Below are 144,179 nucleotides of genomic sequence, written 5' to 3' on the forward strand. Positions count from 1 at the left end.
TAGCGATCAAAATGCCAACAAAAATGTTACACTTATCTCTGCAACTGTTAGAGATAAAGAGAAAAAAAGGGAGGGACGGAGTAATATCGTTGACTCTCCACCCTCCTCCCTCCCCGCAAGTAGATGCATTATCCTTCGCGGAGCAAGGTGCAACGTCCGGGCGCAGCATCCTTCGCGTCTCGCCGAGTTGGATAGAGCGACTCCGGAATAGCGGATCCGTCGTGGTGTGCCGCGACTCAATTTTAAGGATAATCGTGCTTACCGATCGGAGGGAAAGAAGGGGTGTAGACAATGTTTTGGCGGCAGACGAGGTCTAAAGCGGAAACCGGCGGATGGGCGCAAGAAGGGGTGGAAAAAATTAAAGCATCGAGACGCCGACAGGGGCGTACGCCGTGTCGCACCATAACAAGGGTGGGTGCAAAGAACAGAAAGAGAAAGAGGGAGAGAGAAAGAGAGAGGAGGGTTGTCGGCTGGCCGGGACGTTAGTGCGCGCCGGGATGTCAGAGGGGGTTGTACGGCGACGCACGCGCCCTTCGCTCGGCCCTGACTGCACCGCGGGGCGGTTCAATGTTACGGGAGGGCACTGACCCGAGCGAGCAGAGAGGAAACCACCCCTCGGTGCACCGTAGTGGGTACACCCCTGGTTATACCGTAGAAGCCGCCGCCGCCGCCGCCGCCGCCGCCGCCGCCGCCGGTCCCTGCAACCAGCCCTGCGATGATCTACCCTCGACGTCCGCCACCCCCGTCGGCGAGCGTTCACCGCCCTCTCTCGCGTCATCCTTGTCTCTCCGCTTCGTCGTTCTCTGTCTGTCTTTCCACTGTCGCTGCCGCCGCGCCGCGACCACCACCCCAACATTGTCGATGAGGGTGCAGCAGCAACAGCAGCAGCAGCAGCACCAGAGCCCGGGATACCCATTATCCTCCTCTCACAAATCACCTGGACCACCGTTTACGCATCGCGGAGTGTCTTGTGCGAGCAGCCGGGATTCCGGCAAGAGACTCTGTACCGGCGCTATCGCTGATAGGATTAAAGGACAGATTGAACATTTGCAACTTGCGCCAAGTGCAAAGGGTACATTTATTCTCGATCATTCATCAGTTGCGATTGTAATACGATCATGTTACAATCAATACTCGTGAATGAGCAGAAACACTCCTAAATATTCTCTAAATGAAGAATTCTTTGCGACTAATGTATCATATATATTGTTACATTATACCGTTGTAGGTACACGTACGTATTGTATGAGCTTTCGCAACTTTTATGCGTACTAAATTTAAACGTTATTTATTACTAAGAATAATAACAATGTAAAGGAATATGTTTATTCACGGGTTAACGCAATCGAGAGATTTATCGCGGGTATGCATCTAGCGTTGCCGCGTCGCAACTCCGCAGTCGGAGTTATTCAACCCCTCGGGTCGCTACTCCAAGAGAACAAATCCCTCCTCGACCCCGAGGAGGGGTCGGTTTTTGTCGGTCGGTCAAAAAACTCGCTCGAAAGTAAAACCGCGTGACGTCGTGTTACGATTTAAAAAGAAGTAAAGCCTGTCTACACGTATTTACGAGCGCGAAAAGAAAAGAATAAAGCGTTGCAAGCGGACGTTCCATGTCGAATAAATGCCACCGGATTCACATTCGTTGAATGATGAGAAGTGTAGCTTGCGCGCAATGGGGATCATTCTCGACAATTAAATTAAAGGATCATTATATGAAAGAACGAATCGCCTCGAAAACCGTCTCGCGAAATATAATCGGAGGAACGTAATAAGAGTAATAAGTTGAGCAAAGAATCACGGAAACGACCTGAAAGCACGTAATATTTGAATAACTTTCCTTGACTTTCAGGAAAGTCGTAATTTAACTTTTCTTAAGGTATGAATCTTAAAAAAAAAAATGCTTAAATTATGATCTTTTTAAATGAAATGTCTCCTGAACACTGATGAGCTGAAAGAAAGACACGTGCAGCATTAGCAGCATGACTGAAGCGGATTTTACATCGATCCGATTAACGTACACAACAGTCAGCTCTTCGATCAAGCTGTGATAATTAACCGAACAATTCGATACACCCTTTAAGACCTGAGCTAATATTAAGTCAATATCCTCCAGAATCCAATTCTCGTCACAAACTACGCGACATTCAACGTCGGAAGTCGGCTTCCGTCGACGCCAATTCTCCCCAGGCTCTCGAGACGGTCATAGCGGGGGGTTTTCCGATGGGGTTGACTCGGGGAATCGAGTCGAGTCGAGTCGAGTCGAGTCGAGTCGAGTCGGACCGATTCCCTGTTATGCTAATTTGTTAACGGGTGAAACCAAGACAGTCGTACCCATCATGAGAATAATTCGGCTCGACCGACCGAGTCTCTGCCCCTTCTCACCCTGCTATTCCTTTTCTCACCCTTCCTCCCTTCTTCTCTCGCGAGAATCACCAGCACCTGGCCCTCCGAAAATCCTCGCGCGCGTACGTACCCCGGGCATTCGTTCCGGAAAGTAATTTCTTTTCTCTCGGGCGGCGTTTCGCGCGTCGAGGAACGAAACGTCGTCTCTCGCATTCGTCTTCCTCCGGCGGGTACCGCCTCGCACGAGAAATACGCTCCGCCATCCGTCTTGGCGGAACCATCGGCTGAAACCGGGGTTAGAGAAGGTGAGGAAAGAGAGTGAAGCGAATGCGGTACCGCGCCGGAAAGAAATTACCGTCGATTATCGTCGACGCGAGGAAGATTGGCGCGAGAAATATTCCTCAGCGCCACGGTAATGAGAAGATAATAAGAACTCTATAAAGAAGACCTCGCGGCCGGACATGGGACTCGGGACGCAATATTTGCGAATTCTGGGTCGCCAATTAGGAGGCAGGCATTTGCATACGGCTATCGGTATCGCGCTCGCCGCCACCGCGCCGTCTTGATTGATTAACGCTACTGCACGTTGAAATATTCGTCGAATTCAAAAGATTTTTAACATTGCAGAATTTTCTTGAAAATGCGAAAACGTGTTTTTCTAGATAATATTTCTATACTTCGAAATAAGTATGTATTAGCGAGATGTCGGCGTCCACAGCGAGATTTATTCTTCAACAACTGTCGATTTTAATAATCCGATTTGTGGGAATATGAACCTCTTGGTACAAATACGTCGAATTTTCTGTAATATAGATATCAGACTTACATTTCACTTCTAGCAAGTCTCTCGTTATGAATTCCTTCCTGAATTATAGAGTGTAATTCTCGTAGAGAATTCGCGGGAAATGTCAACCTTCTTGAAACAGAATGAATTTTTTAATTTCCCCTCAAGAAATAGAAATGCGATGTTTCTTGCTAAAAATATTTTAATCGGTTTGGAAAGATTAAGCGGTCAATGAAATTTTTTGTTAAAATTATTGCGAACGCGAATAATTTTATTCTCCCGTCCGCGACAAATCCAAAGATAATTCGGTCCAGATCAGAGCGCTCTTCGTCCGGACATTTTCTAAGCGCCAGGCGGAAAAACATGCATCGCAAATTCCTCGTTCTCGAAGGAAAATCGCGACGGGAGTTCGATCGCAGATATGTTGCATCTTCTCCATCTCCGCGGAGTATATTGGAACGTTTCAGTAGCAAAAGAAGACAAAAATAGCGAGAAAGAGAATGAAAAAGAGGAAGAAACAAATAGGCCGATAGAGAAAGATACTTAAAAAGAAAGAGAGAAAGAGAAGGAGAGGGAAAACGAGAGAAACAGGGACCTACGTCGTTATTTCGCGGTGGATGCTGCGGGATCAATAGCGTGAAGAGCCGAAGAGCCGGCAGGGCGAGCGAGATGGAGAGAGATCGGGGCGAAAGAGGGGAGTCTAGCTGAAAGGGATGTGTGGAGGGAAGGGCGGAAGAAGAAGGAGAAAGAGAGAAAGGAAAGCAGAAATCGCGACGGGGTAGTGGAGAAGAAGAGATATCGTGCACGGTGCGGTCACGAGAACGAGAGGGACAGTAGACGAAGGGTGACTCCCTCAGTTTCCAGCACCTTTATCGCTCCTGCTCTCCCTCATTTGCTCCCTTTTCGTCCCCCCCCCCCTCTCTCTCTCTCTCTCTCTCTCTCTCTCTTGCGCCTTGCTTCTCAACACACCCTCTCGCCGATTATGCCTGTCTCCCTTCGTCCCTTGTCATCTCATTCTCTCCGTCTATCCGCTACCCTTACCACCGAACAACCCCAGGAGTCGATGCATCCAGGGTCGTTGCTACCGGCAGCGAACGATCCAACCTTCCAGGCACTCTCCTTCTCTGTTTCTCCTCCTTCCTCATTCAGCCCGTCTGTCTCTATTTCTCTCCCTCCCTGTCATTCTCTCGTTCTCTTTCGCACTCTCCTTCTCCCTCCCTATCCTTCTCTCTCTCTCTCTCCCTCTCTGTCCTTCTTTCTCTCATGTGGCCGATCTACGTTCTGCTTGCGCGCTCAATCTACACACGCATCAGCGTCGATACGCGGCTAGCATATGTGGTACAGGTGAAGTCACCGGGCATCGGCCGGTACGGATGAATATGCGCTTTTTCTCACAAACGCAGACTGGCATACACGCAGCGCGTCACGCTTGCGTATTATACGTGTCGTTGATTTAGTGTACCTGCATCAACTTCTATTAAACTAACCCCTCCCCCTCCTGCAAGCGCAAAATTAATTTTAAAATATTTTAAAATTAAGTGCTAATTTGCTGCTAAAGTTTGAAATTAGGTGCTCGAAACATTGGGCAGAAAATTGAAAAAAAATTGGGTGGGGCTGGTTTAACATTAAGTTAGCCATCCTTCCAACAAAAAAAAATATTTATTATGTAAACGAATAAACAAAAAATACAGTAGAATCAAGTGCTAATTAAATACTTCAAGAAATAATGAAAATAAATTGAAAATATATACAACGGAACTTAGGAGTCTGTTACAGGAGTTGGTCAAATTTGATGTAAGAAATTCCTTTTTTAATATCATTTAAATATATGAAGTCACTGAATTAGGTGCTCATTCGTGGCTAGTATTCAATTTTAAAGATGTTTAAGTTCAAGTACTTATCAAACGGAACGAGCACCTAATTCGACGACTTGATATCTTTAAACAATATTTAAAAAAAAATTATTTGATATGAAATTCATACTAATTTTTTAAGATAACTCTCTTGTGAACCAACCGTGCGACCGACTTCTAAGTTCTGTAATACATATTTTTGTTGGTTTTTATTATTTCTCTTGAAGCATCTAATTAACATTTAATTCTACTGTACGTTTATTCATTTACGTAATAAATATTTCTTTTTTTGTTGGGGGGACTGACTTAACATTAACGCTCAATTTTTTTTTAATTTTCTGCCAAACGGCAATTCAAGCACTTGATTGCAGATCAAATAGACACCAAATTAGTACCTAATTATTTAGCACTTAATTTTTAAATATTTTAAAATTCATTTTGACCTGGGTAGAGGGGAAGGCTAGATTAATAAAGATGATAAATGGTGCTTATTTTCACGATGCGTGTGTAAAAATTTCAGCTCTGCCTCTCCATTGATCTTTGTTTTCTTTTTTTTTATCGTTGACACGGAATAAGATAAGCGTCGCAGTGTTTCAAACTGTAAAAAAATTTTATAACTCACCGGACCGATGTGCAGCAGCGGAGTTGTAACACAGCTCCATTAATCTGTAAAGTGCATATAAATCCAAATTATAATAGTGTCCAAAATAATTCTTTCTTTATTTATATTAACTTAAAGAAAGTCGTAATTTTTTAAAGATAAATTATTCAAAACACTCATAATATCATCATTATCAAATAGATTTAATATTTTATTTGTAAACTAAATCTATAAAATAACAAAAAAATATTTCTTATGAAAATGTATTTTTTCTTTTAACCGTTTCTTTTTTGCATAGATGATTTTTTAACTTGGAAAAAAGTTATTAAAACAAAGTTATGTATTTTAAACGAGAGGGTGACCACTCAGAAAGTAAGTGGACACTGGTCTGAGGACTTCAAAACTTCACTAGACTTCACCGGACTACATGGACTTCATTGGCCTACAGTAGAAGTCATTGACTTCACTGGACCTCATCGGACTTCATCGGACTTCATCAGACTTTGTTGGACTTCACTGAATTTCATTATGGTTATTAAAAAATTTGTCTAAAAAAAAGAACACGAAACGATTTGATTGTATCGGGTAATCTCTGGTAACTAATTTCCATTTCCATCAGACTTTGAAGAACTTACCAAACTTTGGACGGGTTGTACACCAGAATTCAAAAGTGATTGCCCCATCGGTTTTTAAAATAACTAGTTGAAGATAATAATCAATAACTTTTTAATTAGTTAAAACTCTCATCTACTCAACTCTGATTATTTGAAACATCTACGTCTTTTAAGCTGGCACAGCCATTTTAGCACAATGAAATGCGACTTATACAGAAAATTATTTGCTATTTTATGGTAATTTATCGCTCTATTCACAATTTTTTTACGGCAGCAGTTTCGCTAAAAAAACAATAGCTGTACTAGCTTAACCTATTAAAATCCATAGTTAGATCAGCAAAAAACAAAAAAAAATTGAAAATAGGACCGGAGCATGAAAAAACATTGAAATAATCATAAAGTAATTTAATTTATGTTTATTTAAATTATGTACTCGTATACCTCGTGGTTGCTCCGCCGTTTCCTGTTGCTTCCCAGGTCCTCCACCTCCTCGCTTGTTTCTGCTTGTTGGTTTTTTATGGCACCAGCACTCACGAAAACACTGCTACTTATAATATGGTCAGCAGTAATCATCTCGATATGACGATCGCGTGACATCCTGGACGGCAGTCCCGTGCACGACGCGCAGTTCATTACATCGCGACAACGGCAAGTTGACGCAAAACGACGAAAGTGTTATCCGCATCCACTCGTCCCCCGCGACACCGTCGAGAAAGTTAACTCGGCAGACGACGAATCTGGAGCACCAAGAGTACGCGCGTCACCTTCATGCCGCACCGCGAAGCGTAACTTAACCTAACTTTTCGACGCGGTCACTTTCCCGCCGGAGCCGCTGCTGACACACACAACACGCGTGTCTCCGGACGATTATTATGTCCGCGTTATCACGTACACTGATAAACGTACGAAAAAACACTGAGAACACTCGCGGATCGAAAAATGCGATCGATGGGCGATAGATCACTGACGCCGTCACTTACGAAAGCTTCGGTCGAACGGTGTCTCACGATGCATCTCACACGATGCATGTCTCATTTGTGAGTACGGCGGTAATCATCTTGCTAACAACACTACCGATGTGCAGTTTATTGTATCGCGACAATGGGAAATTAACGCGAGACGACGAGCGCTATCCGGGAGCTGCGATCCGTATCACTTGGTACCCGACTGCAATGACGTTGGCCGCATCTCGAACGATGGGGACGCGCGGACATCTTCATGCGATACCTTCACCTCGCCGCGGCGCGCGATGTAACTTTTGGTCCGGTGACCGCAACCGGTGCTAACGCACAACAAACACACCCGTCTCCGAACGATTATTACGTTCTCACGTATGCTGATAAACGATATGAATCGAGTACGACAACAAACATTCGCGGATCGAAAAGTGCGATCGATCGACGGATCATTGACGCTGTCGCTTGGACGAGATTCGGAGTTTTACGAGTGATGTCTCGCGATCTAACAAGTTGCCGGTGCACTTGTAAGTACGGCGGAATCACCTGATGTGAAGATCGCACGGTACCTTGCACGACGCGACGTTTTCGAGGTTATCTATGTGCGACACGCAATTTTTTAGCGCCGTTCATAGGCATTGCAGTGCGGTCACCTACACGCGCCCAGCAGCACAACTTTATTTACTAACTAGGCGCCTAGTTACTAGGGGGTCGCGCCGATTACGTATGGTGTGGGTGACCACACTGTCTTAACCTCGAAAACGTCGCGTTGTGCAAGGTACCGTGCGATCTTCACATCAGGTGATTCCGTCGTACTTACAAGTGCACCGGCAATTTGTTAGATCGCGAGACATCATTCGTAAAACACCGTTCGACCGAATCTCGCCCGAGCGACAGCGTCAATGATCCGTCGATCGATCGCATTTTTCGATCCGCGAATGTTTGTTTTCAGACTCAGTTCGTAGGTTTATTGGCGTACGATAACGTGGACATAATAATAATCGTCCGGAGACACGCGTGTTGTGTATGTAGCAGCGATTCCGGCGGGAAAGGAACCGCATCGAAAAGATAGGTTAAGTTACGTTTCGCAGAGCGGCATAAAGGTGACGCGCGTACCCTTGGTGCTCCAGATTCGTCGTCTGCCGAGTTAACTTCCTCGACGGTGTTGCAGGTGAAGGGTGGATGCTGATAGCGTTTTCGTCGTTTTGCGTTAACTTGCCGTTGTCGCGATGTAATAAACTGCGCGTCGTGCACGGGACTGCCGTCCAGAATGTCACGCGATCGTCGTATCGAGATGATTATTGCTGATCATATTATAAGTAGTAGTGTTTTCGTGAGTGCTGGTGCTATAAAAAACCAACAAGCAGGAACAAGCGAGGAGGTGGAGGCAACCTGGAGGCAACGGCGGAGCATCACGAGGTATACCACAAATTATAATTTAAATAAACATAAATTAAATTAATTTATAATTAATTTCAATGTTTTTTCATGCTCCAGTTCTATTTTTAATTGTTATTTTTTGGCTCTTTGCTAATCTGACTGGGCTTTAACAGGTTAAGTTAGCACAGCCATTGTTTTTAGCGAAACAGTACCGCAAAACAATTGTAAATTAAGCAACAAAATTTTAAAAAAGTAGCAAATAATTTCCTTTGAGTCGCATTCAATTGTGCTAAAATGGCTGTACCAACTTAAAAGATGTAGATATTTCAAATAATTAGAATTGAGTAGATGGTTTGAACTAATTATTGATTTTTATCTTTAACTAGTTATTTTTAAAACACATAAACTTTGATTTATTACCTTGTTTCCCAAGTAAAAAAATTATCTATGCAAAACAAGAAAACAGTTGAAAGAAAAAATACATTTCCATAAAAAAATATTTCTTTGTTATTTCATAGATTTAATTTATAAATAAAATATTAAATCTCTTTGATAATGATGATATTATGAGTGTTTTGAATAAATTATCTTTAAAAAATTACGACTTTTTTAAGTTAATATAAATAAAAAAAGAATCATTTTGAACGTTATTATAATTTGGATTTATATGCACTTTACAGATTAACAGTAGCTGTCTTATAACTCCGCTGCTGCGCATCGGTCCAGTAAGTTATAAAATTATAAAATTTCTTTACAGTTTAAAACATCGCAACACTTATCTTATTCCCTGTCAGTGATAAGAAAAAAAAACAAATGAATGGAAAGACAGAGCTGAAATTTTTTTTGCACGCATCGTCAAAATAGGCACCACCATTTGCCACCTCTATTAAGCTAGCCTCTTCTTCCCCAAAACAAAATTAATTTTAAAATATTTTAAAATTAAATGCTAATTAGGTACTAAGGTTTGCAATTAAGTGCTCGAACTGCTGTATGGCAAAAATTAAAACAAAATTAGGCGTTAATGTAAAGCCAGCTATTCTCCAACAAAAAAAAATAAATATTTATTATGTAAATGAATAAACATACAGTATAATTAAGTGTTAATTAGATGCTTCAAGAAATAATAAAAATAAACCAAAAGTATATATTACAGAACTTGGAAGTTGGTCGCACGCCGCATGGTTACTTCAGAAAAAAGTCATCTTAAAAAATTAGGTACTTAAAAAATTAGTATAAAGGTATAAAAAAATTCCTTTTTTTTAATATCATTCGAAGATATTAAAAAAGGAATTTTTCACATCAGATTTGCCCAAGCACCTATGAACCAATCGTGCGACAGGCTTCTAAGTTCTGTTGTATATATTTTCGATTTATTTTCATTATTTCTTGAAGCACCTAATTGGCACTTAATTTTATCGTATTTGTTTATTTGTTTACATAATAAATATTTATTTTTTGTTAGAAAGGGGGCTAGCTTAATGTTAAACTAACCCCATCCATTTTTTTTTCAATTTTCTGCCAAATGATTCGAGTACTTAATTTCGAACTTTAGCACCAAATCGCACCAAATTGGCATTTAATTTTAAAATATTTTAAAATTAATTTTGTGCTTGTAGAAGGAAGGGGGGCTAGTTTAATGGGGATTCTGCATCACCAAATCGATTGAAATACAATGTGCTGGTAGATTTTTGTCCATTTTACAATGTTTTTGCATCGACTTTTCAAAGAGCCGGTGCGCCTTACTTTTTCGCGAATCACTCAATGATCCGTGCTTCTGCCGTCTCGAGGTCAAGAAATCGATGCACAAATCCTTGCATTTGAACGTTGATTAATTAAATCTGTCGTCATCGGATGATCCTCTGTCTTACAATTCTAATTCCGAAGAGACTTGTTATGTACATTTTTTATTGACGTTAGCGAGGAGGATCATGAGCGAAACGAATTTCTTTTCTTCAATGATGCAAGATCCATTTTCATACCTTTCTCGCGCGTAACATAATTCCACGCAACTCGTCATCCGATAAGCCGCGCTATAATCTATGCACGAAAGTGCGAAAGTGAAGTTCGAGGTTCGAGGGACCGACGAGACCGAGTTCTCAGGAGATTCTCCAACTCGCGTTATCCGCAGAACTCCGTAGCCGGGAGGCCGATCAGAATTCCCGTGGCGGCGGTGGCAAGTCCGTGCATCGCGAACGTCGAGCAACAAGAAGCCCACAATTTCGCTACGGGTACCGTTTTCATTCGACTCCTTTGTTCAGCGTTTCCCTCCCCGAAGTGAGAGAAGAGTCTGCCTCGAAAAGTGCGAGGTCTAAAATTCACTTCGCTCGCGTAGGGACGATGAACCGCGACGGCCAGTCACTCAGATTCATTAGCATATCTTCGAGCCGGTAAGATAGCAATTAGCGCGAACCTGATTTTAACATCGTAAAATTTTATTCCTCGAATACTGCAAAGAAATGCCGAGTTAGCTTTAATTGATTCACGACTGATTAGAGTATCGGGAAGGGTGCCACTTAAGTCATCCATTTTGCATTTTAAACGTCAAGCGAGCCGATGCACGCACTATGATTTGCTCGCACGCAGTGAAATGATTATTGCGGCCGCCGCGCGCCGTGACTTTCTGGGTGTCGAGGATGAGCTCGCTCCCTGTAGAAGCGATGATAATTATTATATTATCATTAGCCGTTACTCATCCGTCGCTCGTCGCGACAGAACTGGGAGAAGAGCGGCGCGGCGTCGTAATTCGCGGAACGCAATCCGAGGAGATGACGGAAGACGAATCCGTGCGCTGCGCATTTCCGTCGCGACGTGACGTTTTTACGCACGCGAGTCGCACGAGACCATATCCTTTGTATTCTCGCGAATCGAGAGGTCGCGCTTCCCGCGATCAAGATCGCAGATCAGACGACACTCGCCGTTTTCTCGTGCGAGAAAATTTCGGTTTAGCAGAACTACTTTATTCGACCTGACGGAACGCCATTGATGATGGAAATGACGAGTTCTCGTGGAGAACGGCCACTTGGGTAGCCCTCGGTCGTACTCCGGCGATTCATCGGCACGCGAATAAATAATAGATTAGATGCCCACTATCCTCCGATTGATACTCTTCGATCCGACCCCGGTGCGTTTAGGTACGCCTACGTGACACGGGCGCGGAATAAATATTTTAATTTCATTATCCATTTCGCATTTGCGCGAGGGCCTCTCGTGGCGCGATGTGCGCTGACCGCGCTTGCGGAGAAATGACGCGCGAGCAACGTTGCGTGTCCGCCACGGCGCGGCGCGGCTCCTTCTCGCTTTAGAGCGTGTAACGAGAGCGCGTAACGTTTGTTCCCGCGTACTTTCCTCTTCAGCGTTACCGAGCGTTACTGAAAGAGTGAATTATGTGAGAGTACTCGAGACGTCCAAACTTATCGTGATACGTAGAGGAAGGTCACCGAAACCGGCATACTCCGCTTCGTTGTTGGATTATATTTCTGAAACCAAAACTAAAAATAAAATTTTAGAAACGTAAATATAAGCTAGAAAATTTCTTCTGTCAGATGATACAATTTTTATAATGTTAATTTTGCAATAATTGAGTTTTTCACAAGATGAGAAGCAATATTAGACGAATATAATAATTTTTAACGATTGTCTATACAATTTTTTAATGCTCGAGAAACTTTCGAAAAAAATAGCACACAAGCAAGAAAATGCAATAAAAGTTTTCGTTTATTTGTATGGACATCCTTATTCCGTCTTTTTAAATTTGATTCAATTATTACGGTTATTGGCTCACACAATAAAGTTACAAGCTCAAACAACATTGAAAATAAGTGAACTAATTATAAATAAAATGATGAAAATTGAAGAACGTCAAACTTAATTATTATAATTAAATTATAAAAGTAAAGAAAAAAAAGTCAAATGTTTCAAGATAAATAACATTTGTTATTATATACGTTGTTACTATTGTGTTATATTGAATTACTATTATCATTTATTCGCATAGAATTTGTATTTATATTTAATTCATTTATTAATTATTAAAAGCCATTATTGATATTTATTAATCATTTATTAAAAATGTTATTCATTAACTGGATTATTCTACTACCAATAAAAAACAATCGTAAAATATTAAATTTATAATATATTATATATAATTACTTTATTTCGTACACGATACTCATTGCTTGAACATTTAATGAATGATTTCCATGATAATTAATACATATTTCCTTGCGTATATATGGTGCAAGAATATTTACATGTGTCTATGACACCAAAGCACTTGGAAATGGTTGTGGAGCTTGAGCGAATTCATTTCGTACAACAGCTCTTTCCTCTTCCATTGGATATTTTATCCACTGAAGTAATGAATGTGCATTTATTAAATCTGTAACTTTGTGTATGTAACGACTAGTGGATGATTGGCTGACAATTAATTTGCACTAATTTCCAACTGGTCTTTGAAGACTACCGATGGCATAAAATTAATTGCTATCAAAACCTGAATTTTAAAAGATGGACTATCGATGTGTTCTTTCTCAATCTTTTTTTAAAATACAATATTCACAGTTAACCTTTTGCTAATTTTAAATATTGCTAAAAATTTATTTTTAAATAAATTAAGTGAATTTTAAGTAACCTTTAATAATTTTTTTTTATTCGGCGTTCAATTTTTATTATTTTTTGGAAAACAAGTAGTTTCCGTGCCAGTTAATTTATATTATCGTAAAAAGAAAAAAATTAAAATAATCTAAAAAATCTTTTATTAAATATAAAATTTTTGCATTTTAATTATAAAATATGATCTTTTTCCTTTTATCTTTTTTTTATAATTTCCCATCTTTCAGAAAATAGAAAGACATAAAGTTACGCTTCTTCGTAAATATACTACTACTCGCACACTTCTTCACTGTAAATTTACAGTAAATGTAACTTGTAAAGTTATAGTAAATATAATCAAGTTTTTTGTTTGTATTAGCATATTAATTTATATATTTTATTTAAGAAATGTCAGAAACGCGTACAGTGTCGCTTTGCGTCGTTATCGTCCATCGAGAGATCTCTTATCCCTAGATAATTAATAACGACAAATATAATGTGCGACAATTTTATCGACGACTGTCGTTTAACCAAATTACAAAATAAAAACTTTCATTATAGCATTGTTATATCTGCGTACGTGTAAGGGACGTATGCCGTGTTGCCATTGGCAACTTTCCTTTTATTACTGAAAAAATCGATTTTGCACTCCAACGTATTTACGGCATCTGGCATGCTGCATCAAACGCGGGAAAGAAATGTTTCCGTGAATTTTCCTCTCTTTTTTTCTCGTGAATTATATAGGAGTCTGGGCGATAAGTGTATGAAGAATGCAGTATATTGACGCGCAAAAATTTCCATCCGCCTAAGTGCACGAGCGCGCGCTTAATCGTCTCGATGAGCGCTGCTAGGAGATCCCGTATCATATTCGCGTTGCAAAAGGATAACGAGAATGTTGCACTCTCATCTCCGTTGCCGATGTCGACGCGTAAGCGAGGCTCGCGCCGACGTAAACGACGATAAGGATGGCATGACGAGGGTGATGTGACAACGCGACAACGCGACAACGAGACGACGACGCGCGACGCGCGAGCGTAAAAAGCGCCCGGGCTACTCGATCCATTTCACAGGCGGGGCACAGATAACGATCCCTACTTTTGAACGCGTTTTTACGTTTTACTCGTTACAGAATATAATAATAGCCGCGTACAGAAAGTTATTCGATAGTTTATCAAATTTCTTCATTATCTAGCGTCAATCATGATTTAATGAACGACGTTTTTGTAAAATCTCATCCGTCAAAATTATTATGAGGAGAATTAATTCGCGCTTCGATCGCACGTCAAATATTTTCGCGACTATACCGAAAGAAAAGCTGAGGAGAGGAATTATTAACGTGCATTAAAGAAGAAATCGAAGCGTGGAAGCTCGATGGCGTTGGCGTGTCGATTCGCCAATACGCGCGTCAGGATTCGTATCGATTTCATCCCCGTGAAAGCGGTGGCGGGCGACGACATGTGCGCGTACGTATTTAACATGCACAACCGCGGTACGCGGGCGGGCGAGCCGCGTGTGTAAATCAACGAACTTTCGGACGGGCCGGGCAGTTCGAAGGAAGAACGATCAAAATGGAAATGCGGATGCGCGAGTGCACGCGGCCGGCGACGGCGGCGACGCGACGCACCGCGACGCGACGCGACGCGACGCCGCTGCATCCCCCGAGATCGATCGAAACTTGGCGCGCGCGCTCGTAAAATCGCCGTAAGGCATCGGTCTGCAAATTAAAAAGTTTTTCCCAGTTTTCGGGAACGAAATTGAAGACCGTGAAATCGGAGCAGCCGCGCAACGGCCGGCACGAATCCGCGAGAAAGGGAGAGGGAGCTGCACCTTTCGGCCAGTGGTTTGTTCGAAACGATTGGTTTTGCGGTTCGCGCGCATTCGACAAATCCAGCGGAGTGGAGAATTTAGAGAATCGATCAAAGGACACTACGGTGGAAGTGAAAAGCGGAAGAGCTGTCACGCAATGCCCGTTAAATTGACGTCGGCTTCGAATTCATCGCTTTCTCGATGAACTTCGCGTCGCGCTATATCGAAATTAATGCCGCGAACATGGCTGGCGCTAATAATTGACAGAGAGAGAGAGAGAGAGAGAGAGAGAGAGAGAGAGATGAAGATTCATTTAAAGTACGCTTAAAGTTAAGTGATTAATGAGATCTGTCACTAGGGCGAATCATAATTGCTATTTTACACATTTTTGCATACTCTAATAATAATCTCGGTTGCGCGATCTCGCGCGCGAGGTTTGCGCCGGGGAAAAAAGAAACGAATGAAAAAAAGAAAAACGAGACGCGAATCGTAAATTATCGCGACGCTCGCGCACCTCTCTCGCACGCTAATGAAATCCCCCGCCACTCTCGCCTCCTTGGCACGTTATATCCAATAAACTGCGTGTAACTTTATTACCGTCCGCTTCCTCCGTCCCTCGACAACGAAATTACGATTACCATCATCCGCGGCATTAAGTACACGGGCATTATTTCGTTCGGCTGGACTTAACCGTCTTTAACCGAGCCGGCTTCTCGGCCTCAACCACCGCCACCTCCTCTTCTTCTCTTCTCACATCTCTCGCGCGTCCTCCTCCGTTTTTATTCCTTTTTCCTCCGTGCGTCGCACCATACGGCGAAAAATTCATCCAGAATTCATGCGTGAGAGAAAGAAAGAAAGAGAGAGGGAGAGAGGGTTAAGAACGGACCGGAGCCGGCTAGCGGCATCAGCCAGGTGGTGCGCTCCGAATTATACCGCGCTCGTTCACGAATACGCACGCACGCACGTACGTACACGTACGTACGTACCTGCCATCGAAATTCCATCGTGACATCGTACTCGCGCACCGTGCATTCGTATCCGTAACGTAACCGCGCGCGCGAGCGAGAAAGAGTAACAACAGCTCGCGCGTCCGACTCGTCCCAGGTGGGAGGCAGCTGCCAGACGGCGAGACACCTGCCCTACCCTGCCCTTTCTCCTTGATCGCCTGTTTCGAGGGTCCCGGGAAGAGGAGCCCCGTCGCCGACACCGCTCTCTTTCTTTCCTCTCCTCTCCTCTCCGCTCCTCTTCCTGTTTGTCTTGCGCGAAAGGCGCTATGCCGAAGATGCAAGCCGCCGTTGTGTTGTTGCGGTGGTCATCGCCTCCTCGGCCGACGCACATGCGGGTGCCGGTACGTAGCAGGTGCTGCATTTCTCCTGGTATCTCTCTTCCTCTCGTTATTACAATTAGTGTGTTAGCCTTGGCGCGATCCAGCACGGGACGCGCCGCGCCGGTCGACACGTGGCGACCACCGCTTTCTGACCAATGCAATGGCGACTGCGCTCGATCGCGTTATTTGTATAAGAGCGTCGTCGTACGAGAAGCAATTACACGCTTAAACGCACGCGCAACGAAGAAGAAAGACGTCTATAACGCTGTCAGTACTGAAGTTCTATAATTTACGTTACGTATACTATAAATTTTCATTTTACTGGCAGTGAATTTCGAAGCGCAACCTACTACAACGTTGCACTGCGTGTAATACATGAGCACAGTTGGTATTTGTAGCATTTCATTAGAGTGCTGTTTATAAGAACTATATTGAAAGATGACGGAAGAGTATTTATAAAATTGCGTGACACGACTCGGATTAATTTTTCCTAAGTATTGCTGCATTGTTAAATTGATATTTGTTTTTCATTGTAAAAATATCAATGGATTGAATCATTTTTTTCAATCTGTTCAAGTTCTCCAATATTCATCAAACATCGTATACAAATAGCAATTTAATCACGACATGCAACACTAAAATGAAAGAAGTAAAAATACGAGAAGTGAAAAACACTTACCTTTACAAGGCCCAATACTTATATTTGCAAGGTCTAGAATGTAGAAAATAATTTATTGACGAAGAAAATTTCCAAAGAATTACGTTTCATTAATTATTTTTTATTTATTCTTAATCCATTTGCCTTGCGGCTTAGGATGGCCTCCGGTTACATTCTCTTTTTTGTTTACATTACATATGCTTCTTGATATCTAATTAACTCAAATTACATTACATTAGATCAGCTAGCACAAGCCTCAAAATTAAAAATCAAAATTAGAATTAAACTCAACATTAAAATTAACATCAGCATCAGCATTAAAATCAAAATTAAATCAACGTTCAAATCAATATCAGCATTAACATTACAGTTAAGACTTTGATAATTTAACTCCATAATTCATATATCCACTCCATAACTCAATAATTCAACTCCAAAGAATTATATTATAAATATAATTGTTTGGAATTGTCATTGTTTTTTTTTTTTAGCGCAATTTGATATTGCCACAGTAAAAAGGTTCATTATATAGCGATACAAAGAGATCGTGGACCAACGCATCGTTTCTTACGGCACATCCCTCAGTCGTCGTTCCTTTCCTCGGCGTACATACACCGTCTCTTCCAGTCCCCACCAACGATCCCACGTGGCACGGGTGCCGACTATATAAACGAGCACGCGCCACCACCTGCTCCTTATTATCCCTACCCCACGCTGCAGAAGGAGCACCCTGCAACCCTCGCCGGTGCGTTCGCCCGCTCAGGCAGACCTGTGTTATTTTCTTCGGCGCCTTTGCTGTCGCCGCTGGATAAAGAGGAGGCGCCGAGTAAAATCCTCCGTGGAGGATTTTACTCGTTCTGCAGGCTTATACAATTCAGACAGAAAGAGAAATTATTGCGAATGATTTATACGAAATGCTCCGAGCGTGTAAACCTGGGCAACATTTGTAACAAACTTGAAGGAGTTAATTATAGTTTTATCAATTTCCTTAAGTATAAAAAATTTTTTTTTATTTTTTTTTTTATGTCGTTCTTTCTCACATTCACATCGCTCGAGAAATGTGTTTATTTCCTGCAGCCTTTCCAAGAGAATATTTTCTGTCTCCTCCTAAGAGGTTTATTGCGGGGGAAAAAATTATATACAAGGTATACAATAAAACGTGATAAATTCTTAATATTAAAAAGAGATCTAACGCAAGAACGTTACGTGCGACGTCTATTAATTTCGCTCGTGTGTCCTTGTCGGATGGCGCATTTGTATCTGGGAGTCGGAATTGCTGTCTGAAATATTTAGCAGTCTAGCCTTGGACACACAAGAACGAGAGGGGCGTTACGGCGGCCGAGGGTTAGAAATATATAGGGGTAGTGCCGATCCGTGTTCCACGAGCGAGGGATCTTGGAAGAAGGACGATTTGAAGGAAACTCGGTGCATATTCCCTCTCTCTTTCTCCTTTTCTCTTTCTTTTTCTCTTGCCTCGCAACTACTAAAAATTGCACATTTTAATTCATATTCACAAATATACATTGTTGATTAACTATTCATATACTGAAAAACGCGGAAAAAATAATATGCATTACATTAATGTAGTTTTTTAATTAAATATTTTACATGCTACGCGAGATGTACTATTAAAACAGGAAATGTGGCCACAAAAACGTCCATCCATTTTAGCTTCGATGGCTGAAGAAAAAATTGCTGATGGATAATGTTATGGAGGAAGAGCGATGGTGCTCAGAGTGCTGGGGTTGGAAGGAAGTACGAGGGATGGTAGCGGTGTCTGGATGCTGATACCGAGACTCATGATGGCACCCCCTTTCATCTCTCTTCTTTCTTCTTCCCTCTTTTTCTTTTTCTCTTCCTTGTTCTCTCTTTTTCTCTTTCTCTCACTCTCTCTCTCTGTCTCTCTGTTTCTATCTCTCGCATATGCGTCTCTTCCTGCTTCTTGCGCTGACGCGTAATATCGACAACCACACCGCGTATTTCCGTCTCTCATACGGTGACTGCGAATTGTGTTATATGATATTTGCGTACGGTGTAGATTTCCGAAGGGAGAGATTACGCGTGTAATTTAAACAGCAAGCGAATGAGACGAATAATTGCGATGCTGAAAATACTACGGGTCTAAGACGAGAAAAATAATTTTCGTAGAGAGCCGATTGAAGAATTTTATTCAGGAATCGAGATAAACTGTATAATTACCAATTATTCGGTCCCATAAACTTCTTGATACTTACGGCTGCCAAAATTAAAACAGAAATTTCTATTTAAATCTTACGACTAACATTTGCACTGCTCGTTCAGCGTTCTCAAAAGTTAAAGGGTGCCGATTCACTCTTGGGCTCGATGGCGGATTTTTAACGAAAGAAAGATGGAAAAGAAAAAGGGAGAAAGTTTTCTCGCGTGTACACAATTGTAATAATTATGAAAACGAGGCGAAGAGTGACGATGATCTTGAACGGACGGTCACGTTACAAAAATGACGTATCTTGCAATTAGCGTTCCTTTTAGTGTCCGCTTGTCCGCTGATCGGACCTCATGTGCGCGCTAATTAATCTCAAATATACCCGAACTGCCATCGATAGAAGGAAGGGATGGGAAGGGGAGGGAGGAGAGGAGAGAGGTGAAATAATTCACGAGGCCCCGTTGCGGAGGGTTCGGAACGACGCCGCCGCCACCGCCGCCGCCGCCACCGCCGCCGCCGCCACCGCCGCGTCCTCTCTCCTCTCAGCCTCTGCACCCTCTATTACCACCCCTTCCCATCTCCCCTCTTCCTCAGTCTCTCTCTCGACGGAGCTCCCTCTCCGGTGGACGCCCGTGATATTTACGAGCAAACCGTCCGGTCGTTCGCATAGAAATTACCAGTAATTCGCTAATCGATATCACGAGTTGTTACGAAGAAACAGATAGTCCCGAAAGAATTTTGCCGTGAAGACGCGATGGCTGAACTTCATTTAATTGCTCCATTTATTTATAACTGAACATAAATTTGTAAGCAGCTGTTTAAAGTTGCTGTCTACCGTCTTTTAATTATTGATATTTCAGTTTGTCCTTATGCAGTCCAATATTTGGAACTTTTTTATCATATATATTTCACGTCTTATACTTTTAGATCTCTAGAGCTGATCTAGATCTAACTGGAGTTAGTCAGATTTCACATAAACACGCATTTATTATAATTATCATTATCATGAAATAACTGAATTACTAGCTTCCAAAGTGTAGACAGTGAAAAAAAAACCGTGTTATTCCAGGAAGCGTCCCCTAAAAGGTCTCCCTATTTACGGGTTAAAATTGCCACTCCCGCGTAATCAACTCTATACCTGAGCAATTTCGGCCCTGCAGGGCCCGCGGCGGAGAGCGAGGCCCCTCGCTCGGCCTTTTCCATCCCTCCGGAACTGCTGCGGTTTTCGGTGCGGATCCGCAAAATGGAGTGGCCACCCTCTTTTCGATACGTGTGTCGCGCCAAAGGGGGAAAGAGTCGCGAAAAATAGAGTGGTCCAGAACGAATGTGGAGAAAGCGGACGAATGAACCAACGCTGCTGAACGAAGAGAGATGGAAAATGTCGAAAGTCTCGAAAAGAGTTGAGTTGAGCCATCGTAGAACAATTATAAGCCAACTTACCGCCCAAGTTTTTCGCGGCAAACGGCAAGGCGGAATCGAGAACAATAAGCGAGACACACGCCGTTGTCTGTTGTTACATGTCGGTGAAATCAACCGATGTAAACAGGTTGCTGCTGAAACCGCAAGCCAGAAATTGAAACCGACATGATCCCGATGTGATTTGAGCTGCTCTGCTGCAGACAGACGAAATAATTTTCTATTCATTCATGATAATGAAAATGGAACTCTCGAAATGGGGACCATGGGTATCATATTTTCCTTCGCGTTACGCGCACGAAAAAGGGGTTTGCAAGAGTGTTAAAGTTTGCGCGCCGCGGCAGCCATCTTGCTTAACATGTATCGTTCGCTTGGGTGCACGTAGAAACTACCATCGATCGATGTAGATTCTTTGAGAGGGGTGAATAGAATTAATCGGCGTATTCCACGGTGAAAAGGAATTTTCACGAGATGATACATTCTTGTTGCATTTCGTCACCTTTGTGCTTTCAATTTCCTCGTACCCAAAGTCGTCGAGTCCTCTTCATCCTCCTCCTCCTCCTCCTCCTGCTCCTCGTCGTCGTCGTTTCCGTAGTTCTCGGGCGTAGGACCGGCTCGGGGATCGCACGTAGGGCCGGGGGCCACCACCCTCGCAGACGGGGATGGCGGGGTGCAGCAGCCAGGGACAGAACCGAGGAGGTGGATGAACCGGGCGGCAGTCTGCAGAGTCGCGCATACATACGTACCCGACGCGAACGTGATAGATGTATGGAGGGCGAACACGCGCGCACAAAAGCGCGCGTAGAAGTTACAGGAGGGCGGCGGGAATTGGCGTGGCTGCAGAGTAGAAAAAAAAGAGAGAGAGAGAGAGAGAGAGAGAAGCGAGTAGGAAAAAGAATATTTCTGCGAACGGGCCAGAGAATCAATGTGGATAAAGGAGGATAGTGATAAACACATACGAAAGAGAGAGAGAGAGAGAGAGAGAGAGAGACGGAGGGAGGAAAACGGATGGAAAGAGAACCGCGAGACAGCCAAAGGGGGTGTGAGAGTGCGGCTGGGTTTCCTGGGTTCGTCGTCATGACGACGAAACCTCCGCTACCAGACCAGACAGAGATTCGCGCCAGCACCGACGGAAACGCATACACAAACGCACACGTCGGGAGGTAGAGAGGGGCGGGTGGAAGAAGGGTAGGTGGAAAGATGCAGAAGGAAGGAAAAAGCTAGGGGTACGCGGACGCGCAGACGGAGAGAGAGACGGGCGCGGCGTGGTGCGACGAGGGAGCGAAACGGAGTTCCGTCTCCATCCGAAACTACTCCCTTGCGCGCGCGGTTCCTCCGATCCGCGTGCCGTACCCTCCAAACGTTTCGCAACCCCCGCCGTCTGGCCGTCCGTCGTTTGTTGCACCGAGAACGCCGCGCCGCGCCGCGCCGCGCCGCGCCGGGGCCAGCGACTCTCAACCTGGCCGAGGAACGAGCCGAAGTATCGAGTGCTTCGACCCCCCATCGACGGAGTTTGTTGCACCCCTGCCAGTGATTCTCCGTCGAATCGCTGACGGAAAGAAAATTCGCTGGCGCTGAGACTACGTGTTTTTAGCATTCGGCGAAGTGTACGCTGTCTCATCCTAGTAGACTGATTCTGCTGAATCAACACTCTCCTAGAAAACGAAAAAAAATTCTAAATCAGACATATTTTCGGCAGAGAGAGAGTCTAACTCTCGTCCTTGTTCCGAGGAAGGATCTTCACGTTGAAAAACAAGATTTCTAGATGTAAAATAAAGATGATACGTTAACGAAAAATTTCAAGGAATATTTAGTACTTATCATACATGCGAAAGGAAGATTCAGGGGCAAAGGTGTCAAAAATCAATAAACAGACGTTAAATGTGATATTATTTATTAATATAATGTATTTTATAATATATATACATATATATGTATGAGTGTATGTATGTATATATATATATTTCTTCATATTTATTTATATATATATATATTTCATATATTTATATCTATATATATATAATTCATCCATTTTTATTTAATTTATCCTCTTTCATATCATTAAATATATACGTGAAACCCTGATAGATTGGGATTAACCGTGTTATTTCCCTTTCTCTCTCCCTTTCTCTCCGTTATCATTCGCACATGTATAGTATATCTGATGTTCGTTAGGATGCACATACACATGTCGAGTGCCGAGTGTTTCGCGTACGTATTATATAATACTTAAGCTCGTCGCGCATCCCTTCTGCCATTCGGTATCATATACATATCTCTATTTCTCCCTCTCTCTCTCTCTCTCGCTCGCACGCACAATCACGCACGCGTACTTTTGCTTAAATAACAATTTTTTTTTAGCGACGGCACGGTCGAACGACTACTAACCGTCTCCTGGAACACGTTTGACTCGACGTATCGTCTCTCGAGAAATGCAATGCGAATTATCGATGCGAATACCCGATGCGAATAGCGCGCGAGTTAAGAGGCAGGGTGTAACGTCGAGTAGAAGAATAGAAGGAAGGAAACAAAAAAAAACAAAAAACAAAAAAAAAGCGTACAAACGGCACAAGCGCACGCGGTCGATGACGCGCTGCGTTGGATGATGCGCCTCGCATGCGTCCCGGCGGAATCGAAAGTTAAGAAAGGCGAGCATTGAAATCGGCTCGACGCGACGCCGCGAGATAATTATTCAGATTAATTCAAGCGTACTTTTTCTCGGCGCATAATCCCGGCTTTGATCGTCCTTTTCTGTAGGCGCAAGGGGGACCATCATCCTTTGACGGGAAAGAGACATGGTCGCCTCTAACGAGTACAAGGAGGACTCCCATGAATGTGATCGATAGAGGGGCACTGCCGCGCGCGCTTTACCGATCCTGACCTGCCCCTACACTCTCGCACGATTCGCACAGCATATATTCTCTGCGGACAGGCCCGGATTAAAGAAAATCCGCGGTATTTCCCATCGCATTTGAGCGATTCGCAGTCGCGCCGTCTTCCTCGGCGCGAATGCCACGAGGAGAGAACAGGCCGTCATCGCGTCTTTATCGCGCGATGATTGGCACAAAATCTCTCCCAATCTCTCCTATTCTAAAGATAAAGTTTTCAAACGCCTCACTAACAACGTGCTCGAAAATAAAGCCGCGCTTTCCGCTAATTAGCAATTTCCACACCGAATTTCCTGATTGCCACAACACGTTTCCGTAAAAATTGCCATCGACGAGACTAATTCAGGCCTGTCGCAGACGCACATACACACGCTTAGGACCGCTCGAGGTTGCGTGAACAAAAAAAAAAAAGGCGCGAGCGAGTACGCTCGCGCGAGTGGACCGCGGATTGTCTCCTTCCAGTCGAGATGTCTTGTACGATGGTGATAATATTGCAAAAATAGATTTCTCGTGAATATAAACTCGTGATGTGAAAGCCGGCCCAAATTTCGTTCAGTTCAGCCGCGTCCACTCTCCTCGAGCCCCCTTGTCCTCGAGCGGCGAAAATACTGTTGGTGCGCGGAGACGCACGCTCATGTTCGAGGACGAAACTCTTAGTCCTTACTTAAGAAAAACACGTTTAACCGCCTAAAACACATTTGCGGTACAGTCTTTAACACTTTTACAGACAGACAGACAGGCAGACGAACAAACAGACAGATATATAAAACACCGAAGGAATATGAGGATGTGTGCTCGAGCTTTGGACCGAGTGGAGACGTTCTCTCTCTCTCTCTCTCTTTCTCTCTCTCCGGTCGACTGCCGGAGTACATGTCGTTACGGAAGAGTACGCCGGTACGCTCTCAACGGCCGTGATTTATCCTACGATTTATCCCCCAAAACGCGATTTCGGAGAAACCGCGACGTCGCCGCGAAAAAAATAGCTTTGAGCATTTGTTTTAATTAAACCGGAAGCACGAGTCACACGATGGATACTCGATGGGATGGTCCGGCCGCGGGTTGAACGTCCGAACGCACACACGTTCGACAGACACGATCTCTCCTCTCGGTCCGAGACGATCCGCGAACGCTCGTTACGCGCATACGTCGTCGTCGTCGTCGTCGTCGTCGTCAGAGTCGTCGTCGGCGGCGGCGATGCCGGGCACGCGAAGATGACGACGGCAGCAGCAGCGCGACGAAAACCCTGACCCTCGCAACCCTGAGCTCGAACATTCGTCGCGCCAGGTGTATCGAGGGTAAGTACCAAGTGCTCCTCACATCTGGACGAGATCTGCGTCATTGAGTCCACTGCCACGTGTCGGGTGGTGTTCAAAGGTCACGGCACGTGCCGCCGGCTCAACCGGGTGGTCAATATTATCATCGTATCACTGTCGCTGCTGCCGACGTCGTCGTCTTCTCGCGCGGTCGTGCGATCGTGGTCGCATCACCGATGCACCGATGCACCGATGCACCGATGCATCGATATACACCTATCGGGAGATGAGAGATTCGGACGCGCTTGAGATCGACTTGCGGAGGAACGGAACGTACCTGACGAGACGGGGATCGAAATTCGATGATCCCTCCCTTCCCTCCGACAAGGGAAGCTTTACGTATCTTTGTATTTGTTCTCCGAATATCGTCCGATTCGAAGGGGGAAACGAGAGAGACGCGCAATAGTCACAAAACTAAAAGGAATCTTCCTTTTATACTTTTAGACTCTTTATAAATTTTACAACATATTTCACAACATTTATAAAAATGGCTATAGAGGTGTTCTTTATATATTTCTTAATTTTATGAGATTCAACAGTGTACGGGAAGAGGGAGATTTTTTTTTTTTTTTTAGCTATTCATTTCATTTTCTCTCTTTATAATACTGCATTTGTATTGGACTTTGTTTCCTTGTACCGACAATAGGTCTCGTTTCCCTCTTCAAGTCTTCAAGATCAATTAATTACGCAGTAATGGACACGCCTGTAGGAATTCGCCGAAACGAACGCGCGGTTTTCGCGATAAATGCGAGCGACGTGATAGTCCAGGTACTGACTCGGTGCCGAGGAGGTACTTTTCCGTTCGCCGATCGCTCGTCGCCCAAGTACATCGGTCGGTCTCGCAGGGCTGAGAGAAACAGATTGTCGCTCTCGGAATACGAGCGACTATCGTCGAAAATACTCGCTTACTATGATATACGAATGCGCGATAAAACGTGGATTACAGATATCGAGGAGGTTTACAAGACGAGAAAGGAGGATGGGAAGGGAGGGGGAAAGGAGGGAGGATATTACATATTGCTGAGTTGACGCGACACCGCGTCATCGCCGTTTACACGAGTACCAGAGATGACGAGTGTTTGCGTTAATGAGGATCGAACAGGATCGATTTGAGGCGAACGGATAATAACGCGATCGTTAGGAGGGTAGAGGGAGAGAATTGGAGGAATCCGTGTCCTCATCTGATGCCATGTGAGCTCATCACACTCTTTCTTCGTTACAAAATTTGATAAAAATACTTATACCGGTCGTCGGCGACGCTTTTTATTTTATTTTATTTTATTTTTTTTTTTTTCTTTAATAATTTTTTACCTCGTTGCCCTTAACAAACGTCGATTCAGTTCGTTAATGATTATCAGTCTATCCCTCGGGATAAAGGAAGCGCCCCGAATCGCGGGGAGAGGGGGCTGCCCACTACTCATTATTACATATTACAAGGATTCTATTGGCAAAACGGTGTCCTCCGTTCCTTCCCACGTTCTCTTCCGCCGCCAATGGAAACGGCCAACTTCGCGCTCGTTCTCTCTCCTCATTTATGTCCCATTACATAGAGATTAATATATTTCGCTTATTGGGATATTTATAGTTATCGCTTACACCGAATACACGTGTCTTACTCATAAATCCATTTCTCTCAGACGTACGATTAACATCCTGAGCGTTGTGCGCCTACACAATAATCATTCTTTCCTCGTTTTTTTTTATTTTTTTATTTTTTTGAGCATGGTAAAGCACCGCGCGCTGCGTGATTTAGGATGCACTCTTTAGTTTGCCTCTCGTTAACGTTAAAAAGAGTTTGGCACCGATTTTTTTTTTTTTTTTTGTGACATTCCACCTCCTCGATCTTCTCCTCGATTCTCTCTCGCGGCTTCTCTTTCGTATCTTTCTCTGCCCTCCTCCTTCTCCTCCTCCTTCTCCTTTTCCTTCTTTGCCGCACTGATTGCTTCGTCGTTGATTTTTGTTATCGCGCACTTTTCGCTTTCGAGTCTCCGCTCTTTATTCGTGTCTGGTCCAAAGTGCCGCGGGCAGGGGGAGGAACCGAGAGAGGACGAGTCCGACGTGAAAAGGGGATGAAAACTCGCGATTGAGCACCCTCGGCTAATCGAAGGGGTTTGCGCTCAGCGGTGCTCAAGCTCGAATTAATCGATGCGGCGGGGCTGAGCAATAGTAAACGTCGACTTTTTGCGAAAGTGCTGTTCGTCTCCATTAAATTATCTTCAGTCCATCAAAGCAATCCGAGGATCTGTGAACGCGCTTCGGTGAATTCGTCTGTCTCTAAAAAGTAAATACTCGAAATTTGTTCACCGATCGAACGAGTTTCCGCTTGAAATCCCCAGCGCGCGTTTCCGGAATATCCCAACCGATACCAGGGACTCGATTAATATCCTATCGTTCCTAAGTGATAGCGATCCCGATTAAAGTGGCGATGAATGACGAATCGGAAGAAAAAAACGGGCGGACAATGGGTGGAGAACCGAAAGGGGACAACCGTCGAATAAGATCTACCTAATAGGCCAGAGAGATCTTTAATTGTGTTCAGGAACTGGCAATCCAAAAAAATATATATATACGTACAGATTATCATATTTCTATTGTATGATAATATCCCTAAAATCGCGTATATTTAACGGAGAGTGAAACGAACGAATCGGGGGAAGGATGATCGGCGCGGGTCGGGACCTCTCGAGAGTGGTTTTTCCGTACGTCCTTCCCATTGATTTTCGCGCATTCTCTCTCGCCTCTCTCCTCGTCGTCGCGTTTCGGTCGTCGCGTCGTCGTGCCCGCCGAGACCGAGAGTTATCCCCGCCGTCTCGTCGCGACGATGCCGAAACCGAGCGTCAGATTTCACGTGCTCGCGTGCATTTCCGAAATGCGCATCGATTAGATGCGCAATTCCATCTCTGGCTCTCCATAGCGCGTATTAGTCTGCAGCTCTCGTCGTTTCACAGGCCCGCTACGAAATATCATCGAAAACTAGATATAATCTGTTTCTTTTTCTGTTTTTTTTCTCTTTTTTTTCCCTTTCTTTTGCTTTAAATATTATTAGCTTCTTAAAATCTCTCTTGTATCGCGTTTCCCTTCCTCCTTTTGTCCGTCCACACATTTATGTAGATAGTCTTTTGCGTTAACATTCTATTAATCTTTAGAGAAATATACGTATATAATACTTAGTTCCGTTGTCATTTCCTTGCGTGTTTCGCGATATTATCTTTCTCCTTACTTTCCCCCCCTTTTTTTTGACGTATCAGAATTCTCGCCTTCTTTCCGATCTTCCATCTCCCGCACTACAGGAATCGTCTTGGTCATGACAGGATGTTTTGTATTATGTGCGTACGCTGATACGTGAGAACTAGATGAGATGGACGTGGACGATCGAAAATGATCAATGACGAAACAAAGACGATGACGCGGATGATAATAGCGTAAAGACGCGCGTGTTTGTATCGTGAGAAATAATATCAAATAACTTGAAAATGACAGAAGGCTACGTATCGTTAGGGAAAATGTTAAGAGCTTTGTTATCATAAATTATGCATGATGCATGATGCAATTAATGTATGATAATGGAAAAAATTTGTAAAAGAAATCGAATCAATTTAATGCGAAAATATAAACCAAAGTGAAAAGAGTGACTTTTTGTTATGGCAATCGATCGAGAGAAATAGATTGCGTCGGTCGATCATCTCGTGCGGCGAAAAGAAAAAGAAAATAACTTTACACCGTATTGTAGAAGATAATATATATATATTTCCTTTCAATATATTTTATATATGTATATCCTACATATACATAAAGCAATATATAAATATATCATCGATATTTATATGACACAATCGTTCAAATTATAACACATATATATATATGTTATTACAGGCAGGATATGCAACTTTATGCAATTCTTTATGAAATACCTATTAAGGACTCGTTCTTAAATTTCTCGCGACCACTAAGAAATTTTACAAAATATCCGTAGCCATGCTCGCCCTACGGCGCGCATATTCGTAAATATATATATATGTATATACGTCATATGTATATATATAATATATATATTATATTACGTTATACTCTCTAATATACAATTTCCGGTAAATTATAAAAATATTGCGGCGATATATCATAGTCCTGTTCCAGTCTATATATCGCACTATACATGCAGACATTTAAAAAGGAGGAAGCTTGAAACGATGTTAAGTAAGAAAAGTTTCGCCGAACGAGCAATCTACTTCTCTCTCTTAAACGTAATTTTTTTCGTATCGCGAGCGCCATAGCTGGCAAAGGCTCTCCGTCTCTGTCGTCAAAACGACCGGAAAGGGAATAAAAAATGTAACTGAAGCAGGAAAGATGGGACCTGGGCAAACGCGGTGATGTGCACGGTAGCGAGAGCGGTCTAAATCTCGTTATCTGGCCTATAGTCTTCATTAAACTTTGATCTCCCTGAGAGAGCTGCGACGATTTCTGCCTGCGCACTACGTGTGGAAAGTCAAATGCACGATTCTGAGCAAGAGATTGATGATTGAGAAAACGAACTTATATTACACGAGACATTTCATTCGACAATTCCATGAACGAGAATAAAGGAACTTGCTGAGATGATCTTTCGATCTTTCGCATTGACCACTCTTGCTTCCGGAACGGAATGGCAAGTGCAAAAAAAAATAGAAGAAGCGCTTGATGGAAGAAATTAAATCTTTACCGCTAGATAGAAGAAAGAGAGAGAAAGAGAGAGAGGAGAGAGGATGATGGAGATCGAGATAACGAGAAAGAAGAGGCGAAAAATTCCGCGCGCAATCGCCGTCGAGCGAGCGGCGATCACGCCGTATCACTCATTCTCATAAAAGAGATCAACGTCAGTTTTTTTTTTCTCCTTGTTCTTCCCATTCACACGCCTTGCGTACCTCTTAAATAGTGTCATTTACTTTATTGCTTTGTAATTCCGTATTGAAGACGCGCCGGCTTTATCTAGGAGCCGAGAGAAAACATGGTAGAGATTATGTGACGGGGGGGTTTCCTCAGGACGGGTAATCGGGAAAAATTGGGGGGCGGGGCGGGTACGGGGAGATGGGGCTCGCAGTCGTGGACGTCTGGGACTTGAGGGGATATTCACACACGGGAAAGGGGGTGGGGCGAGGGCGGCGGGAGATCTCTTTAGTATCTAGTAGACAATGACATCACATAATATATGTAAAAATTATAGAGATTATTTAGTGTATTAAATACTATTAATATATATAACTATTTATATATATTATATTTCTGTCGCGTGTGTTATATCTATAATTTATGTTTCTGTATGCGTTTAGTATAACATGTGCGTGGCTGTGTGTGCGTGTGTGTGTGTGTATGCGCGTGTATGTACGTGAGCATCCGCGCTCTCGGGATACACATTGCACCCGTGCGACTGGCATGGGGAGGGGCGCGTGAGTGTGCACGCACGCATTGTGTCTCTTTCTCAAATTTTCTTAGGCCTTAATCACTCATTGTGCGCGGAGTACGCGGAAACGCAAGTGGAGGCGTTATCTCGCGATAACTCGTCCGAGACAATGTCGCATCCACTCGCGCGTGTTGCAAACAGATTCGGGAACCCCGTGGGCCGGCGACCGGCGGCAGGACAGGTGGGCAAGAGATTTCCGAAATGTCGGATCGCGCCGCTTCGCGATAATGCTGGCGACATATATTGTGTTATACCGACTCGAGCATTCGCAGATATTTTACGCGCTCCTGCGCCGCCCAGCGTTCCCGGACCTAGCGAGATTATTACGCGCGCGTCAATAACGGAGCTCTCGGAACCATTTAATGAACGCCGATATAACTTGAATTGGCCCGCCCGAATCCACGTGCCGACCGGCAATCGACAATCTTGCTGCCGACGATTTTCCGTCTCTCCGCCCGCGCTCTCGCGAGCTCGCTACCGCATTGAGGATCACGCTGGGGGATGTACTCTTGTCCTTTTCCCCACTCAACTTTTCTCTCTCTCTCTCTCTCTCTTCTCCTCTCATATCTTTCGTCCCCTTTTGCTTTCCCTTCCGCGTTTCATTTTCCCAACAAATCGCTGAACGAATCACCGTTAACACTGAATTATCATTATTTATCCTTATATCGTCTGACATTTGTATAATATCCTATAGTGTCTTTACAAAAATATATATATTATTATTTCAGCACTTTGGCTATTGAAAACCTATCGTTAAATAATACTTCTTCGACATTGGTCCGGACGCGTCAAAATGATTCGAACGATGCCAACGAATTCTCCCGCTAGTGTGAACAGAGCTTTTCTTTTCCTTTTCCTGTTTTTTTTTCCTCTTTTTCTTTTTCTCTTTTTTTTTGTTTAACGGCACGCAAGACTGCATTTTTTTCAAAATTTTGTTTCTGTTTTTATAAGACGCGCTTCCTCACTACCGATGGCGTGTCATCGCGGATAGACGTTACGTTACGATTGCGCGCAACCTTGGGATGCTGCAGAGTTTTCGCGGATCCCCCCCCGGTGACCGCGAGAGATGACCGCGGACCGGATACACAACGTTATTTGGTTCGACACAACGCGGCGCGGTGCGACGACGACGGCTACACCGTCGCGTCGTTTTATTCACGAAGGTGTTGCTGCTTCTTTACGCACTGTGCACTGTGTGTGAGGGCGAAAGGGGGGTGAGAATATAATAGTGTACCTACTTTCTGTATTCTCCTGTGGTATTTCTCTTCGTTTTCTCGCGTTACGGATAATCAGTCAGAAAGCTATGCGTTATCTCGTAAAGTACATATCATTATATATCAATACGTATGTAAATAAATATATATATACAGGATAACGATAAATATATGTATATAAACAGACTGTCTCGGCTTCTACCGCTTGTTCTCCGTTCGCGAACTCTCTCTGAGCGAGAGACTACGAGCTTATCATTTCATTTGCTTTTATTTAACGAGTCGAGGAAATGATTTTATAGATATTACTTATATCTAACAATTTTCAGCGATGCGCGCGCGACAACGTAAAACATTTTTTATTCATTTCCACATGAGTATTAGTTTAAAAAATAAATAATCGAAATACGTGTCAAGAAATGTATTAAAATTAAAACTGTCGCAGGCATGCGACTGCGGATCAAGGAATCCGCAAAAGGGAAGAAATGCGTGGAACCTGAGACATCCTGCATATATAATATGTATAATATATATATATATATGTGTGTGTGTGTGTGTGTGTGTGTGTGTGTGTGTGTGTGTGTGTGTGTGTGTGTGTGTGTGTGTGTGTGTGTGTGTGTGTGTGTGCGTGTGTAAAGTATATATCACTTTTGCACGCGAATCCATCGCATTTTTAGCAATTGTTCTTTTAGATAATCAAACGCGTAGTGAGTGAATGAGCGGACGTGTGATGGGCAAATGATCGAGATCGATGAGGTTGAAAATGTTCGAATACGCCGATTATCATATCTCGCAATGAACGTTTTTTTTTGGTATCTTGGCTGTTGCTACCATTCCGTTACATATTAACGTTCCTCTTTTTTCCGTCTCTCTTTTCTTTTGGCCCATCTCACACACAACACACATGTACATACACACAAACACACACATACATACACACACACACACACACACACACATCATCGACAGACAATAACGCACACAACACGGCCGACAGTGAGATATCTTCCGGCGGCTATAGTCGACTATGAAATATAATAGATTTGTAGTCACAAGTACACCCCTTCTTTCCGTCACACGGAGCTTTTGCCTCTCTGCATGGTACACACTCTCTCGATTCTTGCCGATTTAACTTTCTCGCGTATATGCAGCCACACTTAAGTAACTAGGCTATAGGAGCGTTGGGCAGTATGAGATTTCCTTCGTGTATTCCTTCAATTGCTCGCTTAAATGGTGCACTCACGGGACGCCGAAGCCGAACGTCGTGGTCGTGATCGTCGTAGCAACTCCCCTTACCTATCCCTCGTCTCTCTCTTATCCCAGATTCCAATGAGAAAATACCAAACGAGATACAAAAGATTCGATGCGGGAAGATCGTCATTTCTCGAATACTATTACCGCTTTAATGATGGATCGTTGCCCAATTTGCTTTTTGCGTTTCGTCACGTTTTCGAGATCCCGTCGGATCCCTGTGTCGCGTTTCGTTTCCACGGAACATCTGCATCCTACGCTGCTACGACGTCGCGCCAGTCAATCGCAGACTCGAAAGACGTCCCGCGATAGTCTCGTAACGCTAGTTAAAAATCTATGGTGTCCCGTCTTACTTGTCGCCGTTAAAGGCTAAACATACGCTACACTGATATAAATATATATGCGTGTATACATATATATATACGTGGTACCTGTATTTACGTCAAAACTAGGATTTATGAACTAGTAGTACAGGAGAGTTCATGACACGGGGGTGTTACACGAGCGAGTCGATGTTTTGTATAATTCGTACTTGGAGTTTTAAGAGGGAGGTAATTAAATTGCGGTAGACTTATATAGAGCACACCTTTTCTTCTTACATGGGGCGGGGGGAGGGGCTGAGGCGCGGAGACGTTGCGTGAATAATAAATATCAATCTGTAATAGCATCGTACAATCTGTGAATACGATGCGCCATATCGTCGACAATATAATTATAATCATCCATTATTACAATATATATATATATATTTTTTTTTTTATGTATCATACACAGAGCATAAGTATATAGTATTTATCGTCATATATATTTAGATTTAAATATCATTTTAAACTTTTATAACGTTTCATATAGATCGAAAAATAAATATAAAAATAAACCGGGCATTTAGGTATTAATATTTTGTATCAATAAATTTTTTTCCCTTTCCGCCAGCTTCTCCTCCGCCTTTCTCTCATTCGTCGCACAATTCATATTAATCTCTTTGCCATTTCTCCCTCTTTCCCTTTTCTCACCCTCTACCGATCTCTGTTCCGTTCGTATTCTCTCTCGCGATCTTCGGCGCAAGAGCGAGACGATATGGTCGGCGTGCCCAGAAACTATCGCGAAAGGAAAGAAATTCTCAGACGGTCTCTAGCGTTCTGCCTCTAGAAAACGAGTACCAGTGGTAGCTTGTGCGTTGTGCGTACGGATAAAACGAATATATCTTTGTAACAGTCGAGTAAAACAAAAATTTTTGTCCCCGCCTTCGTTTGTGCCATTATATTCTTCGAATTACGAGCTGCCTCTCGTCAATCGAGAGCTCGCGATGATTAATTAGATACGTATCGAATTTGTAATCGTAAACCGAAGCGGCGTATCCTTTCCGCGACAGCAAAGAGCAATCGTCAAATTCGCGGCACGCCGACCGTAAGCTGTTCCGCCACGGTTAGACGCTGATTAACCGACGCGTAATCGCGCAAATTCATCATTCGCCGACATTACGGTTTATCTCCATTTATCATCCATCGAGACGCCTAACGCCGAGCATCGCATTTCCCCATTGAGCCCCAACACGAATCGTGCGTCCAAATATATATCAGCCATACACGCGCCAGTTTTATTAATTACGTTAGATAAGATTTCTCTTTGAGCATTTCGCAACGCGCACAAAAAAGTACAAAATTAATTATTCTTTATTCTTCGTGTCTCTTTCTCGTTCTCTCTCCTTCTTTCTCTCGCGTTCTCTCTCTCTCTCTCTCTTTCCCTCTCTACCTTTTTCTCTTTCATTCTCTTCAAACTTTCCTTCGATTTTGGTTTAATAATCATTTCTCTTGTTTTTTGTGCTTCCGCGTGTGCTGGCCATTTGGCTGTTTCTTTTTAATCTATATTTTTTTTCTCTGTTCCTCTCTCTCTCTCTCTCTCTCTCACTCTCTCCGACTTTAAGCTTTTTTTTCTCCCTCATTAAATATTTGTTTCTCAATATAACATCGTCCGTACGTTTTCATATATTATTTTGAATTATCGTGATGCGGTCGCAATTTGCAAAATCACGGCCGCACCCTTAAGATTTTACGTGACATTTTTCCCAACGTCTATATGTTGATATGTATATATATAATATATATTTAATAATATTCATATTTATACATATATATTATATATATACGCGCGTGTGTATACGAATATGTATATATGCATGTATGTACGCTTGTGTGTTTTCATACTCGACAGTTACAATAATAATATGCGTAGATATATGAGATAATTTTCATTTTTCATCCTCTCGTCGAAACGTGTCGTATAGATAAAATGCTCTACCACCTAAGAATCGCTATCATAATAAAATAGAAAAAACCCCCATTCTCTTATCAGAGGCTCTATGCTATCATATATATAATAATATTTTTGTATCATATATTTATATATATAATATATAAATATCTATGCAAATACGCGCCTTAGAATGTGTACATACATCATATATGTATATATATATATATATAGATAATATATTTATATATTTTTATACTCGCTTAGTCCTATGTGTATAATTTTTATCGCACCTTTCAGATATCTCTGGCTGCACTGCCACTAAAGACTCCTACGTCTTTTTATTTCCTTCTTTTTTTTTTGGCTTTAAAACCACACGCGATTGTTTTATACGTGAGTGAAATGAATTGTGTGTCAGGGAACAAAGTCACATGTTTATCTAATAATGCTCGCGAATATACATATATCGGCCGTTTACAACTAAATGAGAGAAGCCTGTTCCTTCGAATCCGTCACATTTTCAGCGCAGTGCCGTTCTTCCATGCAAAATAAATCAGTATAATGGCGCGTATCCTCCACCGCCGAGAATGATTAATTTAATAAAATATACGCGTTTTTGCCACGTAATAAATCAACATTTCAGAATATCCGTTTCATTTTTCATTCAGCGAATGAATTGGAGAAAATGTAGATTAATTGTGACGTTGGATATTGCGTTGTGATGAGCACGGCATAATGTTTTGTACATATGCCTATATCATTATATTGATAATCGCGTTATTGTGTCGCGCTTGCAATCGCATTGCTTCCCATCTACACGTAACAACTGAGAATCACTGGCGACAGATATCTATTATCGAACGTCATATGCATACGACACGCCTCACCCTTAAAATGCATTTGAAATACACGCTAGTGTCTCTAGCCGCCTACGCGACCTATTAGTCTCATCGAGGTATAAAAAGGGACTTAAAATTCATTGTAAATACCGAGTAAGAAGTATCGACAGCTCGTCTTGAAAACTATCGGAGCCTGTCTAACTGGTTACTCCTGCGCATTCCATAGTTATAAAAAAGAGACCAACTCGAGGGGGTGGGGCGGGGGGGGATGGACTGTTTATATTCGTACCATCGATCCATGCTGGCGTAATAACGCTTAAAAACAAACCCAGTGACAAGACTTGGAAACGTCGAGGGCGAAATCGCAAAGAGAGACGGAGGGGAGGCGCGGGGGGGAGTCGGAGGAGAGAACCGAAGGAACCGGAAGTGATTTCTGGCGTTGCCCGTAATATCCGTTAATCTTTTCACGGACGAAATATCAGCGGCATCAAGAGCGGCCGTGATCGGCGCCTATATCGCGTGATATTCGGCGTTCGAGCCGCCACGCCAGCGAGATAATCAATAATATAAGCGAATAGCGGCGGTGCCGTGCCAGCTGCAGCGTCGTGCGACCGCCGTTACGGCTGTCTGGCAATGAGATCACAAAATATTTTGATCAAGGTTGAGACCCCCTGGTGGCAAATCGTAAGGGGATGGACGGGCAGGGCGTCGCCGCGTCTCCGCGACCCCTACGAGCTATCGACCGAGAGAGGAGAGAGAAAGAGTGTCGAAGGCGACGCAGTGCAGAAAGAGAAAAATAGAGAGAGAGAGAGAGAGAAAGAGAGAGAAAGAGACAGAAGAGCGACGTTAAACCGTCGCCGCAGGGAGAAAGAAAAACAATTTTAAAAATCAATAGTTTAAGAAAATTTTGAAACATCTTTATAATGCAGCACGTACGAATCACGGAGCGTTTAGAAAAATTCATGCGCGAGATAGGGTGAGAGAGGGCGAGGATTTCGCGCTCATTCATTTTTCAGTTTCATCCTATGGGACATACATGATGGTAGAAACACGTCAGATTCCCTTTCCAGTTACTTCGTCTCACGGAAGAAAAAGATCTCATTACGTTGAAACATTGAAAATTATTGTAATCCAATTTACCTTCGTTTAATTTTGAATGAAATACATTTTATTGCGCAGTATGCCCAAAGCCCGCGTTGCCATAACGCTATACATCGTGCTCTCCTACCCTCGAGAAACTTTCGAAAGAAAGCCAGGGATATCGATCGACGAAGATCCCTACAGAGCCCGTGTTGAATACGTCCTGAAGCCGCTCTCACGAATATCGCGTCTCGCCTCGGCGGAATCGCGGGGAGCTTTCTCTTCGGCGCAATTCTAATTGTTCCGGGACGAAACTGTCGTAATTAGGAATAATGTCAAACGACGGAGAGGACCGTTTCGCGGAGAGATCAATTCGGCTGGCAAGTTTAATATGCGAGATACAATTTAACCGAGGCGTTCCTTCAATATTCAAATGAGACTCGATTTCAATAAAACACGAATACATAACCGAGGAAAGGGACTTTCCCCCCCGGAAAGACTGTATTCGGTTTCTTCAATCCTGGTATCGAGATTTTCCACGGAGGTGTCTACCCGAAGAAGAATCAAGAAATTGTAGAGTACAATGGTCAGACGAGTCTTTTGCTGCTGATCCCGATCGAGATGATAACGGAGAGAAACGTGGCACACGTAGAACAAGATACGAGCCTGAAATCGGCCTCGAGGCGAGCGCTCTCCGTCTGTCTTTCTCTTCCTTTCCCTCTCCATCGTTTCACCCTCTCGCGCTCTCTTTCAACCCCCTCGCGGCGCGGCGCGGCGCGGTTTGCGCGGCTGCGATTTTCCAGCGACGTATGCCGGCCTATACATACATCAGAGCGCGAACCGTGCGAGAGAGGCGAGCGCGCCGCTCCAGCTATCGATCTACTGCGGAGCAATAGAGGCTGACGGGAGAGCGCGCGCGAAATGTTGCGGGGGTTGAGGATGGCGAAGAGAAAGAGGAAGCGCGCGCGAGGAAAGCGGTGGCGGCGGCAGCGACGACGACGGAGGCAGCGGCGGGTCGCCGACTGCTGCTCGTCGTATATTGGACAAAGTGCGCCGCGCGCTGCCATCGTCGCGCGAGTTGATGCGACGGAACATGATTCATAACGATTCAAACGCATGCGAGCGCGTATACGCGCGGCCACGCCGTCAATGGCGCCTCGACGACCTCGAGGAGTAATTTAGCACGTAATTTTTTTGTTTTCTCCCGAAAGATGTACGTGTGCGCGCATCCAAGATCCTTTCGATTCCAAGATACATCTCAGCCATCTCGCGAGCTTTCAGAAGAAGGGAAGGGATGAAGAGATCGAGGCGGAAAGAGCCGTAATCGCGCGAAAAATCGCAAGAGCATGCCCGAGGAGGTGCGAACGGAGAGCGCGAAAGTTCTCCGCGAGTAATAATCTCGATATTCGAAGAATCGGAAAGCGCCGGGCCGTGAAACGGTAACCTCGGCCACCATCACGAGGACGGCATCGACCGCAACCCCAACGCTGCAATGCGACGTTGCCATCCCAACGGGCAACAGCCCTTGTGCGGCCGAGACGCCCAAGGGGGCCGCGGGCCGGGCCGCAGGCGCAGGCCGCGACGAGACAGATTTTCGTGGCATGTTCCCGCGTATCGTACCGTCGCCGTCGCCCGGTCGACCGGTCGACACGCGACCGTCGGAGTAGCGGGATCTCGGGAAACGAAGGGCGGAACCACGGATATTTCCACCCTCGAATCTCGTATTCACGACGCTCCGCTAAAATTATACGCGCGCGAACAACCGACGACGGCGATGCACTTCGAAATTCGCAATTAAGTAACAAGACGACTTTCTTTGTCGAATAAAAGAAAAAAAAATGTGAAAAGAATTTTATATTACAGAAATGTAAGGCCGTACATACGAATGAGATAGGTACCGAAAAGTGATAAGAGTGTGGAACAGATACGATATAGGAGGTAGAGAAAAAAAGGAGTAACGTATAACAGAGGTACGGATAACGCGAGAGACGTAGAAAAATAATGAGAAATTAGATATTAATGTATAAAAATCACGTAACATTTTATTAAATTTGTTTCCAGTAGGTATATATATGCAAGTGTACGCGTCGTTTTTTCCTAGACTCTCGTATATTCCTCCTTTTTAATAAAATATTTTTGGTACGGGTTTGCGTAGGAAAATCCTTAAATATAGGTATATTAAACGGCAATCTCTTTTCTTTTTTTTTTTTCCATTTTGCTCGTCTTCGAATCGTCACGAGTCTGCCATTCGCATGTTGAACGGCACGAAGTATAGAATGCAGTCTACACATTGCGGTTCGTCGTTACAATGAACAACGTGTAATGCGTATCGTATAAAAATAAACGTATTTTGACGATAGAGCGATGGTCGATGGGTATATCGATAATGCGCGTGAAACGACATCCGGCGCCACTGACACGTGAGACGGCGAATATTATTCGGAGAAACAATGCTCGTCGCAATATCATATTCGTCTATGTATAAACGTATAATTCGAAGAAATAAAAGAAATGTACCAGATAAAAATATGCATTGCGATGTAGTAATCGGATACCGTTTCATTGTAGACACTCTCTTTTTTTTTCGTGATGATCGCATAATTGTGAATACAGGCTGTCCCAGAGCTACTCCTCTATTACTGTCAACAGCAAGATGTTAGAACGCTGGCACGAGGGAGTTATTTCGTTATTCAGAGTTGGCAAGTTGTGAAAAGTAACGTTGATAGTTTCCTTTTTCTCATTATAACGAGGAATCGATGCAGGAATCGGTTTAAAATTCCTTGACAGAGTAGCGATAGCTATGGGACATTCTGTATAACGTATCTATCGTAATAGCAATAATAATAAAAATAATATATCGTAAAAGACAATAAGAAACATAATAATATGAAATATACATATATCTATAAATGTTGAATAATATATAGGATAGTTGGTTGTGTGCCGTGTGTTTGATTGTTTCAGTGTTAAATCGTCATTCAATGAAGAATCTCTTAATGAAGAACCCGTAATCATGCGATTGACGCTCGAAAAAATAACGACTGAAACTTAACCAAACGCAAAGCTCTAAGCAACCAGACAAGAACACAGGAAAGAAAACATAAGTACACATTATATAAAAATCATATTATATATTAAAATATTCATAATATAATAATAATAATAATAATAATAATAATAGTTGTCATATATTATCGCGCGTCCACAAAATTACATAAAAAAATATAGAAAATAATAACCTTCCTCCTTCTATAATTTATCTCGTTCATCTCTTCTCTCTCGCTCGCTCTTTCTCTCTCACGTCGCTTTCATTCTGTCTCTCTTTCTCTCTCTCATATTGATTTGAGTACAGTACTCTAAAAAATAATTCTCGCGTGTCTCTGTCATTCTTTCGCCCTTGCGCGCGCATGCGCTCGTCGGGCTTTTAGGATTCTAATGTATTCGGAATAATAATAGTAATCGTAATTATAATTAGTATACATATATGTCGCGTGTATCTTGTTGCGATTGGTGTGTACGAGGGTGTGTATGTTTCGTTTCATTAACGGCGGAGCGGGACAGAAGTGTAGGCTCAGGATCGTTTAATTAATATCAACGTTCCGCGTACAGTGTACATCCGCGCGCGCGAGAAAAGAAGAACGTCGCTAATTTCGCGTGATCCACTGTCCGTCGAGTCTGACAGCTCTCAATTGGAGATTAAGGGCATCTCGGCCAACGGAAATGGTCAACCTTCCTTTCGCGTGTACGCTGTACGCGTTCGCGGGGGGGGGGGTGGGAATGGGGCGGGGGGTGGGAATAAAATGTCAGGGAGACGCGTCCGAAACGCGGAGGAACCGGTCGCTCTTGCCATCACAGTGCACTTGACGCCACCGCGGATTATTGCTGCTTTAGTTAACATTATTATAAGGAGAAATTGATTATAGCTATCGTTGGGGAACGAGCAGCAGCGTCTCTCGACACTGTGACGGCGCGACGAAAAACCTGGCTCCCTTGTGAGATGTGTGACGTTGTTTTTTTTTCTATTTCTTTCTCTCTCTCTCTTTCTTTCCTTCCCTCTCTTTTCCTCAACGACCCCAACAGTAACGAAGGGAAGAGAAGCGAAACGTCTTGGTTTCGCGATTTACGACTAATGCCCAGACAATTTGCGATAGTGCGTTTCCCTCCCTTCTGCGTTATTCAATGACGAATCGATCAACGCGCGATCGTCGATCCACCATCGACAAGGGGGGTAGTTCGAGAAGAAGAAGGGGAAAAAACTATATTAAAAAAAAAGAATATGTAGAGAAAAGTCTGTAGAGAGAGAGAGATAGAAAGGAAACGATAAAAGCACGGGGCTTAAAGCGGAAGGGAAATACTAGCACGATAATAGTTACACTTACTTAAATGATAGATACATTAAACTGAAATTAAAACATCGAACATAAAATATCTTCGCGTTACATATATTAAGAATCTCTCTGATAAAAAGATCTTCATTCTCTCTCCCTCCCGTCGAACTCCTGCATCGTCGCGTTGCAGGAGCCACGAAAAAAAAAAAAAAACACTGAGCACAACATTCAATATATATGATATATGATATAATAATATAATAATCATAATCATAATAATGTGATAACTACAATAATGCGTTTATATATTTCATGCACAATATATAATTAAAGATAATTAAAGAATACCGTAAGAATTTGTCTAATATGTCACTTTTTAAGTCAAAATTATAATCTTTCATCTCAATTTTCCTCCTTCTCTCTTTCCCATTTTTTTTTGTCCCTTTTTAAACGTTTCTCAGTCAAATGCGTCTCAACACTTAATTAGTCGTTTCTTTACCCCATCTCACTATAATCAAATCTAATATATCACTATAAAATCGACAAACTGATTTGTTTTGCACGACTACTCGGTGCAGCTTAATTTCTTCTCCACGCTTATGTCCACTTGTCGGAGGAACAAGGCTCAGACATCTTCAATCTTTAGTTGTATACGACAATAAGAATATATCAATTACAATAATATTAATAATAGCAATATACGTATTCATATATATCTTTTTTTTCTGAAATACTGATTTCTATAGTCTCAGGGGCGGTTGCCTCCCTCGGATCGCGCTTCACAAGGTTCGCTCAGTCGGCCTTCCCGTCACACAGCCTAGCGTCACATTGCCTTTAAAAAAAACCTCACGCCCGCGATATCTGAGAAAAGAGTGCAACCCCCTGATCTGTTTCCTCCTATAATTAACTTATATATTTCTTCATATAGATGTAAAACAACAAAAAAAAAAAACGACGAAGACTGGCGCAAAATCGATGAGAAAAGCGCGAAACGAGTAATGCACGAGCATGCAACGAACGAAGCGTGAGAAAAGGAATGAAGAGACGTCGCGCCAACGCGAACACGAAAATAAAAAAAAAAAAGAATTTATTTACGCCAATTAACGCAACACCGCGTACGCGAAATCACATGAAGAAGCAAAAGCGGAATTGAGAAAGAGAGAGCTTCAAAACTGCTAGAACAGTTCCATTTTTATTTCTGAGATCGAGTTTGTGGGCTGAGAGCTGAAAACACAGCCGCGCAACCGACGACAAGTTAATCCTGCTCGATAGAATCATCGTTCCTACCATCGGCAGTCCGGGTGACGGCGACGATGGAAACGATCGCGAATCGACGGGACCTGTATCGCCTGAGAAACACACGCGTTTCGTAGTAGTTAATAATTAATAAGATTTGCAGTCTAGAAGAAACAGACGCGCTCTTGACAACGCGGACACGGCCCCGCCTGGGGCCCAGCTGTACGTTCTTTAAAATAATTAAGTAGATACTCGGTAAGTAATTAAAAGGAAATGCGGTCACGCACGTTCACGAGCGTTGCCTATCTTAATTTCCGGCGACTCATTCGATCCGCGATTATTTTGGAGCGCGACGCTGCGAGTATACGAGTAGCGGCCTAAATAAGTCGCGACAACGCTCCCAATAACGCAGAAATAACGTTAATCATAGTAACCGTAAAAGCTGTGCTTTTTCGAATGCGCGGATTTTTTTACGGTAATCGCGACGTAGAAATATTTATTTTGTGTACGCTGTGTTTATATATGTAAATTTGTGTGTAAATATGGTGTATGTATGTACGTATGCGTGTATGTGTGTGTAGGTCTATATCATATTTTTATAATATACGTATATATAATATATTAGGGATATTGAAACTTTCTCACTCATGTCCAATCACTATTCATCGTCGCCGGCCGATAACTCGCGCAAGCCGCGAAAACGATAAAACAAAAGAAGAGAGGGGGGGGGGCGATCGAAAGGGGAACAAAACGAGTGCGAGGCTGAGAGAAACGTTAAATTCTTATTTTTTCGCAGCGATAAATGTCGGGAGGAGCGCTCGAACGAAAAACGGGCGAGATGAGGGCGCGAAGAAAGCGCGGAAAATTTAACGAATAAAACAATCTCGCTAAAAGATCGTAGAAAAAAACGGTTCTTTCGTAAAGAGTTCCACGATACTGCGTGACGCGTGCTATGCACAAACAAAAACTACATGAAATATATACTATATATATAATATAGACCAATAATAATAATAATAATAGTAATAATAATATATCCTTGTGATAAAAAAGCACTGACGCAATAAAACTAATTAATAATAATAATAATATAATCAGCATTAATATAATAATAATCATCAGCTATATATACCTATTTAATAGAATATAATCATATAGTAAAGAGTTAAAGCAAGCAACAATGATCATCTTTTTTCTTTCCTCTTTCGATATATATATATACATTTATGTATATGTATATATATATAAATATATTATATATCTATTTATATCCATCTCGAAAGAGATATATTCCTATAGTTAAATTATCTCTTTTTTTTGTAAATTCCCTTATTATTCTGCCATCTAATAAAGTTATATAATCTTTCTTACATTTAATTATTATACTTGGAGATATGTATCGTCGTATTTAAAATGTGTGTATGTCTGCGCTTTCTCTCTCTTTTACACCCTTAACAATACGTTTTATTTTATTACCTTACTCGAATTTTTAACATTGCGAGGGTGAATAGGGGTTGCTGCTGGATTGTAGCCGAGAGGGGTCGACAGAAGATTTCTCGCGCCGCGCTTGCTCGTGTATACGTTTCGATATACGATAACCATTTTTTTTTTCCCGTTCCACCGTCGCTGATAAACTGACCTTTTCCGTTTCTACTGTCGTCAAACCGATTCGTTCGTTATCGATTTCTCTTTGTGCTTATTATCCTGTTCGATATACCTGTCGCGAAAACGTTTTTTGCATCTCTTTGCTCGCGAAGATCGCGTAAACGCGAGAGTATCTTGTGTCCTTACATCGTACTTGGTATGTGTGTGTATGTGAGTGTGTGTGTGTGCGTGCGTGTATGTGTCGTTTCTCATCGTGTACACGCAAATGTGTGCATATAATTTGCGGCCCGAGTACGGTACCTCTTACTACTTTTTGCTTTCGCGTTTATTACTCTTTTTTTTTTATTTCTCGATTAAGAAAATGGCAGTTATCGGTCACAGCCAATGGCTATATTATAATCATTAAAGTTTAATATTTTACGTTAATTATTAAAATCTTATGTCACGCGACACCTTATCAGTTAAGTTATACTTGTTATAGAACTCTAAAACTAGACGCGCGCGCGCCACGTCCCTTTTTATTTACCATATTATCGGTATGTTCGCGAATGCGTGTTTCGACAGCATGATACGCGAATGTCCCGGCGACGAGCGAGCACGGCTATACGAATGAACGTATACATAAATACGCGAGAAGATGAGTAAATGTTTGTTGAAAGAAGCGAGAGCGATGTCAAGAATGCTCTCTCCCTCTTCCTTACTATCGGCATTCGATAGCCACGGAATAGTCATGATTTTCTCGACTCGCGCTTTATTACCGTTGACGATTAACTAAACTATCGCTCGTCTATTATCACTTATCGGCGCGCAGTCAGCTTTTGATTTACGTATGGCACTATGTTAAATTACGCGAAATACATCTGTCCCTCGTTATCCTGTTGCGTGTGTCAATAGCGCGAACGACGACGATCATAGATGCCCTGCGTTCTCGCGATGAACGAACACGGGAGCTTAACGAGATCGCGCGAGTCGCGCATTTTCCGAGCCGATCGAAATTCGAGACGTTGGATCGCGACGACGTTTAGCGTCGAGTATCAATTCAACCAAGCCAGAAAAGAGACGCGTATACCTAGCAAGCACGTATTCGTATGATGAAACTGACGACAGTGAAACGATAATAACACCGGCGACCCTGCAAAGTCGGAACCTCGGCCAAAGTGAAGACTACCTAAACGCTCGTATTCCAGTGTACGTGTACTTCCTTTTCGGTTAACGCGTTAATTGCAGCAAGGATCGTCCCAAAGTCTAGCGGAGGTTCTCGACGAACTCTTTTCTTTTTTTTTTTTCGTCCTACAAGATATATCCACCCCATTCGCCCCTCCCCCCTCACCCCTCGTAAATAATCAAACGTTTTAATCCGAACTTTCTTCCCGCCCGCGCGCCGTTACCGCTCGAGAGTGCTCCCGAGAATTGCCGAAACACGGTTCGAACGTAATGAGGACCGCGACCGTAAGGAAGACTGAGTAACGACGCGAATTCCCTCGAAGAATTTTTCACCTCTCAAATTCAAACGCGATGAAAATCAAGCGAGAACCTACGACACCGAACCCCGCAATCAAATTACCGATTTTCACATGCGTGTCGATGCGCTTCCATTTTTTTTCTTTTTATATAATTCTTTTCTAGAAGCACTACTTAATAACAGATGATTAGAGGCTAAAGTTTCGCGCGATCTACATTTCCCTATCGAGAAATGCGCGTCGGAACTTTGAACGCTTCGCGCGCATCACGTCTCAATATTTCAAACTCCCGGACTTCCGCATCGGTCAGCATCCAATCGTAAATAAATAAAAAAGAAAAACGTCGAAACTTGATCTGTCTTCCGTATCCCCTCTCCAGCTCCCTGCCCACACACGCGCCGTTCTTCCGTTTGAGTTTGGCGTCACGTTCCGAGTTCTGGCAACCATCCTATATCCTACATCTTTCTTTTTCCCCGTTTAATCTACTATCGTTTCCTTCGCTATACCCTCTACTTTTTAAATCCAAGCTACTTCCGTCCCTTCGTTTCCGGAAGTTCTCACGCTCCTCTCTCTCTCTCTCTCTCTCTCTCTCTTTCGCCCGCGTGTGTTTCTCTCTTCGCGCGCCCATTGATAACGTACTTTTCGCCGTGGAATAATAAGTAATATCGGCGTCTTATTTTATCTCTCTCTGTCTCTCTTTCTCGCAATCGCTAATTTAAATATATAATATATTATTGTAATATCTCTCTGTCTCTCTCTCTCCATGCCTCCAATAATTCAATCGAAATGTATAGACGCACGCATATATACGTGGAATTGATGAGATTTCCTCCCCGCTATCTCTCTCTTTCTAGATTGATTTCTCGCTTAAAAATCCTCGTTTTTTTTTTCTTTCATCAGCGTTTGTCTGTCTCTTCTTTCTTCGCCCTCTTCACTTTTTTATCACCTCCCGAATCTCACACACGCGCGCGCCCGCGAAATCCAGAACGGATTTTCAGACTTATCATAGCAAAGTTAATGAGAGATTATCCGACACGGTCTACATTATATACGCACGTGTATGTCAGCCGTCTGCCATTTTTCGCGCTCGCGGCTGCGCGGCGTTCTTTCGGAACGTAGATGCTAAAGAGAATACCTATAAATATATTTTATATTATGTGTATATATATATATAATATAATAATATAATTTATATATATGTATATATATATATGTGTGTGTGTGTGTGTGTATGTATGTATGCCACATCACCATACCTTTTTTTACGACTCTTTTTTTTCTTTATACTTAACATAGAAAAAATAGAATTTATTTTACCTCGAACTTAAATATAAAATAAACTTCTTTCTCTCTCTTTACTTCTCGATTATTATAATATATAAATATACACTTCTGTTATGCATCAACGTGTCATTGGTGCACGTGTGTCTTTCGTGTGTGTTACGCGTGTGGGTGTTTAAGTATGCATGTAAATGTCCATTCTTGTCCCGTGTCCGTAAAGTGTTTGTTCGTGACATTATACAAGTAACAAATAATAATATACAAATATCGTTCGCGCATGTCTTTCGCGCATCCTCCGGGGCTCGTGCGTACGCGAATTTATTTTTAGCGTGCGTTTAGCGCGTGCGGAGTGAGTGCGTGAGCGGAGTGCGATTCTTCGTTCGTGTATCACGCGTGCGGTTGAGTGCGCGTATGTGTGTGTGTGTGTGTGTGTGTGTGTGTGTGTGTGTTTGTGTAAAGAGTCTAGAACGAAGATCGCGCGATATAATACGGAAAATGTAAAAGGAACTGGAGAGTAGAAAAACACACACGAAACGAAGCGGCACACGCGGCGAACGGAGACATCTTCGCGCGACGAAAGTTAAAAAATAAAAAATAAACAAAAAGATCGAGAGTCTCTCGTGTTCAGAAAAATCGAAAAAATATTCTCTCATCTTCCAACGTCCATCGCAAGATGGGCGATTTAGATATATATATATATATTTATATATAATATATGTGTAATATGTATATTATATATCTCGACTTATTCGGAGCTGCGACTTGAGCATATATTCGTTTAAAAAATGGCAACGATTGACAAGAACTTTTGATAAAAAAATAGAAATGCAGACAACGACGTAGGAGATTTGGGAGAGGAGAGAGGAGAAAGGAGAAGGCGGAGAAGTCGAGGGGGACGATGATGAGGGCTGAAAAGAAAAGTGGAACGTGGAGTTTAAACTCGATATCGAAGCGAGGGAAAACGGAAATGCGCGGAAGAATTTAATATTTCCCGCGGTTAACGTTTAAGCTATTGCGTTTGCTGTTCGAGTAAAAATTCGGAGTATCGTCTCTCCTGTCACGCGCGTTAGGGCCCCATTGTGAAACCCTCGTTTGATTAGCTTCTTCCCCTCTTTCGTCTTTCTTCGAAACGAGATTATATATGCAGAAACGGGTCGTAGGGACACGTACCGTGCTCCCTCTCGTAATACGGATAGGAAGGACGAACATCGCGGTTTTGCACCCTCGCGTCTAATGTGGGAGCGCGCCAATTTCTTCTTAAGATCACCCTTGCGAAAGCACGATGCTCGTCCACACGAGAACGGAGGGGGAGAGGACAGGACGATCCGTCAGTAAGTTCCGTCTGTCTCCGAAAGCAACGAGAGACGTTCGGCACTCGTCCTTCCTCCCAGCGATCTCGGAGAGGAAGCGGTACAGTGACATATTGTATATGTATATAGAATAATATGGACGCATATAACGGATGCACATCTCCATCCGATACACATCCATGCGGTATACATACATATATATATTTATATTTATATTAATGCAAAGGTAATATAGCGATAATATATGATTATGTCTTTCCAAATGAAAAAAAAAGACACTACGTATGCAACGTCGATCCTTAACGTGAAACGAGAATCGTTTAGCGTCGGATTTAAACGATCCGCTCGGTTATCACGAGTTGAAAAATACAACTCGCGAGAGCTGCTGGCGCCATCGACCGACCCCGTTTTTTGCGCTCGTTCTTCCTGCCCGAGAGCGGACGCGCGGCCCCTCGACTTACGCGTTGCGTTCTGTTCTCTCCCTCTTTTTTTTTATTCGCATAATTTTCTGCAATTTTTCATTTTCTCTACGCACACGTTGTGCAATATATTTCTAGATAATATATCAATAATACTCTCTTTCTTTCTCTCTCTCTCTCTCTCTTGGTGGCGTTGCGGCCCAAGACCACCCGTCGTCCCGCGTCGGCGAAATACGCGAAAAATACAAAATCTAGATCTCGTCGACAAAATATCATTTGTCGTCTATGTCTCTCTTTCTCCCTTTCAGTCAGCCACACGCGCATTATCTCTTTCTCTCTCGTGTTCGTACTGCTATCAGATTTTCTAACGTCACATATGTACATATACATATATATAAATATATGTGGGTGCACATGTATATATATATATATATACACATACACACACATACATATATATTTATGTGTACATATTAGAACTATTATTTTTCTCCATTGCTATTTCGCTTATATAAAGAAATATTATTTTAAGATAATACTCTAATGGCGAGGGAAGCCGGGTGGAACGAACGCGCTATCCGCTATATATTCACTACGTGATTTCGTGGCGAATCGAGGGGCCCGTGACCCTCTCTTCTTTTCCCTCTCTTTTTCACGTGTAGGATGTCTGTGCGAGATCATCTATCAGTGTGTCCAGTGTGTGGTATGTGTACGCGCGTATGTATGTGTGTACGTGTGTTTTTGTGTCTGCGAGTCGTGTATGTGTAGATAATTCTCGGTAATCTTCGCTGTCGCACTAGCGACCGCAGCTCGCAGGTTCGTCGAGTTCGTAATTGTACACTCGGCAACGGAAAACCCCTTTCTGGATCGATGAACTTAACACTTTCTACGCGCGTTCCGAGTGAACGCTGAGATCAAAACTATATTGTACGCATTTCTTTCTTTTTTTTTTTTAATAAGAAAAATATTTGTAAGTAAGACTTCAGTGCATAATTGTTGCAAAATTATTGAGATATTTCTTTTGTCTAGCCCTTTTGGCACAAAATCAAGCATCACAGGTTAGACAAATAAAACATTAAGGTACGTATCTTCCACTTGGTTCATCATCGATTAAAAAGATTGACAGTCGAAGATACGAACGTAAGCATGCTTTGACCGAATATGATGTAAAGCTTAAAAAGCAGTCAGAAAATCGAAAGTTATTTCTTTGGACATGATTTATACGCGATTCATTCAGTCATAGTTATTAAAAACGAAAAGGAAAATCGACAAAGCTCTAAGATCCATCATGCTGAAGAAGCCGCCTCCGTTCCCAGCAAACGTTCGACCCAAAGAAATCTCAGGAACGAGCAGAGTTTTAAAAAGTAGCAAAACATTGGCGTGTAGTCAGAAGTGCGACGATGAGACTAAACGGTCCGCGACTCATTCGATCGATTCATTTCAGACCGTAGTCTCCGCGATGGAAAGAAAAGAGAGTAGCGTCTCGGTAATCATCAGTCTCGCTACTAGTAATATCAGTCATAGAATATTGCGGCGTCGATCTTTTGCGGGCAATAGAGAGGCTTTTTTCTCGCACGTTAGTTCGGACGGTACGATGGGAGTTGCTTTGCTTTAATTAAATGCCCTCTCGTACCGTCTCTCTCATACCTCGAGGCTTATTAGAGTACTCGACGAGCCGCGAGCCCAATCTATGCAAGCGCCAAGGGACAGGGGGGAGAAGGAGAACAGGCGGCGGGTGGAGTATAGGGGAAGGGAGGGTAGTAGGGGGAAGCGATGACGATGACGGTGGGTGAGTGTTTCCATCCCTATCTCTGTCTCTTTAAATATATATCTCGTAGAACTTAAAAGCTGGCTTCGTTGTATCCGGTCAGCGGGAACTCGATCAACTCGACGATCGGCCCCGAACGGTTGATTCGTCGAGGCGAATCCCCGTCGCGTAAAAGAGATTATTGGCAGCCGTGGAATTGAGACTTTGTGCGCGTTCGGTCCCCTGACGACGACGGCGTCACACCGGCATAGTAGAATGATGATGAAGATGACGTTGATGATGATGGCGACGACGACGACGACGACGACGACGACGACGACGACGACGACGACGACGACGACGACGACGACGACAACGACGACGACGACGACGGCAACAACGACGACAGCAATGACAGCGAAGAAAAAAGGCCAACTTTGAGGACTGCCGAGAGAATTATCGCGCAGGCATCGTCGTTGTCGCGGGCGCCAACGTTGTTCTCTAACTTTGTCGTCACGTCTGCTGAAACAGTTATCAGCCGGCCATGCTCGCGAGGAGTGGCAGAAGGTCGCTGGTGCAGCCGTTGTTACGTACACCGGGTGTCGCGACAGGGAGACTGACGGGCGGCGGGGGCGGCGGCGGCGGCGATGGCGGTGGCGGCTCGGTGGGGCCTCCCCTCTTAGGAAAAAATACGGAGCACCTGCAGGACACGTCTGGAACACACCGGGCAGCTTGGATCCTGGCTGTCGCAAACCCGATTGCCGCAGTCCATGCAGAAGAGATTGTGTCCGCAGGGCACCAGTGCCGCGGTGACTTCCTTGTCGCCGCATACGACGCAGTCCCGCCGTGCGTTACCCAGGAGCGAGTCCGTGGGCGACGCCGGGCTCGCCGTCGCTGGCGGCGACGGCCTCGAGGGTAGCGTGACGCTCGGGAACGACCAGATCGACGATGTCGAGGTCGGCTGCGATTCGAACGACGGCGACTCGCCGAGTCCCTCGTCCCTCTCCATTCCGCCCCAAATAGCTACGAGGTCGTTCATCCCCATTCCACCGGTACTGCTGGATGAGCTGCTGCAGCTAGCACTGCTCGAGAAGGCGCCATTAGAGCTGCTAGAACTGTTGGATCCCGGTTGATCGATACTTTGAATAGCGATAACTGAACTAAGACCGCCGCGGCAGAGAGCGCCCAATAGATCGGACTCGTCGACGACACCGGGTGCGGTGCCGGTTCGCAAAGTGATGTGAGCCTGAATCTCGCGCCTGGCCGCTTCGACGCTTTCCGGTAGTCCCGTCACCTCGAATACCGGCTCCTTGTCGCGACTGGGTGTTACGATATAGGTATGCGTCTGATGCTGAATTCGCTTGATGGTCGCGCCCTTGGGCCCTACGACCAAACCCACCACTCTGTAGGGCACTCGTACCTGAATCGTTACGTGACCAGGCATCGTCGTGGGTGGCCCAGGTGGCGCGCCCAGAAGTGCACCCAACGAACTCTTACGCGACGCGCGAATCTGCGAGAAGTGTTCCGCGGCGGAAAGAATCTCGCGCTTCGCACGGGCCACGTCCTCTTTGCGACCAGTAACCACGAAGACGGGTTCTTCACCTCGCACTGGTGTCTTGATGTAGGTGTTGGTCTTCGCTCGAAGGGCCTTGATCTTGCAGCCTGCAATCAAACGGAGAAACAAATGCTCGTTATTATTTCGCACAGATGCTTTTCATTGCTTATACTTGAACATTATTTTATACAGCTAGCCATCCATACGCTTTCTACTTCTAAACACAATTGAATAAACGTTTGAGAAAATATCAATATGTGCAGTGAGGTAATGAAAGAAAATTGATTACTGTTATTACGCTACTGTGCACCCTCGTGGCACGCGAGCTTTTATTTTTTATTTCATGCATTTCGTGCCGAGGCACGAAGGCGCCCACACGCGCGTAATAAGCCTTCAAAAGTAGCAGCGCGTTCGTGATGCAATTGTTTTCGTATAGAGGGGTAGAGCGCGAAGGAAAGAGCGGAGAGGAAAGAGAAAAGGAGATTCGACGAGGTAGGCACACCACGTTGAGTTAAGCGAAAGAGCAGTGCGGTGCGGTGCGGCGCGGCGCGGTGCAGCGCGGCGCGGTGAGAGAGCAGGGTGCAGGAAACTGGAAGGAAGGAGGTCCCGACCCGGTCTGGTCCTCGGTCTCGCAGACTCTTTGGCCTTGAGCCAGCGCAATGCTAGCAATGCAGGTGAACCACTCTCCTCCCTCCTTCCTTCCTTCGCTCCTGGCTCCTCTCTCTCTCTCTCTTTCTCACTCCCATCGTTTCCTTCTCGCGCTCATCCTGGGAACCTTCCGTTTCTCTCTCCCTCTCTCTCTATTCTCGATCTCGCTCTATCCTCTTCTCACCCCCCTCCAAGACCTCCCTTTCATTCAGTTCACTCTCTCCTTCGTCGCGATGGAAGGAGAGAAGGCGACGTACGTACGTTGCATCGCATACCACGCAGCTTTTTCGTCTCTCTCTTTCTCTTCCGACCAGCGCTATTATACGATCGTTTCTTTCTCTCTTCGTTCCCTTCCTTCATCGTTTCCTCGCAATCAAATTTTGCGTTTTCCAACGCGCGCCATGTGGCATAAGAAAACGAAATGTGACGAGGCAGAACTCAGGGCAAAAGAGCGTGAGGACGAGAGCAAGGCCACGAATAAATTCTCCGGAATTACTTTGTCCGCGCGCGCGGATAGAACTCACTTGGAAACTCGTCACCCGACTAGATGAAGGGCGCCTCAGGCCTAACGATGTCTTTGCGTAAGTGCGATATGCGCGCAACAATGTCACGGACAATGCTTTTATCCGCTTTTTCAGGGTCGCCATGCGCCGCGACGCATAATCTTAATGTCGATACGGAACGAAACGCGGTACGTGGCGGTAGACGATTGGCGACACGCGTACGACAAAGGAATTGACTGGCTTGTCAGAGAGACAGAGAGAGAGTATGAGATCGCCGTGAGGTCGTCCCCGAGGGCGTAAATGCTATTAGAGCCGCAATTTCACTCAGCTGCATATTACGCCAGACGCCGCGTGCGAAGAACACGACAGAATTCGTATATTACAGTACTTATTAAATATATCTCTTATATCAGAAAGACAGACATATTTCATTTTGTTTTTCTCTAACGTCGACTCATTCAAGATCCCATTTGCAAACATTTCAGTTTGGAAATGAAATTTTTATATCCTTGGATAGGAAATTTCCGAAGAGGACTCTGCTCGCACGCAACTTGAACCGCGCGTTCGCTCATTTGTTAACTGAGTTTCCGCTTCTCAAAGGTTCTCTCTCCCTTATTCCGGAAATTCGCCTAGGGCGAACCGGAGCGCTTCGGTTCGGCTAAATAACTCTGCGTCGAGGCAGGTGGACGAGGTAGAATACCCGGGTGCGCGCGCGCGTGCGTGCGTGCGTGCATGCGTACGTGCGAGACAAACTTGTGCACAGGTATACGACGCGCGGCAGGAGAGCGAAGACCCGCCAAGGAGAGGAAGGTTGCCGTGCTCGTAGAACCTCGAGGAAGGTGGCGATGGTGGTTGGCGATGGTACCGATGGTGGTGGCACAAACGGAGAAAGAAGAGGAGGTGGGGCGTGGGTCGTAGACAGTTGAAGGGCCGCGGCCAAGGTGAGGCGAGACGAAGAGATAGGGAAAAAGAGAGAAGAGGAAAGAGAGAGAGAGGGAAAGAGGAGAAAGAAAGAAGGCCCCGTCCGTCAGAGAGAACGCTGCTTGCTCGGGGACCCTTTGCTTTGTTCGCTTCGTCTAAGGGACGAGAGAGGACGAGAAGAGAGAATCGAAAGAAACGAGTCCGGGGTCTTTCGGTCGGTCTTTCTTGATCTGCCGCGCCGTGTTTCGTATGTACCGTGGATTCATAGACCAGCGAATCCGGATTCGAATCCAGACTCAACCTCGAGTCAACTCAAGTGCGCAATAATTAAAACCCTTCAATTCGTTCAAATGCAATCGCGACAAAAGAATCTACCAGGATTCCGGGAGATTCGCTGAAAAATAAAATTTCCAACCAGGTAATCGTAAATTTATTCTCTCTATCCATCAAAGGCTTGTCATTCATGACTGATGCACACGAAACACCTTGGTCTCCAGGTTTGAGTACAGAATGCAATACAGTCATGAACGAATGCCATTCGCTGAAGTTGTGTCTCTTCATTCCCACGGTACGTCACGCATCTGAATGACGTTGCTAAAATCCACAGCAGCAACGACAACGGCAGCGGCAGTAGCAGCAGCAGCGGCGGCAGCAGCAGCAGCAGCAGCAGCAGCAGCAGCAGCTCCCCAAAGGCTGCAGGATCAATAGTTACAGGCTTCCACGCGCCTCGTGGCTGCATTATAGACGCTCCATGTAACTCGAGTGCATAGGGCGTCGAATATATAGGCTGCGTCGACTTCTAAATTTGTCCTTGCTGAACCCTATTATGCTTTTCCTTTTGATAATCTTTCTTTGAATTATTTTAAAATGGATTATGCATCGAAACCAATTATCGAAAATATTTTTAATAACGTTACAGGCACTTGAGCAAGTTTTTTCGGAGCAATCTAATTCTTATTGCTACTACACTTCTTGGAAAGGTCAAAGCAACACGTTTCGACGAAGGAAAGATCCGACTTTCGTGAGCCATCTGCTTGTTTTTGCTTTAATTGCGCACCGAATATCCCAACGAAGAGACACTTCTCCCTGGAGATCCACTTCAACTGAGACTTGAACGAAAAAAATTCTCAAAAAATAAAATCTTTACACTAGCTTCATTATCGAGATGTTAAATACTATGCCTTTAAATTAGTGTATTTCATACATATATATATGCTGTCATATAGTCTCAATTTTATTTTTAGAAGATAGTACACGTTTTTCGTATTTTTCTTTTTATTAGAGAGAGAGAGAGAGAGAAAATGATATTCTGATTATAAAAACTCAACCTCTGTATTTAATCTCTCTTGAAAAATTCGTACCAACAGAAAATTCTTTCGAAATATTCGCCTTTCATATCGCGACCAACGAATCACATCGAGAAGCTACAAAGTTAACATCTCGAAAGCGTGACTTCCTCGGTCGGCGACAGCAGAGTTTGTTTAGGGCCCGATGGACTCTTAAGTAGCGGTACCCTTTGGCGTCGTGGATGCGCCCGTAGGTCCCCGGCACACGGAGCTGGCGGGTTTCTCAGGCAGGTCAGTGAAACTGCGCCGTCAAGTTGAAGGCCAACACCCCCACAATGCAACGGCCAAGCACCACCGCTGCTCCCCCCACCATATCGTTAGATCTGCTGCCTCTTCCTCCCGCGTGCCATCCATCCCTTTTCTCTTCTACCGTCGCCCCCTTCTAACGTAACCCCACTCGACACGCGCGCGAACTATACAGTCGAGAAAACTCCAATAACTCGCCGATAACTCGCTGCCGCCTCTGTACAAATACTCCCTCGGAAAGTGGACTTATCGCGCTGAAAACGATTAATCATGTCCCTTCATCCCCCCCGTTTTACCTCATTTCTCACGTCGCACCTGGGGAAACTCCCAAAACTCAGGACCATTCTTCACGGAAAACAGCAATGCCAAAAGTAAAAATCTCGTTATCGAAAAAGTACGCATATTATTCGAGTTCGTGGCTTCTCTCCACGTTTCGATACGAATACCCAAGTCGATATTGTATTATACACGTAAGTGCACCGAAGAATCGACGACTATTGTAAGAGTTTCTAATTTTGTTATCGCAAAAACTATTGTATCCAAGTTGAAGCAACGTTGCGTGAATGAAACGATGTCTTCTGACACAACAGAGCATCGCGAGCCGACAGCTTCGTCGCGGCTGAGATTTTCCCTCTTTCTCTCTTTCTCTTTCTCCTTCTTTGGATAGCTCGGGCGAGAAAGACGTAGGAGCACGCGGTCATTCGTGCGTTGACCATCGGGCAGTCCAGATCAGCGAGTGCGCGCGCAGGTGTGGTAACGACCCGTTCGTCCATCCATCCGTCCATCGTCGCGTCGTCTCTTTTTTCCTCTTTTCTCTCCCCCTACGCGAGAGAGATTTCCTCTTTCTCTCTCTCTCTCTCTCTCTCTCTCTCTCTCTGTCTCTCTTTTACTGACCCCTCGCGAAGGCCAGAAATTCCAGCCTCCTCTCGAAATAGATCGATGACACTCTCGACGACTAAGCATACGCGCGCACGCACGTATGCACGCACGCATGCACGCACGCATGCACGCACGCATCGTCTCTCTCACCACGCGCATTCTCTCCGTATCTTCTCTCCTTCTTTCCTCTTTCTCTCTCGAAACTGATGTCTCTGAAATAACCGAGGCTCACTCATCGGACTGGGAAATAAGGTGCAACGCACGCACGCACGCACGCGTTCTCGCTAGCACGTCTCTTCCTCTCTTCTCTGCCCCCGCTTCTTTTCGCCTCCTTCTCGCTTCTTCTTCTCTAATCACTCTCGCTCCATCCTCGTGTCTTTCTCTCTTCGAGTCGGTCCCCGTTTCCCTTTCTCTCACTCGCAACTCGCTCGCTCGCAGTTGCAACTGCCGTCGCGCCCGACACTGTCTCGAATGGCAGTGGAGGTCATACTATATTAAGATTGAACTCCACTGACACTGCGGCCCAACAGCGTTTGTTCTCCTCCTACTCTTTCCTTCGTTCTCTCTCCTCTCTCTCTCTCTCCGTCCGTCTCTTTCTTCCGCTTCTCTTTCTGATCACACGCCATGCTCTTTTTCTTCGGACTCGAGCAGCAATCCTCACAATAATACGTTCGTTCGTACGAGAAGATTCTCTTTGAGAGTCCGGCCGAGATCTTACGATGGAAATTGTAGATTGTACCAGGCCGTTAATCTCCTATGGAAATGTAGAGGGACGATGGTCCTTGAAGAGAGAGTAAGGACACCCTCGAGCCATCGAGGACGATGAGCGCGCGATCGTGTCTCCGGAAGCATATCGAGCGATATATCTTTTACGAGTCTACATGGTAAAAGCAAATTTTATTCCTGTTGAAATAAGCGAGCACCTCGTACTTGGAAATTTACCTGAGCACTGCAGTGCGAATATTACAGTGGGAAAGAGAAAAGTATAGCGGAACATCAACGAGACGGCATTTACTCCACTCGATGATTCATTATCAGTTTGCGAGAAACCCGCCATCGTTCGGGACTTATCCGGCCAACAGTACGTATATAATTACGCGATATTGGATGTCACGATATTAACGAGCCGCAGTGGATATAATGGGATGCGCGCTGCCCACCGTGGAAGCCGCTCCGCCCAGAGTCTCTCTCTCTCTCTCTCTCTCCCTCTCTCTGCCCGAGTCCAAAGGGTGAGTCATTCGTCGATCGACCTACCTCAAACTCACCGAGCGAGGGAGCGGACAATGCCCGGGAAAAGCTCCAGCCGTGAACACCGAGGAAAGAAATGTCTCGGATCTCGTTGGTTACGCAATTTAGCGCCAGATGTGACCAATCGACCGTTTCGAAAAATGCGAGACAATATATAAAGGTGTTCCAGATTCGTCGCGCTTGCTCTCTCGGTAGAAAGAAAAGTAAATTTTATAAAGAACGCAAAGTCAGTTTTTCCGCGAAAATATCATTAGACTCTGTTTGTTCGATTCCCATCGCATCGCATCGCATCGCATCGCATCGCATCGCATCTCGTCTTTCCGTTGCTTCCTCGGTTCGTTCCTACCGCTCTTCGTTATTTCTCTTGCATCTCTTTCTCTCTTCACCTTGCCAATGCGCCACCAGATTATTACACAGGCCTCGTCCGCCGCCTCCATCGGAAAGCTGCGTTCTCTTACCCCGACTCTCGTATGTACGCGAGGCGAGGCGCGCCGCGATAACCCGTGTATTCGCAGGATTTATTATATATCCATATCGAGTGAAAATTGATCCGAATCGAACGCGCACGCAGAGGGGAGAGTTCACAGCGAGCTGCGGAGGACTTTGCCGGACGTGTAAAATCGCGACGAAGGAAGAATCCCCTTGAGAGTCGGCATCGAAAAAAAATGGCGCCGCGTAGGGAGCCGACAGTTACACCGGGCCCATAAATATAATCGTCCTAAAAGAATAATTTAACGCCACGAGCGGCTGCTAGAGATCGCTGTGGCGTCCAGTGCACGACTAGCATTTCCTGTTTCGACCGCCAATGAGTAGAAGCACGAGATTATTCTCGCGTTTCTCTACCACTTTGCTAATTTATGTCCTCTCGGAGCCGTTTTCATAAATTCAAGTGTGTGTGGGCATCGGTTACACGCCAGTTATTCCGCGAAACTTCCTTGTCGCTCTTTCGGAGCTTTCAACTTTAGATTGATATAAGTATCCAAGAGGGATAATATCGGAAAATAGTCGGATCAGTTGGCGTGTCTATTTATTTTTAGAGAAACGCAGGAGGAAGCTGCGACGAGCTTGCTGCGCGCACAGACGCGTGCCGATTTGCGCGCGGAGAAAATTACTCGATCCGAGGCGTGAATAACGCGAATCTCGGGAACCGATTGCGAAACTTGCGATGGGGGAGGAGAGAGAGGGAAGGAACGATCTTACGCATCACGGCGACCCTCAGTAGATTCGTCTGCTTAACTTTTCTATCGGGATATATATGCGTCTCGGGGGAAATCGCGCGAAGGTCGATTGAACCTGGACAATATTTTGAATTCACGCTTAAAAACGGGACACGCGGTCATGCATAAAATGTGTTTCATCTCGCTCGGTCGATCGCGGCATTGACGCGGCAATCTCGTCTGACCGAATGCGAAATTTATTTCGACGAGAACACGAAGCGCGGAGAACGTGTCGGGTCATCTCGTTAAAGGAACAAGGTCACGATACGCAGTTTATGAAGCGCGCGCGAGATCAACCGATCTCTTTGAGGAAGCGACGAAGAAAGGAGGAGATCAAGGATGAATCGCAACGCCGCAAAACGACAAAGTTATTAAATGTGAAAGAGGGAAAAAGATTTTTGCAAATTAATTTCTCGCTTTTAATGCACGTCTTCTACATGACATTCGTCATAATGATTATCGCAAGTTGTAACAGACGGGAAAGAGATGGCGAAGGTGTGGAAAAGAGACGTAACAATGAGAATAAAGAGAGGAGAGAGAAATAGAAAGAAACTTTCTGGGCGCGAATTTAAAATAATAAAAAAAAACTATAAAGCACGTGCGAGTATTCCAACATATTGCTTGGCGTTAATGACGAACGTAATACACATCGTTCATTCATTTTTATTTCGGTTCAAAGGTAACGGCGTTTCGAGAAACAAAATATAGAAATCTTGATATATATATAAAAAAAATGTCGGGTTGTTGTAATTCTAGCAAAAATCTTTGCGATAAAAAATTGTTTGGGTGCCTAAATCAATCGAGCAAAGGAAAAATGAAATTTGCGATACATATCTACCGGAGAAAGTAACTTGGCGCAAAATCACAATTTCTTATCGAGACGATATAAAAACGTGACGATTGTTGTAAAAGCACGCGATAAAATTCCCGCTATCTCGGCAATTGTTACTCGCAGTCGTAAAATCTATGAAAACGAACACGACAATGATAAAGCCGAAAAGAGATTTAGCGAGCGCGATACGTGCAATCCAGACGATAAGAGTTGCGAATTGGGAAACGCGGCTACGTTAGAAAGTCACGCGTGGGTGAACCAATTTAATGTCAAAACGTGCGGCGCGACCGGCCCACGCCGTCGCGTATCTCGCCCTCCTCTCGTCCCGCGGGAGCATTACACACGCCACGCGGATGCGTTACGAGCGCATAGTACGTCCATTCATCGAGCGCCGAGGCGAAGCACGAAAGAAGCTTCGGGGATGGCGAGGATCGTCAAATACGCCCCCTTATTCTGAATCGGCCTCAAACCTGCGATACTTCGATGCGATGCGATATCTATTTCGCTTTCAACTACATTTGACGCTTCGTTTCTAATATAGAATTATAATGCGCACTAATTATTTTTATAAATTCTTTTTAAATTAATTTATCACTATCAAAACAAATTTGCCAGATACCGAGCTATACCGAGTGATATCAATGTTTGCGACATTCGGTACTGCGTAAGCAATGGCATCATTATTGAGAAAAATTTTTCCATTCCTTCGACGTGCGACGCTTATTTAAAAAATTTTTTTTTCTTTCTTTTCATTTCGCTTCGTCGCTCGGCGCGACGCGGTCGCCCATGAAGCGTTTTTTAATTCTCGACCCTCCCGTCCGCAGAGAGGATCGATGTTGGGCAATGGCTAGACTGCATTAATTGACGTCTTTATATAACGAATCGCGGCATATTGTGGCCAGTGGAATATTAATATTGCGCGACCGACTCGTCGGGTTTTACGTCACCGGGAATTCGAGCGAACGAGCGCATTACATGTTCGTGGAACGCACGTCTCGCAAAGAGCGGCATAGAGAGTGTCGAGAATATTATACATACACATATATATGTATATATATATGTACAATATACATGTATTCACCTCTGCACACGCGCGAGGGCACACATATACTCGCATGTGTAGTTTCATGATGCTCCCTTTTTTCGAGCGTTATCATTCTGACTCACGCAAAAGGCAAAGCGAGCAGGTTTTCTGATTGAAGCAACGCAGTAATAGAAACTCCTTTCCTCACGTTATTCGATTGTCGTATATAGGAGATTTTTATGTATATCTGTGCAAACGTTGCTGATTCGACATTAAATTTAAAAAAAAAAAAAAAAAAATGTCAAATGCCAAACGAACAAAAGTGACTTGAGAATCACTGTTCACTAATTTATCTATTGTGATTTACATTCGTTGTTAAAAAAAGAAAAACAATAAAAAAAAATTACAAAATATAAAATATAAATAAGAAACAAAGGCAGAAACGGAATATCGGAAAAATATTTTTATTCGACACGATAACGCGACGTCGAGTCACTCACTTATTTTCCACGCTCGGATCTCGCTGCAAAATTATTTTATTTATAGTATACTACTAAGGACGAGGATGTCCGATAATTCCGAATGCGATAACGGTAACTCGCCAACTTATCAGAAAAAGAATTAACCGTGCCGATTATTTCGAAGAAAATACAACATCCGACACACATTATGCTGACCGTTTCAGTTACTAACGTCGCATTTATCGATAGCGCACCGTCAAATTAAAAAACTTGTGACTCCTTTCGCTCTTTGACACCCGGAAATGCATTTCTTTATTACACAAAACGGCGAAAGCACACGAAAGTTGAATTAATTAATCGCATATACGCAACGGGGTTATCATTCCAAGTCGCCTAACCCTCCTCGTTGTCGTCGTCTAACCCTAACCGGCGATCCCTCACGACGGCACACGCATACGCACGCACATACGTAAACGCAACGTACGCAAGCTGCCGACGAGACACGCGTGGCTTATCGATCACTCACAGAAACAGCCCTCGTCGTGTAACAGGCCCGACCGGTGTTTCCAGCCTGAGATATTGACCTAACAGTGAATCATCCGCGACCATACTACACCAGCGCGATCATTACGTAATAAATATACACATATATATAGTATATACATTCGATGTAACGTGCGATGCAATACTCGGTTGAAACGCTCGCGAGCAAGTTTCTTGCTTTATTCGTCGAAGCGATTGTGCCGCGTCGCGTTTACGTTGCCCGGCGCGATTAAAACAGCTGATTAGATCGGCCGAACGGCCGCGCGCGGTCGTCGCCTCATGGTCAATAATTCATTTGATTATCCGCGACGCGCAGACCAAGCGCGACTCGCGGTGGGCGCAAAGCCGAGCCGCGTATCTCGCACGTGCGATAAGCGCTCTGCGATACGCACTGTCTTCATTGTCCTTCCATTCAGTCGTTGCGTCGTTGCGCGGGCATCGTAGAAAACGTGCGCGCGATCTCGGGACGCGCGTTTATCTGCTCTACCGGGACAACACCCCCTCGACCGGGTCAACGGGAGAAAACCGTGTATCGCGTACTGCTATTGCCCGAGTGTCATCGCACGCTTGATTGCGAGGTCGTCGCGAAATGCTCTCGGACAGTTTCACGCCTCGGATAATTTCGAGTTGTGCCAGACGAACCCCAGGGCTTTCTTCGCCTGAGAATAGACATTTTCGGAGGGCTCGTTTTCCTTCACCCTTCGATCGATATATATATGTACACATACACGCGCACGGTATGTATGCTCATGGTGTGCCAACGGCACAAGAAAAGATTAGCAGTCGCCAGCTACGCCAATGGTTTCCATGGGAACTTATTCAGGGATAGAGACCTGTCCGGGATAGTGCCGACCAATCCGTTTACCTTTCCTAAAGGAGAAAATCGCATAGGCCAGAATAGGTACAGAATTATTACGAAAGACAGATCAGAGAAAGCTCATGGGAACGTTTTGTAAACGCTTAGAACACACTTCACCGTTACGAACGGACATAAGTTACATCCTCAAATTTTTTTTTTTTTTCAAATCTTTTCTAATAATTCTCGTTTGAAAAAAAAAAGAGACAAGTGATAGAGATGAAAGGCAAAAAGAGACGCGATCAGCACGATCAACTATCTCTCAACAAACACAATCGAATCTCGATGCTACCTGAAATCGTTCGGCCACTCGACCTAATAATTTGGCGAGTTGAAAAAATTCGATGAAACTGTTGATACGTCAATATTTTGAATACAGCAGCAGCTAGATTTCACCGTTCACGTGATACGCTGTCCTCGTTCTTAAACGTGGGCTTCTCGACCGAGAGGGAAATCTGTATCGACAGTTCTGCAGGAGTGTCTCGAAGAGTTATTCACTTTGAGACAGCCTGTAATCGTGATTTACGACGTGCGTAATTGATCGTGCGCGAATTAAATTGGTATGAAAATTGGTAAAAAGATCTGAAGAATAGATGTAACACCTAACAATTACAAAACGTTTCTTCCATTTACTCTCGAGGAAAATTGCTAATTAGAGATAACCGCTCCACGTCACATCAGCACGCGCGATTTTGGCAACAAACTGCGAACCGCAGTTTCATCTCCCGCAAGGTATAGCTGCGGTGGTCCATCGAGGAGCATGCATGCTTCTGACGTCTGACTCCCAACGTGACGGCGACGTCGTCTTCTTTATCCTGCGCGCCGCGATACACATTTGCAAAGTTCCACGACCGGCGAGAAGCAACGCGGTGTCAGATACCGTTGACGGTAAAAATTCCCCAACTCTCGACTTTGCGGGTATCGTAACGCCGAGGAGTCGTAAACGGTAAACATCGATGTCAACTAAAATCTCAAGTGCACAGTGTATCGTATTCGATACGCTAGCTATAAATGAGTTTCAACATTTTCTCGGAACGTCCGTGCGATTCATTTCGCATTCCACATAAACACGATATGTATGTTACTGTTTTATTAAATGCGCGAGTTCAGATAGCATACTCTTTTTATTTTTTATTTATGCTCAATTAACGACGTCGCGTAGAGAAAGATATTAGCGAATCAATTTAAATACGTTTCTGAGCGGCGATTCTTTTTTCGAGCGGTTTACGGTCTGCGGCACTCTCTGACACACTCCGCGCAATGGCCAGACATCGAGCAGACGAAGCCTTGAAGAGTCGTATCCTTGAATTTATTGCGAAATCCGCGGCGAGCGGCCGCGAACTGGCGACGAGAGTAAATACGTGCCGACAACTGCGTGGTTCCTTGCACTTATACGCCACCGGGGAAATCGATATCTCCGGTATCGAGAAGATCGGAGAGCCGCGCCACGAGCAACTGCATACAGCCGTATCATCCTTACGGCGTAAAAATAATTGTTACTACGTGGTCTCTACTGCTGCGATATATTTATATCACGGCTATCGATTGTCTCACCTCGCGTCAGCGAGCGAAGCAAGCTGACTGTTCGCATAATGGCGTTGATCGATAGTTTATCTCTGATGGAAAGAGAGAGATTGGCAGATGGAGAGAGACCGATCAACCGCACGTAACAAAGTCGCAAATATTATCGCGCGTTACCTGCGCGATTAAATTTATTCAAAAACTTTCGCCAAGAATGCTATCGATAGCTACGTAATCTCGCGATCATCGCGATCGTAACGCAAGTCAAATATTTAACGCGCGCGAATATCAATCTGCGAAAAATAAACGGAAACTTGCGATACGAAGAACGAAGTAACGCGACGTGTGCGTGCGTTGTTTTTAGACGATTCAGCGACTCTGCTAGTTTGCAGCTTCATAGCTTGACATTAGTTTGATCGATCGACCAAACGACGAGTGTCGACTCGTAGTAGCTGCATATAGCCCGATTGTCGTATGAATTTTCCTCGCGGACCACCGAGCACGCTCTTTGACGGAACACAGGCGTGTGGAGCCTCCTGCAGCCTCGGCGAAGGACCAAATGGAAAGAAATAGATCGTCCAAAAATACCGAGGGAGAAACGGGAGCGCGAGAAGCTCCGTGGTAATCTCTCCCGCGAAATTTGTCACGATGGTCGACACAATCCTCCGTAAATCTCTCGAGCGAGAAAGATTGCAACGTAGAAATTTTTGACACTTAAACATTCAAACTGTTGCTCCGCTGTGCAATCCTCTGGGAAAGAGAGAGAGGAGAGGAGAGGAGGGGGGGGGGCAAGGAAATAGAACTCTCAAAATTTGATTTCACTTATCTTCCGTATGGATAACGGGCACGCGTGTAAAAGCCTCTGGTGTGACGCATGCGTTATCGTACGGCGCGAGTTGCACAATACTTGAGTTAAAAGGTGTTCAGTAACAAGACGCGTTAGCCAACACAACGATTTCTAATTGCGTGCCTAACGTTCGTAATCGCTTTCGACTTAAATCAAACCACTTTCAACTTGTCAACGTGCGCGCGCGGTCCCTCGGTCACGTGGATCACTGTCGAGCGTAACATAAACCGAAATTAATCACGACTATTGATACGTCGAGGTGGGGAGGAGGGACGCAGGATCCTACGCAATTATCGACGAGCATCGCGATAATTCCGATTGCGAAAATCGATGGCGCTAAATCGTTCCTCTCGCAGCGAGAGGGAACAAGCGCGAGAGCAAGATCGGCCTCTCGTACGAGGAGGATCTCGAGAATGATCAGCGGGAACGAAATCCAACGATGTCCTTATCAGTCTTGCGAGATTCCTCAAAGAAATTACGACCGGCCGTGCCACCGCGTCGTCTTTTGAATTCCGTGAATTCTGCTCGTTGAAACTGGTGCAGTCGGCGGGGTGGGCTCGGCAATCTCGCAAATTTCATTCCTAAAATGGGTCTGGGTCGGTCGGGAGAGGGAGGGAGACCATGGGAAGAACTAAACAGGCTGGAGGCGCTCGACAAACCGACGACGCGACGCGACGACAGTGGCACGCGTACTCTCCGTATCGTTCGCGTTCTCTCGTCCCCAGTATATACTGTCAATGTACAAAGAAACACGGTCCGCTGCAAATGAAGAGCAATACAACTGCGCGATATAACTTTCGAATGACTCGCATCAATATCGCAATGCAAAACGCAAATCACGCTCGACTCGTTACGTCTAGTTGAACTCTAATCGCTCCAACAGAGCTCTTCGCACGGACAACTCTATTCGCGCTCGTAACGCGTTCTACGTAGCCCCATCCATCTCCCGCATAGTAAGCCGAGACGCATTTCGTAGCCTTTGACATTGGCAACAATGAAAATGCCTGCGGCGCGCATCACGTTATCGAAAGTTCTTAATTGAAGGACACGATATTTAAACATTACGTCTCCCCGATAATCAAAGCCGCTATCACTGAACACCGTCGGAATAATTGAATAATCGATTAAGCGGCGTGTTCCGATAATGAAAGTTTTGCTATCGGCGTGATGTACGATGCAAGTTCGGTCGCGACCGCGCGGCAAAAAGGTCATAGACACGAGCGAGAGGGCGCGTTGCACTTTCCGCTGCGCCGGGCCAGGCCGGGGCCGGGCCCGGCCGCGAACGATTCGAGAACAAGACGTGCATCGACGCCGGGCGTCGGACGACGGCGGCGGCGACGACGACGACGACGACGGGGCGCAGCAAGCAGCACGCGGCGCATTTTTGTCGCCCACGTGAGCCAATCCGAGTTCTCGTTCGTCTTCCTCCTCCTTGTATCATCCGCCTTCTCCTCGTCTTCGTCCGCCGTCGTTGTCTTCGTCTTATTCTGCTTCTTCCTTCTTCGCGAGAGAGACCACGAAGGCTACACGACGACGAAGCAGAGGTCGACGAAGGAAGACGCGGCGCGCTCGCACCGCTGTATAGAAGAGAGAAACGATTCCAGTCGAAGAAGGGCCGTTCTGCCCCGTACATCCCACCCGTGGTTTCCGCCGGCCTTGGAGCCACTGAACCACTCCGTGGTTCAACGATTCGAGGCCTCAGTGGTGCTCAACGCGAGCGCCGATAGCAAAGCGAAGCAGAGCCGTGTCGTAGCGGAGAGAACGACGAGGAGAATGAGTGACGAGGCGACGAGTTGGTTGCGGAACGCGATACGCGAACTCGGAAGGACTTCTGATAGTGGGATTGTTTGAATGAGATAAGGCAACACGAATGAGGCCGGCTGGGGCTGACACACGCGCACACGCACAGGCCGGTCGACCAGGCAGGCTAGCTGCTGGCCTCAGGTCAAATTTTCGCTTTCTTTCCTTCCGACACTGTCATCTTTTTCGTATATCACCTACACCGGGATTAGATGCAAATGAAAAGACTCGTAATCTGCTTTGGGTTGGCGGCTTGTTAGCCAGCTCGAAATGCGACGCATTCTTGGGACGCAAAGATGCGAAATAAAGATATCCCGTGAAAATTAACAAGAGAACCTACCCTTTCGCGTGAGAGAAACTGCGTTTCGATAAAACCGTTAGGTATTCGGCACGAAGCGTCAAATCCTCTCTTCGCATCTCCATGCTAAACTTCCTTTTCGTGAAGCTCAAAATTCCCGATTGGATATTAAATGTCGGATCAGACGCGGACAGACGGGAGAATTCAAACGCGCTTCTCGTAAATTAATTGATGAAAATTCTTAGAAACGGTCACCACGAACGAGAAAAGGAACGGTAAGAGGCACGAGCCCAATGAGTTTTCGGATTCGAGGCACGATCCGGGCACCTTCCGTTCCTTCGTCCTGCCTCGTCTAGCGCAGCCAATGGCCGCCTGCTGCCTGCTCGTCGCAGCGAATATATACGCTATCCAATTTTTTTTTTCTCCCCTCGTACTTTCTAAGCCTCCTCCGTCATCGGCAGGAAGTACTACAGAGTCCGCTGACGCGTAGTCGCCTCGTCTACCGAAGATTTACACCCCGTAATACACCGCCTATCCTGATCCGCCTATTCTGAAAGTGTTCTTCGTCGTCGATAGTATCGGCACAGATTTTCCCGCGACACACGTGGACGGATACATCCTTCAGCTATTAGAAATATATTTTGCAATATGTTTCAATCGTACATATAACGCGCCTAGATTTAGATACATGTAAGATACATATATTTCCCCCCAGTGTTTTTTTTTTTTTTTTGTTTCATTGAACTGTTAAACCCTACGATTGTTAGAGGAAGGAAATGTCGAGAACGATAAAGTTAACATGTAAAAAGATTTTATGGAGATAAAGCAATGGAGAGAACGACGAAAGGAGCAGCGGGAGAGCACGGCTATGGGCTGGAAAATTCCGTCAAAGTACTTTTTGCTCACCGCAGCTGTTAGACACGGGCCATTATCGTTCGAAACGTTCCGCACGAAGGGTGAGGAACTTGGTGAAACGCAGGTATATAACAGCTCCCCCTTCCCTCCTGTTGAAAGACAGGTATTATAACGCCGACAGGCCGAGAGGACGAGGTCAGGTCCGGAAGGACACGGGCTACGAGATATACCCTCGGCGCACGGCGATACCGAAAATCGCCCTGGCTCGACGGAAGACGTCGGCGTCGGCACCACTTTCAATGGCTACCTGTGCGGAGGACAGACGTAGCGCTAACCGTCCCATCCGTCCGCTTTCTCTTTCAAAGTAGGCGCGAATGCTAACGGTTCTCAAAGCTCAGATAAAATCTCGAATCTAGTTTTCGATGCGGCGAACACACGCGAGAACGTGTGCCCAACGTCTGTCTCATTGGGGAAAAAAGGTCATTCGTCTTTGCGACGTTGAATTTGAACTTACTGAAATTACGTTGGTTTCGACTGCGATTCGTTTAAGAACGCGACAGGAGAACTTGAAAGGGAGAAAAGAAAGGAAAAAAAAACGGGGCACGCGGTATACGTCGAGGCGGAATAAAATATTTCTGGCGCGCTGGAACGCGAAACGCGCGCGCGCGCGCGCTCTGGAGAAACACGGCGGCGCAGGACAAACCTGGTCAGGTCGTCGGCTTAATTACATCGGGCACCTGTCTGCTCGCGTTGTCCGAAGGAAGCGGTGGCACGTGCGTTCGTACACCTTGTCTTTTAACGCGGCCGATTAACCAGCACGCTGCTTTTCGGCGCAAATGACGATGACAAAAGATGGACACGCGCGTGCAGGTGCGACGTAGCCGTTATCTCCCCCATCCCCCTCTCTCTTACTCTTTCTCTCTCTCTGGAAAGAACAAAGTTCGCGAGGTCCGATGCACCTGCAGATTCGTGAGCGCGGGAGGGCACGGCGCGCGAGGCCGACGACTCCTTCCTCGAAGAAGGCGGAGAAAGGTAGGCGGGAGAAAAAAAGAAAAAAAAAATGAAAATCGGCCGTGATGCAGACACAAATAAATCGCCAAAACATAATAATAGAGAGAGTGAGAGAAGACAGCGAAGCGAGATAGAGAGAAGGGGGAGAGACATTCGAGACAGGGCAGCGGCAGCACGAGGGGCACGGCGAGGCAGAGGGGTAGTAAGGTAGCGCACCACACGCGTGCTTTTGCGTCGGTAGGTGCGTGCGCTTTGTCTCAAGGCGAGCTGCTCTCCTTCGCGGCGGTTCTTCAAAAGAGGAGGCCGGACAAAGGAACGAGTATGCGAGGTCCACGGGCCGGGATCAACGATGTATTTCGCAGCGCGACCACCGTACACGCTTGGGAGGTTGAGAACCCTACCCCCCCCCTCCTCTCTTCACTCCTATACTCGTTGCCGGACTCTTTGTTGTCTACGACAATCGAGCGTCGCCAAATCGCGTACTATTAGGCGCCCCGTTATCATTTCCTTCTCGTGCGATCTCTCTCTCTCCCTCTCTCTTTCTCTTTCTCTCACGCTTTTCGGTGTCGGATAGACCGACCGCACAAAAGCCGATCTCGACCGATCTTCGTTCCAAGAAAAAGCAGTTTGTGAATTTTGACATGATATTTCTCTCGATTCCTCGCCGCCAATCGAGTTTGAGGTCACCGACGCCAGAAGAACGTTCGTCGGCTCGCCCGGACGAAATATCATTTGGATACTCACAGGGAGAACGGAGATTCCCCGATATTGCCGTTTACATAAATACTTCTCCATCAGATTGTTAAATCTCACTTTGCAGAATTATATGAACCGAGAGAAAGAGTGATTCCCAGTACTTAATAATCTAGATCTTTCTTGGAAAAAAAAAAAACTGCTATTAGTATATTTCGCTGCTTGACTTCAAATCATAAATCTTTATAAAATGCCACCATCATTAATCTGTTTCACGCGATTTCGTTAGCTCTACACGGTTCATGACCTTTCCCACAAATTTCGATTCTCACATTGTTCACCGGCGTTATTGCACGTTGCACGCTAACCAGGAAAAGAATTGAAGTTTTAATTTGAATAATGATCTCTTTCTGTCGACCCACAGGCGATCTAACTGCTGAGAACGACACGTGTGCCGTAAAACACGTGGCGCAATGTGTCGCTCTAACGTCGTTAGCGTCTCACTAACAATTAACGATGAATCGGGGTTAGCGCTTTTTTTTGACCCGCATCACGCCTCCGCCTCTACGTTAATGAACGACGATGTCGGCGGTCGTTAGAAACATTTAGCGATTTTAATCGAGACGATCGACATTCGAGCCAACGGGATATCTTCTTCCATTCTTTTTTTTTGTTTTGGATATTATGATACATAGCTTCAATAAATCGCGACGTTATTCCCGGAATAATTCTCGCGTTAAAAAAAAAAAAGTAATAAAGACGTGTTGCACGTTTTTCGCACGCGGACCCGCGCGGATGACGGCAACAAAATGTTATGTCGAGCGTAAAAGCAACTTAATACCGATCGCGTTACATGTCCCAATAATACCGCGGGAGCGAAAGTTTCTCTCTGAATAATTGGAACACGAGGCTCGGCTTTACAGTCGCGCTTATCGTCGGCTGCATAATATATACATGTGCGTGTGTACGTGGCAGTCGTCGCCGCCGCCGCTGCCGCCGACGACGACGACGTTGCTGTTGCTGCTACGCAACCGAGTCATCGTCGTCGTCATCGTTATCGTCATCGTCGTCATCGTCGACGAAGCACGCGAAAAAAGCCGAGGAAGAAATTATGCACGGCCGTCGCACCTCTCAATCGTCTAATAGCGTGGAAAGGCACACGATGCACGTCGGCCACGCGACGATAAATCGAATCGCTTCGCAACGCGAGGATAACTATTCGCTTAACGCGGGCCAACGTTGCGTCGGCTTTTTTGCTCTTTTCAGACGTGCTAGAATCGACGCGATTGCTTTCGACGAGAAATTATTGGACGATGCATGGAAATTAATAATCAAATCAAGCGCCCAAATACGATGATGGTATCATACGCGCAACTATGTAATTAACAAGTTTGCGACGTTTACGACATCGCAAGCGATACTCGCTCGAGTATTTGTCGCTACAGAAGAAGATGGAGCGTAGTAACTTATTGCCGACTACTTCTTCGTGCAAAGACGTGCAATGAAGGATTCGTCTATCCGCAGCGATTAAAAAAATGAGCACTGAGCGAGGGGAGCGGAAGTGGGTCGGTGCCGCGATTCGTCACCTTCTCTCGCGTCATTCTCTCTCGAATCATCGAGGGTTGTACATCTTTCGTTTAGAGCGGCCAGAATGTCGCTGCTGCTGCTGCCGTTGCAGCCATCATCGTCGTTGTCGCTTTCCCTTTCCGCGGCTTTTGCCATTGCATAACAGTGACAAAAGCCTTAAAGGCTGGCTAACGTGTAGCTAACGCAGCCACCATGCAGCACGTGCCACGCACGCGAGTGTCGACGACAGCTTTCTCGTGATATTTACGGACAAAGGGTCTTTTCGGTGACCTCATCTAAATGCTTAGCAACGAGCCGTTATCCTCGGCGCTATTTTATAAATTAACGCTGTAAATGTAAATCGGAATTGTAAGTCGCGCAACAGAGAACATATTTCATAGAAATATAAAGTTGTAAATTATCGGGGAGTAAAATGTAAATAGGCCTGGAACGCTCGCGTTTTAGACAAGTGCTTTAACGGTGCGCGGCGGGCGGCGATTTCGCGCGCTGACCTTCGAAGAGCGATTCGATTTTTACGTCGCGCTGCTCGCGACGTATGATTTCATTAAACTAGGACGGCGCGCGTCGGCGAGGAAAAAAAAAGTTTGGGACAGCCGATTGGCCTCATCTCGAGATCGAGAGTGAACGGATGAGTGTGCGACAAGGACCGACCGAGCGATCGACCGACCGACCGACCCACCGACCACCAGTGGTCGTCTCCGTGTGAGTGGGAAGACGCGTGAGCTACGAGAAGAAGGAAGAGAAGAGAACGAAGAACATAGTTGTATAGGCGAGAAAAAGTGAGAGACGAACAGAGGGAGCAAGTGTGTGTGTATGTGTGTGCGGGAGTATCTCGCTCCTCGTGCATTGCAGGCGCACGCATGCACACACGCGTATAAAGAGCGGCGTGCGCGGGAATGCGCGCCTGGTCGTTGCACAGTGCACACGCATACACACACGACGAGAATCGAGCCGAGCCGAGCAGCGAAAGGATGAAGCCCCGGCCCGGCTTTGGCCGCGGCTAGAAAGAAGCGGTCGGCCAACACACATACACACTCGCACACACATGCACACAGTAGACAGTCTTGAATCTTGACCTAGGACACGCATCGCCGACTACGTCACAGTTCGACGTACTATACGAAGGCTCTCTTACGTGCTCCGCTTGGTCGACATTCGTACTCGATTCCCAACCAGGATGGAGAGAAAGAAAGGTCGACCGACGGCGAGCGAGGTCGAGGTTTTTCCTTGAGCCGAGAAAAAATGCGCTCGCGAGACTCAAAAAAAAGTGCGCGCTTCCGTCGACACGCTGCTCAACGTACACTCGTTTTGTGTTTACTCGAGATCAAGTATAATCGACACTCGATAAGTGAATTTGTAAATTATATATACGTTGACGTGTTTTAAAAGAATGAGAAAAGAGGGGCGCGCGCCCGCGCTGCAGGCTAATATAATCGCTGCGTAAGAAAATGATGTCTTTATCGAAGGAGATAATTTTTCTCCGAGCTTATTGAGCGCAGCTGTCGGCACGTTAAACGGAGCTTCGGAGGAACGAGGCGAGCTCTACAGAGGCTCTCGACGCTTTCCTCGTCCGGACGGAAGTGCCACGTCGAGCGCATTGTTGCGAGCAGAGTATACGGGATGCGGATTGGCCAAATGGAGCGAAAGAGACTCGACCGGCCGCGCGTCCGTGCATAATACACACTCACGCCTTCATCGCGGAGTCGTGTGTACATGCGCATATGTACGAGAAAGAGAGACAGAGAGAAAGAGAGAGAGAGAGACAGAAGTGGGTGGGTTGTGCGAACCACTTCCTCTTGGTACGCTCGGTCTTCGGAATAATCGGATACTCGTGCGTGCCGCCTCGCGCTGAGAGGATGTGCACCGTTGTGAAAAAGAAAAGAGTTCCCTTTACGCTCGAATGACACTTTTTTCACACACGAACTGTGTCGAAACCCGTTCCCGCGCGCATACGCGTGCACGAACGGCAGCTCCCAACTTTGCTGCAGTTTTTGCGCCGTTCAAATTTTACGCGAGCCATAAGTTTCGGCAAACTGTAAGAAATCGTCGCTTCGATACCGCGTTCACAACGCGGTGGTCGTCACCGATAATTAAAGAATGTGTAAAGAACGGAAGACGATTGGAATTTTTCTTTGGAAAAAGTTCTCGCTTCCTTTTCTCTGTGTTCAAATTATGAGTGTGAAAGAGAAACTAATAATTTTTTTTTTCAATCTTGAAATATCTTGAAACTATATTCCAGTCGATCCCACATTATGCGACATTTGCATTGAAAATTGCGTGTTGATAGAATTATTTTGTTACGCATTTTTTTTTTTTTTTTTTAAATCGTAAAATTATGCCGAGGACCGAGCGCCATGGAACTCCGCAGAGAGACGATATGCAACGCGCGCCGCGGGTGCACCGTCCTGGATGCAAGCTATATGTCCTGCGCGATAAAGAGAGGAAAAGGAAACGCAGAGACAGGGACCGAGGTCTGACAAAGGAGGAGCGAAGCTCGGCAGGAGCTCTAGGAGGAGAAGAAGAAGAAGGAAAAGGAGGAGAAGAAGGAGGAGGAAGAATGAGGCGGCAGAGGGCAGAAAAGCGAGGAAGGTTCTTAGGCGAGGTCTCTCGCCGCGAGCGAGCGACCGGCCGGCCGGTCGTGTGTTCGTCGCTCTCTCGGATATTCGATATCCTCCGTGTATCCTCGAATATACTGTCCCGCGCCGCTTGGCAGCGCGCAACAAACAAAGACATCGTTCTCCACTTCCGATGAGGCAGTCGCATACATCTCGTGTACCTACGCGGGGCGAAACTCTATCCCATCCTGTCTCCCGCAGGACATCCCGTATCGGCCACGGGGTGGAAATTGATCGACGACACCGTCGGAGTTTACATATCGCGGCGAGACCGATTCGCAAACTTTCCGGTCATTAATTAGCGTTAACAGCCGACTATTCGCCGCATGGCTCCTGCTGGATTAGGAGGAGCGTGTGACCGCGATCTTTCATTATCATCTCGCAGGGAATGCAAATTCGTCTTGGCGGTGTCAAGAACTCGAGGAATTCCCTGGACCGAGCTTCTTCGAGGGCCTACAAAAGCGTCGCGGATTAAGGGATCCGCGATTATTAAAGGTCGAATTCTCTCCCGCGCGCTTCCAAATTGCTAGAGGATGATAAATGCGCGCATCTTGATAATCGCCCGATCCACAAGCGCGCGATTCGGCACCCGCGTTAACGAACGTTATTCGAAGTGAGAATGTCATCCGCAATATAATTCAACATCGAAAAGCATTCGCTTTCAACAGATGTAAAGAGAAGAGAAATAATTGCCGGAAGCGCGCGTACTTTACTTATACACGACTGGCCACGTCGTATAGCGAAATGTATATTCAGCGTGATGCATTCCCGTCGATCAAATCCTCAAATCATATTACACGGACTGCATAATTAAAGGTAATAAAATTCCTTTATCGCATCATTCCATCTGAATTCCGCTAATCGTTTCATCCTTGTTAAATTATTACAACATAATCCTTGTTTAAACTGTCATTAATACATCGTAAAAGTCAATGGGCTGTTATAACGAGCGTGTTTTGACGCAAACGATCCTATTAATCGAGACGCGTCGTCTATCCTAAAGCATTTTATAAAATGTTTCGAGCCGCTCGAGGGACAATTACGAGCTTTTTCTCGCGCGAGTGTCCGCGAGAGGAAAAATTTTATCTCACAAGGGAATTCCGGAGGGAAATTCGGCAGACGAGAGAGAGAGAGAGAGAGAGAGAGAGAGAGAGAGGACCTCCTCCGGTCGGTAAGTCTGGAGGGTAGGTCCGCGGCACACATGGCAGACAAAATAAATAGAAAACGAGAAAAACCGCTCATTTCAGGCAATGCGCCATAAACATCTGCTAGACGGGGGCAACACGTCGAAACTCGCAGCGGCTCTCAAACGAATTCGCGTCGGCGCAACAACCGATGCTTCTCTTTCCGTCTCTCCCTCTCGATCTCTCCTCCTCCCGCTGTTCTACTCTCTCGTCGCCGCGTGTGCGACCGGCGACGCTTCCTCTTCGACCTGCCTATCGTGTTCCTCTCTTACTCTATCTTTCTCGCTTGTTCCCGCGGGTCGAGTGTCGATCGAGTTTCGAGCATGAGAACGGAAAGGCCCGGTGTGGGTCGGCAGCTGCTTCGGAGACCAACAAAGGCATCAACAACCACCACCACCACCACCACCGACACCGGCGCAGCGGCAGCGGCAGCGGCACCGGCACCACCATCACCACCACCACCCTGGCCTGACCATCGCTTCGTCAAGCAATTTCTCGTTTTTTTCTTCCGAGGGACTTCCATTCTCGAAATGTGCCGCGGCGTTGCGCGTTCGGCCGATCTTTTTGTGCGAGATACGAGAAGAGCCGGGGCCTACGGTGAAAAAAAGAATTTCAGGCCGCTGCTGCGCCTCGAAATCGGCCGCGTACGCACGACGATCCCGAAAACTGCTCTCAAAAGCCCAATACCATTTTCTGTCATGCTATACATCTGACTGCAATAAAGTGCAATAACATAACTGGCTAACAACTGAAGAATCCATCTTCATTTTGTTCCTTTTCCATTGATCGCAATTAAACTGAGATTACGCTCTATTAAAATTTAATGAACCGTATAATTTTAATTTTTAGCACGTTACCATCTTACTCCGATCCTCTTACGCGATAAAAATCAATTTAGAATTTTAAAACAAGTTACAATTGAAAGAGTAATTAATGTCGAGAAGTGTAAGAATTAATTTCGCGTACCGATGACGTGGTAAATTTTCAAACGAGCGAGACTTCATCTTTGAAGAACGCGAGAAGAAGCAGGTCGGCAAGTACGAGCGTTACAAGGTTCGATGGAGAAAGCGCGGGAAGTTTCGACATCTTCGCCCGCAAATTGAACTGGAAAGAACGAAGCGACGAGAGGACAGACGGACAGACGGACAGACGGACAGACGAACGGACGGACGCGTTCCCGTAAATAAAGCCGTAAGAAGGGAAAAGAGAGGGAAAAGAGGGAAAGAGAGAGAAAGAGAGATTCCGGATTTCGGACAGTTGGGCCACGTAACAAAATATTGGCGTTCGTGTAGTCGAAAACACGCGTGTAATAATATTCGCGTAACTCGGCCCTTTCTCCCGAGCGAAGTTTCTGCTTTCACGGCCGGAAACGCTTCATTTTGCCATCATTTTTGCGGCCGGCCGAATCGGGGGGGCTTTTGAAAATGACCGCGGTTTATACATGGGATGTATACATTTTACGATGCATACACATTTCTATGCGCATGCACATGCACAATCCAAGCTCCCATCTTCCTTGGAAGAAGCCGCATTAAAAAGTCATGAATATCTTTCTTTCTCTTTCTCTTTCTCTCTCTCTCTCTCTGTTGAACGATGAATTTTGAATAACGTAAATCTCCCCATCATCAATCGATGGCGTGACTGACACAGTGTGGCCGCCACGCTCCGTGTAAAAATAAATGATTGAAGAAATCGGAACGCGACGCGCACTTGTCGGCGCTCTTCATTAATGCAAACGAGCCCTGCTACGTTCTCGGCCGTTAGTAGCGCGATTATCTAGAAAATATAAGAAAGTTTCCCTTTTCACTCGATGATTAGCGCTCATAGTGGTGAAAACAGAGATGCGAAAGAGGAACAAAGAGAATCTTGAAGGTCTCTCGAAGAACATCGGCGTACATCTGTCGACCGAATGTAAAGCAATTTTAGGAAAAACCTGGACGCTTTCGTATTAAAAATAAAATATTATTCAATCTTGTATCTCGCATTAATCATTTCGATATTATTTCCTGCTGCGTGGAAAAATTTGAAACTGAATCACGAAAATAGAATCTGTATACCTGGATATGTATCAAATATACCTAGATGAAGGTGATACTACGGTGTAGAGAAGAAACACTGATAAAATTTTTTTTATTTCGATTCAAATAAAAGAAAAAAAGAAAACGGAAACTGCGTATCACTGGATAGTTTCTCTAAAATACATATTCCCGCTGATAAGATAACGATATTTTATAAAAGGAGAGAGTTAGATTCTAGTCGGCACGTGAGGTCAGAATTTTGTGTGTGCGAAAGATTAACGCACGTAACAACCGGTATATCTTTTACTCGAGCGTTCCCGGTCTACGTCCACGAAAGAGCCGTAAAAACCGTACGGAGGATTCCCCGCTTCTTTCTCTCCCGACACGCCGCCCGCCGCTTCTTCCTCCCTCTGCTTTTCACGAGGATGCGTTAACGACGAAGCGGAACCCATTAACACGATTTCATCGGTGACACAAATCCAACGTTTCTGTAGAAAATCCTGGCCGGCATGGCGCAGGAACGCGCGAGAGCACGACACGCGGCACGTGCTCGCGAACAATACGCGTGGAAGCCACGCCTCCCGTCTTGCTCTTTCTTTCATTTTATGTTTAAATTTCCACGACTGTATGAGGAGACATACGTTACGTACGCACCGTACGACGCGCGCGCGCTATTTTTCGGTACATTTTATCGCTCAGCTTTACGATTGTCAAACGGTCTCTCTTTCCGCTGTTCAAAATTCTGAATGACTACGAAAGTGCTCGTGAGGATTGTCCGTATTATTGTTCGCGCATATGAGAAATGTACAGAAATGATAAAATTCACAAACAAGAGTTTCAGTACATAAAAATACTCTTGAAAAAAATTAATCTTTTAACTTTAATTTTCTACAAGTCGCTAGACGAAAAATGTAACTCGGACGGACCGAAAAATAGAAGCGCATATACAAATAATGAATATAATTTAATTTGAAAAATCGCATCAAGTTTAGCCCAATTAGCGCGAATTAAAAAACGAGACGCACGGGAGCGATGGAATTAAGAAAAAAATAAGTAGCTGATTCTACGTCAGGATAGCACACGATCGTTATTTGCGCGCTCCCAATTCCTGGAAGCTGCAATTATACATTTTTTTTTCTTTTTTGTTTACCATTCCCCTCGTGAATCAAGTTCCCTCTCGAAGTCACGCGGTGCACAAGCTAACGACCTGGATAACCGGCCGTGATATTTCCAAAGTAACGTCATCGTTCGCCACGATGCGACGCGAGGCTATAGGTCTGGCGACAGAGGCACTCATTACAACTTCCGGTCCAGGACAGTCGCGAGCGAGCGAGAGAGACGTACATAATCGACAGGCGAGCGAGCGAGAGAGAGAGAGAGAGAGAGAGAGAGAGAGAGAGAGCCGACAACAACGGCCAATCGCGAGGGACAGAGACCCGAGAAAGATAATGCGCGAGCGAAGAGAAAGAGGAGGGAGACGAAGAGAGGCAAGGCGAACGAAAATGATCAACAAATAGCCACATCCTCACGATAGAACGGCGTATGAAACTTATTAGACGTCATCGTTGAATCGGCGCAATCGCGTTTCGCAGAGGATCGCGATCTCCCGGCGACGGACGTCGGCGAATGAAATAGAGCGTCGGAACAGAGTCGGCGGGTCGCTCGGCCACGCAAGCACGAGAACTCTCACGTTACGGAGCGGCAATGATTCATATACCAGGTATATGTCAAACTGATTTCACGGCAGACGGCCTAGCCGGAGGAATTGCGGCTTTATCTACGCGACACGGTGTATATCTCGTATTGGAGAAACCTACCGGGGGTCAGGATACAGGCAAATCGTGTAATCTCGTCTCGCACAGAGTGGCGACGAAAATTTGTACAATTTCAAACAAGAATTTTGAAGAGACCGTCCGCACGTATTCGTGCGTATTTCGTGTAGAAAAAAAAAAAGAAGAAGAAAACACGCGATCACTCGAGTCGACCTGCAGTCGTGGCATTGTCTCATTCACGAGAGCCGATGGTCGTATCGGATCAATGGTCGCACCGGATGCTCGGCGCGAGCGCATCGTTGCGAGTGAAAACACGATGCGGCACGATTTATGTTTCGTGTCCGCGCGAAAACGCCCGGGCGTAACGAAAAAAAATCAATATTCCGAAAAATTTGAAAGAGCGCGCTTCCGGAACGCGAACCATCACGTTTGTCTCGAGCGAAGGCGCGGTTCTCACGCGATTAAAAAGCGCGCGCGCGCGCAAGAACCGGAAGGGCAGCGGAAGGGAAAACGAGCACGTACGGCGGCGCGACTCTCGAGGCGAGGTGCGGAATTTCAAGCGCGGAGCGAGACCACGGTCGGAGAGCGTCGCGAGGACCCGACGCGTTTTATGTCGCACGGTCAGTACCGTGTATCAGCTGCGGTGGTCGTGACGATGACCGCGAAGCCATACGGCTTCCTTCCTCCGGCGACTCCTCCTCTCCGTCGCGAGAGTCAACGCAACGAGAAGCGACATGTCCGACTGCCAAGCGGGCTCCTATTCGGTTTATTTCTTCAAAGTGTAACGCCGATCGATACACGAAGGCGTCTCGCGGATTCACCCGGCCGTTTGCGAAACTTGGCGCGCGAGATACATTCACACATGCACGCGACGTGCACAGGGATGGGAGAAGGGGAGGGGAGGGGGAGGGACGTGGCGTACGTCGGTTCTCCGAACGGTATTGATCGCCGCCGATTATTCAGCGGCGCACAATCGTCGCTGACAGACGTTAAGATTTAAATGGCAAGGCCACGTGCCGCGCCGTTGTTTGAATTTCTAAACATTCCGCGAGACGCGCACGAACTTGATCGCGCAACATCGTCCGACAATAAGAGGACACTTCCTCGTCCTTCCTCCCTCCCCCCCCCTTTTCCTCGTAGATTGCATTAATTGCTCAATAAGCATGAGCATTCTTATCGTTCACATGTCGCTCGAGTGAAAACAGAAGAAACGAACGTATGTCTCTATTAACGAAATACCTCTTTTCGCATAATAAATGATAGTTCCTCACTTCGACTACGGTGTGTAAACACGATGAGCGCGCGACGTGTGGTAAACATTACAACAAGGTTAATGAAGCTTCGGAACAAATAGCTACAGGCTACGGCAAACCTATCGAAACTTCGAAATGGCGCTTCGAAAGATTTGGCCAAGCCGATGCAAACTGCAACGCGGAAACTTCATCCATTGATCCAATCGAGACTCAACGTCGTGCGATCCGATGCATTTCCGGCGCTGCGGGAAACGCATGATCATTTCGGACATTCCGTTCGGAAAGCGGCCTGGCGGAACAAAAAGGCGGGTAGGGACTATCGTCGGCACGGATAAAAGAAGCGCGGCGAGACGAATTAGCCGTTTCGCAGAACGGTGACCGGTCTCTTCAAGGTTGAGACCGCGAGAGAGAGAGAGAGAGAGAGAGAGAGAGAGAGAGAGAGAGAGAGAGAGAAAGAGAGAGGAGTCATCGGTCTCCGGGGCGCGCAATGCAGAATATAACGCGTCTTTATTTATGAGTCGCTCGCACGCGCGCGCGCGCGCACACGCGAGCAAGCGCGATGTATCGTGTCGTATCGTGCGATAGAAATCGTAAACACCATTTCGCCGTGGTCGTTGAAAACGGCGACAACGGATAGTAGAGAAGCGAGAAGGGAAAAGAAAGAAAAAGCACGGAGCCGTAACGACCGCGACCTACGACAGGTTCGGGGGAAGGGAAGGGGAAGGGGGAGGGGGAAGGGAAACCGGCGACCGGATCCCCGCCGGTCCACACACACTGCACGTGCGCGCGCGCGCGCGCGCGGAACGAAATTCGTACGTAAATTGGTTTAATTGCTCTATCGTGGCCGGTATCAAGTTTCCCGCGGCGTGCGTCGCGTTTACGGTCGTGCCAATGAACTGTCAGTAGCGCTATAATCGCGCGCGACTCTCCGTCGAAAGGAGAGAGGGACGAGAGAAAGAGAAAAAAAACTGAGCGAAAGAAATGACGGTTTTAACGAAAGGTACCTCGAAGGGATCTCGAATAGTCTCTTTCTCTCTCGATGATGGCGCGATCTCTCTCATCGTTTAACGATTAAATGTCAATTGCGAGGATCAAAAAATTGTACGCCTATCGATTTTTTTTTTCAAATATCACAATTCAATTCGTTGTATAACTTATCCTGAGAATCTCAATTCTCGGATAATAATGCCCATGACAAAGCCGATAAGAACGGTCTTTAGCCGATAAATGCGCGGCGAGAGAGAAAAGGGGAGAGAGAGAGAGAGAGAGAAAGAGAGACAGAGACACACAGAGAATGTAAGAAGAGAGACGCATGAGGATACATCGCACACACTTACCCTGTCGGCCGACAATCTCCGCCACGTGTTCGCTGCTGGGCACCGGCACGCACTCAGTCATGTTCTGGCTCTTCTTGGAACGCGCCTCCTCGAAGACGGCCGGCGCGGCCTGCAGTGGATCCGGGTCGTTGTTGGCACCGTTGCCGGTGCCGGCGCCGGGGCATCCGGACGAACCCTCCGGGATACCGAGCATCGACAGCTCGAAGGCGAGCTGAAGGGCGCGCTGATCCTCGAAGGAGACACCGGCGCCGCCGCCGCTCGAGCCACGATCCATCTCGCTGAACAGACTCGTCGGCATTTCGATCGACTACAAATTCTCGTATCGCGCGACACTGGTGACGATGACGACGATGTTGCTTCAAACTGTTGCACTAGAGTCCGCGCTGTCGATTCTCTGCGTTCACCGTGTATATTCACGCGCTGTCCGATCTCTCCCGTCGACTCTTTATCACCGAACAAACGCGAGCGGAATGATTCGCACCGAAGACGAAGAGAACTCTTCCACCGGTCACGGGCGGGAGGGGAAAAGGGTCGAGAGAGCGTGGTTGAACTCTGGCGTCGCGACGTTACGTTACGTTACGTTGCGACTATACGTACGCGTAAAAAAAAAACTTTCGAAGCACCGCGCGCTGCTTACACAAATAATGACGTTCGTCGCCGGCTCGTCGGTTTCGATGATCGTAGCTCTACCTCTCTTCCGGTCCCCTCTACGCAGTGGACGCGAACGTGGGTCGCCGCGGCAACGACGAGAATGACGACGACGACGACAACGCGTGGAGTGCGATAGTGGTTAGTCGCACGTTCCTCTCTACGCCGGTGGCACACGCCGGTCGTGTCTATGTCGTTGGCACCGCACGCCGGCAACGAAAATGGCCTTCCCGATATCCCCCACTGCTACTGCTGCTGCTGTTGTCGCTGAGTCTCGCTAACCGAGCGCGTGTGTAATATTATGTGCGGTTCGTGTCGAAGAGCGGTTCCGTGAAGCCGCTTTACTCTCGCGCGCGCGTTACAGTCGCTTGGTCTTCGACCGACGACGCTTTCGTTCGTTCGTTTCTTCACTCCTCCTTCACTTCCTCTTCTTCAACGTCGCGATTCTTCTCTCTCTTTCTCGCGTTGTTTCGCTGCACCTTGTCACCGGCCGACTGACTTGGCCGTCCGAGAGGTCGAGCCGTCGCGCGCGCTTCGAGACCGAAACACTGTGAAAACGAAGGCAAGCAAGGGGCGCGCGCGCGCGCGTGTGTGTGTGTATGTACGTGTGTATGCCCGTTCGTTCGTCCGCTCCGTTTCCCTTCTTTCTCTTCTTTTCAATCCTCGCGATCTTCTTCGCCTCGCTTCCTCCGTTTGTCCCTCGGCCCTTCTCTCTCTCTCTCTCTCTATCCTCTCTCGTTCACCTCTCTTCACCGCGATCTTTCCTCTCGAAGGCAGACGCGTGCAACTACCCTCTCGCTCGTGTTACCACTGCGACTGACTGCGACGTACTGCGACTGCGGCTCTCGAAGCCGGCGCGCCGCCATGTGCCGGACGCCGGCTATGCGTTCGGCCGATTGGCCGGCTGAGTCACGTGGGACGCGCCACCCTCCCCACCATCGCGCGCGGCGCATAAGCGCTAGCGGCGCACCTACCGGCACCGCACCGCAATGGTAACGCGGCGCAACGCGAGGGAGCGAGCGAGCGAGGTAGCTAGGGACGTCGCGTTCGTTCCTCTGTTCCTTCGTCGTTCCACGGATGCGTGCACTCCCGTCCCGTCCTCGATTGTATACATCACGCAACCCCCTCCGCGTTCGCGTATCCGCTCGAGTCGCTCCGCAAAGTCGTCTCCCTGTGTGGTGGAAACGCCACCGCGCGGACGCTCGCGCGCTCTACTCTACCGATTTCCCGGAGCAGCGGCGGACCCGCGTGTAGGACTGTAGGACCCCTAGACTGAAACCCGAAACCCGTGTCTCTCTCTCTCTCTCTCTAACTTGTCGCGGTCTCTCATCTCCATCACGTTCGACTCAGAGGATGCGAGGCCGCGCCTCTGAACGATATATCGCAAATCGAGTCTTCCTTCCGATCCGATTTTACAACTTTGTTGCGGAACATCACGTGGAATACGATCAAACGTACGGAGAGCTAAGATTCGACGAAATAAATGTCGCCCGGCGGCGATATGATATGATTTTCCTCGCGAATGTCGAACGGGTCAAAGTGCACCGACCTAGGTGGATCGTATAACGCTCTTTCTTCTCTTCTCTTCTCTCTCTCTCTCTCTCTTTCTCCTCCCTGGCCGTCAACGGGCTTCGCGCGCACGATCCGTGCACGATTGAGGTGCACCAACACTTTTCCGCGCGTAGCTATCTCTCCATTTTAGCGCGGGAGATAAGCGCGAGTCAAAAGAGTAACCAGAGCGCACTCGCGTCGCGTTCGGATCATAAATAAATCGCGCATTCGTATTACCACCGGTGGTGGTGGTGGTGGTGGTAGTGGTGGTGGTGGTGGTGATGGTGGTGGTGGTGGTGGTGGTCCATCGCCCCCTGCAAATTTAATACCGCGACTGTCGAATATATTCCCCAGGAAAGAGCCTAATGCACACGTTTATCGCTTCTGCGATTTACTTGAATTTTTCGCAGATAGTCGAAGGACGAGAGAACCTTGCGACTTGTCGCACGCGCTAAGTTCCCTCGATTATCGTCCTTGAACCTTGGCCGACGACATCGGCGTTACTTCCAGTTGTGCGAGAGCCGCCGTGAGTTGGCCACTTGCGATCAATGTTACAACCTACGTCGCTGTTTAGCTAACAGGATTTTGAATATTATCCATTTCGCAAGCATATCGCTGACCGCTGACCCTAAATTTGGTGACGTATCGCGTGTTATAATGGCTACCTCCGGGAAATTTTTATTCTCATTTTGTGCATGCTATATTTATTTACAATTGGAAAGAATGACTTTCTAAAGTTTTTTTTTTTGTAAAATATGCATGGGGAGTACATTATAATTATTATTACATTTCTTCTTACGATCATATATCGCGTGTCTTTCAAAGATGGACGATAATCGAGAATCCTAGAATGTAACTATGAGTAATGGAAATTTATCGGGTGACGAGCCCACGGCAGTACGCCACACGACCACGACATGCTCGATCCGCAGCGACCGACGTGGACAAGGCCGAGCGAATGCCCGTCGGCCTAATATAATCGGTGCCCCCCCCCTCTTTCTCCCTCCCTCTTCTTCCCCCTAATTCGCGAATCACGACCGGGCCCGACCGACCACCTGCCCGACTAGCGGTTTCGTTAAGTAAGAGTGAAAAGAGGATTCCGTCTCTCTAAACCGATCTTAGACGCAAGCACGAGTTTGCTCGCTCGCTCGCTCGTTCGTTCACGCGGACCTTGAACCGAGGCGCAAACGTGATCCATTGTTCTCTGCCGACGACCCTTCGTCCTCTCTCCGACCGAGCAGCACTCTCGATTGCTCGATTTTTAGTCGGGAGGCCCCCAGCGCCAGATCGGCGGCCCTCGTGTGTCCTCCATTCTCGAGGACAGACGGGACGAGACGGGCGCCCGCCAGCGATCTCTGCACGAATATACCCGCGACTCATTGTTTTCCAATGACTGGTTAAAGGCGGACGCTTTGTTGTTTGACGTAATCGCGTAATTCGACAAGAGGAGAGGGAGACGGTTTTCCCATTTCGCGCGAGAGAGCGAGAGCGAGAGCGAGACTCTCGACGGGCGATTCGGCCAGGCCTACCTGACGCGATGATTTTGCTCGAAGGTGCGAGCGACTAATTTTGTTTTCTCATCGCATGCCGAAAGCAACGACCCGTGCACATCGCCGCCGATCTCTCTTTCTCTCCCTTCAAGGCTGTCTCGAGACAACCAACCACCTTTTGCCACGAGCACCTGCCGACTGCTCGTGCTCTCGGCTCGCTCGTAAATACCTCGGTGTTATCGTACGTATGATTTTACAAACTGCCGCCTCTGTAGTCGCCTCTTTCCTTACCGCGAAACGACGAATCGCTATCCGTACAGAGGCAGGACGAATTATTCGCGCAAACACGTCACGCTCAGCTGCTAATCGCGTCGATTAATTCAGGGTTACGGAAATGATCGATAATCTCCGACGACTAAGAGATCCGAGGATAATTATTTAAAAAAAAAAAAACAATTTATGAAAATCATGCGTAAACGTCACAGAAAGGAATTTGTCGAAAGGGACGGAAACGACGGGCAATTTCGCAGTCTCGAATCTTATTCTTGCTACTTAGGATGCGTCTCCCATGGGACTGCGCGCGTCTCAATGCCAGGCAGCATCGAGGGATACGTCCGGTCCCATGACCTCGACGCCGAAAGGATGCGTCCGTTTTCTGGCCGCTCCGGCCGACGACGCATTAAACTGACTCCTCTCTTCAATGTTCCGCGTCGCTCGTCGCATTTTTACGGCGTGCAACCGGTTGCCTTCCACGTTGCGATCATTGTCGTTGCTTTGGCGAAACCCGGCGACTCCCGTGGTGCACCGCCGCGCCGCCGCCGCCGCCGCCGCCTCGTCCTCGCCGATGTGCACGTGGATAGACGCATCGGCGGCGACGGCGGCCACGCGTGTAGTATGTACGCACACGCGCGCGTATATAAGGTATAGTACGAAGCGACGAAGGTGCCTTGCCCGAGCACGGCGGAGAGGATATTTCTTTCGATTTCGATCGCCGCGCCGGGGTGCAGTAACGCCGGAGAACTGCATTGCTGACCTCTGAGTCGGCGACAATGACGACGACGACGACGACGACCGCGACGACGATAGCGGCAGCGGCATCGGAGTAACAGCGGGGATCGCGTCTCGACGTAGAAACATTCCAAAGAAACTTTCTAATCCAATTTTCCAATTCGATATAAGCTGTTATTAATAATCTAATAAAATTGCTAATATAATATTTTGTCCGACTATCGAAATTGTGTCGTTGTTAATAACCATTACACGAAGCTTTCACGAGTCGAGTGGAGCTTTGACCACATCACGCTCTCCCGTGTTCCTCATTCGAGGCGACTCCGAGAGAACTACGATGATGTACCGGCGCGGCGTCGAATTATCGCGCAATGTGCTAGTATCGATCGGCCATCCGATGTCTGGTTATCCACAAAATCTTGCGGGCGGACGCCCACGCTCGCTCACGCATAAGGCAGCGATATCCCCCTCTGCAGTTCTCTGTCGAGACCGCAACCGTGTGGCGAACTGTGTAAGACCGACGCGTTGCACAACGGCGAAAACACACGCAAATAGCATTAGGTTAAGCGATGATAGTACGGATAAAGCGCAACGCCTTTCTAAATATACCCCGCGCATCGGGTCCATTCGCGGAATTTCATTTTCTTACCGCAGACACAACTTGTCACTTACTCCACAGAGTTCCCTCGCGAGATACGCTCCACCAAGCCTGATGCGCGCGAACATGGTGGCGAGCCCGTCATTTCATCTCAAACGCAAACGAGATATTGCGCATACACGAATAATATCTAGCTAAGATCTCATGCGGCTGACAAGGAAAAAAAAAACGGATTTGAATAATAAATCCGAATTCTATTTCGCCGTGTGTCTCGTAAGAGTCTATGCAAAGTGCAGGCTCTCGGGTAACGCAAAAATCGCAATGCTCGTTGAAGAATGCATACCGGGGAATACAACGGAAGTATTTTAGAGTTCCGATGCAAGATTTATTTGCGTCCAGGCCTGGCGAAACCCGTTTCCACGAACGGAAAATTCCACTGTCTCTTCTCGATTTTACGAGAGTACAACTTTGTAGGACCTCCTGTGGCTGTATTGTCGAACGACAGTACGAGTTCTTTGTAAACTTTGGCCTGAGAATCACGAGAGAGAGAGAGAGAGAGAAATTTTCTCTTTTTCGAAACGCAGTTTCGCAGGTACATCGCGTTCATCGTTGCGGAGATATTTCGTGCAGATTTTTCTAGAGACGAAATATAATAGAATTCAAATTTATTATTCAATACTTAGATATATAACATAATAGACTTGCTACGCTGAGAGAAATCGTTCTTACCGAACGGTAAGATCAATCAACGTTTGGTTGAATATGTGATCAAACGAATTTTGTAATTACTGGTACCAAAAACTTGGTTACATTCAACAAAACTTTTTATAATTTGTTGTATAAAAATAATCATTTGGTTAAGACTACAAATTGTTTCGTCAAAATAATTAGATATTTAATAATTATAACTATAAAATTCATTTGATCACTAATCAACCAAACGTTAGTCGATTTTACCAAACATTTCTCTCAGTGTACTCCGATGACGCGCTATAAATATATTGCACAATTATAGGTGATATTTGAATATGCAATTGGACGTCCATAAATATTTCTTATTCACCGTACATACACACCTGCCTTTTTTTGATTCATCTTGATTGTTGTGCTCTACCGCGTTCTTTTGCGTTGTAGATGGGAAAACCAATCCGAATCAATTTATCTTATCGCTGTTGTTATTATCGTAAGGTTATCGAAAAAGCATTCGTGCAATTTCACTGTCTAGGTACAAAGTTTATAAAAATGACTAGGTACGAAACGATCGACGGAGTAGCGGCGAAGGGTGGTCCGTAGTTTAGTCTATTCGATACATTGTATGCCAAACGACTTTTTTCCGAAAACGTACAATAGACCGGAAACCATAGTCAGGCTAGAAGAAAGATCTATCGGCCCGCATCTTTTACAAAAGCTCGAGACCATCTCGGTTGACGACTGTCAAAAGACATGAAATTGATCGTTTATAAACGGAAATAGTTTTTTTTTTTCCACGGAAATTATTCCACACGTGAGCATACAGCGTAAAGGAAATATTATGTAATTCGCAAACGCGTCAGTGAGGTAGTTTCAAAGAGATGCACATAATTTGCATCGTTGTATCGTGCGTCATGATAAGAGAGAGACTCGATCACACGCTCAGATGATGGACGAAAGTTTAGGTCGCAGACGAGTTAAAAATACATTTTCTTTCTCCTTCCTACAATGGCTTTCTTTATATATATATATATATATATATATATATATATATATATTTTTTTTTTTTTTTTTTTAACGCAATTATTGTACTCTTTGTGTCGGAACGGTGGACATGTTGAAAACGGAAACGCGAGATAGAGGTGTGTTCTGTCTCCGATATGGGGACCCGGTGAAAATGGAAAGAGCAAGATCGGTTATAGGTACGCCCGCGCTCTCCTCTCCTCTCCTCTCGCGGGCTCGCGAGAGAGAAAGTCTGTCGACGTCGATTACGTATACTCGTCGTCATCGTCGTCGTCGTCGTTGTTGTTGTCGAGAGTCGAAGGTCCTCCCAGCTGTTCTTCCGTGCGAAACGCTGGATGGACCAACGCCTCCTCCTCTGCGATGCCCGAACCGCCGATCATTCGTCATCGTTTTCCTACTCGCACCGCGCAGACTTTCGCCGCTCGCCGCGCGTGCGATTGTCAATCGAGATTTTAAAATCTCGCGTCGCGTCGTTTACTCTCTCCCCGTCGTCCCCCCACCTCCCCCCCGTGGAGATAAATCCGAAATACTTTGCGGCCAGTAACCCCGATACAAATAGTATAGTCAAGTCGGTCAACTTCCGATGGTCGAATATACTGCCTGCGCGAAAGATCGATAACGCGCCGTAGAGGAGCGTCTATTTATACGTCAGCTATATTACGTCCAAGACAGCGGAGGATGTAATCTTCGATGCTGCTCCAGATAAGGTCTTTACACGCGATGCGACGCCGCCGGCCGCCGCTGCCACTGCCGCATAGATCGACGTTGCATTAAAGCGCGCGTTAAAAAATCTATCGAGTGCTCCGAGAGAGATAATCGCGGCGCGCGCGCGCGCGAAACGAAAAACTAAATACCGCATAACTGAGCGCGATATCAGCAACGTCGATCCTGACACCATGTTTGACGTTAAAGCACGGTCAAGCGCGATGCAAAAATTTACGTCAATTATGCACGTATGCGGGAGATGAGATTATTTCGGGATACGCGGGTCCCGCGGCGATTTCAATTCCTCATTCGTCTCGCATGATATTCGCGTTCATATTCACACGCGCGACGTTCATTATTATTATTATTATTATTATTATTATATATACATATAGGATCCCAAGCGACGTTATAGAGAAATCCATAGTGTATTTAAAATCACGTGGGTCGCGGTAGTGAATACAAACGGCATGTCGATTTGGCTATAATTATACCGAATCGTCAGGGTACTTGAGTAGCGATTACTGAAGAATTATGACTTTTAAGCATCCTCGGAGGCTACGTCGCTCTCATTGTCATCTCCTTTCGCGGGCCGGATGTCGCCTCCGTGCGCATAAATTATTGCAAAGAACACGCGATAGCGCTATTGATCGTTCGGGATGCAAGTTCGGGATGCAAGCGGTAAGCGGCAAGCGGCATTCGGCTCGACGTTGAGTTCCCGTTGTCGACGACGTGCACGCGTACTCACGATATCGCCGTGCCGATTAGACCGGATGGATCGTCGGTCGACGAGTCATGTGTTCGACGAGTTATAACGATTTAAACTAGGACATGTGCCGGTGTGCATGACGGTGGGGCGAGAACGGCTGTTCGTCTGGTTGACAATAAGGGAGAGCGACCCTTTCCGCGGAGGGAAACAGCTGTTGGTCGAAGGTGGAGAGGTGCCGGGCGAGCGGGCAGGCGGAGGGAGGAATGGGGCAAGCAGGGAGGAAGAAAAAAAGAGGTTACCACCTGGTACCCCCCCCCTCCCCTCTTATGCTTACCTGAAAACCGACGCCTGCCTGTATATCTACCTGAGCATTCTTTTGTGCGAAGCCCTGGGCACGTACGATTCCCAGAGGGCCTTGGACAGCATTCGATACACAACTGCACTCGGCACAATGCACGCCTCGAACACTAGTAATACAGAGTGCACGGTACTTAACGCGACACGATTAGAAAACAGTTTCACGTGGGATAAAATCTTAGGAAAAGTCTTCAGAATTATGCTAAATAACAATGCCTTCCAAGAAAAAAAAATGGTTCCCGATTTAACTATTGATGTTAATCCCGGCTCAACTGTTTATCTTCATCTAAAATTTTAAAAGGATCTTGTTTTTGCACCATAGGATGTCGTAGGGTCTTTGCCTGACCGCTGCACACACAATATGTACATATATGTGTCAAGATTATTATACTATAATAGAATATCTTTCCAAAAACAGCTAATTCTTTTCTTTTTTGCTCTTCTACTATAAATTTATCTAAAATAACAAAACAAGTGAAGCTAAAATGAAACAATATTTTCCTGCCTCATATGTCACTAGAATAATAGAATTCTAAGAAAATTTCAATTTCAAATTTCAAAGGTTCCATTGTAACGAGAACATTGTAGAAAATTTCAAAAGATCTTTTAAAATGTATACATATTTTTTTCTATTAAAAATATATATGTATACATGGTACAGTTAGTAAACAATCGTAAAAGTGGCATCGTCAATTAACAAAACCAGCTAAGACATTTTGACAATTAGAAAAGTAGATTTTTACCTTTTCTCAATAAATAGACGAGGTATAAATATACTAAAAGATCAGAGCGAATTAAAAAAAATAATTTTTACGGAATATCTGGATTATCCAAAATGGACCAATATTTCTTTCCGTTCGTATCCGGACATTCCAGCTTTATTCTTAGTGAATGCTTTATTCTTAGTGAATCGTCATTGAATTTTTGTCCAATATTAATAATTGTAAATAATCGTTTGTTACTTTTTGATAGAATAATGATTATTTTCTTGGATATTTTTCTTGGAATAGGAAAGATACAACTTAATTAAACTACAAAATAATAAAGATTTCACTCGTAAATTATATAACTTTTACAGTTACTGACTGTATTATAGATATCCCAAACATATTTTTGAATTTTTATGTTGCAAGTCTTCATAATGGCGGTGGTAAATCACACTTCACTAAATTTTTTAAAACCGCTGCGACGTTAAGAAAATACGTAAATATACTGTAAAAGAAAGTTTGATTTTTTAATATCTTAGATGCATATTGTGATTATTTTACTTAGCACGGTTTTTAAACTCAATATATGAACTGCTGTGACATTGCTATTTTGAAAACTTTTGTAATATAAAAATTCAAAAATATTTTAAGATAAAATATTTTTTTAAATAAAAAACTTTATAAAAATCTTAATAAGTAGTCAAAGTTAATAATCAAATTTAATAATTTACTTCTAGTAGATCTTGTAGGATAATTTTTAAAATTATTTTTCAAGTTCTTTTTTTAATCTTCCGTTGTTTTTTTATCTTGTGCTTGGTAAAGATTTTATTGAACTGTGCAAGCTATTTTGTACAATAACGACGTGCACTGCTCGAATTTGAGACGATATTTCAAGACCAGTCAATTTTGCGCGGCCTTTTTCAGACCGAACTAATCGTGGCAATTTGTATAATTAATATAGACGTTTTACTAACCTGATTCTCGATTCATTGGATGAATAGTACTTCTAAATTAAACACGCTGCGTTATCTAAAAAGATATTAAGTCATTGAAAGATAGCGATCAATAATTTTTTTTTTTAAGTATTAATTTCCAATAATCTGTGATAATCTCATTGATTTCAGAACTAAATGCAGCATTTCCGCTGAAATGAAATTAGAAAAATTTGTTATTTTCGTGAGCACATTATTGATCAATTTCTTGCACATCACAAGAAATATTAGACAGATGACAAACCAAGTCACTTCTTTTTAGTACTACAAACCAAGTCATTTTCAAATTATAATAGAAACTTATCGAAGTTCTAAAAGAGCATTTAGTTATATCAAATTTCTTGTGTTGTCAATTTTATACAGTTGCAAGAGATCTTGTTAAAATACATATCAGAAAATGATTATTTTTTAAATATTCAATTAGATTTCCATTTTTCACTTACCTTTTTTATAAAAACATTTATTACAAAAGTGGTATGATATATAATTTATAACGAACTTAAAACTAAAAAATGAGCAAGTGATAATATGCATAAAATCTCTATAACTTAGGTTTGAAGAGCGCGTAGAGCATCCTGTAATTTTTTTCTCGCGACAGCCACTCGATCTTCTTGCCTCCTTATATCCTCATCTGCTATCGAAACCGCCTTAAACAAAATAACAATTTATTAATATTACTAATAATTAATAATATTAACTAAATATTTAGAAAACCCATGCATCATAAAATAATATTGTTAAAACAATTGTCACCGTCACATAATGTAAATTGTTCTAACAACACTATTTTATAATACATTCTTGATATTGTAATTAATGTTATCAATATTCTACCTGTACAAGTGGTTGATCAGGATTGAGAAACACGCCGGGATTCTTCTCTAAAGCTGTTTTTGATCCTGTTTGTCCTGTAACTGGTTGAGTAGATACATGCAATGCAGTGGCCACACTTTGGAGCAATGTCTCTTCCGTGATATATGGTCCCACTGGTTTCAAATTCTTTGGCAGATCCATCGCATCAAATTCATAGCCGTCGGAATCACATGCTCGTAGACCTTCCAAACGTTTTTCCCAGAAAAGCTGGAAGATTGATATTTTGATTATTATTCATTAATCGCCTTATTCAAACATACACTACTCTACTGAGAAAATAATATCAGCTACAAAGAAATGTATCGTTACATGAAAATTGTATTAAATTGAACAATTGCTTTTAATATACAGGTATACAAACGTTTTTATTGAGTACCACCACCAACCACCACCAATTAACTTATAAATCCTATTCAAACCAAAATTGGGATGGCAAAACTATAAGACATTTTTCTTCAATCATCTTTAACATTAAAAAAAATTGGCTTTCAATGTTATTATTAAAATTTAATAATTAATAACATTCGCCATTAAAAATGTAACAGAAAAAACAAAATTACTGATGATTTCATGATTGCATGTGTTCAGAGTTACCTGCTTAGGCTTATCTTGGGAGCCATACTTGCCATCAGTTTTATCGGCTCCTTCCTAAAGCAACGATTTGACAGTTGTGAATTTACAAGGATAGCTAACAAAGAGCAGTACAAGTGAATGGGTGTAAGCAGACAAAGGCAAATTCAATCTCGCAGGCCCGATACAGGGATTAGAAAGATCTCCATATATACAAGACAATATATAAGACAATAATCCATCAATATATTTATAGATTATAAGTGTGCAACTACTAGATATCGTATATGTGACTAGACGGGATACGGTGTAGTAAGAGAATTCGAATTATTGACACATCAAACTCTTGGACAGGCCAATTAGCGTACATACAGTCGACCGCGATCGACAGCCAGCGTAAACTAACCTGCTTTGGCTTCTCTTGTGTGCCGTGTTTGATATCCTTCACTTTCCCCTCCTGCGTTTTGTAGATTGTTACCGGTTGCTTAAAAATCGATGCCGTCTGCCTGATCGGTGGCACTAACGACGCGTCGTTCCTGACACTGCGGCTAAAAAGAAGCCGCATCGTTAGTGAGAGGTTAGCTGTCACCAAGGTTACCGAGTCCTCGGTGTTTGAGAAACCGTATGTTTGTCTGTGAAAATTACTCTCAATCTCAAAGACCTCTCCAACGATCCACGCGTCACATTCCCGCGTAAAATCAGACAAGTTTTTCTCACGAGAATTTATTCAACCTACTTGTAATAATAATCAACCTTCCCCGTGGATGCCAACTGATTCTGGCTCTTTCTCGACGGTTCCTCCCTCGCGGGCCAGTTGATTGGTAACGCCGACGGGTACTTCTTCTTCTCCACGGACATGTTCATTGTTGTCTATTTTTGTCTTTACAATGCGCGAATACCTTCCGAAAATATCACAACCGCGAGTACACACACTGTAATCGTCTTCGTCCTGTATGGTCCTGTACAGTCCTGTAGCTTCACTATCGGCCATATTGAAGCTTGAAGCATCGTCGCGGTCGTAGCGCGCGTCGACGGTAAACAATTCAACGTAATGGCCCGTAGAGTGCAGCACATCGCGATTATCCGGCAGAAAGTGGCCATGCCGACGATTTTTCGAGACGCCATCTCTACAACATCGATATATACTACGATGCCAAAGTAAAGAGCGCGCGTATCACGGATGTCAACTTCAAATCGTTCTTAATCGTTTTCATGCGACCGATTCGTTCGATCATTTACGTGTAACGCAATGGGGACGAGGTGCGAATACCGAATACAAGTACAAATTAACTCACCGATCGCCGCTGGTCGCACCGTCCAGCTCAGTCTCGGCCACAGCTGTCGAACATTCGAGATCCAAGACCCTCTTCACAACGATTCATCGTGATTCGCACTTGGCTCTTTGTTTTTGGCACTCTCGAAGCACTTCTAATATTCACACGCGTGTGGAACTCGGGATACGAGGCAACGGAAAAGATACAAAACACGATTAAACGCAACACGACTTCGCATCATGCATCGTATCCGCGACTGACGACGGACGTTGACACGAACGTCCGATATTCCACTTCACTTTCGATACTCCACGGCACTCTCGAAATCTTGCATCAAAAACTGGTACAGGACGACGAGGATGCGAGTTGAATGCGTAGAGAGATCGCGCCGTCCTGACTGACCGATTGAGATCATGAGATCAACTGGATCAACTGAGATCGACTACCGTCTCCGTACTGCGTAGCGTAGCGGTGTGGGCCGCGCCTGCGCCGCCTACAACGTTAGTACGCAGTACTCCGCAACGGCGCAACAGTCGCAAGGTCAGGCGGGACGCAGCGGGACGACGACGTGTCGTGGCGCATTTCAACTCGCATCCTCGTCGTTCCGTACGAGTTTTTGATGCGAGTGAGTGTTTCGAGAATGCCGTGGAGTGTCAAAAGTAAAGTGAAATGTCGGGCGTTCGTGCCAACGTCCGTCGTCAGTCGGATACGATGAATGATGCGAAGTCGTGTCGCGTTCAATCGTGTTTCGCATTTTCTTCGCGGCCTCGTTTCTCGAATTTTAAATACGAATTATTTAAATACCTTATTATTATTATTATTATTTAAATACGTATAAACATAATTTTTTATCAAATAATAAATCTCTTGCAAACATAAAAAATTAACCAATAGATAACATTCTACTAACAAATGAAATAAAGTTTCCTGTTTTTTTTTCTCTTTCTTGTTGCTCCCAATTTTTTCTTTTGCAATTATTTCGATTACTGCATCCAGATACAATGCAATAACTCATTGTAAAATATTCAAAAAAGCACGAAAGTGTATAATTGAACAATCACAAAATGCAATAAAGCTGTACGCAGTTTGAAGTGACAGGCTAAGAGCCAAATGATTCCGAATCAAACCGATGTGTTGATAGTCCTCTCTTAGAGCGCGCGTACATACATACACGTATGTATGTATGTACTTCAAAAGGCTGCGATTGCTTTGGCGCTCACAGTGCTGTAAGCATCATTTCATCTTTCTTGTTTACAAATATTAAACAAGGCTAAAAGATGCTTACAAGCAGAGAGAAGACTGAGTGGCCATCCCGGTGTGAATTAAAATAGGAACGAAGAAAGGACAAAGAAATATTGAATGGTGTGCATTTTTTATTTTGTTACGTTCCATTAAAAATGTTACTCGCTCTTATTTACATGTCTAGTGCGTATAAACAGCACCTCTCAATTTAATTTATATCACATTCAGATTCTTGTCAATAATACATTCAATCGAGAAATACATAAAAATAGTAGATTTAATATGTACCACATAAAACTTTGAATTAATTTTATACATCATGGTATCATTTTAACTGCCATTATCTTATAAATAATGCATTATCTTGGGAAATGTTTTAGATAAAAATTATGTGGTCTGAAGGGAGGACAAATAATGATAAAGTCAATTTAAAATAGATATATATTTCAAGACTACATAATGTTTATTATTTTTTTCTTTAAATAAAACTGATTTTTTATATAATTATAAACTATATGATTTTTCCATGATAATTATTCTGTGTATAAAAATACTAAAATAGTATTATCAAAAAATCAATAATTTATGAGATATTTTATATATAAACTTTAATTTAGTTACTTTTGTATATAGAATAACAGGGCGAATTATTTGATGTGAACAAATTGCCTAATTCCATTTTAGAAAATAGTGTCCTTCATGTAGTCTTGAAAAATCAATTTTTTTAACATTGATTTTTCTATTATTTAGACCGTATAATATATTTTTGTCTGAAACATTTTCTTGTCAATTACTTTGTTTGCAAGATATTTCACTGTTTCCATTGAAATAGGATACCCTGTATATATAATACAATGTGTCTGGTTTAAATGTATTCAGTATTTGTTAAATAATAGTTTATATAAAAAAATGTTTTCGAATAAAATTTTGTTTAGCAAGATTTATACAAATGATAAACAAAAGTTTTAAATTACTTTTTAAATAATTTTTTTATTAAAATATTTGACTTCCCAATTAAGAGCAACACAAGTGATAATACCCCCGTAAGCAACTACTGAAAAATCATTTTATTATAAAATTTCATAAAATACCATAAAAAAATTATAATAAAATAGATCTATTTTCTTATAAAATTTGAAAATAAAATTTATTAAAAATAAAAAAAAATAATTTAAAACATTTTGTTTGTTACATATTTTTTTAAACAAAATAACTTTCGACAACTTTCTTAATAACTCTATTATTTAAAAAAATAACTGATTATACAGTAAACTAGGCACATTGTATACTATAAATTATATAGATCGTGTTTCTAATATTGTTTACAATTTACAATTTACAATCACATGTATATGCACTGATATGAATAAATTTTTTTGCACATCCATACATCAATAAACTGCAAACTATGGATTAAACTTTTTAAATTCAGCATACAATTATCAATGTTATGTAATGTGCAGTATAAATTATTTAAATTGGCAGTGCACAATATACATCTAATAATCATTTGATCTTTTTTTGAATTATTTAAATACATATTATCTACATCTATTCTCTCGTTAAATATAACAAGCTCATTGCTTTTACAATCACATTTTGATTTTTTTTTTTCAATTGCTTAAGTTTAAATATATCCTCAGAAAAGTAGATTAATCTGTGAAATCGATTTTTTTACAATAAAGTTGCAAAAGATTTATCACATTATTACGAATGGAATCATTCTTGTTATCATTTTGATCATCAGATACCTTACATGTAAATTTCAAATTGAATGTTATTAAACCTTATTTAAATTTTATGAATTATTCTCCGCTTTTTGTGCATTGATTGGGATTTTCCACAGAACATTCTCTTTGAGCAAACATCTTAAGCACTTCGTCTTCAAAGTTGGGATCAAGCAAAACGTCTATTCCTTTCGTTCCATTCGTCGAATACTTTTGAAATACGGTCTTAGCCACTTCCCATAGTGAACAATTATTTTGTAGTACGTGGACCAATGGTAGCGCCGATGGGAACAATAACGACAGATTACTAAAACAATATATATATAATATAGAAAATAAAAACAAGATAACATTTAAATAATCTAGTTATTGAATATACTCACGTAAAGACGGGAATAACCAAATTAGTAATGAATTGTATTTGGAGATCGGGAATCGACGCACGTTCTCTATCCATCATTTCGGCTGGTGCATTGCCCATGCTTTTCTCTAGATCTCCTTGCGAAAAGAATTCATCGAATATTTGTTCCTGATAGAGAAAATTTTAAAATTTATTTATGACTATTGTGGACTTAAAAATTAAAGCTTAACGAAATTTACCGCTGTTTTCCTTGAAAGTTTCCAATCTTTGGTTTGATCACTAAGATCGCAACAAGTCATAAGCATTTCGAATAACATCTTCCGTTGTTTCAAATCATCTTTGTTATAATTACTACGAATCATTTCTTCCTGGCTCTTTATGCTACGAAAGTGGGTGGCTAGGTCAGTCGCAAGTATATTGGTCCTCAACAAGTCTAGAGCTTCGCTATACTCATTGCTATCCAAACTTTCAAATATATTGCAGCCGTCGGTGTTTAAAATGCACATTGTTTGTGCAAGATGATGTCTCTGTGTTAAACAAAGAAAAATAGATCTATTCAACTGAACAAAATATTAACTTTAATTTATATATATATATAATTATAACTTGTTTGTGAGAGCTGGCACTGTTGTTGGTGCGTAAAATTATTACATTAAAGAAAATAGAATATTCATTAATAAAAACATTTCAATCCTGATTCTAATAAATTAATAATTACTATTACAAAATAAATTAATAATACTTATGAATAGTACTATTATAGAAATCAAATATAAAATAACTTTGGCTTTTTTTTAATTCTTTTTTTTTTTACATTTAACTCGAATGGAAAAGAATTCAGATCATTTGATATTTGATTTCTGGAATTAATTTTAACACCTTGGAAAAAATCTAAATCCGAGTTAAAACGCTTTTTTATGCATATTCTATTTTGTTAAATGTTATATTTTTACGTTTCAACAACCGCGGTTCCTACAGGCAATTTATTCTATTTATTCGTGGGGCTTCATTACTGTTATTTTTCAAAAATAACTCTTTAAATGCCATTTTGTTTTACCTCCATAACGGATCCTTCCGAACTGTAAAGACTCGCTAGTATGGTGCCGCACTGAGTTTGAAATGAATTATTAGTTCCTCTGTGGTCTATATCATGACATAAACACGATACAAGAAACACCAGAGCCTGTAAGGGTGTCATGTAATTTTCCTCAATGAGCTGCATATTTTTTATCAGCAGATATGCAAAGTGTGCCACGGAAAATGCATGTGTCCAATTGTGATAAGGTGCATCTCTATAGCCTTTTTTGACATACAGTATAAATCTGAAGAACATTATTATATCACAAAACATAATATTACAAAAAATTTGTGAATGTTAATTTCATATTTTCTTTAGAGTTAAATTAATATTTTTTCAAACTAAATTACGTTAAAGTTAATGACTTTAAATTTAGTTACATTAAAAGTTGAATAAACAAAAATTACTTTAAACTAACTCTAAAATAAAAACTACTAAGTTAAAAGTTGCGTTAAGATTAAATTAAGTAAAATTGAAAATTAATTTTAAAACAATAAGCTATCATGACCAGGAAGTATCGTCGTAATTATTTAACATTACTTTAAATAACAAAACAATTATAATTTGAATCATCAAATAAATTTAACATTTTATTATTAAATTAAGTTACAATATTAAATTAATGTTTTTAACGTTTTAATTATTTAACTTTTTAACTAGATATTAATCAACCCTGATTTTCTTATATTGGTACCTTGCAAGCGTTGACATTTTGATTCTCCAATGATTCAAAAAATTTAAATCTGTAAACATTTTAATAGTATAGCAAGGTATATGTTTGTAAGGTACATTTCTTGGACTAAAATGGAACTTGTTGAAATCTTTAATATTGTGATCGTCTCTGCAATTTAACAGTGCTTGCACAGCAGATTCTTCCACCTATAAATATATTGTCTAATAAACTCATAATCTATTAATCGATTTAAAGAGCCTTGGCCAAAAGTATTAGGCACTTAATTTTTCCTAAATATTTTTAATTGAAGAAAATTTGACAAACAATAATATCTGAATTATCTTTTGTTTCCTTTAAACTTATGTATAATTAATAGAAAAATGCAGATAAAAAAATTTCAAATAAATGAAAAAGATATTAATGTTTAATATTTTTGGCAAAGACTATATAATGTGTTTCTCTAATAGATACTTACCTTCAAGTGATACATCATTATCTCATTACTGAGCTTATTTCGTGCTTGAGCATCCTGCATCTTTTTATAAACAATACTATGCATTATTGATATGCCGCAATAGATACTAAACGCTGTCGCGATTTGTTCATCAAAAGCATCAAAATATAAACTGTTTATTTTATTGCACAATTGAGCCACTCCTAAAATTAGCGAGCATAATTATAGTGCTCTGTAACGCTCTCCGATCAGAACAGATCATTATATTTTAAATATAATATTCTTATAGTGCATGTTTAACGTAATTTACCAACAATGCCTTTCTCATCCCGTATCGGAAAGCACAAAATATTTCTAGTCTTAAACCCTGTCGCCTCGTCTATCCCACGATAAAACAGGGGATGATTATAAGCGTCTCGAATGTTAAGTAATTTACCAGTAGTCGCAACATGACCGGCTATACCTTGTCCAATAGGTATTCTCATCTCGCTCATAGTCTACGAACGTTTAAAAAGGATGTAAAAGTTATTTATAAAGTATTGATGTGTTTGTACGCTCAGTGCAAGTTACTCACTTCTCCCGTGGAAATGCCATCGAATACTTTAGCGACCAAATCTTGTTGATCAGGATCCAAAAGAAATAAAGAACATCTCTCTGCGTTTGTTAGTTTCCTGACCTCAGCCATAATCTCACGCAAGAGATCGGAAAAGTCTCCTAGATTTGGATTGAAAGATGAATAAAAGACAAATAGATTTAATGTTATATTTAGAGTTACAGATGTGCAAACTGAATTTTATTTCTATGTTCAAATCCAAATCAAACCAAATTCAGAAAAATTTACCCAAATCTAATCAAGTCGAATTAAATCGATTGGTTAAAACGTAACTTTTATTTAACAGTATAACTATTGTTGGACTAAATTTTAATACATAGATAGTAAAAAAATTTTTTGTAAGAAAAATAATATCGATTGTATAAAATATAGTTATTTTTTAAATTTGATTTTATAAAATTGTCAACAATATGTGACGCATATTCGAATCTCTTGAATTTGAAATTTTCAAATAGTTCGAATTCGAATCATAGACATTCAACTCCGAATCGAATCAAATTTTATCAAGATTCATTTCAATTCATATTCGAATAAATTCGCACATCCCTATTTATAATTTATAATTATCGAATACCCAAATATGTGAAGAGTTTCCTAGAAACGGCTAATAAATTTTGACATTGTTGCTTTATACGACTTTCCTCGTAGCAACGTAACGAACTGAGCAAGTATCCAAGGCAAAACCTATGGTATTTCATTTAATGTGCATTATGTTCATATAATTAGAATATTTCCATTGACAGTTTGTGCAATACATTGTAAATACATTGTACGATACCTAAAGCATTCTTGAACTACCTCTATACAAGCATGTCTAGTTTCATCTTCATCCACATAATCTATCAGGCACACAAGCAAAGCCGTGTAATGCTTGAAGGGATGTTGTATCGGGATTGTCAAGAGGGATTGCGGCGTTGCGTTCGTTATTCTATTAATGTATCTCAATAACTCATTATCGAGCTTCGCAACGCTCAGGGCTAATGATGTTTTATTTATCACAGCCTCGTACAAAACATTGTTTGATATCTGCAAAATATAAATTTTTGTCATTCACATTCACAGAAAATATATCAATCAAAAGCATGCTACAAAAATCTTTTTTTTTACATATAATTAAGTTGCCGACATCAATTGGAAAATATATATGTAAAAATATCTAAAATATAAATTAAAAAGGATGAGTATTTTATAAGGGATTTTTATCAGGTGATCAATGGTACACACACTATTAGACAAGGAAAAATCCAATTTGTAATCTCACAAATAACTGTAAACAGGTAGTTTAAAATGTTTGATAAGTTTAATGACAAGTTGTATTCACTGATAATAATGAAGTGTGAAACATAACAAGTATCTAAGTAAATATTTCTAAGTGCTATAAATAAATATTGATTTTATAAGATCCATTTCTACTAATAAAACTAATTTTAATCTCGATTTAACTTGCTCTTTATTTTTTTCTATTTCTTAGAACTAGAAAAAAATAAAAAGTAAATTAAATTGAGATTAAAATTAATCAACTGGAAGAAATGGATATGAGAAAGATTCTTGTTCATTGCTAGGTAGCGCTATGCTTGCTCAATTACAATTATCAGGCCAGCTAATATTTCTTTTTCTCTTATCTGTTTTTATTTTACAAGAAATCTTTACAATCAAGGCACGAGAAATAAGAAAAAATTTTTTTATTTAAAATGCAATCACAAGCAGTTGCAGAGATTTGCTTTGATGGAAAAAATCGTATTTCTTATTTCTTGTATTATTTACATAGGTCCAATATTAAATCACTTATCATTGTACTTACAAGAAATCGCAATTCTCTATCCAAAATTTCTTCACCTATTACATGGATAACCATTTCCTCAGATTCTACTGATATGAGAAAGACTAGCCTTGCATTTGTTGCATCTTGTATCTGTAAAATAAACAAAGTTGAAAAGAAAGGCAGTGAAAATTTGGAAAAAACAACATTCACAAATTTGACTGTAAGAAAAAAAAAGATCTAATATCTATTTTTGTCAATGTAGCTTAACTTTATTCTTAAGATTTAATTTAATCTATCCCTTTTTTTATTCTTAAGCTAATTTCTACTAACGTAAAAAGATAGAAATTAATTTAAACCAAAATTAAAGTTAATCTATACTGATAGAAATGTCCACTAAAAGGAAAATCGCTAAATTAGAAGATAAAAATTAAGTTAAAATGAGAAGTTAAAGTTAACTTACATTAGTAGAAATTAGCTTAAGAATTGGAAAAAGATAAACGGCAAATTAAATTGAGATTAAATTGAGTTAATTTGCATTTGTAGAAATTAGCTTAAAAATTAAAAAAAAAAAAATTAAAATTAAATCAAGATTAAAGTTAATCTATACTAATAGAAATTTCCACTGGAAAAGATAGCCAAATTAACTATTAAATTAATTTACATTAATAAAAATTAATTTACAGCGTATATTGGCTTTATAATATTAATTAAAAGTTATCAAAATTCAAAAACTGTTTCTTAGGTTTATTTATTATTTTTTTAAATTAGGTATAAAAAATGTAAGTTGTGAATATCCAAATTTTTGGTCTTGGAATCAGCTGCAAAGAAGAAAACAATAAAAAATTAAACAAATAAGTTGATCCAAATAAAATTTGCACAAATATTTATTAGTTTTTTTTTAGTATATGTAAAAAATTTCTTTAATTTGTAATGCTACTTCTTTATCAAATTTGTAAATACCAAATGTGATTTTACATAAGAACTAAGAGCAAACAAAAAATTAAATAAATCAATAAAAGAATTATATATAATTATGATTATAAACAGATTTCAGAAATAAGTGGACAAACTTTAAAAAAACATATTCTAGTTACTGTAAAGATGAACAAAAGTGTAATGTAAGTCCACGTAAATACTTCTTTTCCAAGTTATAAACACTTTTTACTTACAATAGACTTTAGTGCAAATATTTTATTTAAAAAATTGCACAAAATAATTTCCTTTTGCAATGTAAAAAAAGAATGCATGCCTCGCATTCCTGAAGTATTTCACATTTTATCACATAAAATAAAGATACAATTTCAGAGTACTTCTACACTAGCAACAGGAGTATCATAAGATATTCTAATAATAAAAATCTATAGGATTTAAGAGGATCTTAAAAACTAATATTTTTTTACTAGAAAATATTTGAATTAGTTTTATAAAATTTCTAATGCTTTTACACAATTAAAGCACAAAAATGAAAAGAGAAAAAACCAGTTTATATTAATAACAAACAAAATTTTTTAAATATATTAAAAATTTTTTATTATTAACATAAAATCACCCTTTGCCATTTTTATGTTTTTGCATACTTTAATTCTTTAAAAGTATTTAGAATTCTGTGAAGTCAATTTAAAGATATTTTCTATTTAAAAAAATGTTGAAAATTTGATTTAGAACATTGGTTCTCATTTGCCATTTCATCAATCAATATAATTATTATTTTTAAAAAATTTGTAAACAAAAAGTATTTATAACTTGGAAAGGAAAAGCTTCCAGATCCACGTTTATCAACCTTTTTTTATTCTTACAATGAATAGAATGTTCTTAAATTTTGTTCACCCTGTATATAAGTTTTTACTAACACTTTGAGATGTGACATATACATTCTTAAAAATTAGAAAAAGATAGAGTTAAATCAAGATTAAAATCAATCTACTTTGGTAGAAACAACGTTTCTATAGACACACAAGTTAGCCGGTATTCTGTCTTTCGGGCCCGACGATTTTTAGCAGACGACCATGATCCCTCAAATAACATTACATCATCGTTGGTCGACCGGCGCGAGGACTCGCGGCGCGCCGATCGTTCGAGAGAATCGTCGGTCGCACACAGCGCGTCGTCCTCGCGAATCGGAAACGGAGAATTCATACGCACGTATTTGTTTAGCCGCCTTTGCACCTCCGTGTACGGCAGGTCGCACAGCTGCTCGATCAGCGCGAGGATCCGCGCCGGGTCGGAGACCGGATTTGAGCTCATCTCGAACGCCGATCACCAATCGGATCTTCTTCACCCTCCGCCAGGATTTGACCGCGGATCATTTCAAGGTGAAACACGGCGCGACGAAGATGCCGTCACAGAATGATCCATTGACGTTGATCGTCCCGTCGCGGACTCCTGCAGGAGTTGACATCAATCGACGCTCGTGGGGCAAGCTTCGTTGAAATGCGGAGATTCCGTCTCGTGCGATTAAACCGCGGCCGACGAAGGCCGACGACGAGGAAAACGCGATCAATGAGAACGAGCACCGGAGCACGTCGAGCAACGCGCGTCACCTGTCACCACTAACAGCCCTAACAGGCGGGAATTGCGCGCGACCGCGTCGTAATCTTTTGTTATAAATAATTCCGGTAAGTTCGTAAGTTGATGGTTTTTGCGATCGTAGATCACCGTTTCTCACTGTTCTTTGGAACGCGAATTTGGACACGAGACGAGCGTTGATGCGTTTTGGAACTAAAAATGGTTAGGCGAGGGGCGACGCGGGGGTGACATGGTATCACGTCAGCGATTTCTGTGCTATGTGATTGGTGACGCCATTTTGCGGTCTGATCAATGAAAACAGTTACGTGTTTAATGGGATTTCTACTTTTGAGGGGCACTACATGTATACACTCCCCGCCCTCGTCTTATCTTCCGTAGTGCTCTGTGCCGTCTGGCATTTGGCATCTTGTTCTCTGTACGCAAGCGTACGTCTGTGTTGTCAGTTGTGTTATATTTGACGTTCAGGAAAAAGAGTCTGTTTGGGGCTGCCTACTTATTCGGACGCTTTCCGTTATATTTTTGTGCCTGTCGATTGCAATCAGCCGCCGGAACGGCAATTGTCGTTCTGAACTTTGAAAGCTAGATTACAATTTTGCTATATGGCCGAATCGTCCCCGCCCTGACTAATTACTGAGCCAATAAATAGGAAGCGAGTAAGCAAGAAACGTTCAGGAAACGAAGACTACGGGAAGTTGTTCGCAGCATTGACGAGTTGGAGTCTTCGTAACAAATAAGTTGTAATGCCAACTGGCGGAGAACGCTCATCTATGTTTTGAGACATGCCTCTTGGCGATCTAGAGCTCGGTATCTCCGTCCACGATTCAATTCATGATTCCAAATAACTAATAGGGTCCAACCAACTCTAGAGATCTTACAAGATCGTACGTCATGATGATGTGCGCGTAGAGGTGCACCCTACTGTTTACGGAGCACACCTAACTTCCCGGTGCTTCCTGGGTTTACGTTACGTTTTTCGAAGAACCGCAGTACACTGGAGGGTTACGCGATGACCACTGACAAGGTTACTCTAGGCGACGCTCTGTCCAACGTCGATGTGCTGGAAGAGTTTACGTTGCCGGACGAGCAACCTTGCATAGAGGCCCAGCCATGCTCCGTCGTATATCAGGCCAATTTCGATACAAATTTCGAGGATAGAAATGGCTTTGTGACGGGTATCGCCAAATATATAGAGGAAGCAACTGTACATGCAAGTCTGGTATGCTTACTTATTCTTTGATTATAAATTCCATAGTGTGTATAATTCACTATTAATACAGAACATAATTTTTTGCTTGCAAAATCTAGAATGAGTTGTTGGAGGAAGGCCTGGAACATGCAGTCATGTTGTATACTTGGAGATGTTGCTCACGTGCAATTCCACAGCCAAAATCTAATGAACAGCCGAATCGAGTGGAAATTTATGAGAAAACAGTAGAGGTGTTAGCACCTGAAGTGAACAAATTGTTGAATTTTATGTATTTTCAAGTAAGCTTAAACTATTTTATATTATTATGTGTAATAATTTTGATCAACTTGATTAACTTAATCAATTGATAAAACATGGATAGTATTATTTTTTGTCTTTTAATATATATGGAAAAAGAAACTATACAAATAAAAAATATTGCTTTAAGCATTTCCACTAGTTGAATTAAATGTAGATTAAATTAATCAGAGTTTAGTTTTCTCTGCAAGTTGCATACATGTATATTTATGTGTACTTGTATTTCAGAGAAAAGCCATTGAGCGATTTTCAGCAGAAGTCAAACGACTGTGTCATCATGAGAAAAGAAAAGATTTTGTATCAGAGGCATACTTGCTGACCTTAGGAAAATTCATCAATATGTTTGCTGTACTGGACGAATTGAAAAACATGAAATCTAGTGTAAAAAATGACTATTCCACATACAGGAGGTGATTTGTGAAGAGCAAGATTTTATTTAATTCTTTTTAGCTGTTTTAATTTTTAAGTATATTTTACTTTTGATTTTTTAGAGCTGCACAGTTCCTCAAGGTGATGTCAGATTCTCAGACACTGCAAGAATCCCAAAATTTGTCTATGTTTTTGGCAACACAAAATAAAATTCGTGATACAGTTAAGGAAAATCTTGAAAAGATCGCTGGATATGAAGAATTACTTGCGGACGTGGTTAATATTTGTGTTCATATGTTTGAAACTAAAATGTACCTTACGCCTAACGAGAAGCACATGCTAGTGAAAGTGATGGGCTTTGGTTTATTCCTGATGGATAGCGAATTATGTAATATCAATAAGCTCGATCAAAAGAAAAAATTGAAACTGGATAGAATTGATAGAATCTTTAAGAACTTGGAAGTGGTACCGTTGTTCGGAGATATGCAAATTGCACCGTTCAACTATATCAAACGTTCGAAGCACTTTGATGCGTCAAAATGGCCATTGTCTTCATCCTCGAATAGCATAAGTCCACAGGCTGATCTTATGGTACACCTTCCTCAGATTAGAGAAGATCACGTCAAATATATCAGCGAATTAGCAAGGTATATCTTGTGTTCATAGTCTCTTTTATCCTAGTTTGGTGGCTGATTATCATGTTTAATGCATTTGACCATTATAGATATAGTAACGAAGTTATGACGACGTACAAAGAATGCCGAAGTGACACGGAAAATCGGGACACCGCAGAACTTGCGTTACGTGGGTTACAGTTACTCTCGCAATGGACTAGCGTTGTAACAGAACTGTACAGTTGGAAACTACTGCATCCCACTGATCATCACATGAATAAAGAATGTCCGCAAGAGGCTGAAGAATACGAAAGAGTAAGATTATTATTCTATTAGAGAGGATCTGATAGTATTATACATCATTATCATGTTTATTCAAAAAGATAATTATTTTTATCAGTCCTACTTTTCTTATATAGGCTACACGTTATAATTATACTGACGAAGAAAAGTTTGCCCTCATAGAAGTTATAGCGATGATCAAGGGATTGCAGGTATTGATGGCACGTATAGAGACTGTTTTCATTGATGCAATACGTAGGAATATATATGCCGAGTTGCAAGACTTTGTACAACTCGCATTGCGTGAACCTTTAAGGAAAGCAATCAAAAATAAAAAAGATTTGATTCGAAGGTTAGAGCACATACTATAGCTATATAAATATAATGTAAATTTCAAATTTTTCTCGTATACACGATACATTATATACATCGTACGTGCGAGTAAAGTTGATAGAAATGGCTCAATTGGTAAAATAACTTAAAAATTACAAGAATGGTCCTCTAATAATAGTAATAATATTTTTTTTCTTGTTTTAGTATAATCGTTTCCGTTAGAGAAACTTGTGCAGATTGGCATTTCGGTGTGGAGCCCCTCGGAGATCCCGCTTTAAAAGGCAAAAAAGATCCGGATAATGGGTTTGGCATTAAAGTCCCGCGAAGAAATGTTGGTCAGTCTTTCATTAACATATGCTGCATATCATCTTTATTTCTTATTTTTTACTTTTATGACTTTGAAAACTGATTACAATGAAACAAAATAGGTCCGTCTTCCACGCAATTATATATGGTGCGAACGATGTTGGAGTCGTTAATAGCTGACAAGAGTGGTGGGAAACGCACTCTGAGGAAAGACATTGACGGCCAATATCTCGTTCAAATCGATCAGTTTCATAAAACCAGTTTTTATTGGAGTTATCTTCTGAATTTCAGTGGCAAGTAAAATTAATTTCCAAATTTGCAAGTATTTTTTGTTTTCTCTTAATAATTTTTTTCTTTTTGTTTCTTTTGTAGAATCTTTACAAAATTGTTGCGACTTGTCGCAACTATGGTACAGAGAATTTTATCTGGAAATGACAATGGGTAGGAAAATACAGGTAAATAACATTTTTTTAACTTAATACTCTCAGCGTAATTTTGGAATCTCCGGACAATCTTATTTGATTTGAATGTCTAAAAACCATATGTACTTTACAATTAGTTTTAAACATATGAACATAGATATTAACGTCCGTGAGTAATACTTCATATCCCGCGATCTCGAAATTTTTCTTAACCATATCACGAATTTTATTTTACTTTGTCAAAAACATGAACCGTATGTAGCATTCACCGAATTAATGAATATTTTTGCGACTTGTTTTAACATCTTTTCCTTTGCTTACATACCGAAGCTACTATTATAAAAATAACAGTTTCTATAATTTATTTCATGACTATAGAAATGCCAAGTACGTCACCAACATAACGAAGAATGCAGCGACCTAATCACCATGGAGAAACGCATTCAGGTATTTCCCGTTTGCTGCGCGTACGATAGATAACTCGATGATCACGTACGAAACGTGCCGAAAACTCTAAAGCTTTTTGAGGCTCACTTTTTGAGGCATTATATCGCGCTTACATGTTGCGAAAGATACTACATGGAAATATGATTTATTTTTTCTATCTAATTGTTTAATCGATAAAATGTTTCAGTTTCCCATTGAAATGTCTATGCCATGGATATTGACTGATCACATATTGAGAAGCAAGGAACCATCAATGATGGAGTAAGTTGTTAGATGAGTAAAACAGTCACTGATGCAATAGCGCCTCTTACAAACTAAAACATATAAACATATTTATGAGCGAGTTTATGATATAGTCTTTTACAGTAGTAATCATTACTATTACTAATTTTAGATACGTTTTGTATCCTCTGGATTTATATAACGATAGCGCCTTATACGCACTAACGATATTTCGTAAACAATTTCTGTATGATGAAGTGGAAGCCGAAGTGAATCTATGTTTTGATCAATTCGTTTACAAACTTAGTGAACAAATCTTTGCGCATTATAAGCAGCTAGCAGCCAGCATCTTGCTAGATAAACGATTCAGAGTGGAATGCGTGGCTCTCGGAGCATATTTACTTCCATATCCCCGTGCTAATAGATATGAAACATTATTGAAACAGAGGCACGTTCAGCTACTGGGAAGAAGTATTGACTTGAATAAACTTATAACGCAACGTATTAATGCAGACATGCAAAAATCATTGGATTTGGCCATTAGCAAATTCGAATCCGGCGATATAACTGGAGTCGTGGTAAGTCCTGCACACGTGTATGTAATGTAATTGTTGCGCTGTAATGCCTTCTTCAAATTAATCCACAATTGATATTCGGCAGGAGCTAGATGGATTACTGCAAGTCAATCGTCTTACTCATAAGCTTTTAAGTAAATGGCTTGCACTAGACGAGTACGATGCTATGTTCAGAGAAGCGAATCACAATGTTCTAGCCCCTTACGGAAGAATCACCCTTCATGTATTCTGGGAATTGAATTACGACTTTTTGCCAAATTATTGTTACAATGCTGCCACAAACAGGTATATACAATGATGTTACATTTATACGCTTGGTGTTCAATTTTGACCGATTTAATATTGTAACGTGTATTATTTGACAGATTTGTCAAGTGTCGTGGCTTACAATTTGTACAACCTGTTCATCGAGATAAACCACCGCAGATGTCGCATCACTATCTTTGGGGTAGTAAGCAATTAAATCTGGCTTATAGCACTCAATACGGGCAATATACGGGATTCGTTGGTCCGCATCACTTTCGTACGATATGTAAGCTTCTCGGATATCAAGGGATAGCTGTAGTTATGGAGGAACTTTTGAAGATCGTCAAGACCTTGATTCAAGGAAGCCTGCATCAATTTACTAAGACCTTGATGGAGGCCATGCCTAAAGTCTGTAAGCTTCCACGATACGATTACGGATCCCCCGGAGTTTTAGGATATTATCACGCTCAGTTGAACGATATTGTGCAATATCCAGACGCTAAGACTGAATTGTTTCATAATTTTCGCGAATTCGGCAATACAATTCTATTTTGTCTTTTAATGGAACAAGCTCTATCGCAAGAAGAAGTGTGTGATTTGTTACACGCAGCACCGTTTCAGAATATTCTGCCTAGACCTTATTGCAAAGGTGAGGAGTGCAAACTTAACGTATATAAACTAATTCAAATATAGATAAAGAACAGCTGTATTAACAGCAAAATTACATACTTATTATTGACATATTTAATTTTTCAGAGGGAGAGAAACCTGAGACTAAGCAGAAACGATTAGAAGCCAAATATGCGGCTTTACAAATTGTTCCAAACGTAGATAAATTAGGTACCGCTAAGGTAAAAATACGCAATCTCTGTTCTAAGAATAGGTTGTATTTTTCTTTATCGAACATCTAATCTATGCGCAATTTGTCTTTTTAGCAAGCAATGATTGCCAGAGAAGGAGATCTGTTGACGCGCGAACGACTGTGCTGCGGTTTATCGATATTCGAAGTTGTACTCAGCAGATTACGGAGCTTCTTGGACGATCCTATTTGGGTCGGGCCACCACCGGCAAATGGTGTAATGAACGTGGATGAATGCACAGAATTCCATAGACTTTGGAGCGCGCTTCAATTTGTATACTGTATTCCCGTTGGTGACACTGAATTTACCGTGGAGTTAGTATAATTTAATATAACATATACTCTTCACTTGAACATTGTAACAATGATTCCGGGGGGGTTGTCTCTTGTAGAGAGTTGTTTGGTGAAGGTTTGCATTGGGCTGGATGTGCTATGATCGTCCTTTTGGGCCAACAACGTAGGTTTGAGGCACTTGATTTCTGCTATCATATTCTTCGAGTGCAACGTGTGGATGGCAAAGACGAGAATGTTAAAGGAATAGTAAGTATACAATATGTATGTAACATAGTTTTCTCTTTACATTTGAGCTAACAATATACATATCATTTATTTTTAAAGCATTTGAAGAGGATGGTGGATCGGATAAGGCGATTTCAAGTATTAAACTCGCAGATATTTGCTGTGCTGAATAAATTTTTAAAAAGCGGCGACAGCGATGCAGCGAGCGTGGAACACGTGCGCTGTTTTCAGCCCCCGATACATCCTTCGCTGGCGCACGCGCAACAGCATTATCACGCACCTGAATATTTACGCCAAATAAATCATCAATAAGCGATAACTGTGAAACAATTATGTTTTGCGTCTTCATAATTGCGTTACGATGCAGTGTGAATGGGACTAAAAAAATGAAATCATTCCTTGTAGTAGGAATATTTCTAAAATGAAATAAAATATGAAATTTCATACTTTATATTACTCGTATCAAAATATCATTTATACTACTTAATTGCTATAAATGTTTACTAGAAAATACGTTTTTTATGACTACGATTTATGGAATTACGAAAAAGAGACAAATTTGAGAATTTCATCTATTTCTAAAGCATGCCAGGATTTTAATTAATCTGTTTAATGATACGTATACGTGATGCGTATGTCTAGATGGACTTATATAATACTATTGCTTTAACAATTTATAAGAGAACATATGAAAATATCCTACATATAATTATAGTAATCCACCAATGTAGTAGAATATGTACGATCTTATATTTTGTACGATATTCAAAGTTTAATCAAAACCAAGTATTATATATGAATATTATATCACGTATAAGTTTATGTAGTGTTTATGTATTGATGATTATGTATAAAATGCACACATTTGGTAACACTACTAGTTTATCTATTTATTCCGATATGCTAAACTCTAAACGATGTCGAATGTGAATTTAAACGCTATAAATGCTGTTATTATTTTTATTATTTTTCAAAAAATAAAAAATAAGGATTCTTGTATCTATATATGTTTCGACGATTAAACAGAACAAATAGACAAAGTTATATAAGGAGTTATAAGTTATTGAGGAAATAAACTGGTTTATTACCAAGATTACAATTCGGCAAAAAAATCAGATCGATTATTAATTTGACTACTAGGAAGATTGTACTCGAGCCATTTTCGTTTTCCACCCTTTTTGGGCTCGGTGACATTTAAGGTCTCAAAATATTGTACATTCCAGAATTTGATATCATTGTTGTGCGAAGAGGATGCTATCAGAGTGCCGTCGTTACTGATATCGAGTATTTCGACAGAAAAATCGTGCTGTCCAACTATGCCAAGATTGCGATGAGGAAATAAACTGGTCGCCCTGTTTAATACATAGACATATCTCAAATCGTATAAATTTTAATTATTAAGTGTTGCGTACTTCTCTTTTTGTCGCTTACCTAACTACTCCATCCTCTCCACCAGTTATCACCACATTTTCCGTAACAGGAATCATACAATTTATAGCCTTCTTCGTGGCACTTGGAAATTCATCCGAATGTAGTCCAAATTCTCCCCAATTATATACATACATTTTCCCTTTATTGCTAGCTGATAATAATTTACTTTCCAATTTAAATAAGCCTAGACAGGTCAGCTCGTCATCGTGCTCCTCGGACTGTGGCAATGTATATGAACCACTTACATCGCAATACATTGTGTAGTACGATTTATTAAATCATGTTTATGTTTTACAATACCTGTACATGCAGTTTTCTTTCCGGTATATTTATAGTCGTTAGTCCATCGCCACTGGCGCAAACGAGATACTTGGCATCTCTATTGGTTATCATTGCACTGACATAGTCCTCCATCTCCTTTATAGAAAATACCGGCTCGCTTTCCTTTCGCCTAAGGTCCCAAACTTGAGAGAAAGAAAAAAAAGAGAAACTTTTTTTATATATACATAAGATTGATTTGGTCAATTCAAAGATCTAAAAAAAATAATTATTATTACATTTTACTACCCCATTGTCGTCGCCTGTTACAAACATATGCTCATTAATTATTGTCATTGTGTATACAGGTTGCCTAAAATACAATTATGAAAAATGTACATATCATCAACGTAATGGATAATTAACAGATAATATACATACTCATGAGCTTCTTCGTACAATCTAGTTAGTTTTTCCGTTTCTACATCGGTTATCGCTATACAGAGATCTTTTCCAGTCGAGAATAAATACCGTCCATCCTCACTAAACTCAATATCCCGGCAAGCTTTAAGATGCAATTCTATAGTCGACACAAGATTGGTCTCCTCATTGTTATATTTATACCTAATACAAAAAGGAATATGTTTCGTTAATACTAAGACTTGGATCAAACTTTGATTAACTTAATCTGTAATTATCGAATCATTATATCGTTCTATTAACATGAATATAATTAACTTTTCATATATATACATGTTATTTCATATATGAAAAGAATTAAAATCTAGGATGTCAAATTATATATAGAATTTCGGTTTTAAGCAAAGGGTTTTCAGTTTAATTTCAGATTAAATTAATCGTCTGTCGAATTTTATTAAAGTTGTTCTAAAATATGCATTATCCAGCTTTACATGAAAACATCTCCTGTGATGCTGGCTATGCCTATAGTGTCCATTTTGGGATGAAAACATATATCCGTTATCATGTCATCTAATGTAATAGAAGGTGGGTGATTTCTATGTAATTTTTTTGCATCTAATATAGCTTTAACAACTTCATCCTCATCTGAATTAACAGAATTAACTTCTTCATCTTTGTTTCGCTGTGGTGATGGTTCATCTAAAAGAGAGAGAGTATTTAGAAGATAATTTTTTTAAGTCACATTTATTAATAAATTCGCACGTACACGTACGGCGCGGCTTATTAGTTATTGTTTGCTCTATTCAATCATTATACTGATTTTGAATCTTACTAAGCCTCTATTTAGTTGTTACAATTTTTAAACTAAATTAAATTGAGTTAATAGCCTATAAAACGAATTTATTAAAATTAATTTAAGTCGTAAACCCATGTAGAACAGAACAATACATTTTATAAAAGTATTGCTAAAATCTTTCACCTTACTAAACTGATAAGCATAAAACATGTTTAATTAAAGCAGGCAACAATGTTTGCTTTACAACAAAATTAATTTTTACCAAGTTTTCTTTTTTAGTATGTAATAGACTCATAAATTTTATATAAAATAACTATATTAAACTATAAAACTCTATAAAATATGATGTTGAAATCTTGCCTTACTAGATTTATGAATCTATCATATACTAAAAAAGAAAACTTAGCAAAAATTAATTTTGTTGTAAAGTAGACATTTGTTTGCCTTTAAAATTTAACATGTTTTATCAGTTTAGTAAGGCAAAAGATTTTAACAATAATTTTATGAAATGTTATTTCACAATAATACCTTGTGTAGGGGCAAGATAAAGTGTCTCATGAATAGAATCTTTGCCTTACTAAGTTCATTTTACCTTGCATAGAAGTCTTGTTAATCTTTTTTATAGTTTTAGTATATTGTAGACTCATCTATTTAGTGAAGTGAAGATTTGATTCATGATATGTCCCACAGTGCGTAACTATTATAGGAGTCTTGTTAAATATTTTCGTTGTCTATATTTTCTCTAATTACACTAATTCTCTATTTTAAAAACACTAAGTAATTCTCTGCTTTAAGAACACAAAAATTATATAAAAAAATAATATGTTTTTAAAGCAGAGAATTTGTGTAATTAGAAAAATACTTATTCACACACATTTCAAATTCGTGCACTTTGCCTACACAAGTGGTCACAGCACATGATCATTTTGTTACATGTCGATATGACAGATTTCCTAACCTCAATAGTCGTTAACTTCAGTGCTTGATATCTCGGTTCGCGGGGCAAAGCAACACTTTTTTCTGCCAGATTCGTTCATTTCGTGCGAAAACGCGTTGAACGAGCCTAATTTTGTCAAAATCTGATGTGTGGGGGTATTCTAGATAATTACCACAAAAATTTACACGAGGAAAGAATTGATAAAAATAAAAAAAATACCTGTCAAAGAGGAATCTGAGGTAGATTCGTCTGATGAGCTTTCCATGGTGGAATGAAATAGGTTTGAGAATCCGGAGAATTCGGGCTTTCGTGGATTCGTAATGCCACGCTGCCAATCACGCCAACGCACGCGAGGTTATTGAGGTTATGTTTTGTCTGCAGTTGATGCAAGCAGATGCAAGCAGATGCAAGTTTAAGAAAGATTCCTGATATAGTATACCGCTCTATCGTTCGTTCACTACTTTCCTAACTTGGTTGATAATTGAATAATTAGAAGAATAATGCGATGGACTTGACAAAGTGCGAGATAGGCACGATGTAATTGCTTGCGACTTCCATAAATGTTGCGACTTACGTTCGGTTATACCTTAACCTCGAAAACAAAAACGTGAGGAAAACATCCGCTAACTTGCTCACTCGGCAAAAGTGTTATTTATTTAACGCGACTCACGAATAAGAAATGAAAAAGAATGTATCCTGCGAATCACAAGACTATATTCGTGCTGGATCATACTCCATATTTTGGCATCTCCACTGAGTGCCCGTTGGAATTTGACTTTCTCAAGAGCAGGGGACAAAATCTGATTCCGCTGGCGCCGGTCTGCAAATCTCTATGGACCACCAGTGTCGAGGCCTCGTTGGAGTACTGTCGCATTGTGTGGGATCTCTTTCCCACAGGTAAATTGGTACGTCCGATTCCATTGAAAATTATGCTCTGACTATAACATATTTAACATTGTTAACGTTATCTTCATTCTTATTATTTTTTCAGATTAGATTTGTTGTAACTGACCGTGCGGCTTACGTTCTTAACTCATGGAGCCCCTTGCAACAGAATTTGAATCATGCAAGTATTCCTTCTAAAATTCTATATTAAATAATCCGTTTGTTTTCTATTCCTGAACTCCCTGAATTAGTGTACACTTAAAATGAAATAGATAGATGTTTGAAAGTTAGCGAAAGCAAGAAGGAACGTTCCAGTGCAGTCTAGTGTAGGAATAGAAAACAAGCCTAATGAATACCCAATTAATACAAATATCTATGATTATTGATGCATAGAATGCAATCTCTTTACATATGTTTAATAAGAAAAATAATGAAACTGGTTTTACTTATAGATAATGAATGGCACTGCCATTTTAGGAGTGCCAACAAAGACACCGGAACCTGGGGAGGACTATTCAGTTATACATGGTTTACGTGTAGCAATTGAGACTCTGAATGAGTGCTCTGAGATACAGCACGAGAAAAGAACTTCTCTTAACGACAACACTAGCAAGCTGATAAACAGAGGCCGAGTAATATGCATTACGAGTGCACGTGACAACAACAACATGAAGAGCTTGGAGAATATATTTCTAAATGAATTAGCAACAGAAAACAAGAACGCGCTATCTTCAGATCAGTCAGTATTTTCTAAAGATAATTTATTAAATTATCATGAATTACATTCATTTTTATTTTAATTTGCAGTTTGATTCCCGTTGATTATTGTCACTTGGTTATACTAAACATATATCCCAACAATATTGACTCCCAAGTAACTAGTCAAGGTCCTCGAGAGGTAAACTTTCAGTGATTAATGATTATTTATTACCTTCTATTTATGTCGTTAAAAAATAATCAAGCATGTTTTTCAGTTTTTTGTAAGATATCTTTTATATTCTAATTTTAAGTAATTTATAATATTTGTGACATTAATCTACAAAAATTCTTGCTATTTTTGTACTTGCCATATACATGGAATGTTATTTAGATTAATATTTTTCTCACACAGGTATCGCCGTTTCTTACAGTAGAAGTGCACTCCATCAAAGCCTCGGCGCTTCATTCCAAGTTATCTCATCTGATTTTGTCTCATTATGATTTGGCCAGCACTACGGTAACGGGTATACCTATGAAGGAAGAACAGAACGCCAGCTCATCCGCCAATTATGATGTAGAAATATTTCATTCCTCCGCCGCACACACTGCAATTTTAAAAGGTTTCAATTCAAATCGAATTTTTTTCCAAAACTCTTCAGCTTTAGATGTATAGTTTTGTTGATTGTTTGTAGGTAATCCACAAGATTCTGCATTAATAAAGACGTTTAGGCGTTTCGAGGAAGGATCGGAATATGAGACGATCACGTTAAAGTGGTGCACGCCACGCGGTTGTAGCGCCTCGGAGATGCAAAACTGCACGGCGATGCACCGAATCACACCGGTGGATGTTAATAGTAGACCATCTTCTTGTTTGATTAATTTTCTGTTAAATGGCAGATCAGTGATGCTGGAAATGGCTAGAAAGGCCGGTGGAAAGACTATTTCACATCTACTAGCAGCGCATGGTGGCGAGATTTTCATTCATACATTATCTACCGCTCGAAGCGTGCTCGAAGATCCACCTTCCATTAGTGAAGGATGCGGTGGGCGTGTCACAGATTATAGAATAACCGTAGGATGCTTTTGTAATATGTTTATTAATAATTGCATATGCTTTTATTAGTAATTGCCAGACTTTACAAATTTAATTTAATTAGGCTACATTAATTCTGTGATTTTATTATCTTGTATTAAAAATTTTATTCGAATGTTAATATTAATTTTATATTTGCTAGATATTTATATTTTTTTATTAGAATTGAAGTTTTATTAATTGCGATACAATTATCTTAATTCAATAATATTTTTATCACAGGATTTCGGCATTCTCATGAAAAATAACATACTAGTACCACTAAAACGTACTTCTAATTCTGATGCTGATGGTCTAGTAGAAAAGATGAGATCAAGACTGGAACGCCACACTAAATATTGGCCTATGACTATTTCTAGTACTCTCATGTTTAACTTAAAACAGGTTTGTATATTAAGAAAATGTTATTAAAAATTTTATATAATTAATAAATTTTATTACATTTTAATTAAATCTTGAAATAATTCAATAAAATTTCAATTTATCTTTACAATATAGAGATTTAACACTATGTTATAATTCTCAAAAAATCAAAATATCAATGTTATAAATCTCAAATAATTAAGCATCAAGTATTCTTAAATACGAAAGAAAATATTAATCCTCAGCATCCTTGAATTCTCCATATAGATGATAGATCCACTTCCAGAATTAATGGTGAAAGAGGAGCTCACCACAGAAGAAGTGTTCCAATGCAGACAAGTGATTTTTAGCGTGGTTAATCTAGAGGCGAAACACGAGCCTTTGCCTTTACCAAGCATCGGTGGAGGTCGCGGTGGCAAAGGAGGCGTACGCAGAGAAGAACATTATCGTTTACTGTGGGACGAGATAGAAACGTTTCTTAAACATCACGCCAACAACTCGGCTGCTCATACCGAAGTTCTTAATTGTTTACTGGAGATCAGAAACAAAAACGAAAATAACAAAGTAGAACTCGATCAGGTGCTACGAGAGTTAGATAGGTAATTAAACAAAACTGATTTGTAAAATATAGTTTATTTTTTAAACTTAAATTTAACAAAATTTAATTAAAGTTTTTCAATTACTACTCTATTTTACTTTTATGTTTTTTTGTATTTTTGTAATTTATTGCTACATCTTATCTGGAATTTCATTGAAATGTCAATGTCACTTTATCATACTTAATAGTAAATTTTGAAAGATAAGAATAAAAAAAAATATTTAAAACGTATTGTAATGGATGTTATTTTTAGTGCATGTTATTTTATTATGAGCTTATGATTTATTATTTCAGTTTGATGATTTTATATTAAGTAAAATTTTGTGCTGTTCTTTGCTGTAAATTAATTTATACAAAAAGTTTAAACAAATAAGAATTTATTTGTATATAACATAAGCTGGAAAGATAAGCGATACGCAGAATATATATTATTAAAGACGATAGAAATTGAAAAATCTAAACATTAGAAATCTTATCTATATGTGTATAATGAAAATCTGGATATTGTTTTCTTACAGTTTCGGCAAGGAAGACGGAACCGCCAGAGTCAGCGTAATCAGAGCGACAACGGACTCGCCGATGTCACCACCGGCAAGCGTATCAATACCTCTGACTAAACAGTTACACAAAGGCAATATCGCCACGTCGAGGAGCCTCCTAGATATCTGGTTGCAACGCAGCGCTCCAAAAGATAAAAAACCGGATTTCCATGGAAGAATCAGTAGCGACGGACTTAAAGCAAAGCTGTATCCCAATTTGAAGGAGATTGGAAGAGAACCTAGAGAGACCATGATAGACGGATAACAGATAAGAGAGATGCGAAGTGCGTCATGTAAAGACACCATATATGACATTGTAAATATAATTGAATTAAACATTGATAGACATTTATTTAATGTCATCATTCATGACTGTATAGGACGTTTGACAAGTTGAAACTACGCGAAAAATTATATGATACAATTAGACATTTTTTACATTAAAAGCAAGCAGTGTATATTATATTTCTTGTTTATTAGTTTAATGTGTCGACAATTCTGTGAAATATGTAATTTATAAGATTATAATTAGAAATTATTTCGCGAAGGAGAAATATTTATAGGTTTTTTTAGACATTCTTTTATTATAGGATTTATTTATATCATTCATAAATCCACAGAATTGTATGTGTGTGTATTCATATTTTATATAGACTGATGACCGTTTATAAAAGTTAAATAATAAATCTGTGACAAAAATTCATGAATTTAACGAAGGATTTACATCATAAAAATAAAAATTTAGAAGTAAAATGAATCTAGACGCAAGAAGTAGATCTAACAAAAGTTACAAGATAATTTGAAGAATCGAAAAGAATATAAGATTTGTTAATAAAGATTGGAATACAAAAGGAAATTTCGACTGGAATGAGGAAAATTGAACTTTTGGGACAAGAATGAAAGTATTTGAGGATACGATAGTCATAGGAGTGATCATCAGTCAATTTAATGTTGTGCGAAGACCCATCTGCGTGGGACGAAAGTGTTTCAGTGGTACACATCATTTTCACAGCTCCCTTCTCTTTCTCTACCGCCGACCGCTCTGCACCCCTCCTGCTGTTTTATTAGTCGACACGTCTGCCGAGTGTCTGAGCCGTCTAAGCGATACATCGACCTCTGTCGAATCTATAGTTCACTTCGGCGTGCGCTTGGCCATGCTAATCGATAAATGTGGAAGGACGCCGGGCCGGACGAGGAGCAAGGAGCAGAAGAGGAGGAGGAGGAGGCGCTGGGAGGCGCTCGGGTATCAGCGTGTATTGGCATGTATTGCGCGTAATTCGCAATGCACATAAAGTTCTATGATGCACTCACAATCTCTCAATTTCAATGCTATAGACGGTAAAACATCTAAGAAAGTATAAGTCGAGAAGGTAAAAATCTTTCAAAATCTTAGATGTGTCCGCCAATTTAAGAAACCGAAGATCAAAGTCTTGCTGCTATTCCTCTGGGAAATGTCCTGGACTCTTCTTACCAATCCATCTCAATTTATCCATCGTTTAGAAGAGAGAAGATAAGAAAGTGCAGTAAGAGGAAAATGTATATGTGACAATCCATTTCGCACGGGATCATTACTTTATATGTTGCACCTTGTATAATGCAAGCCGCTAAAAGAGAGATAGACGGGACCGCCGAGGGAGAGGGGAGAGGGGGGCGAGAGGGTTTACGAGAGAAGGACGAGGTGGTGGAGGAGGAAGAGGACGAGAAAGAGGAGAGGAGGGTTGCGGAAGGGGACCAGGGAGTACAAGTGCATGACGTAACGGTTCATTCATCCCGAGACAGGCGATAGAGGATATCCCGGTCAATGGTATACTTATGCATGTAAACGCGCGCACGTACGTGTGTGTACGTATGACGCACGTAAGTATGAGTGTGCAGCATGCACATGTCTCTCTGTCGCGCTGCTCATTTTTTTCGGATGTACGCGGCTAAGCCACGTGCATGCGTGTGGAGATGAAGCAACACGTGGTAGAATGTACGAGTGTCCGGTTTCTTCGCCAGAACACTGCCATTCTTTGAATGTCGATTTTTTGTTTTATATTTAACATGATTGCTGTAAAACAATCGTCTATCATGGTTAAACTTTCTTGGATTTTTCGCACAAACGTTACTCGAAGAGTTGTTAAGTATCTTCGACTTGTCAAATTTTATACAATTTGTAAATTAGACTGCTACAATATAAATTATATATCAATTTATTATGAATTATATTGTTATTTTATATGTATATATAAAATCAATTTTTGTAATAATGTATCTTGTACTATATCACAACTTTTGCTTTTTAGGTATATTAAACCTTTGTATCATCAATCTGAGTCCCTCCATTAATAATAGCTTCAGACAGAACAGACTCTATCACCAAAGATACATCTTAAATATTTTTTACAAAGAATTTAATTCGATACGCTTCTCTCTTTTCAATCGTATCGTAAAATGATAATTAACATATTGTTGATATCGTGCTGTTTTCATCATATATTGATAAGAAATGCGGAAGAGTATATATGATAAATATGACATAAGCCACATACAATATTAAAATGTAACGATTGCATTATCATGTTTGTGTAAACAAATGTCTGATAGGTTTTTATCACAGCGACATAATCTGTTCATATATTTAGTAAATGTGGTCAGTAATCATGTTATAAATTATTATCAGTTAATTATCGACGATGACGTTTAATGCAATTTTCATGTTCATTGATAAAACTATCTGAAAAGATATAAGTATAAAAAAATCGACAGTATTAAAGCCGTGATGAAATTGGGATTCTAGCAGCAGCTGTTTGTCAAACTGCTATGAGTCGACCATTGGCATTATATTATTATAATATTCAGACAAGCGTGCTATATAGGGAGTTACATGAAATATATATGATGATCAATATCAATTAAGTGCGATAATACCCGCTGCGTGCAATTATTTATAGCGCTTTCAATATTCTACGCTGTAAATATTAAATGCTGTATATATAACGCCAACAAAATACCAAATACATAAATAGACGTATTAATTGTTGTTGATAGCACGGGGCGCATAGTCTGCATCACGTCATACCGATACGGGAGCGCGCACAGCGTTTATATAATTGAAACTCTCGTGTATAGCTGGTACATATCGATCGCGGCCTCCGAGGGTCACTGAACGAAACGAAACGAGGGAACGAAGCGGGAACCCAGCGCAAGCACACAGCGTCCTTCCGCGCCGATAAATAATTATAAGCAGGAATTTTACCGTAAAAACCTCGACAAGTGTCGAGCTGCACTTGTCAACATCAATTGAACGTCATTTTACAAAGATGGGTTAATCAAACACAGTCTTTCAAGCTTACTTTCAAGCTTATTAAGCTTAAAATGCGAAACTTGATATTTGTGCATAATTCTCTTTATTTCTTTCCTTCTTATTACCTATTCTCGATTTATTCTCTCTCGTGATAACGTTTAATTTTCATTTAGAATAATTCAATTTTATTACGCCTATATACTGTAATTTAGAAGGAAAGGAACGAAATGTTAAACCAGTGTTAATTAAATGAGATTATTGGATAGGTCTTCCGCGTAAGCGCTTTGAGCGAAAAATAATTAATTAATTTGGAAAGCGATGCAATATTTGAAGGAATATATTCAAATTTAATATTAATTTATGTATATATATTATTTTCATATTTGTTTATTACGGTAAAATACGTTTTTCGAAATATTAATTAAGGTTCTAACACAAGATATACTGTTCCAAATTTCCATTATAATTTTTAGGAATATATGAATTGCTTGTAGTTTTTCACTAAAAAAGCTCCAAATCTCATATCAAGCTATTTACTAATAATTTAAAAGAATTCTCTGGATTTTCTAGGAATTTTATTCAAAAATTGAGGTAAAATTAGAGAATTTTTTAAATGCAATTTTGAAATAAATTTATTTTATTAATTATCTATTAATATTTTTTAATCTTACAATCATAAAAAAATTCAAGTTTTAAATATTAAAAAGAAAATTTTTTAATAAGTACTAAAAAGAAGTAACATGAATTAAATATGGTATATGTATAACATTCTGCTCGCAAGACACGTCCAGCTCACCGAAAGTATAGTATTCGAAAGCTGATTAAACGTACAATATCAGTTTAGAGCAACGTATTATCTCTTATTGTCAATAATTTTCTTAGAAAAATTTATGAGTCACGCGGGAATATACGTAGATGTGTTGTATGTCATATTTATTGCCAATCGATTTTGCATTGTCAAGAGAAATTGATCGAAGAAACAATTTTACCAGACAAAATGATAGAATTTCAATTTGAAAAATTTCAAAGATCCCGAGTATCAAAATCCTGTGAAAATCCATAATTTTCAAGAATAAAAAGCAAATTTCCTCAAAATTCCAAGTTTTCCTGATAGTTAAATAAACACCCTGTTTAATACCCTCTTTCTTAAAAAATTCTCTCTTACCTGAACTATTGAATAAAATTCCTGAAAAATCAGGTAATTCTCAGAGAATTCTTTTATTTGAATGAACAGTCTGATATTTATGTATGTATGAGATTTTGCTACTTTTAGTGGAAAACTACGAACAGTTGATATATTCCTCAAATCCTTATTTATTATACATTTTAGTCCTTTTGGATGCGAATATATTCTTCGATTAATTTGCGACTTTAACTAACAAGAAATCTTTGCACGATACAATCGGTATATGCTTCACAAGGACCAGAAACTCAGGCTTGAATTTTTCAGAATACTCCATGGAGCCCCATTGAGAGAACGCAGCGACAGCATGAAACCCGGTTTCCCTTCGTAGGGTTGCCGCCCTTCAAGGCTCACGGCCGACCGGCTCTTTGTCGTCCCTTTGACGTCCCTGCAGGATGTATGAAGCACTAAAGCGAAACGCAGGGACGTATTGGATGAAAAAATATAAAAAGAGTCTCTAAGATTTTTCAAACAGAAATGACAGCAATATACAGGAAGAATTTGTATGAGACTGTAATTAAAAGAGGATACGCTAAATTAAATGTACGTCATACAAATCGATGTAAAAACATATATTTGTATATAGCAGATTTTGTGAATAACGAGAGGTAATTTGGTATTAAACTGAAATTTTTTTTATATTTATAAAAATAGAAATTTAAACAGTTGAATGCCAAGAAACAAAATTATTGTATCAGAAAAAATATCTAAGTATTCGTGAAAAATGAAAATTGTATAATTATAAGATTATATATATTTTTTTATTTAAAATTGATTGCGAATGACACGTTACTCTAAAGTTTTTAAAACTCACCGAAATCGGTACACGCATTTTCTATAGAAAAGGTTCTTTTGTCACGCTTTCGCAATTTTCAAGTTTTTCTTTTTCTTTTGCAACAAGGAACACTGGACATAGAGAAAGAATAACTATTAATCTCTTTTGGCCTTCTTGTTTGTCATTTTAAAGATTTCAGTCGCTGGGACTGGGAACAATATAAGAAGTGGATTTATAGAATCGAAAAAGAGCCCAAGTTTCCAGACATAAAACTGCCGAGTCCCGACACGCCAGAAAACGTCCGTTACTGCGCCGCAGGGCAGCTGCTCGTAGCAGAACGATTTTCAAAGGGCGACTTCTAATGAGCTCCCGCTACCCCGACAGAGGGTCTGGGAATACTCTGCTGGGAGATTATGCTCCCATGCGCTTCGTTCCCGGCTCTCTATATCTCCACTTGGTTTCCACCTCTGGAGATTTTCCGAGCAGCCAAGATAAGAGTTTCCTCTCGACACACCGAAGCTATCAGATTTTTGCTCCGCCCGTTGTGACAGAAACCTGGTAATAAAATAAATCTGATTTCTTTTCCTTTTACTGTAAAGAAAAAAAAAATATCACAGTTATTTGTAGAAAATTACAACACGTTCTTTTTTTTTTTACCATATACGATTGTCTTGACCTATTCCCTTTTATTTCTCAGATTCTACATCCTGACAGAGTGGCGCGTGGGAAAAGTAGCCCTGGTTTAATGTTACAATATGAATGATCCTTCATTCTACAACGGAGACGGTTCTATGCACATATCTTTTTCTCAAGTAAGTAATTTAAATGCAGCAGACTACCGCCATTCATTCTTACTAATTCTATATCCAATCAATATAAAAAAAAAAAAAAATGGTCACTTTCCAGGGAGTTTAAACGGAGTACACGGAGAATACGACGGATGAGCGTCCGCGGAACACGCGCACACGTCCGGCACAACATCGTATATGGTAAACTCCATGATAACGCCATCACGTCGCGCGGATCACGTGCACACGTCCGTCGTTGAACTATATATTACGTCACCGCGTCTTCACCGACACGACCGTTCACACAATCGCACTTGTGTGACCTTGTGTGTTTTGTATATATCATCCCTCCCTGCCTCCTGTCCTCCTCTCTCCCTTTCCGCACCCTGCAAGAATATTCCTTGCCTCGCCCCCGTTGCCCTCCCATGCCAACACCGGCGTCACGTGTGGTATGAGCAGGAGAAAGGGAGTGCGAAGAGGAGGTGGTGGAGGCGGAGGTAGCAAAGGGGGACAGAAGGGTGGTTTAAACGGGTGAACACGTCGCAGCTAAGGTCGCGGCGGACGTTACTGGGTCACTGGAGTGACCGCGATGCATTGCACCCGCTCCCTCTCTTTCTCTTTTTCTCCTGATCTTCCTTGTTTCCCCCGGTGCCCTTTCTTCGACGTTCTGCTTTCCTTTGGAATCCGCGAGGACAGAGGGAGCGGATAAGGAAGTGAATTTTCTCTCTTATTCGTAATAGAAAAACACAATAGAAACATTTGCGTTCTAATAATCGTGTGAAAGTCCTTTCGCAATCCTTGGCGATAGACAGAGAGAATTTTATCTACAATACAAATATATTTGTACTGAACAGTACCGGCAATGAGAGATGTAAAATCGGAGACTCTCTTAAGGATTCAGTAGACCGAATGCCTTATTATTTCCGTCGCGTTATTGTTTAATGATTAATTATTCAAAATTTGCAATCAAAAATTTAAAATTCAAATTAAACTCGCGAATTATGCGAGGTGCTTGTATGTCTTCCCATTCTCGAATTCCATTATCTTTGAATCGCTGTGTTTAAAGAAAAAAGATTATTCTTTCAGGTTTTCAAACTAGTCAGGTGCTTGTAGTCGTGAACCACTTTTGCGTCCTGAAATCTAATCGTTACGGAAATTCTACAAATGGTCAGAAATCTAAATGATATTGCAAAATTGGAGCGAGTTTTTTCTTCAACGGAAGTCCACCTGGTAGAACCTGGTGCGCTGAAATCCAAGTTCGAGTTCTCTCACTCGAACTTGGGTTTCGCTCGTTTACGCTTCGACAAACCGGTTTCGACGATTTCAGCACTGACGAAAAACCGGACCTCGATGGAACGCGCGCATGTATGGTAAATCGCATAACTCCAAGTATAATCAAAATTAACGATAGACGATGGAAACAAACGCATGAAATATAAAATCTATACAAATATAAGACTATAGAAAATATTCCACACATATCTTATTTAACTACATGTAATTATTACTTTGAAATCTAAAAATGGAATTTTAAAGATGAGATAATATTTACGTCTTTTTTCTACGTCGAATCTATATATTAAGATTCTATACATGAAATCTAATTTAAAGATTAAAGTGTGTCTCATAAAAATTATTTAAGTCACTCTTAAACATGCAGAATTTATAAAGTTTAATTTTTTTTGTTTTTTTTTTATATTAAATTCGATGGATTGATTTTTTTACAGATTAATGCAAGAAATATGTTATTGTAGATTAAACATCTTTTTTCTCTAAATATGACGAAAGTTGTACCAATCATGGATTGGTAGACTGGAGATTCAATTGTGTGCCGGCTAGTACAAAAGAATCCACTGTTCAAATTGCGAAGAAAAGATAATTCTTCAGATTCACAAAAATAAGGTATGCGTGAAAACAAATCGTTAAATCAACGGATTATTGCATCAACGTAAATTAGCAAACTGTAAGGTGTCAGACCTTCTTCCTCCCGCGTACCATCCTACGAAGGTCAACGACATGGCTTTACAATGCTACTCATTTAGTCTGTTTCACATTTGGAAATGTGTCATTCACCTTGACTTACTCCTATTGCAGGCTTTGTAATAGCTTTGTGTGTCTTGTGCCTAGTCAACTTTTCAGAAACTCTCTTTTCTATATACATCTTTGAGAGAAAGAACAGATTTAAAGAAATACCTGAAAGGCCCAAGTTTTTTCTAGAAATAACAATAGCTAGACGCAGTCAGGAAACGCTTACAATTCTTCTGAAAGATTACCTATATTCAAAAGATGTTTAAGCCCCTTTAAAGAGACTTGCAGGACTATGAGAAACTTTGAATTTTTCCAGACATTTCTATACAAGCATATATACGTTTATAGTTTTCTAGACTCTTGTCAAGAATGCTGTTTGAAAAGATCCAGACAAAAGATTGTTCGTCATTGTTAAGTATATTAACAATTGTCAAAAGCATAAATTTCATTTCTCAATGTCAGAATATATAGTAAATTTTAAAAAGTATCGAAATTTTAACATCTTTTCACGAGTTTTTTGTTTTATCTTTTATATAAAATATTTATTTTAAATAACATTTGTAACAAATAAAAATAATACATTCCCTAAAAGAGGTAATGTTTCTTTTGTGTGCGTGCAGTTATAGTCGGGAATATTTGTTAATAATTAACGATCAATATTTATCTTTATAAAAAATGATTAAAGATAAGGAATGCAGAAGCATATTCTTCCGGCAATCGAAAACGGATGTGGTTTTGGTTTCGCTGGTTTCACTCTGCTCCCAGCAAGATGAACGACGAGGAGTCAAAGTAACGCGACGTCGAGAGAAAGTCGGGGAAGATGCGAGTGGCGAGACGTGTTTTACTTTCACTTCTCGCACATATCCGCAATGCTGCCGTGTCACGTTTTCTCAAAGCTACAGAATGACGAATCATTATTTTGAAAATTCGCAATAATCATAGGTTTTTTTCACTTTTTGCACGCTCAATCTTTATAAAACAATTGAAAGACACTATTATATTTCACTCTATTGAAACGTGATAAAAGTCCAACGTTAGTTATTGAGCATTTGCTATTGTTAAGTTTGCTTTCTTCAAAAAATTAATTTCTATGAAAAGAATCGATAAGCGGGCAATATATGCAAAATAATTAATTTAAAGAGTGAAACGTAAGAGGGATAAGAAAAAGGGTGTATTGATAGGAAAGTTAAATTTCGAGAATTAAAGTTAAAAATTTAGGGGCTCCAAATGTTCCCGGACGTGTTTATAACAAAATTTAGAATTAAAAAAAATCAGAAAAAGTTTTGGTGACAGTTAATCTTCAAATAAACTCTAGTAAATACGTACTAAATAATTGGATATTCTTAAAACTATATGCGCGTAGAAGTGTATGTCGCAGGTCGGATGCTATTTTACTGAGCTTGATGGACTGAAAGCATTACTTTTATTTCTTTCTAAAGTTTTTTTTTTACTTACAAGGTATTTGGTTTGCTCCATGCATCACTCTGACATGCAGTTTTCTCATTAGGTATATAAATTATGGTAATGATTCGGTATTATATAATAATTATAATTATAATAATTATTTATCATTATTATTAATATTAATATTATCATTGTGTCCAGTATTTCCTCTGCCATTTCTTTTTTGCTACTCACGGAGTGCTTTGCTCTCTTCTTCCTCCTCTCCTTACATACATCTTTCTCTCTCTTTTTCTTCTTTTAACAATAATTGTTGCTTCCGAAGGAATGATTCGAGAACTCCGCCGTGTATTGATTCACGTTGCGTAAAAGTGAGGCGTGATCGATTATCGACGAACTGAAAATAACGCACGCGTCCTGAAAATATTCCACGGTCCTGCAATAGTCGCAGGTTCTTCTAAAGGATTGCAGGGATTTAGGGATACGGAAATTTAATTGTCGCGAACATTTTCTAACACATTAAGGGAAAACTGAAAGCTGCCTTCTTTAAAGTGTTTAGGATACAAGGAACTCAGATCTTCTGAGGGGACTCGCGAAGCTTCGTGCCGATGCTGAACATTTACACGCATAAAAATCCTTTCGGTGTCGCATTTTATGCAGCCTCGCAGTGGATGGAAAATAAAAAAGGTATATCTCTGTTTCTTATTGCATATGCATTTGCATATAAACATCGCGTACGAAGTCACGGTTTTACGCGTTCTATTCATAAAGTTCACGGCCATTTATGCGTAAACATGCAACATCGCTTTATATTCGCTCGCGAGATCTATCGGATAATTGACCTCGGGGGTGAGGAGAGGGATAAATAAAATAAGTGTGGCGAATATTTTGTGGAAACTCTTGATAAAAAAAAAGTCCAACGATGTTAAATAGAATGTCATGAGAAAGTCTCTCTTAGTTATTTACGACATGTGACGTCGAGCGAATGGGAATTGGTGGATTGAAAAATGGACGAAAAGGATGTGTTATCAAGAAAGTTTTGCATCATCTTCTTGTTTGTAGAACGGCAGTTTCAGTTGTGTTTGCATTGAAGAGCGGCAATCGAGGAGCCGTGGAAGAAGTGGCGAGTTCGAGTATTCGAAGATTTGACAATTCGATCCATGCAACATAAATAATTGGAAAAAAAGAAAGAAAAATTATTGGCAAAACCAGTTCAATTTTATGAAACACATAATTTCAAGTAAATTACCAATAAAAAAAAAAATGAAATCCGAAAGCTTCCGCTCAAGTCTTTAATTTTCTAAAATTATAAAAATCCAAAGTTCATAATTCGAAAACAAAAATTTATAGTGTTGTACAAATGTGAGACGCTTCAGACACATCGATCGAAGAAATGAATAAAAAAAAAGGCAAGTAGAAACCCTTCAAGAGTGCCAGGGATACAAAGGCTTATCATTAGATTCATGAAAGGTTCTTTATTTCTAATAACACTGAGTATATGCTTTCACGTTTCCTCGTCCGCTCCAACATATATTTTATACAGGAGATCCATAATCAAAAGGTGGTGCAAAACTTTTATTGACGTTTCGTGAACGCGCGCGAGATTGTCCGAACAACAACAATAACGGCGAGGATCCAACTGTATCGTCTGACGTTGACGAAGATCGTGCGGACTCGTCGGTCACTCGGTAAAAATCGTTAGCAGAACACGGGAGGAGCATAAAGAAACGATATATAATGAGACCGTGGGCGAGATGCGGAAGGGATACGAAAGGGGAGAGAAACGGAATACGAGAGGATTCGAGGCTCTCAAGATTCATTTCGGAATCAGCGGGATCCTGCGAATCCGCTTCTTTCTTTTTTCCTCGCTCCTTCCCTCTCCTTTTCCGCAAGAGTCGAGGATGAAGCGAGCCGGCTGTGCTCCGTCCAAGCAATCGCGCAATACAATAATTCTCATCCATTCATTCGCGTCCGTCCGTCCGTCCGTGCATCCATCTCTATACTACCTATCCGTCCGTCCATCCGTTCGTTTGTCCGTCCGTCCGTCCGTCGTCCTTACGTTCGTCGGTCCATCATCCGTTCGATTCAGAATCGACGACGCGGTGCCGCGATGATCGACAGACTTCTGGCGGGTACGAAAGTGCTGACGTTGTTGCTCGTCGCGTCACCGAGCCGATCGGGTCACTTCTTGTTCTTCTTGGTGGGCGGCTCCTGCGTGTCTTGCGCGTCCTGCGAGTCCTCCTCGGTATCTTCGCTATCGGTAGGTCGTGGCGTCGCGTTGTTGCTGCTGTCGTTGGTAATGAGGGAATCGTTTGTGTCCTCGCTAGGATGATCGCCCACGATGGGATGATCGCCGGCGGTGATTGGCGTCGCCGGTTTGTCCAACGAGTCCTCGGTGAAAGACGTCGTCGTGCTGTTCTCGTCGATCGCTGCCGGATCAAGCGCCGCCGGCGTGTCTTTGCCATTCGCCACCGTCTCCTGATTACTATCGTCCGATGGCTCTGTCGCTTCGCCGTTACTGGCGCCGTGCGAGTTGCCGTTCTCCGTCGAGCCTGGGATGCCATCGAGCAGCTCCGGTTTCAGTTCAGACGCCACGTAGTGCGTCCACAGCGCCAGTTCGACTCTATGAGGACTCCATGTCTTGCCATTTGACGCTGGAACAAACATCATTTTTTTTTTTTTAAGGACGTTATGTTCATCCGGATATCCAAAAATCTTCGTAATCGTTCATAAAAAATTCCGAAAATGTCGAAATATTAAGATCCAAAAATTCAGCAACAAAACAATCCATTAAATTCAAGGAAATACGATAATACGTAATATTTTACTCGAAAGTGCGGAAATATAAAATTAGAGAGAAACTCAAGGATTCGATGACGATGGGAAACCTACACGGTACGAAGAAATAACATAAGAATCTTATTTCCAAGGACCCGAGATATACGGTAAAACGTGCGCAGCGGCAGCGACCGTTAATGACTCATAATCGCTTACTCTGTTTGTTCAGCCTCTCAACGGTGTTCTGAATGTGCTGGACGAAGTTTAAGTATTCCTTAGTGGTGTAATCGATACCCTCGATCTCCGGTATCGCCATCAGGCACTCGTCCGCCATGAAGGGCGCGTTCTCCGGCGATGCCGCAGCGAGTAGGGCCGACGCCATCGTGGTACCGACGCCCTTCAGATTCGATAGCGCCGTGATCGCCTGCTCAAGATTCGGGAGCTTCTTGAACGCTTTCTTCGTCTCTGCCATCACGGCACGCGGAGTGTTCACCTTCACCAGGTAGGATAACTGTGGGTAGAACTTGCCGCGCTGCGAACAAAATGGCGCTCAAGCTCAGTGTGGAGCACTTGGATTCTGGATCAGGTTTGATCTAAGTCTTACTATTCGCTCTCGTTGGATGCGAGAGATATTGTCATGCAACACTTGGCGTTCAGTTTAATTTGACAGAGCCAAATCTCCAAAATCTCAGGTTTTACGTTCGAGCAATCAGCTATTTGAAATGTAAAAGTATAAATTACATTTTAATGTAAATCCTCTTCGCGAGAATCATTTCCGCACGAATAACATCGTTTTCTCTTTACGCCTAATTGAGATTTCTATGAATCCCCATAATGATCTTAGAGCAATCTTTTAGTCCGTGAGAGCCAGTTTCTAAAGCGCAGTTTATAAATTATAAGCTACAATATCCTTTCTTCCCTAATCGGATGTACCAGAGGTGTAACAGAGATAATAATCATGCTTCACATCATTGTTAACACATTGTCGCATTATTTTCCGACATTAAAGCACTTGATAAGCCGATTCGGCTTAATTAATGCTCGGCGTAAAACCGTGTTTGGACTTTGGCGAGATTCAAACAAGGAAAAAGCGACTTACTATTTGCTTCCATTTCATGGTCTGCACTAGCTCCTCGTGATTGAGATGCGCATCCTTGCCGCGTGATTTGATCTTCTTCGGAAGCTCATTCTGATCCCTGCCGATACAAACAACAAGATCCAAGATTGATCCATCGTTCAAGACAAGAAAAGCGCGCACATACACGCACGCACACGCACACGCATGCACACACACGCACGCACGCAAGCACATATAACCACACACCTACGCGCGCACGCATGAGCAAACGAACAGGCGTGACGTAATTGCGCCGCCGCTGCCGTCGACGTCGTCGCTGCCGCCGTCGCTGCTACTGCGGAATACAGGAATTCGTTAAAGGCTCGATTAAAAATACAAACGCTGCCGCAAGAAGCCCCGACACGCCCCTCGTCAACGATTGGAGGATGCTCATCTTTATCGCGCACGTGGATCACACGTGGATCCATGCGTTACGTTTTCCTCGCGATACCCATTACATCCCCGGAATACAAACATTCGAAAGTATTGGAGGAATAATGGAAACTGATGGTATAAAATCAAAGCAATAAAGTTTAAGTATTGTTAGATACAAAGGATTAAAATATCTTTGAGGAGCCCGAAAAAACAACAGAAAGAACAAAGAGATCGTAACGGCGTTTTTATAATCTTTTCTTCAAAGTATCAGAATAATTCGAATCATTTTATAGTAAATTTCGCAAAATGATAAGTCGGGTTTCAATGTAATTGCAAATATATATGGAAAATTTATTATACTTCAACGCACTTGTGTGTGTGCATCTTAAGTTCATCGGAAAAATTTTTAAATCGGATTATTTTATCTCACAAAATGTGTTTCGGACTAGTAATGATTTATAAATCGTTGATAAGTTACGATCATTGATTCCTCATCATTTTCATTACAGAAACAAGTAGCAAATATATAATTAAATAGTGATTGTAGCGCAATGACAGCTTCTAATGAAATAGGCATTATCAACAAATCGTTTGCTGTTGTATAAAATACATTAAATGCTTAATCGCATTAAATAAACAGAAAAATCAAAGTTAAACCTGTATTTCTGAAATTTGAAATTTGTTCTCAAAGAATCCAATTTTGAAGACGATAATAACTGCACGCGTCGTACTTTTAACATGCATCGTTAAAACTGCCGTATTTATTTTCTTTTTAACGTTTTACGACTCCCAGTTTTTTTTCCAAATAAATTTTTACATTCGCGCTTACTCTCTAGAGATATTTTCAATATTTTCTGAGTCAAATAGCAACGTTTTAAAAAGTTGAAACGCGCGCTGCACCTCGTAATATCGCATATCCGCACACGGCTTGGCACCGTGGAAAAGCAGCCTTGACACAAACTGGCCTCAATGGGAATGAAAACAACGGTACTCCACTTCTCCTGACCCCTCTGTCGCCCTCACCATCGCTTCTGCAACACGGAAGAAACTGGCGCGTAAAGTCTCTCTGTCCTCCCTTTCCCTCTACCCGCCATCCTCTTATTCCGTTCGTTCTGTCACTGTCCCTGTGCTGCATCTCTTTTTCTCATAGTCTCATCGTAATACATAACGATTGATAAAACGATCTCGCTCGATTCCATCGCGCCAACGAAAACAAACAGTACGAACTTGTCACCGCTCGAGATTAATGAGAAAATTTATGTATCTTGCTTTTTTCAGACGACTTTGTTCCTTACGTATTTCGTAGACTCATTCATTACTTTTAGTCAAATTAATATTCATTTATATTTTTATAACTTTTATAAAAGTCTCGTAGAAGACTTTTAATAATGGCTAACTCTCTTATCGATCTTTTTATTTTTATTATTTTTGAGAGAGAATATCTTAAATTAAATTTTTAATTTTGTAGAAATACATTATTTATTCACTTGATGCGTGAATAATTTATTCATGACTAATAATAAAATAATATTCTCTGTGTCTAATATTAATGGAAATACTTGATGAAAATTATCGTCTTTTTAAAAGAAATTTATAAAGAAAAATCGCGAGAAGTTATAACCATGTTGAGAGTTGTTTAGTATTTTTAAGACGTTTCCATTTTTTATGATTCGTAGATCCTTAAATTCTTAGACTCCTAGATAAAGACCTATTTTTTAAATAATTTTATAAAGATTTGCGATTAGAATTTTTTTGCTACTTGTGTTTAAATTTGTTTAGTATGACCTTTATTTTTTCCTCAAACATCACATCATTATTCGAGTTTTTTTATTCTTAAATATCAAATACTCTACATATTTTTCGAGCAAATTTTATCTTCTTAGATCCAAGGGTCCATAGTCAAATGTCCTGTGAATCTAAGAATATTGTAATTTCCAAAAATAATGATTTATATATAATCGTTTTACGAACTGCAACTTATAAAATTAATTATAGTTTTATAAAATTTATACATATAAACTTTTGAGAGCTGAAAATTTTAGATTACCGATACTTTTATCTTTAAAATAAGTTAATACTATTTTAATTGAATAAAAATTAGTATAATAGGATTATATATCATAGAGATAAAAATGACTTTAATCTTCAGATTTAATATTTTCAGTTGTTTTTTAAGTTCTTTTAGATTTTCTTAAAAAAAATTAATAGATTAATAAGTACCGAATCATTATATAATATATAAATATAAATTAACAAATATTCTCCACGCAAAAATCTTCAAATCATGCAACCTTTTCAATTAATTTAAAATTCCTACAAGTGTCACAAATGCAATTACTAGTTGATTACGTGCAGATTAATTCATCAAAATCAATATTGACAATGAAAGAAGGGACAAGATATTTACATTTCAACTCGACATAATTTTATACAACTATACAAATAATTGACGTAGACATTACATGTAATTCATACAAATAACAATTAGAGAAACGTAAAATATTTAATATTGATATACAAAGATACATGAATGTAGATTTATGATATACCCTTATATAGGTACATATACGTGCGCACGCGCGCGATTTATTTACTCTCTTCTTTGTCTCTCTTGTAAAAAAAGTTTGGTCAACTAAATTAAGTAAAACTAATAAAAAAAAAGAGAAAAAATATTCTTGGGTGATCAGTAGCACTTGGCATCGAGCCCATTTTATTCGTCTGTAACGAGCCGCGTAATATTGCGAGAAAAAAAGAAAAATTCTAAAATTCGTCTCGGAGTGTCATTCTATCGCGAGACAGAGTTGACCACGTGACGGCGAGAAGTTGTCCACGAGAAGGGTAAATCGCCCTGCGAGCTGTGACAGTGGTGGTAGTGGCGATGGTGGTAGTGGTGGTGGAGAGTGGCGTGTGAGGGTGACATACGGGCGCGCACACGCGGTGTTGCCGCTTTCTCGCTTCGCTCGCTCGCTCGCTCGCGGAGAGAAGCGCGAAGCGGGTTCATTGTCCCGCGTGCGCCCCGTGGTGGAGCGCCGTTTCCTCCCTCGGGCCGCCGTAATGTCGGCCCCATCAGCGACGGCGGCAGCGCGCTCTTTTCTCTCCTTCTCTACCTCGCATTCGTTCTCTTTCTTTCTCGCACACGCACACGGGCAATCGGGCAATACACACACCACGAGGAAATGACAGCGTCGTTGTGCGTTGCCGTCGCATCAGTATATTTAGGTGTACTTACCAATTGTCTAGTTTGATCAGCTCCTCGGGCTTTTTCGATTTGCGATCAGCCTTGAGGCGCAACGCTTGCGGATAAAGTTTGAGAACATGATCGAACTGTGTTGCGGTGCCCTCCGCGAAGAAAGTCGCTGTGTCTTTCACGGAAGCCATTGCGATAACGCGGGCCTCGATCGACGGCCGTCGGAGCGCAGCACCAGCGCCGCCTACTGCCGCTGTTCTGTAAAGCGAGTCCGCCGTTCCCGTTGCTGCTGCCGCCGCGCCGCTGGCTGCTGGTTACCACCGCCGCCTCCGCCGCTGCCACGGGCGGCGTTGCCGCGTCTCGTCTGCTCTTTGCCGAGGAATCCTACTTCACCCTCGCGAATTCCCTCACCAGTGCGGCGCGAGTAAGCGCGTCGCGTGGGAAATCGATGACGGTGGTGGGAGAACGCGTTACGGGACTCTCTCTCTCTCTCTACATATATATATTGTATATATGTATATATGTATATATGTATATATATATATATATGCGTATATCTATATCTATATATATATATATATATTCTCGTTCGACGGAAAGATTCAAGAGAACGTGCGTGTATACGCAGAATTAACAAAATGGGATAAAAGAGAACGAACACAATTTTCTTTTTTTTTACAGGATCTGCTTCCCCTTCTTCCTTTTCCTCCCTCTCCCGCGCGCGTCCGGAGAGATCCGGCGAACGTCCTCGGGTGTATAAAAACGAACCGTTTCCAACTGCACTGCGCGCACGACTCTTCGAGAGAAAATCACACTGTCGTAAGAGAACTCTCGATCGGACCTCGCTCGACACTGGCCCGGGTGGGGAGGCCGCGACGCGACGTTGCCAATAGGCGGCAGCACTGCTCGGGTTGCGCCTCTATCTCTCCCTCCTCTCCTGACTGCGCCTCGCTCCCACCACAAAATGCCGTGCTCCGTCGTCTCCGCTATCCCCTCACGTCGCTCTACTCTAGCACGCTCGCCACACAGGAATATGTTCGTCGCGCACTCTCTCTCTTTCTCTCTCTCTCTCTCTTCCTGACGATCCTCCTCGAATCGTCGCTATCTCTCCCACTCGATCGCTGCTTTTTCCGTCTCCCTTCCACGCCCTCGCCTCTGTGTCGCCCCTTTTCACGCTGCCAGGGTGTCCTTGTCTATCGCCTTTGATCGCGCCTATATATCTCTTTTGTGCGCCTACCTCTCTTTTTTTTCTCTCTCTCTCGCTCACTCTCCCTCACTTGTCGCGCATTCGTCTCGCTTGCGCTCAAGGGGCCGCGAAATTCGGTCGAACACACGCGGCGACGTGCCTTCGACACCTTGTGCAGTATGTGTCGGAGGGGAGTGCGAGGAGATTCTACGGAGTGGCTCCTTTCTCCACACGAACAGCAACGCGCCTCTCCTCTCTTTCTCACACGCAGAACCGCGGCTCGCTCCCAGTCCTGCCTGACAATAAGCGTATCAACGTGACTACTACTCTTCGTCTTCTCCTGCGCTCGCGTGCGTGTCTCTCGTCGCGGATTCAGACCAATTTCGTGCACTCACTGCGGTACTCGCGCACGAAGGCACACACACGACTATACGTTGTTAAGCATACACGCACGTAGAGAACAGCGATGTTGAATCGCGCGTTTCTCCACGCAGCGTCGTGCAATATTATATTCGTCCGCTCCGTATATTACAAGTTTCGCTCTCTCGATTTTGTACTAGACGTCGCCCGACAGGCGTGTTTCCACGTAAGCGACTGAGGTTACGTTGCGCGATGACTGCCTCATCGACGACGGAGCAACGGAAAGCAGCGATTGGTCGAATACGGGGTCTCTCTCATACTCGCTCTTTCTCTCTTTTCCTCCCCCCTTCGTCTCCCTGTCTTTCCCCCACCCAACCCGTCGCGCCCGTTGTCTCGTTCGCCTATCGCGTCCGCCACTCAACGTCGATATCCCTTTTCCTTCACAGGAATATCGCAACGAAATCCAACAGCGAGGTCGACGATCACTGATGCATTCGCGAACGCATTGCTACATCGAACTCGCCGCAAAATGATCATTTCGGCTTCGGCCGCGTATCCCGTCATGCAAATACGTGCTGCGTGCGTGTTCGTGCGCTGCATTTGTGCACGCGAGCGCGCGCACGTCAGCAGAACGAGCTTTGCTCGTGTCACGGGAAACGGGAACGCGAACGCGAAGGAAGCGCACGTAACCAACCAGCCAATCGTTCACTTCGTCGCGTGCGCATGTGTATGTGTGAGGTAGTACGTCGATCAACCGTCTGAGGGCAGCACCTTCGCTTACCACCGCCGCCGCCACTATCGCCATCACCACCACCACCACCACCCTACCGCCGCCGCGATTGGCACCTCGCCAGACCCTCTCTGTCCCCGATGACCGCTCCTGACAAGCGTACGAGCGAGTGAGCAAACGAGCGAGCGAGCAAGCGAGTGTTCCTCCCCTCGTCGCGTTCGTGCGTCCGGACACCGCATCCACCGTCAGCTGCGCATTGCGTCCCCCACCACGACGCTAGAGGATCAGTGGAGACTTGGCGTTCAGGGATGGATAAAATAACTTCGAGTCGTTTCATCGTTATTGCTTCAAGATGTAAAAGCACAGAAATTTTCACTACGATATACTCTCTCCCGTCACAATAATATCGAATTTACCAAACTAACGCGACATAATGACGTAATTGCTTTGTTATCGAAGGTTTGATAAGCTATTAATATTGTTGTGTAAGGTCGTAAACAAACGATTACTCGGGGCAGTAAACCGAGAAGGAAGATGCTCCAATTTATTTTTAAAATTCATATACGCGTTACGCACGTAAAATTTTCAAATACAAAATACAAGTGCGTAAAACGGATTCATCTTAGGCTCTCTCTTTCTTATCATTATTTTTTTCTTTTATCCTTTTCTTACGTACAACTAAAAAACAAAATAATGAAAGGTTTGGATTAGGTCCGAACGTCTTTTCCGAAGAAAATCTTATTCAAAATATATAGCATACGTTTTTACGTAACGTATACTATATTATATTGAGTAAAATTTTCCTCGGAAAAAATCTTTTGAAATGTGATGTCTTTAGAATAGATTCGATACAACTATTATAGACATTCGAGTTCAATTATATATTATAAAGCTGTCTCTACAGGGACGCACATATATACTTGATAAATTGATATTTCATGAGTGAAACGCTCGACTGTTTCTGAGAATCTACTTCAGAGCAGTCTAATTTTTGGAAGGTAATCTTATGCAGCTGCGTTTGGTGATATGCCGATGTTACGTATTTGCCAAATTTTATCATCGTGGAATATAAGATAAAGATGTAATGTTTCTTTTGAAACATCCAATAGAACGTGTCAGGCGGCAATTTATCAAAACCAAAGCACACCGTGTTGTTTAAACTCCAAAAATGAGGTACAAGCGCGCGATATAAAAAGAAGTAGAAGCGCGTCGACTTTGAAAATAATTTTCGTTCTCTCACGAAGGATTCGCAAAAGGTCAAACATACAACGCATAATCTCAAAAGGTCAAAGATACAACAAATGCAATTTTTAATAAAAAAAATTATGGAATTTAATAGAAAATAATTTCAAACGTTATATTAGAAAATTCTTATTACAATTTTATAAGTAATTTTAAAAATTTATAAAAGAAAAAATCACATTACTCACAGTACTTTACACACACTTTACTTAAAAGATTTGCCAAAGTTTAAGAACAATTTTGTGCTAAAACTATTATGCAGAAATATTTGTCAAAGTTTAAGAACAATTTAAATAAATATTTTTAATTAAATAAATAAATGTTTTTTAAAATAAATTGTTTCAAATTTTTTTTAGAATATATCAGATTTCTGTGAGCGTTTGGCGAGTCCCACATACGTTTAATGAAACCCACTTTCTATGCAATACAGATAAAGTTACGGCAAGAAAAGGGCGATAAAGGTGAAGGGAACGTCGGATTGTCCCAGGAGCGTCATCCTGTATTTCGATGCCCCGCTTTCCAACATCTTTTTGTTTCTTTCGAAATAACTTGAATATTCGAGCGTTCTTAAATTTCAACTCTCTTGAACTGTTGGAGATTCGATCGCCCTTAATGCTTTTTCCTTTCTGTCCACCAGACGGAGCTCCGTCAAGCGAAGTGGAACGGAGCGGAGCGAAGAGAAGCGATTGTGTAGAATATAGGCACGTAGGCCAGACAGATAGGTAAGCAAGCAGGCAGGCAGGCAGGCAGGCAGGCAGGCAGGCAGGCAGGCAGGCAGGCAGGCAGGCAAGCAAGCAGGTAAGCAAGCAAGCAGGCAGGCAGGCAGGCAAGCAGGCAGGCAGGCAGGCAGGCAGGCAGGCAGGCAGGCAGTTAGGCAGGCAAGCAGTCAGGCAGGCAGGCAGGCAGGCAGGCAGGCAGGTAAACGGACATGCTGGGTATAAGCCCCACAACAACATGGCCGTCGACTCACCGTTATGCGCCTCGTGCCCCCTATACAAAAGAGAAAGGACCGCGCCGGTCTGTCCGCCCCCTCTGTCTCTCGGGCGCTTGAAATTCAATTCCGGCACTGCCGTGCGGCGCGGTTGCCAGATCGTTCTTTCGTTCGCTGTCTCTTCTCTCTCCCTCTCTCGCTCCTTCTCTTATCCCCACCCTCTCTTCCTCCCTCTCCATCTCTACCGTTCGTTATCGAACGTTCGATTTACACCGCGCGCGCGGCGCGGGAAGATTTTCGTCGAGGCGATATCACCGTGTAGCGGCGACTTTGCAAGGAAAATTGCGGCGTGACGTAAAGTTGAGGAAAACGTAAATCGTAGTCGATATGTAACAATAAAATATGACGCAATACTGAGTGAAAATATGGCATAAAATATATATGAAATAAAAACAAAAATATTAATTATGTATTATTATTAATGTGAACAATATATCTAGATCATTCATATTTGTTTTCTTTTGCCTTTTTATACCATAAGACGTGTGTCACGCGCAAGAGCGGTTATTTTGCCACATCAACGAAAAAAACCGTCGAGTCGATAGGACACATTGATATACATATATGTATATGAAATAATGTATACGAGTTTTCGTTTTATCGTGGCAGTTTTTTAAACTGCTCATGTATATGTAATCTTTAAGTGTGCCTAAACGAATGCAATTGTCGAAGGATCGATTCTTAATTCAGAGAGTGTATCTATTAGTAGATCTACACGTGTACTTAACAATTATGGGCGGTTATTATCGATACTTAAATTTATTTTTTGACCACAGTTACGACCAGAATTCTTTTCTATCTTAAAAAGTGTGAATGTCAATGTCAGTTCTTGCATGCTATTGAGGAACGCAAATTGCGTCAATTCACAAGAAACGAAAGTTACTTTTTCTTTTAAAGTTTTTTATATTTATATCTAAAAATATATAATTATTAATAATATATATAATTATAAATATGTATACAAAGTATTAAATATGTATTAACACATACATATTACAGTCAATGTGTAGATATAAAAGATTATATAGGTATACGTATTAGACGAGGGTAAAAACTTACGAAAACGTTTCTTTTTTTTCGCGAATGAAAAATCGAGTGTCAGCAAGGTGTTGTCAGCAGGAGGAGTTACATAAATTCGAGCTGAGTTCTCGCAATAATTCTGATGGCGTTTGGGTGACAATAACAGTGAAAATCTTTCAGTTCATAAACGTAAAAGCGATACCGAGGATCGAAGTGCGCAAGAAGAAAACAGCAAATAAATAATCTCGCAAGCGTGAGCCATCAAGCGGCAAAAATTGCAAAGTATCACGTATATTTGTCAAATACAAAAAGCCAAAAACACAATAAGCGTTGAAAGTGTGATTTCTTGAAAGCAAATAAACAAACATTTTGTGCCAATTGTAATGATGCAATTAATATAGACACAAATATCGATTGTTATAGACATTATGTATATGCGGAATATTATTTATAGCGGTTATATTTTCTTGGCATATTAAAAGGAGAAGGGGAATAGAAGGGGTCACTTAACAACTATAAATCGATTATTTGAAAAACAACATAAGTCACTTTTGTCGAAATTGAAATATTAAGGAATTTAGAAAATTAGAGAGGTAGATTTTCTTCAAATTTCAACTTTCTCCAAATATTTTAATTTCGACAAAAATTTATTTATGTTGTGCATAATACATAAATATGCATAACTAATTCATATGTTCTCTTAATAAAACGAATCGTTAACAAATATGATCTACTGTACCAAAAAGAAATTCTCGTAAAAATATTTTAAAATTCTTCTGTGATGTTAGAGATTATTTTTAAATCAATACGTTCGCTCTACATTCATATGTGTCTTCCTATTTTTATCTATTCATTTCAATTCTTGCGACAGAATAACAGTGAATTAAAGAAACATTAATTCCTTAATCAAAAATAAGATATGTTAACGAATTCTCTTGTGCTTTGCATTGCGAGCAACGACAATGCGTACATCGTCGCTACAGACGAAGCGGCAGTAAAAGGTAAACAACTAGAGAACTTGGAAATACATTTTTAGCTTCAAAGATTTATTGGTTACATTTCATGAGATAGATTTCCGTTCCAATTCTTTATCGTTCACTCATTTTGCAGGAAAATCAGGTCAAAGCTAAAAAAATCAAGAAACTCCATAAATTTTTTCCTCAATGAGGACAGAAAGCGAAAGAGGTTTGCTTGCGATATCGCAGTGACGATTCCGAAAACGGGAAATCCCGTGGCGCGATTCAAGAGCGCGTCATCGGCGACATTCGGTGCCATCCAATGAGAGAAAATTGACGACATCCACACAGCTCGAGGGGTATCGCGTAACTGCTACACGATTCGTGTGCCAACATCGCGCCGAACGTGATGTTACGCGCGGAACACGTGGGGTTCTCATTCTCATCTCACTCTTTCTCATCGCCTATCTCTATCTCTCTTTCCTCGCTCGCCATACACCTCGTGACAATGTCGCGTCGCTGCACTGACGTGCAGACACGGCCGAAGGAAGGCAGCGAACGAGCAAGCGTGCGAGGGACGAGGGACGTTTTATCGCGCGACCAATCCGAGTGCTGTGACCTTGAGCCGCTTCAAGAGAGAATATAGCTAAATATAGCTGTGTGAGCGCGCGTGTGCGCGCGCGCGCACCTCGCGTATGCTCGGGCTTCGGGCTTCCAACCCAGCGTTCCCTCGTTCGCTCGATCGCCGTGACTCGTTGTTGGTTCGTTCTCGCTGAGCTTCCTCTGCGACTTCGAAACCGGCGATCGATATTTACTGCGGAAACTCGCCGGATTAAAGTCGATCTGTGGATATTTCTGCACTCTGCGGATGTGTCAGCAGGCATCGAGCGTCTTTTCTATTTTTATTATTGAGACAAAAGAATTTTTCGTGCGACGCGAATCAAAATTCTTTTGAGCTCGCACCAAGTTCTAATGTCAAACATATATCGCGAGGAATTCGATTGTACAGGATTTGTAAAGTACGTATGAACATCACAGATGTTCGTCCTCCATTTATTCGGTAGCATCACTTTCTAATACCCTATCTATTTCTTAAGCTCGGTACTTAAAACTTAATCTTTTGTCTTTATTTAATTTTTGGAATTAAGAAAAGGTAGAGTAAATTTAATTAAGATTAAAGTTAATCTACGTTG

General features: G+C 42.1%; 8 protein-coding genes across 13 annotated transcripts; 3 read left to right on the forward strand and 5 right to left on the reverse strand.

Annotated features, from left to right (window-relative positions):
* The first annotated feature begins 567 nt into the window (after window positions 1–567).
* LOC120359494 lies at window positions 568–1,140 on the forward strand. The gene has a single exon (XM_039457084.1). It carries the CDS (start codon window positions 568–570, stop codon window positions 1,138–1,140), a length of 573 nt encoding a protein of 190 aa, XP_039313018.1.
* A 25,524-nt stretch (window positions 1,141–26,664) lies between these two features.
* Window positions 26,665–83,632, reverse strand: LOC105194474 (RNA-binding protein MEX3B). Its single transcript, XM_011159395.3, has 2 exons — window positions 81,236–83,632; window positions 26,665–51,827 (listed from the first exon to the last, which is right to left on the reverse strand). The coding sequence occupies exons 1-2, from the start codon at window positions 81,531–81,533 to the stop codon at window positions 50,845–50,847; spliced, it is 1,281 nt and encodes a 426-aa protein (XP_011157697.1). The 5' UTR covers window positions 81,534–83,632; the 3' UTR covers window positions 26,665–50,844.
* An 8,501-nt stretch (window positions 83,633–92,133) lies between these two features.
* Window positions 92,134–94,298, reverse strand: LOC105194473 (methyl-CpG-binding domain protein 3). 4 transcript variants are annotated; one of them, XM_039457234.1, is made up of 5 exons: window positions 93,893–94,277; window positions 93,563–93,788; window positions 93,181–93,234; window positions 92,548–92,793; window positions 92,134–92,360 (listed from the first exon to the last, which is right to left on the reverse strand). In XM_039457234.1, the coding sequence occupies exons 1-5, from the start codon at window positions 94,018–94,020 to the stop codon at window positions 92,262–92,264; spliced, it is 753 nt and encodes a 250-aa protein (XP_039313168.1). In that variant the 5' UTR covers window positions 94,021–94,277; the 3' UTR covers window positions 92,134–92,261. The 4 variants fall into 4 exon arrangements, with proteins under 4 accessions (XP_039313168.1, XP_011157695.1, XP_039313169.1 ...); XM_011159393.3 differs by having other exon boundaries at window positions 93,563–93,704; window positions 93,893–94,229; XM_039457235.1 differs by lacking the exon at window positions 93,181–93,234 and having other exon boundaries at window positions 93,893–94,298.
* Window positions 94,299–95,783: 1,485 nt separating this feature from the next.
* On the reverse strand, window positions 95,784–104,584 carry LOC105194471 (cGMP-dependent 3',5'-cyclic phosphodiesterase). The gene is made up of 12 exons (XM_011159388.3): window positions 104,483–104,584; window positions 102,380–102,490; window positions 101,357–101,604; window positions 101,153–101,262; window positions 100,540–100,679; window positions 100,276–100,462; window positions 99,987–100,168; window positions 99,533–99,717; window positions 98,818–99,082; window positions 98,000–98,287; window positions 97,783–97,928; window positions 95,784–97,706 (listed from the first exon to the last, which is right to left on the reverse strand). The coding sequence occupies exons 1-12, from the start codon at window positions 104,582–104,584 to the stop codon at window positions 97,478–97,480; spliced, it is 2,193 nt and encodes a 730-aa protein (XP_011157690.1). The 3' UTR covers window positions 95,784–97,477.
* LOC105194472 (cytoplasmic FMR1-interacting protein) lies at window positions 104,584–112,441 on the forward strand. Its single transcript, XM_011159389.3, has 18 exons — window positions 104,584–106,082; window positions 106,172–106,351; window positions 106,599–106,780; window positions 106,862–107,386; window positions 107,464–107,668; window positions 107,773–107,987; window positions 108,173–108,303; window positions 108,397–108,567; window positions 108,647–108,729; window positions 109,075–109,143; window positions 109,331–109,404; window positions 109,538–109,943; window positions 110,026–110,225; window positions 110,306–110,835; window positions 110,943–111,037; window positions 111,122–111,360; window positions 111,438–111,585; window positions 111,664–112,441. Exons 1-18 carry the CDS (start codon window positions 105,873–105,875, stop codon window positions 111,874–111,876), a joined length of 3,876 nt encoding a protein of 1,291 aa, XP_011157691.1. The 5' UTR covers window positions 104,584–105,872; the 3' UTR covers window positions 111,877–112,441.
* Window positions 112,442–112,620: 179 nt separating this feature from the next.
* LOC105194470 (WD repeat-containing protein 55 homolog) lies at window positions 112,621–115,993 on the reverse strand. 2 transcript variants are annotated; one of them, XM_011159387.3, is made up of 7 exons: window positions 115,626–115,993; window positions 114,165–114,372; window positions 113,695–113,877; window positions 113,553–113,626; window positions 113,296–113,459; window positions 112,996–113,213; window positions 112,621–112,916 (listed from the first exon to the last, which is right to left on the reverse strand). In XM_011159387.3, the coding sequence occupies exons 1-7, from the start codon at window positions 115,669–115,671 to the stop codon at window positions 112,658–112,660; spliced, it is 1,152 nt and encodes a 383-aa protein (XP_011157689.1). In that variant the 5' UTR covers window positions 115,672–115,993; the 3' UTR covers window positions 112,621–112,657. The 2 variants fall into 2 exon arrangements, with proteins under 2 accessions (XP_011157689.1, XP_039313165.1); XM_039457231.1 differs by having other exon boundaries at window positions 115,846–115,973.
* A 48-nt stretch (window positions 115,994–116,041) lies between these two features.
* Window positions 116,042–121,785, forward strand: LOC105194468 (integrator complex subunit 13). Its single transcript, XM_011159386.3, has 9 exons — window positions 116,042–116,311; window positions 116,398–116,472; window positions 116,744–117,030; window positions 117,099–117,189; window positions 117,403–117,610; window positions 117,683–118,062; window positions 118,306–118,467; window positions 118,714–119,045; window positions 119,563–121,785. The coding sequence occupies exons 1-9, from the start codon at window positions 116,096–116,098 to the stop codon at window positions 119,846–119,848; spliced, it is 2,037 nt and encodes a 678-aa protein (XP_011157688.1). The 5' UTR covers window positions 116,042–116,095; the 3' UTR covers window positions 119,849–121,785.
* Window positions 121,786–129,049: 7,264 nt separating this feature from the next.
* On the reverse strand, window positions 129,050–138,251 carry LOC105194467. Of its 2 annotated transcripts, none has more exons than XM_026136622.2 (5): window positions 137,161–138,251; window positions 136,544–136,993; window positions 132,922–133,018; window positions 132,039–132,354; window positions 129,050–131,698 (listed from the first exon to the last, which is right to left on the reverse strand). In XM_026136622.2, exons 2-5 carry the CDS (start codon window positions 136,690–136,692, stop codon window positions 131,226–131,228), a joined length of 1,035 nt encoding a protein of 344 aa, XP_025992407.2. In that variant the 5' UTR covers window positions 136,693–136,993; window positions 137,161–138,251; the 3' UTR covers window positions 129,050–131,225. The 2 variants fall into 2 exon arrangements, with proteins under 2 accessions (XP_025992407.2, XP_039313164.1); XM_039457230.1 differs by lacking the exons at window positions 136,544–136,993; window positions 137,161–138,251 and adding exons at window positions 133,147–133,234; window positions 134,215–134,659.
* Window positions 138,252–144,179: the final 5,928 nt, after the last annotated feature.

The sequence above is a fragment of the Solenopsis invicta genome, chromosome 14 (assembly GCF_016802725.1).
Source record: "Solenopsis invicta isolate M01_SB chromosome 14, UNIL_Sinv_3.0, whole genome shotgun sequence".
Taxonomy (NCBI): Eukaryota; Metazoa; Arthropoda; class Insecta; order Hymenoptera; family Formicidae; genus Solenopsis; species Solenopsis invicta.

Bases quoted from the DNA above. Each gene is read 5' to 3' on its own strand.
- LOC120359494 (XM_039457084.1), top strand. From the start codon at position 568: ATGTTACGGGAGGGCACTGACCCGAGCGAGCAGAGAGGAAACCACCCC.
- LOC105194473 (XM_039457234.1), bottom strand. From the start codon at position 94,020: ATGAACATGTCCGTGGAGAAGAAGAAGTACCCGTCGGCGTTACCAATC. The intron at 92,794-93,180 runs GTAACTCTGAAC...TCAATCTTCCAG, and splicing joins CCCAAGATAAGCCTAAGCAG to CTTTTCTGGGAAAAACGTTT. The intron at 92,361-92,547 runs GTAGAATATTGA...ATTTTGTTTAAG, and splicing joins CTGATCAACCACTTGTACAG to GCGGTTTCGATAGCAGATGA.
- LOC105194472 (XM_011159389.3), top strand. From the start codon at position 105,873: ATGACCACTGACAAGGTTACTCTAGGCGACGCTCTGTCCAACGTCGAT. The intron at 108,730-109,074 runs GTAAATAACATT...TCATGACTATAG, and splicing joins CAATGGGTAGGAAAATACAG to AAATGCCAAGTACGTCACCA. The intron at 110,836-110,942 runs GTGAGGAGTGCA...TTAATTTTTCAG, and splicing joins GCCTAGACCTTATTGCAAAG to AGGGAGAGAAACCTGAGACT.
- LOC105194468 (XM_011159386.3), top strand. From the start codon at position 116,096: ATGTATCCTGCGAATCACAAGACTATATTCGTGCTGGATCATACTCCA. The intron at 116,473-116,743 runs GCAAGTATTCCT...TTTTACTTATAG, and splicing joins TGCAACAGAATTTGAATCAT to ATAATGAATGGCACTGCCAT. The intron at 118,468-118,713 runs GTTTGTATATTA...TTCTCCATATAG, and splicing joins TCATGTTTAACTTAAAACAG to ATGATAGATCCACTTCCAGA.
- LOC105194471 (XM_011159388.3), bottom strand. From the start codon at position 104,584: ATGAGCTCAAATCCGGTCTCCGACCCGGCGCGGATCCTCGCGCTGATC. The intron at 100,680-101,152 runs GTATTCGATAAT...ATCCAAATCTAG, and splicing joins GAAACTCTTCACATATTTGG to GAGACTTTTCCGATCTCTTG. The intron at 97,929-97,999 runs GTAAATTTCGTT...TTTCTCTATCAG, and splicing joins AACTTTCAAGGAAAACAGCG to GAACAAATATTCGATGAATT.
- LOC105194474 (XM_011159395.3), bottom strand. From the start codon at position 81,533: ATGCCGACGAGTCTGTTCAGCGAGATGGATCGTGGCTCGAGCGGCGGC. The intron at 51,828-81,235 runs GTAAGTGTGTGC...GTTTGATTGCAG, and splicing joins GGAGATTGTCGGCCGACAGG to GCTGCAAGATCAAGGCCCTT.
- LOC105194467 (XM_039457230.1), bottom strand. From the start codon at position 134,449: ATGCAGCACAGGGACAGTGACAGAACGAACGGAATAAGAGGATGGCGG. The intron at 133,235-134,214 runs GTGCAGCGCGCG...TGTATTCCGCAG, and splicing joins CGGATATGCGATATTACGAG to TAGCAGCGACGGCGGCAGCG. The intron at 133,019-133,146 runs GTGTGTGGTTAT...TTGTATCGGCAG, and splicing joins GCTCATGCGTGCGCGCGTAG to GGATCAGAATGAGCTTCCGA.
- LOC105194470 (XM_011159387.3), bottom strand. From the start codon at position 115,671: ATGGAAAGCTCATCAGACGAATCTACCTCAGATTCCTCTTTGACAG. The intron at 113,627-113,694 runs GTATGTATATTA...ATTGTATTTTAG, and splicing joins TTGTACGAAGAAGCTCATGA to GCAACCTGTATACACAATGA. The intron at 112,917-112,995 runs GTAAGCGACAAA...TGTATTAAACAG, and splicing joins GGAGAGGATGGAGTAGTTAG to GGCGACCAGTTTATTTCCTC.